Source organism: Nicotiana tomentosiformis, chromosome 8, assembly GCF_000390325.3.
Source record: "Nicotiana tomentosiformis chromosome 8, ASM39032v3, whole genome shotgun sequence".
Classification (NCBI taxonomy): Eukaryota; Viridiplantae; Streptophyta; class Magnoliopsida; order Solanales; family Solanaceae; genus Nicotiana; species Nicotiana tomentosiformis.
In genome coordinates, this window is record NC_090819.1 from 128,748,834 (window position 1) to 128,893,012 (window position 144,179).

The 144,179-nt window shown below is 38.5% G+C and overlaps 1 protein-coding gene and 2 long non-coding RNA genes across 4 annotated transcripts; 1 reads left to right on the top strand and 2 right to left on the bottom strand.

Annotated features, from left to right (window-relative positions):
- Positions 1-31,888: 31,888 nt before the first annotated feature.
- On the bottom strand, positions 31,889-90,419 carry LOC138896967 (uncharacterized). Of its 2 annotated transcripts, none has more exons than XR_011410628.1 (3): positions 90,195-90,419; positions 56,660-56,824; positions 31,889-31,902 (listed from the first exon to the last, which is right to left on the bottom strand). It is a non-coding gene; the product is annotated as an uncharacterized lncRNA (long non-coding RNA). The 2 variants fall into 2 exon arrangements; XR_011410627.1 differs by lacking the exon at positions 31,889-31,902 and adding an exon at positions 32,292-32,534.
- Positions 88,176-88,814, top strand: LOC108943654 (uncharacterized). The gene is made up of 3 exons (XR_011410626.1): positions 88,176-88,290; positions 88,378-88,581; positions 88,779-88,814. It is a non-coding gene; the product is annotated as an uncharacterized lncRNA (long non-coding RNA).
- Positions 90,420-113,350: 22,931 nt separating the features above from the next.
- LOC104087842 (protein neprosin-like) lies at positions 113,351-114,555 on the bottom strand. Its single transcript, XM_018767973.3, has 4 exons — positions 114,431-114,555; positions 114,186-114,239; positions 113,925-114,065; positions 113,351-113,809 (listed from the first exon to the last, which is right to left on the bottom strand). The coding sequence occupies exons 1-4, from the start codon at positions 114,530-114,532 to the stop codon at positions 113,414-113,416; spliced, it is 693 nt and encodes a 230-aa protein (XP_018623489.3). The 5' UTR covers positions 114,533-114,555; the 3' UTR covers positions 113,351-113,413.
- Between the last annotated feature and the right edge of the window lie 29,624 nt (positions 114,556-144,179).

The following is a 144,179-nucleotide window of genomic DNA, read 5'->3' on the forward strand; positions in this document are numbered from 1 at the left end:
AAGCAGGCTTTGTGAAAGAAGGAAATATTATTGAAAATATGTTGATAACACAGGAAATGATCACTGATATGAGATTGAGAATTAAGGCAGGACCTAATGTTGTGATCAAGCTAGACATGATGAAGTCATATGATAGACTATATTGGTGGTTCTTGAACAAGGTGTTAAGGAAGATGGGATTTGATGAAAGATTTATTGGTTTGGTGTTTGGGATCATTTCCAACAATTGGTATTCAGTTCTTAAATATGGGTAGCCTCATGGATTCCTCAAATCTACGAGGGGAGTGAAGTAAGGTGATCCATTATCACCTACTTTATTCATATTAGCAGCTGAAGCACTTTCAAGAGGTTTGAATGCACTTCATTTGAATTTATACTTTTGTGGCTTTGGATTACCTAAGTGGAGAACCAAGATAAATCACTTAGCCTATGCAGATGATACGATTATATTGTCATCCTCATATGCTACTTCATTACATTTGATCATGGAGGTTTTGTATGCATATGAAATAGACTCTAGATAGAAGATTAACAAGGGTAAATCTGTAGTTTATTTGCATCACTCTACTAATGAGGAGGTGGTCAGGAAAGTGGAAAGGATCACAGGGATTGGAAGGCAAGATTTTCCTTTCATATATCTTGGATGCCCTATATTCTACACTAGAAGGAGGATGGATTATTACCAAGGTCTGATCACTAAAGTTCTGGATAGATTAGAGTCTTGGAAGGGGAAATTACTGTCCATTGGGGAAAGGTAGTGTTGATCTCTCATGTATTGTAAAGCATGCCCATACACTTGTTATCAGTAGTGAATCCACCTGCATTTGTCATTAACAAGCTTCACAAATTATGTGCAAGATTTGTTTGGAGCAATTCAGTGGATGGGAGAGCTAGACATTGGGCTTCTTGGGATACCCTATGCTTGCCTTGTGAAGAAGGAGGAGTAAGGTTTAGATCCTTGCATGATGTGTCTAAAGCCTTATTTTGTAAGCTATGGTGGAATTTTAGAACTAAGCCATCATTATGGAGTTCATTCATGAGCCAGAAATACTGCAAGAAAATAAATGCATTGGTAGTTCCTTAGAGATATGGATCACATGTATGGAGAAAAATGCTAGAGTGTAGGGATATTGTGGAGCATGAGATTGTATGGAATTCAAAAATGGGACCATCTCTCTTTTGGTTTGATAATTGGAATGGCTTGGGATACCTATACTTTATTACACCACCCGACTTCTTTTGTGATGAAACAATTCACAATGTCTATGATGTTGTGAATGAAGGATCTTGGGATGTGGAGAAGCTATATGACATACTGCCTGAAGAGTTAGCCACACACATTTTGGAGAATGTTGCTCCTCCAGTGGAAGATAATGTGCTGGATAAGCCTATTTGGAATTTTGAAACTAAGGGGAACTTTTCAGTCAAAACAGCTTGGGATTATCATAGAAGAAGGAAAGATATTGCCATAACCTATAAGAATATTTAGGTGAAAGGATTGCCTTTCAAAATTTCTGTCTTTATGTGGAAGTTGTGGAAAGGAAGGCTATATTTAGATGATGCAATACAGAGGATGGGGTGTTTTATGCCTTCAAGATGTTGATGTTGTGTGAATCCGGACGAAGAATCAGTAGCTCATATATTTTTCAAATAATATGCAGCCAAAAGGTGTGGGGTTATTTCCTTTCTCATGCAAGTTTATCTTTGGAGGGATTAAGCTTGCATCAAGCGATTGTAAAATGTTGGACAGTGGAGGTCATTCCAAGGCTCAAACCTATTTTTCTAGCACTGCCTTGCATTATTATTTGGGAATTGTGGAAAAAGAGAAATAGCAACAAGCATGGTGATGTTGTGTCGATTAATAGAGTGGTGTATCAAATTAATACTACAATTCAGTCGCTAATCAAGGTAAGGAAATCGGGTTTGATCAATGTTCCACATAGGTAGCCAGATATACTTCATATGACGGAGAGGTACATGCCTAAGTTGAAGATTAGTAAGGTGACCTAGGAGCTCCCTATGGATGGATGGACTAAGATCAATATGGATGGGGCTTCAAGGGGTAATCCTGGCAGGAGTTCAATTGGTTTTTGTTTGAGGAATGAACTTGGTGATATTATATATGCGGTGGGGAAAGATATAGATGAGACTATAAATACTAAGGTCGAAGCAATTGCAATACAGGAAGCATTGAGATATTGTTTGCAACATGATATGGCTCAAGTCTGGGTAGAACTAGATTCGATGCTGTTCAAAAATGCTATCCAAGAAATCTGGAAGCCACCTTGGATAATTGAGGATGAGGTTGAGGAAATTAGGAGTATGATAGGGTTGTGTAATGGAAGGATCACTCATATTTATAAGGAAGGAAACAAGATTGCTGACCATTTGGCAAATTATACACTGGATTTTGGAAATATTGAATGCCATAGTTTTCATCATTTGGATACACAAGGGAGGAGGCTGGTGAATATAGATAAACTACTAAGTCCAAACTTGAGAATCAAGGTAGAAAGAAATTAGAAAAGGAGGAGGAAAGAATTACAAAGGAAAGGGAGAAGAAACTGGGCAACATCATGGATCATCAACCTCAAATCCTTATGTATGAGAGGTTGGTGATTGGATATTTTACTAACGCTGGGTTCTTTTTTGCAGGGAATGTTATTGTATCCATGCCTCATCATGTGTTGGAACTTCCATGGGTGGTATTAGCACTATGTTCTCATTCCCAAGAAGGAATAACACTGGTGAGCACAAGCATGGAACTAAGGAGGCATTTGAACATTCAGAGCATGCAATAAGCATGGCAACGTGATTACAGTCCCAGACGTTGGGCTTGGTAGCACCACAACAAATGCGAGTTACTTACCAGCTCGCTTTAGACCATGCCCAGCGGAACCAGAAGCGAGATCACTCTTCAGGCGACGCGAGGGATTACGCCAGCTCCTTTTCGCTAGGGACCTGGCGACGCACAGTCTGTGGAATGCTTCCTTCGCCATAGACCTCGCCCAGCTGGACCAGGAGCGAGATCAATTCTCAGGAGAGGTAAGGTGATCCTTCTCGCTAAGGACCTGGCAACGCACAGGCTGTGGCATGCTTTGCCTCTCTTTAGGTGTGCATGGAGGAGTTGTTGGGTTATAACGACCTTATGGGGGATCTTTGGCATGAATCTTCATGCTCAAGGTATAATTATAGTAAGGAACGTAATCGACCTAGCAATCATCTGTAAGATACAAGTTTCAAAGGATGGCCACAACCTCAGGGTGCAAAAGCTGCCAGTTGGACGTGGCAGTGGTTTTCAAATGGCTCTATGGAAGAAACATATTGTACCAAATGGAGCAGCTCAGCATGTTCTCCAAGTATTCTATACAGGGAAGACAACCTGGGAGGAATTTCATACTTTCATGCAAGGATTATGTCAGAATTATGGACGCCAAAATGGACCTTCATCATGAACAATGAGTTCTGTGCAGTGTTGGATACAGGAAATAGCCACATTTGGACACTTTTGGCAACTCCAAAGGAGTGCAGCTGCTACATTCACACGAGGCATTCACATGCAATGGATTTGAAACATGCAAAGGATGAGAATTACATCTTGATGTGCCACTATGACAAACGAATGTGCGCAAATGCAGAAAATGGCTACGCATGTAATAGGCTAGTTTTTATACATGTTTTAGACTTTGGTTTTCATATTCATATTAGATCCCAGTGTACTATCAGTTTTGGACCTCACAAGCCCAAAATTGATAATAGGATTTATGTACTAGACATATCTTATTGTCTTACTCTCCGTAAGACAACATGCTACTTTATTTTCTTGATTTATTATATATATAAAAACTAACCTTAGGCACCTCGCCTAGTGGATTTGCTAAAAAAATAAGTGTCATATACTATAGGTGAAACTCCACGATATAAGTTAAAATTTCATGATAGTGCCTATTTGTCAACTACAGGGGCTAAAAGGTGATTATTTGTGAATTTTATCCAATTTAAACAATGGCCTATTATGCAAATGCTCTGTTTATAGAGCTCGAGATTTCACAAGGTCAAGGCTTATTTCACTTGAATCTATCATTTGAAGTCGCATATACCATCTTCCTCCTCACCATTGGCGAATCTGGCGACCTATATTTTGCACTTTGCTTGTTCGAAAATGGAAAGGTATTCACATTGGCGGTTTTTATCTGTGAAGGGACTGTAAGCACCTAATTGTTTATCATAATCAGATTTTCACCACGTTTTAGTATGTAAATATTTTTTGAGTTTAATCTACATATTTTAGCTATTTGTTTTACCTTTTATAGATTTTTCTTAGGAAATTAAAACTCACAAAAGATTCACATTTTTGAAGTACAAGCTTTGTTTTAATTTGCAAAAGAAAAAAAATTCACAAAAATATATTTTTCTTCTAATTTTGGTAAGACTAGCAATTTTATAACTTTTTTCTTAATAGTTTCTTATATTTTTCTAGCTTTTAGTTTTAGTGTAGTGTCTTTAATTTTGATTATCTTTAATAAATATGAAAAAAAAAAAGAAAAAAAAAGAACCAAGGCAAGATTTTTCCATATCTTTTGTAATAAACTCACATGCTGTTACTCAAAGATTCACATGCACATACACACTCTTATTTTCTTGGCCACCAATTCTACACGTATATATCTTCTACTCACTTACACAATTAAAAACACACACACACAAAAAAAAAGGAGTGACGATAGAGGGAAGCAGCATCTGAAGAACTAAAAAAACACGAAAGAAGTGGAGGGGAAACGAGAGAAAAACAGAGAACGGCAAAAGAAAAAAGAAACTCTAGAGAAAGGAGAGAAGCACAACTTTGGGTTTGGGGGTTTTCTTCTTTCATTTTTATTGTTATTGTTCTTCTTCGTCATTCTTCTACACAACCATGAACATCACTTAAGATCCAGCTATATAAATCCACTTGAAAACTCCATTAAAATACCTCACAAGCTCCAAAAATTAGTTGTTATTTCCTCCATAATTTTAGCCAAAATGCAACAGCAAAAACGCCCTAAAACAGTCGTGAATCCCAGCTAAAAACCATCCAAAAATGCCTGAAAATACATCAAAAACCAGCAGTATAGTCCAGCCATGAATCACCCTTAAACAGCCCCGAAACAATCCAAAATCTTAGCCCAAAAGATACGGCCAAAGTCAGCTTCAAACTAATCCAAAAATCTGCCGCGAAACACCATGAAAATCCTTCAAAAACGACTATTAGTAAAAAAAAAAACGGGGGTCTAAGGTTTCCTGTCGAAGTTCCGGTCGAAGGTGCGTAGTCAATTTGGTTTGAGTTGCTGTCCACTTTTGCTCTTCGGTGTTGTATTCAAAGGCTTTTCCCTTTTAATAACAGTTCTGAAGAAAAATTCTTACTTAAAGGTCCATTACTCATCCTCCATTTGCCATTATTTCGTCGTTTGAGTGATGTGCTTATGCGAATTCATATGATGATTTTTCTGCCGTTCGTTTTCTTTTACATGTCTTTAGCTATTTAGTGCTTAGATTATGTTGATATATGAATATTTTTAAGACCAGTTATTTGCTTCGTTGATTTGGTACTTTGAGGCATGGATTGAATTAATAACATGAATTTTAGCAATTGGTTGTGGGTTGAAGTTAACTCATTAAATTGTTAGGCCATGTGGTTTTAAATGTCACACAAACAAGGTTGGGCCGTAGGGTGTTGAATTGCTTTGATTTTGTTTGTTGGGCTGTGGCGTAATCCTGAAGTGGAGATGAGATTTTGGCCCAATGATATTAGTTTGCCGGCCCAATAATTCTACTATTTCCATAAAAGCTGGCCTATTTTTTCATAATAGATAAATGCCTCGTAACTTTAAAACCATAAATACTTTAGTAATTCATCTCGATAATAATTTATAGTGATCAATTAGTATACTTCATCCACAAAGTGATTTCCATAACCTTTGGCCTCACAATAATCTCAAATTACTTTAGGAAAATAATTCAAATGCGCTAATTATTTTAGGCACGATTAATAAATAAATTATCGTGATTATTGGTACGGTTCTCGTGGCATGGTCACGATACGTGAATCCCAACTTAAGTGTAAATTTCACGCGACTTGATCACAACTTCAAATAATAATAAAAATAAACATGTTGTAAATCGCGGGGGCATTTCACGTGGCGCGATTCGCAATATGTACAAAAATAACGAGTGCGCGACATCGCGACTTATTCAAATAATTCCATAAATATTTAAAGCGGTATAGAAGCTTTACACATAAAAAAAAGGTTTTAAACATGTAATAATTTAGATAACTAAGCCAAATATTAACTGTTAAGCGACCGTGTTAAAACCACGAAATCCGAGAGTGCCTCACACCTTCTCCCGGGTTAACAGAATTCTTTACCCGGTCTTCTGTGTTCGCAAACCATAAATAGTGTCAATTTCCTCGATTTGGGATTTAAAAATAAACCGGTGACTTGTGACACCATAATACATATTCCAAGTGGCGACTCTAATTAAATAAATAATCCTATTTCGAGCAATATCACTTTAATTGAAAAACTCTCTATCCCTCGAAAAACGGAGGTGTGACAGCAACTAGTGATGAGCAAATTAAATAAATAATATCACTTTAAATAAATAATTCTATTTCGAACAACTAGTTAATGGTGGACTGCCTTATACCTTATATGGAGAAAACCTTCATTTTTGGTTTCTCAAAGAGCAAATTTTGAGCTCAGCCTCGATTAGGAGTGGCAAACTGGCGGGTCGGGTCAGATATGGTTCGGATCGAAAATAGGTAATGAAAAAACGGATAATTTATCCGACCCGACCCATATTTAATACGGATAAAAAAGGGTTAACCGGCGGATAATATGGGTAACCATTTTATCCATGACTTCTTGAATATGATCATTTTGAGGAGAATTCCTAGTCTCCCAAAGTTGTGGAACCCCAAATTTGAAGCTTTACAAATGTAAAAGTTAAACTCATTGGTTATCTATTTTCTAAATGGATAATATGGTTCTTATCCATATTTGACCCGTCTTTAAAAGGTTCATTATCCAACCCAATTTTTAGTGGATAATATGAGTGATTAACTGTTTTCTTTTAACCATTTTGTCACCACTAGCCTGATCTTTCATTATTTGATCAAAAGAAGTTAAAATTATACTGGATAGCAAGAACATTATACATGCTTACCATGTGTTTGAGGAACGTTCATTGTGAAAATCCAAAAGCTACGCATAAACTGGATAGCCACAGACTTTAGTTATGATGCTTGCCAAGAAACATAGGTTAGTACTCCTGGGACCATTTTGTCATTTGTTTGTCAATTTCTTCTTTTTATACCCCATTACTTTGTGTTGCATTCCAAAGACTTGATTAGTTTAATCATCTGGTCAAGTGGATTAAGTCTTAAGAAATAGATATATACAAACTTCCATATTTGCAAAGGAAAGAGAATAGCTGATAGAATCATTTTCACAAAGATTGACCCCTAATCATTTGCAAAGGAAAGAGAAAATAATTGAACATGATAAAAAGAACTTTGCAAAGATATATCTTAATTACTACATAATACTATGTATATCCAGTCAAATCTCTTTATAACAGTATCGTTTGTTCTGATACTTTTTGACTGCTATAGTGAAGTGTTGTTATAGAAGACATATATTATAACATAACATAAAAATCGATTCCGAGAAAAAACTTGACTTTTATAGTGAATGGTTATTATATAGGAATATTGTTATAAAGAAGTCTGACTGTATACCACCAACTCCCCCGTAAAAAATATAATGCGGGAACCTTTGGATCATCGACAAATACAGGTGTTTTCTCTGCATAATTGTCTCCCGTTTATCATTTAAAGTTAGAAGTCCCCTACAATAAGCATCATAGGTAGAGTGTATACAAGGAAAATCTAGGGAGCCCATTGAAAGTTCAGGTACACCTCGAGGACTGCATGTCACTACTCCCCCACTCAACATTATTAGCAAAGTTTCCCAATGTGGAGAAAACCTGAGGCCAAAAACTGACTTGTGACGACCCGGCCGGTCGTCTTGAGAGTTATAACCCCGATCCCCTATTAACTGCTTTTTCTATATCTATTTCTGCTATTGTGACTTACCGGGAAGTTTCGTTTTGGTTTTTGGAGTGTTTTGGAACACTTAGTCCCTAAATAGAGGTTTAAGCCTTAGGATTGGTACCATAGTCGGAACTGTGTGAAGATGACTTCAGAATGGAATTTCGTCAATTCCGTTAGCTTCGTTGTGTGATTTTGGGCTTAGGGGCGTATCCGAATTGTGTTTTGGAGGTCCGTAGCTCATTTAAGCTTGAAATAGTGAAAGTCAAATTTTTGGAGTTTGGGCCGATAGTGAAATTTTTTATATCGGGGTCGGATTCCGATTCCGTAAGTTGGAGTAGGTCCGTAGTGTTGAATATGACTTGTGTGAAAAATTTGAGGTCAATCGGACGTGACTTAGTTGGTTTCGGCATCGGTTGTCGAATTTGGAAGTTTCAAGTTTCTTTAAGTTTGAATTGGAGGGTGATTCATGATTTTAGTATTGTTTGATGTGACTTGAGGGCTCGACTAAGTTCGTATGGTATTTTAGGATTGGTTTGTATATTTGGTTGAGGTTCCGGGTGCCTCTGGTGTGTTTCAGATGCTTAACGGATGAATTTTGGAGTTAGGAAGTTCCTGAGTTTTTGCTGGTTCTGGTGTTCCATACCTGCGGAGGGGAGACCGCAGGTGTGGGCTCGCACGTGCGGAGGAACAGGCGCAAATGCGGAATTTGGAGGCTTGACCAGGGGTAGCAGGTGCGAGAAATTTCTGCATCTGCGATGCTCGCAAGGATTTACAGGCGCGGAGGAAGACCGCAGAAGCGGACATTGTTTCGCAGGCGCGCACGCGCAGGTGCGGCCTCTACTGCCGCAGATGCGGACGCATCCCTCTTAAGTGATTTCTGCACATGCGAGGGATTTTCCGCAGATACGGCATCGCAGGTGCGACCCATGGCCCGCAGGTGCGAAGATCACTTGGGACTACGAGACGGTATCTCGGGAGATCCCTTGTAGTTATCACTGTGTTCTAAGCTGTTGTCTTTCATTGATTCTATTCCTGTTAGATTTCCGTATTTATTTTACTGCAATATTTCATTCTGTCTTATTTTATTATATTTATACCAGTAGGGCCCTGACATGATCTCGTCACTACTCGACTGAAGTTAGGCTTGGCACTTACTGGGTACCATTGTGGTGTACTCACGCACTTTCCTGCACATGTTATTTTCGTGCGCCGATTCAGGTTCATCTTACTAGCCTCATCACTAGTTGCAGTCATTGCTGCTTATTGCAGACTTCAAGGTATATCTGCTCGCGCCCGCAGATCCTCGGAGTCCCCCTCTATGCCCCTATGTTCATTTTTTTTCCTCTTTCTGTAGAAATGATGTATAGAACAGTTAAGACTACTTAGTAGCTTGTGACTTGCGGGTTTCTGGGTTTTGGGAAAAATGATTTTTTTGTACTTTTGAGAGTTGATAATTATATATGTAGAGTGGTATTCAATTGCTTATTAGATATTGTTACTAATAGTATTTAATGTTCGTGTTTTTGTTTCATTTCCGCAAAGTGTTAGGCTTACCTAGTCGTAAAGACTAGGTGTCGTCACGACGGTTCAGGGAGGGATAAATTGGGTCGTGACAAGTTGGTATCAGAGCTCTAGGTTCATAGGAGTTGTGAGTCACAAGCCGGTTTATTAGAGTTTCGCAGATCGGTACGGAGACGTCTGTATTTATCTTCGGGAGGCTATGGAACTGTTAGGAACAAACATACTTCTTTGATTTCCTTGTCTTGCGAGTTATTGGCATCAAATTCTAAAAATTCTCTATTCTATTCTTTCTCACAGATGGTAAGGACCCGTATCGGAGGATCTGACAACCAATCACCCGCCCACTGCTAGAGCCGCCAGAGGCCGGAGCCGGTGTAGAGTACGACTTCGCGGTGCAGCCAGAGCACCCGCGCGAGCTGCGATAGAGGAGCCCCCAGCAGTTCCAGCTGGAGGGCAGGCACCAGAGGTTTATATTGCTGCACCAGCCCTCCAGGAGACTCTAGCCCAGTTCATGAGCATGTTCAGCACCTTAGCTCAGGCTGGATTGATTCCGTTAGCTCCCGCCACATCTCAGGCCGGGGGAGGGGCACATACTCACGTAGCCCACACTTCTGAGCAGAGGGTCCAGGTTGATCAGGCCCTATAGTTCATTCATATGCCACCGGTAGCCCCGGTTCAGCATGAGACTAGGATAGCCGCTTCTAAGGCGGAGCAGCTCAGACTTGAAAGGTACCAGAAGTACCACCCACCTACCTTCAGCGGATTGGCTACAGATGAGGCTCAGGGTTTTCTGGAGGAGTGTCATCGTATTCTCCGTACCATGGGTATAACCGAGATGAGTGGGGTTTCTTTTACCATTTTCTAGCTTAGAGGAGCAGCCTATCAGTGGTGGCGTGCTTATGAGTTGAGTAGTCTAGATGAGGCAGCTTCACTTACATGGACTCAGTTCTCGGACATGTTTTTGAGAGAGTATGTCCCTCAAAGCCTCAGGGACTCATGGCGCGCGGAGTTTGAGCAGCTGCACCAGGGTGCTATGGCTATGTCAGAGTATGCAGTTTGTTTTAGTTATTTGGCCCGACATGCACCGGTCTTGGTTGCCACAGTTCGAGAGAGGGTTCGACGATTTATTGAGGGACTCCACCCCAGTATCAGGATTAGTAAGGTCAGGGAGCTGGAGATGGATACTCCTTACCAGCAGGTTGTGAGTATTGCTAGGAGATTGGAGGGTATGCTTGCTCGGGACCGAGAGGAGAGAGAGGCCATGAGGTATCGAGAGACTAGTTCTTATTCTGGAGCTCGTGCCCCAGCAGCCCGCCATGGTAGGGGTTATGTGGGTCGCCCCGTTCATTCAGCTCTTCCAGCTGCAAGTGGTGTTCCAACCCCTTCTAGGCCCCATGAGCCTCATTATGCACTGCGAGTATCTAGTGTGCCTCCTGCTAGGTGTACTTTTAACGACCAGTCTAACAGACCTGGACCGATTCAGTCACAGCAGCCACGCCCTCCGAGAGGTTGTTTTGAGTGTGGCGACACCCACCATATGGTGAGGGATTGCCCCAGACTTAGGAGGGTTGCACCTCCACACACTTCTCAGCCACCACGTGCTCCACCGGGTCCTCAGGCTATGATTCCAACACCAGCTACCGCCCCACCTACTCAGCTAGCTCGAGGTGGAGGTCGGGGAGGTCGAGGGCGCCCTAGAAGGGGAGGCCAGGCCAGTTATTATGCTCTTCCGGCTCGTACAGAGGCAGTTGCTTCAGACTCTGTCGTTATAGGTATTGTTCTAATCTGTCATACAGATGCATCGGAATTATTTGACTCAGGCTCTACGTATTCATATGTGTCCTCTTATTTTGTCCTGCATTTGGGCGTATCTCGAGATTCTTTGAGTTTCCCTGTTTATGTGTCTACTCATATGGGAGATTCTCTTGTTGTGGCCCGCGTGTATCGGGTGTGTTTGATTGTTCTTAGTGGTTTTGAGACCAGAGCCAACTTATTATTACTCACCATGGTAGATTTTGATGTTATCTTGGGCATGGACTGGTTGTCTCCCCATTATGCTATTCTTGATTGTCACGCTAAGACCGTGACGCTGGCTATGCCAGGCTTACCACGATTAGAGTGAAGATGTACCTTAGAGTATACTCCCCGCATAGTTATTTCATTTCTTAAGGCTCAACGAATGGTTGAGAAGGGGTGCGATGCGTATTTAGCTTATGTGAGAGATATCAGTATTAATACCCCTACAGTTGAGTGAGTTCCAGTAGTGAGGGATTTCCCACATGTGTTTCCAACTGATCTTTCGGGCATGCTGCCCGATAGAGATATTGATTTCGGCATTGATTTGTTGCCGGGCACTCAGCCCATCTCTACTCCTCCATACCGTATGGCTCCTCCTGAGTTGAAGGAGTAGTTGCAGGAGTTTCTTGATAATGGCTTCATTCAGCCCAGTATGTCACCTTGGGGTGCTCCTGTCTTATTTGTGAAGAAAAAAGATGGTTCTATGTGTATGTGTATTGATTATCACCAGTTGAACAAAGTCACAGTGAAGAACAGGTATGCCTTGCCTCGTATTGATGACCTATTTGATCAGCTACAGGGTGCCAGAGTAATTTCCAAGATTGACTTGCGTTCAGGTTATCATCAGTTGAAGATTCGGGAGCCAGATATCCCGAAGACTGTTTTCAGGACTCGGTATGGCCATTACGAGCTCCTTGTGATGTCATTTGGGCTTACCAATGCCCCAGCAACCTTTATGCACTTCATGCACAGTGTGTTCCGGCCCTATATTGATTCTTTCGTCATCGTATTCATTGATGACATTCTAGTGTATTCCCGGACTCGGGAGGATCATGAGCAGCATCTGAGGACGGTGCTTCAAACTTTGAGAGAAAAGTAGTTGTATGCAAAGTTCTCAAAATGTGAGTTCTGTTTAGATTCTGTGGCATTTTTGGGTCATATTTTGTCGAGTGAGGGGATCAAGGTGGATCCGAAGGTGGAAGCAGTGTAGAGTTGGCCTAGACCGTCCTCAGCTACATAGATCCAGAGTTTCCTTGGTTTGGCGGGGTATTACCGTCGGTTTGTTGAGGGATTTTCTTCTATTGCAGCACCTATGACCAGGCTGACCCAGAAGGGTGCTCCGTTCTGATGGACATAGGAGTGTGAGGAGAGCTTTCAGAAGCTCAAGAAAACTTTGACTACAACCCCAGTATTGGTATTGCCTTCAGGTTCGAGGTCTTATATAGTTTATTGCGATGCGTCGCGTATTGGCCTCGGCGCGGTGTTGATGCAGGACTGTAGGGTGATTGCCTACGCATCCAGACAGCTAAAGGTGCATGAAAAGAACGATCATGTCCACGACCTTGAGGTAGCAGCTATTGTTCATGCCTTGAAAATTTGGAGGCATTATTTGTACGGTGTTCCTTGTGAGATCTACACCAATCACCGGAGTTTGCAGCATCTGTTCAAGAAGAAGGATCTTAATTTTCCTCAGAGAAGGTGGTTAGAGCTTCTTAAGGATTATGACATTAACATTTTGTACCATCTCGGGAAGGCCAATGTGGTGGTCGATGCTTTGAATCGTCGGGCTGAGAGTTTGGGGAGTTTAGCATATCTACCAGTAGCAGAGAGGCCTATGGCATTGGATGTTTAGGTCTTAGCCAGCCAGTTTGTGAGTTGGATATTTTTGAGCCAAGTCGAGTATTGGCTTGTGTGGTCTCTCGGTCTTATCTTTATGATCATATCAGGGAGCGTCAGTATGATGACCCCCATCTACTTGTCCTTAAGGACACAGTCCAGCACGGTGATGCTAAGGAGGTCATTATTGGGGAGGATGGTGCATTGAGGATGCAGAGCAGGTTATGTGTGCTCAATGTGGACGGTTTGTGTGAGTTGATTCTCTAGGAGGCTCACATTATTGGGTGCCGCGAAGATATATCAGGACCTGAGGTAGCATTATTGGTGGAGGAGGATGAAAGACATACTAGAGTATGTGTCTAGATGTCTAAATTTCCAGCATGTGAAGTATGAGCATCAGCGACCGTGTGGGTTGTTTCAGAAGATAGAGATTATGGAGTGGAAATAGGAGCGGATCACTATGGACGTCGTTATTGGACTCCCACGGACTCAGCAGAAGTTTTATGCAGTTTGTGTGATTGTGGACAGGCTGACCAAGTCAGCTCATTTCATTCCTGTGATGACTACCTATTCTTCCGAGTAGCTGGCTCAAATTTACATTCGTGAGATTGTTAGACTTCATGGCTTATCGGTATCTATCATCTCTGACCGGGGCACGCAGTTTACGTCGCTATTCTGGAGAGCCGTACAGTAGGAGTTGGGTACTCGGGTGGAGTTGAGCACAACTTTTCACCCTCAGACGGACGGGCGGTCCGAGCGCACTATTCAGATTCTTGAGGATATGCTCTGTGCGTGTGTGATGGAGTTTGGAGGTTCTTGGGATCAGTTCTTTCCACTTGCGGAGTTTACCTACAACAACAATTATCAGTCCATCATTCAAATGGCACCGTATGAGGCTCTGTATGGTAGGTAGTGACGGTCTCCAGTAGGTTGATTCAAGTTGGGCGAGGCCAGATTATTGGGTACGGACATGGTTCAGGGTGCCTTGGAGAAGGTGAAGGTGATTCAGGACAGACTTCACACAGCCCAGTCCAGACAGAAGAGCTATACGGACCGGAAGGTTCGCAATGTTGTATTCATGGTTGGAGAGCGGGTCCTGCTTCGGGTTTCTCCTATGAAGGGCGTTATGAGGTTCGGAAAGAGGGGCAAACTGAGCCCAAGGTTTATTGGCCCCTTTGAGGTGTTGCGGCGAGTTGGGGAGGTTGCTTATGTGCTTGCCTTACCTCCCAGCCTAGCAGGAGTTCATCCGGTATTTCATGTTTCGATGCTCCGTAGGTATCATGGTGATCTGTTTCATGTGTTTGATTTCAGCTCAATCCAGTTGGACAAGGATCTATCCTACGTTGATGAGCAAGTGGCTATTTTGGACAGGCAGGTTCGGAAGCTGAGGTCAAAGAACATTGCATCAGTAAAGGTTCAGTGGCGGGGCCGGCTGGTCGAGGAGGCGACTTGGGAGACCGAGCAGGATATGCGCAACCATTATCCTCATCTTTTCACCGCTTCAGGTATGTCTCTATACCCGTTCGAGGACGAACTATTATTTTAAGAGGGGGAGGATATGACGACCCGGCCGGTCATCTTGAGATTTATAGCCGTAATCCCCTATTAACTGCTTCTCCCATATCTATTTCTATTATTGTGACTTGTCGGAAGGTTTCGTTTTGGTGTTTTGAGTGTTTTGGGACACTTAGTCCCTAAATAGTTGTTTAAGCCTTAGGATTGGCATCATAGTCGGAACTATATGAAGATGACCTCGGAATGGAATTCTGTCGATTCCTTTAGCTTCGTTGTGTGATTTTGGGCATAGGGGAGTGTTCAGATTGTGTTTTGGAAGTCTGTAGCTCATTTAGGCTTGAAATGGCGAAAGTCAAATTTTTGGAGTTTTGGGATGGTAGTGGAATTTTTTATATCGGGGTCGGATTCCGATTCCGGAAGTTGGAGTAGGTCCGTAGTGTTGAATATGACTTGTGTGCAAAATTTGAGGTCAATCGGACGTGGTTTGGTTGATTTCGGCATCGGTTGTCAAATTTGGAAGTTTCAAGTTTCTTTAAGTTTCAATTGGAGGGTGATTCGTGATTTTAGCGTTGTTTGATGTGATTTGAGGGCTCGACTAAGTTCGTATGGTATTTTAGTATTGGTTGATATGTTTTGTTGAGGTCCCGGGGGGCCTTGGGTGTGTTTCGAATGCTTAACGGATGAATTTTGGACTAAGGCAAGTTGCTGAGTTTTTGTCGGTTCTGGTGTTCCACACTTGCGGAGGGGAGACCGCAGGTGCGGGCTCACACGTGCGGAGGAACAGGCACAGATTCACAATTTGGAGTCTTGACCAGGGGTCGCAGGTACGAGGTATTTCCACATCTGCGATGCCCGCAGATGAGCGCAAGGATTCGCAGGCGCGGAGGAAGACCGCAGAAGCGGACATTTTTCGCAGGCGCGCACGCACAGGTGCGGCCCCATTTCCGCAGAAGCTGACCCAGCCCTCTTAGGTGATTTCCGCACTACGAGAGATTTTTCGCAGATACGGCTTCGCAGGTGCGACCCATGGACCGCAGGTGCGAAGATCGTTGGGCAGAAAAGAGGCAGAATTGAGGGCTGAGGTTCCTATTCACAAATTTGATTTTTGAGCTCGGGAGAAGGTGATTTCTTGAGGGATTTTCAGAGAAAGATTTGGGGTAACGATTCCTAACTTGATTTTGATCATATTTCATTAATCTATTTTTTTTCTTCATTTAATTAAGGAATTTGAGTGAGAAAGTTGGGAGAATGGGGGAAAGGTTCCCCAACCAAATTTCTGAGTTTTGAGTGGGATTTAGACATCGGATTTGGATTATTTTGGTACGAGATATCTTGTAAGTGAATGAGTGTTCATATTTAGTAACTTTTACCTGATTCCGAGACGTGGGCCCCGGAAGACGTTTTTGGGCATATTTCTAATTTCTTGCCATAGCTTTGATTTCGTTAGCTAGACTAGTTTCTTGTAGCTATATGTTATGTAATTGGTTTTGTCTAGATTTGACCCCATTCAGAGTCATATATTCGTGGAAAGAGCATTGTGACAGATTGATTTGAGCATAGTTCGAGGTAAGTGACTTTCCTAACCTTGTGTGGGGGAACTCCCCTTAGGATTTGGTATTGTTTAATATGTGAGCGTCGTGTACATGAGGTGACGAGTACGTACACGGGCTATTTGTTGTAAAACTCTATTTTTTTCACTAAGTCATAACTTGTTTTCTCTTTATTTGAAACACACAATCATATGTAACTATCTTGTTTAGACTAGAATAACACGCCTACTTGTTTAACTTCCTATTTGAACTCTGTGCAGCATGTTTAGTGAAATTTCTTGCTTTCCTTGACTTGAACTTAGTCTAAACTGTCGGATTTCTTGCTGTAATTGTTATTTCGATTGGTTGCACTTCATATTTACTTTGGGACTAGAGAACGGTATTCTGAGATATCCCTCTGTACTGCATATTTACTTTGGGACTATGGAACGGTATTCCGAAAGATCCCCTCGGTGAGAAATATGTTGGAATTCAGAATCAAGATGTATGTCACCTCCAGAAGAAATAATTAGGTATGTCACCAAGGCAGATTAGGCATAAAAAGGGGAAGGACAAATGGTTAGGAAGCATTGTTTTGATGAATGATTACCCTGCAATATTTCAGATAGCCAGAGATCCAGATTCAATAATCTTGCAGTGTAGGGAGGGCGACACCTTGAACATACTATGCAGAAAGAACTTGCAAGATTGGGAATTTGAAGAGCTAGTCAGACTACTAGCCACACTGAATGGCTACTCCAGTAAAAACCTAGTACCAGACCAGTTCAGATGGGGGAATGCACATGCAGGAAGGTACTCCGTGAAAGCAGCCTACAAGTTATTAGAAGCTCAAAATGCAATCACCGACCACTGGCCTTGGAAGCTAATATGGGAAGTTAAACTGCCACCTAAAGTAGCGTGTTTCAACTGGACTGCTCTCCATGGATCATGTCTAACACCGGACAACTTAGTCAGAAGAAATTTTCAGATTGTCAATAGATGTTACATATGCCAGAGGGAGGAAGAATCACACAACCATCTATTCCTACACTGTCCAGTTGCAGCAGATCTCTGGAATATGTTTATTTCTATTTTTGGACTCAGATGGGTCATGCCATATAACATCAGGGAGGCTTTTGAGAGTTGGAGCTTTTGGAAAGTTGACAGCACCATCAAGAAAGTCTGGAAGATGGTTCCTGCTGCTATCTTTTGGAGTATCTAGAAGGAAAGGAATAACAGATGTTTTGACGGAGTATCAACTACTTTACAATCTCTCAAAGCTAATTGTATTATATTTTTATTCACTTGGGTTTATTTATCCCCCATAGATTCCTCTGATAGTTATTTGAATTTTGTTAGCTCCTTAATATTAGTCTGAACATCTGTATTGGAGCTGGTATTTTTTCTTTTTGCTATAACTTTTTTGTAACTATAATGCATCTTCTTGATGCCAGCAATGAAATTAATTACTTTATAAAAAAAAATTATCCTTGAAGATATATCAATAGTTGAGGTACCTGGAATTTGCTTTATCGTCGATAAAGTTGGTTTCATCTGTCAATTCAAAACTGTTTTAAATTATTTATTGTCAATACTACATCCATATAAAGTTGAATACACAAAAAGAAAGTGTATATACATGCCTCGGGATGAAAATTATGATTCTTCAGTGATGGATGATCAAATGCAAGTTGTTTGTAAAAAATCACACAATCGTATGTATCCCCCATTTACAGGGGCGAAGGTACATAACCCTAAGGTGGTCAACTGACCACCCTTGCTCGAAATATTACACTGTATATATAGGTAAAATATTAGATTTTAATGGTATATAGCGTATATTGAACACACTTTATCGGAGATTGTTTTTACTTATTTCAAGTTTGAATACCCTAAATGAAATTCCTGGCTATGTCACTGCCTATTCAGTCTGTGAGCAAAATATTCACAAGCTTTAATCTCGGTTACACTATTCAACATCATGCTATCGAAATGTAAATTGAGTACACATAAAAATGTTGTAGAATAAAATGGTTGGTAAATAATAAACAATGTTTCATCTGTCTAGTTGAAGTATATTGGGTGTGTTGTTGTTGTTGCTGCTTTCATCTGTGTAGTACTTTATCATAAAGGGGTTATTGTACCTTAATTTTTCTAGATAAAATGTAAAGACAAATTAGTGAACATGTCAAAAATTATAATTTAGAAATTTTACGATTTTCAACTACATCATGAAATACGAAAAAAAATATGGTAAATTCAGTTTACAAAATTTAACTTTATTGTTTAATATCATCAATATGAGATGGAAGGGTATTGTCTTTTTTTAAATCACAAAAGTGCTATTAGCATAAAACAACAATCAGGAAAAAACTTATTAATAAGAATATCCCAAAAACACATACCTTAATTGTTCTGACTGCTGGTTTATTTAAAAGTTTAAGTTGCTTCTCCAATGCTAGTTTCTCTAGTTTGGACAGCCTCATTTCTCCTTGAACTCCATCATAACTCAGAAAAAAATATATTAGCAGCAAATTTTGTAGAATATTTCTTTGATGAATCAACATACTCTGAATTCATTTAAATTAATTTTTATCAGCGACTGCTGAATACATGTATTTATGACAAGCTAATATTAAGGAACCAAAACTAAAACAATGATATAATCAAGTTCCATTGCATGCTTGCATTTTAGTAAGTGAGGATAATATACTATCACTACACTGTAAATAAATGAACTCTACTAAAACTCTAAATTTAGAAGAAAATATCCAGAAAAATGGTTATTTATAAAGAACAAAAATTAAAAGTGTCAAATAGTCACCTTCAAGTCTTGCATGAAGCTATGAGTTTGTGTCTTAGTGATGAACTCAAGTTTGGACCATAAAAAGAAAGAAGCTTGTTTTTGTGGAATCTGTTTGCATTAACATTTAATAATTGGATTTTGGTCAAATTAAAATTAAGTAACGGATATGACAGGAGAGAAGAATGAAAGAAGGAGGAATTTTTGTTTACGCGTTATTTTCTTACTTAGACTATATATATTCAGATCTTCCTCTTAATGTACATACTAGTATTTCCTAATTTGTTTTCTTTGTTGATTCTTTATTTCCTTTTGTATACGGTCAAAATCGAGTTTGCCCTTCGAGTAATTAGTCGAGATTGGAACATGATGAACCGAGGGTCGTCATCATAATATTGAGATGAGATCTGAAGCCAGGATATTGAACTCAAAACCGATCAATACCGAGCTCGAAGTCAATATCGAGCTCGAGTCCAAATCGAACTGTGATGCGAAGTGGTGTAATCAAACTCGAGATCCAGATCAGTCGATGTCGAGCTCAACATAGTATCGAGCTCGAGTCAATATCGAGTTCAAGATCTAGAGATCGACCAAGTTCTAAGATAGACCAAGATCGAGCTAAGAAACAAAGAGCCGTTGTAGCTGCACCAAGGGAGAGAATCTCGGCGTGAATTAAGGAAAAACTAATTGACTAATCTACCATGGGATCCCCACTATGTATTTTTAATTATATTCAAAGTAGGATCCCTCCACTATATAAAGAGTGTAAGGGGGACATTCAACATCGAGACATCAATACAACTCTCATATTCAGAAATTATTGAGATTTACACATATAGTAAAGATTATCCTTTTTTGAGCTTTATACATTGATTCATCTTGTTCATAGGTCATTCGTTGTTGGGCTTTAGACATTGATTTATCTTGCTCATTTATAAATTATTCTCCACTCGATTTGGTTTGTATTTCATTCTTTTTTACAGCCAATATTTGATATTTCTCTACTTACTTTTTCGATTCGTACCAAGCTATTCCACGTATCCTTAAAACTACGTATAAATTCAACTCTATCTGTTTTTCGGCTAAATAGTTTGGCACCCACCGTGGGGCTAAGGATAATAGTGGTCATTTGATACGAATCTCTGTAAAACACACTATTTTACGCTTGCCCTTGGAAGTATTTCTGATTCTGGCTAAAACCAACGAATTCTCAATTAATGGCCCTACTTATCGACAACGAAGCTGGCCTTCAAGATGGGAACAACAACTTGACGCCCGGGGATGAAAGGCCATTTGTCGATGTCGTTGGAGCTAGGGTCGAAGTGTCAATAGATGTAAATTCACATGTGGACATCGAGGCAAACCAACATTCCGACCCTGAAAATAGCATTCATGATGGAACTCGGTCTGCAGCTTAAAATACCCAAAACGTTGAGGAAAACAGAATCAGCTTGCGTATGATTTTTGAAATGTTGCAAGCTCAACAGGTAGTGATAGCTCAGTTGCAGATCCAAACTCAGGCACCGAGCAGGCCGGAGCCCAGTCCATCCCGAGAAGTCACCCACAGAACGGGGCCAACTATAGTAAGGTCAAATGAGCAGGAATCGGGGACTAATCCTGAAATTGTTAAGATACTCTAGGAGCTGACGAAGGGAATAGAGTCGAGAGAAAGGAGGATTGAAGCAAACGACAAAAAAGTGAAAACGTATAACTCTAGGGTTGATCAGATCCCGGGGAAACCACCAGTATTGAAGGGCATGAATTCCAAAAAATTCGTACAAAAGCCCTCCCCCCGAGCGCGGCTCCGAAACCAATCCCCAAGAAGTTCCGCATGCCCTAAATTCCTAAATATAATGGAACGACCGACCCCAACGAACGCATCACCTCTTACACATGTGACATTAAAGGGAATGATCTAGAAGATGACGAGATCGAATCTGCATTATTGAAAAAATTCGGTGAAACCCTTTCAAAGGGAGAAATGATATGGTATCATAATTTACCATCTAAATCTATCGATTCTTGTGCTATGCTTACAGATTCTTTCGTAAAATCACATGTCAGAGACATAAAGGTCGAGACCAGGAAGTCGGACATTTTCAAGGTAAGACAAAAAGATAACGAGATGCTAAGATAATTCATATCTCGTTTCCAAATGGAACGGATGGATCTACCACCAGTCACAGACGATTGGGTTGTTCAAGCTTTCACTCAAGGTCTAAATGAACGAAGCTCGATGGCTTCACGATGGTTGAAGCATAGCCTGATCGAGTACCCAGTTGTTACCTGGGCCGATGTACACAATCGGTGTCAATCAAAAATTAGAGTTGAAGACCACAAATTGGGTTCTGGGTTCGTTATTAAAAGGGACATCAACCGAGAACCAAGGCCGATCAAGGACCGATACCAGCCGTATAGTGGAGATCATAGGGGTAACGAGCCAAGAGGTAACCCCGCACAAGGTAATAAAAGAAGTGATCGAGGCCAAGGGTCTCGGGGGATGATGAACAAGAACGGGTTCGACAGGCATACCGGACCTAAGGAAGCACCACGATTATTAAAATATAACTTCAACATCGATGCATTCGCCGTCATGTCGGCTATCGGGCGCATCAAAAATACTAAATGGCCTCGACCTCTGCAGATCGACCCAGCCTAGAGGAATCCCAATCCAATGTGTAAATATCATAGCACTCATGGCAACAGAATAGAAGATTGCAGGCAACTAAGAGAGGGGGTAGCCCGGTTATTCAATTAAGGGCACCTTAGAGAGTTCTTAAGTGACCGAGCCAAAAACCATTTCAAAAATAGAGAATTAACTAGACAAAACAAACAAGAAAAGCCATAACACATTATCCACATGATCATCGGAGGGATCGATACGCCCTAGGGGTCGGTGCTTAAGCGCACTAAGATGTCGATTGTAAGAGAGAAACGATCCCAGACTCAGGATTACGCACCCATAGGCACCTTATCCTTTAATGATAAAGACGCAGAAGGAGTCATACAACCCTACAACGATGCAGTGGTAATATATGTACTTATGAATAAAACTCAAGTTAAGCGTGTGTTAATTGATCCAGGTAGTTCGGCCAATATTATTAGATCGAAGGTCGTAGAGCAGCTCGGTCTACAGGACCAGGTCGTGCCCACAACCCTGGTTCTAAACGGATTCAATATGGCATGTGAAACCACTAAGGGCGAGATAATTCTGCCAATAAACGTGTCCAGAACCATCCAAGAAACAAAGTTTCACGTAATCAAAGGTGACATAAGGTATTACACCCTTTTTGGAAGATCGTGGATCCACAATATGAGAGTTGTACCCTCGACCCTCCACCAGGTCCTGAAATGCCCAACATCGGAGGGAGTCAAAACGGTCTACGTAGAGCAACCGGCCGCAAAAGAAATGTTTGTCGTTGATGAAGTAATTTCGATGTCTTCACTATCGCCGACAAAAGGATCGGATTCGAAGGGGGAACGAGAAACCAAATAGCAATCACAAACGTCAGTCTCGACCCAGCTAGAGAATCAGAAGACTGACGAAGAAGATAAACATGGGGTCCCTCGATCCTTCGTAGTCCCCGATGATTCCGACGCTACCCAATCAACGGTCGAAGAACTGAAGAAAATCATGCTAATCAAACATCTGCCCGAACGAAAGATATACCTGGGTACGGGGTTAGACCCCGAGCTCAGGAAAAAGCTCATTCAATTTCTTATAGCTAACATGAATTATTTCGCTTGGTCCCATCTTGACATGACAGGGATCTCATCGGGAATCACCACTCACAAACTAAGCTTGGACCCAAAATTCCATCCGGTAAAACAAAAAAGAAGGCCCCAGTAGGTCAAACATGCCTTCATCAAAGTTACAAACTTCTTAAAATAGGGTCCATTCGGGAAGTAAAATACCCCGAATGGTTAGCAAATGTGGTGGTAATCCCAAAAAAGGGGAACAAACTTAAGATGTGTATAAAGCATTCCCTAAGGATTCTTTTCCTTTGCCTAATATCGATCGTATGATCGATGCCACGGCTGGCCATGAGACTCTCGGTTTTATCGATGCCTATTCCGGGTACAACCAAATACAGATGAACCCGGAGGATCAGGAAAAGATATCGTTTATCACTAAGTACGGTACCTACTGTAATAATGTGATGCCATTCGGTCTAAAAAATGCTGGTGCAACTTATCAACGCCTAGTAAAGCGAATGTTCGAAAGGAAAATAGGAAAATCAATGGAAATTTATATTGATGACATGTTAGTTAAATCCCTGCGAGCAGAGGACCATTTAAAGCATTTGCAGGAAACTTTTGACATACTGAGGGAGTACAATATGAAACTCAACCCCAAAAAATATGCATTCAGGGTTGGCTCGGGCAAGTTTCTTGGTTTCATGGTGTCCAATCGAGGAATCGAGATTAACCCCGATAAAATCAAAGTTATCGAGGACATCACAGTGGTTGATAATGTAAAGGTCGTACAGAGGCTAACGGGACGGATAGTCGCCCTGGGACGATTTATTTCGAGATCCTCAGATAGGAGCCACCGATCTTTCTCTCTGCTTAAGAAAAAAAAGCAATTTTGCATGGACTCGAGAATGTTAACAGGCTTTGGAAGAACTAAAAGGGTATTTATCGAGCCCGCTGTTACTTCATACCCCGAAGGTAGACGAATAACTTTATCTGTATTTAGATGTCTCGGAGATAGCGGTAAGTGGAGTCCTGATTAGAGAAGAACGAGGTACGCAATTCCCTATTTATTATGTCAGTCGAACTTTAGGCGAGACCGAAACTAGATATCCACACTTAAAATAATTAGTGCTTGCTTTAATAAGCGCCTCTAGGATACTTAAACCATATTTCCAGTGCCATATGATACATGTTGTAACAACTTATCCTCTTTGAAATATTTTGCACAAACCCAAGCTTTCAGGTCGATTGGCCAAATGGGCCATAGAAATCGACGGGTACGACATCGAGCATCGACCCCGAATCGCTATCAAATCCCAAATCTTAGCGGACTTCGTGACTGACTTTACACTGGCCTTCGTACCCGAGATTGAAAAGGAATTATTGATAAAATTGGGTACCTCTTCGGGAGTCTGGACCCTCTTTACGGACGACGCCTCGAACGCAAAGGGGTCCGGACTGGGCATCGTTCTAAAATCACCCACAAGTAATATAGTTAGACAATCTATTAGAACTATAAAATTGACTAACAATGAGGCCGAGTATGAGGCCGTGATTGCAGGTTTCGAGCTAGCTAGAAGCTTAGGAGCCGAGGTTGTGGAAGCTAAATGTGATTCCCTCCTCGTGGTAAATCAAGTTAACGGGACTTATGAAGTCAGAGAAGATTGAATGCAGAGGTACTTGGACAAATGACAGGTGAATCTACATCGATTTAAGGAATGAATTTTGAAACATGTACCTCGAGAGCAAAACAACGAGGCTGATGCTCTTGCAAGCTTAGGTTCATCAGTCGAAGATGACAAACTCAATTCGGGGACTGTCGTACAACTCATAAGATCGGTGATCGAAGAAGGACACGCCGAGATAAACTCCACAAGTCTAACCTGGGATTGGAGAAACAAATATATAGAGTACTACAAGAATGAGAAGATTCCATCAGATCCAAAGGAATAGAGGGCTCTGCGCACAAAAGCAGCATGATTCGCCCTGTCGAAAGACGGAACGTTATTTAGGAGGACGTTCGATGGACCATTGGCAATATGTTTGGGATCGGGAGATACTTATTACATCCTGCGTGAGATGCATGAGAGCACATGTGGAAATCATTTCGGTGCTGATTCATTGGTCCACAAAGTAATCAGAGCAGGTTATTATTGGATCGATATGGACAAGGATGCTAGGGAGTTTGTTCGAAAATGTGATAAGTGCCAAAGGCATGCGCCCATGATTCATCAATCCGGGGAACTTCTTCACTCGGTCCTATCTCCATGGCCTTTCATGAAATGGGGTATGGACATCGTTGGCCCTCTCCCATCGGCCCCAGGTAAGGCTCAATTTATTTTGTTTATGACTGATTATTTCTCTAAATGGGTTGAAGCACAGGCTTTCGAGAATGTCAGAGAAAATGAAGTGATAGACTTCGTTTGGGACCACATCATATGTCGATTCGGAATGCCATCCGAGATTGTATGTGGTAATGGAAAGTAATTCATTGGCAGCAAAGTAACAAAATTTCTCGAGGATCACAAAGTCAAAAGGATCCTATCAATACCTTATCATCCCAGTGGGAACGGACAAGCCGAATCGACCAAAAAAACCATCATCCAAAATCTTAAGAAAATATTAACCGACGCTAAAGGAAAATGGAGAGAAATACTACCCGAAGTCCTGTGGGCATACCGCACAACATCGAAATCCAGTACCGGAGCAACACCATTCTCATTGGTTTATGGCACCAAAGCTCCCATCCCGGTTGAGGTCGGAGAACCGAGCATCAGGTTTCGATATGCGAAAAATGAGTCAAATAACGAGACCATGAATACGAGCCTTGAATTATTGAATGAAAAATGAGAAGCCGCTCTCATCCGATTGGCCGCCCAAAAACACCGGATGGAAAGGTACTATAATCGAAGAACCAATCTTCGACATTTTAAAATCGGAGACTTGGTGCTAAGGAAAGTCACCCTCAACACCCAAAATCCGAATAAAGGTAAACTGGGTACGAACTGGGAAGGATCATATCAAGTTCTCGAAATCGCCGAAAAAGGATCCTACAAGCTTAGTGTGATAAATGGCAAACAACAACCAATTGAACGTGGCGCACCTAAAACGATACTAATGTTGAGGTACGACCCTCCCATGATCATTTATATTTTGAAACTAATCCTTGCAGGTGTTCGACCAGAAACAAGGACAGATTATTCAACTCGAAGCCTTTAGGCTCGAAAGCATGCGTTGCACTCTTTTTCCCTTAGACCGGTTTTGTCCCAAATGGGTTTTTCAGCAAGGGTTTAAATGAGTCAACCATTGATCGTGCTAACTTTGAACAATTCAACAGTATTTGAGGCCTCTTTACAATCAACCTCAAAAATGAGGGGTATTGCCCTCGAATAAATCAAATTCGATGCAAGAAAGTCATCTCATGTCAAACAGGGTCTCGATAGGAAAAAGTGTAAGGGCCAAATGGTCAAAAGAACCATGCCCGCGTAGTTTGCTCAAGCCCTGACACAAAATATGAACACATGTATAATGACTTATAAAGAGAAATTTCTTCTTTACCGATATCTCATATCTCAGAAAGATCTTTTGACTTCATGTTCAAACAGGCTTAAAGGCCGACCATGACCGGAGTTTGAAATATTACCCCATAAATCGGGGACTGCCAACTGAAAAATCAATGAGGTCAAGGCACAATACTTCGAGTTCGAGCAAATGCTCACTCGACTAACGAGCGTAAGGGCTACTCTTAATACGAGTTCGAGCAAACACTCACTCGACCATAAAGCCTAAGGGCTACATTAATTCGAGCTCGAGCAAGCGCTCACTCGATCATAAAGCGTAGGGGCTACCTTAGTTCGACTTCAAAATCACTCTCACTCGACCATTAATCCTAAGGGCTACATTACTTTGAGTTCGAGCAAATGCTCACTTGACTATTGAGCCTAAGGGATACTCTTAACGCAAGTTCGAGCAAACACTCACTCGATAACAAAGCCTAAGGGCTACATTACTTCATGTTCGAGCAAACGCTCACTCAACTATCGAGCCTAAGGGCTACTCTTAATGCGAGTTTGAGAAAACACTCACTCGACCATAAAGCCTAAGGGCTACATTAATTTGAGCTCGATCAAACGCTCACTCGATCAGAAAGCCTAGGGGCTACCTTAGTTCGAGTTCGAAATCATACTCACTCGACAATTAAGCCTAATGGCTACATTACTTCGAGTTCGAGCAAACACTCACTAGACTATCGAGCCTAAGGGCTACTCTTAATGCAAGTTCGAGCAAACACTCACTCGATAACAAAGCCTAAAGGCTATATTACTTTGAGTTCGAGCAAACGCTCACTCGACTATCGAGCCTAAGGGCTACTCTTAATGCGAGTTCGAGCAAACACTAACTCGACCATAAAGCCTAAGGGCTACATTAATTCGAGCTCGAGCAAACGCTCACTCGATCATAAAGCCTAGGGGCTACCTTAGTTCGAGTTTGAAATCACACTCACTCGATCATTAAGCCTAAGGGCTACTCTTAGTTCGAGCAAACGCTCATTCGACTATTAAGCGTAAGGGCTAATTTTAATTCTAGTTTGAGAAATTACCCTCACTCGACCATAAAGCCTAAAGGCTACATTAATTCAAGTTCGAGCAAACGCTCACTCGATCAAAAAGCTTAAGGGCTACCTTAGTTCGAATTCGAGCAAATCATTTCACTTGAACTACACTCGTCAAGTCTAAAAGTTATCCCAGTTCGAACATTCACTCGGGGACTACCTATAAGAGAAGGTTGAGTTCGAACATTCACTCAGACCTTCAAGCAATTATCCCGTGCTAATGCCCTTTTTGGCCTTTGTATAAATCAACAAGAAAGGAAAAAGAATCAGAAGACGTAAAAGAAAGAAAATCTTATATATATCAATTACAAGGCCATCATGGCCCGATCAAGTATTTCTATAAAAGGACCAAAACTGTCTTAAAAGGAAGAAAAAAAGTACTAAAAGGACTTAGACCTCTCCAGGAGCAGTATCTTCACCCTCGAAGCCTCCTCCGCTCTTAGAACCGCTCATACTCCCGGTATCATCATCATCGAGAAAGGCTAACACTCTGGCTTCGGCTTCGGGCTCTTTTGCATTCTCAATCTCGGCTGTGAGATCAAAGCCACACGCGTCGATCTCCTCTAGAGTCTCCCTTCGAGATTGGCATTTTGCATCCTCGGCAACCCAATTTGCTCGAACTTGAGCAACCTCGACAACCTCTTTTGCGCGAACCTGAGCGGCTTCAGCATCAGACCGGTAAATAGCCACCATGGCATCAGCATTAGCCATGGCTATTTCGGCCTCCGATTTGGCCATTGCCAGTTCCAAGGCCAGTCTTTCTCGATCAGAGGTCACTAAGCTCAACCGATACTGGAACTCCTCGATATTCTTGGCTTGCACAAAGGCTCTCTCTTTCGAGCTCCGGAGTTTGGCCTTGACCGAGGGCAGTTGAGCCCGGGTAGTCTCCCTTTCAGCAGTAAGGCGGTCCATGTTCTTTCCACTTCTCGTCACCCGCTTTTACTGCGTCCACTTCGGCACGAAGCTGCCCTAACATATCAATCTTTTGATGAACCTGCGGGACCAAACTATTAGCCATCATGCCCAAATCAGTGCCATTAACTTTAAAGATTCTCTTTACCTGCTCGGACAAGTCGGTTTATTCTTTCCGAGCTGCTTCTAGCTCGGTCCGAAGTCCTTTTGCTTCTCCTTCCATCTGCTCACTGAGAAGCTTGAAGGTATCTCTCTCCTCAGTAAGCTTTTGAATTTAGGCTTTGAACCGACTTAGATCCCCCCAAGATCAGAAAAATGCCTCGTGATAGAGTGCAGAAGCCTACAAAAAATAAAAAAAGAGTTATACAAAACGAAGAAAAATACAAGTATGAAAGTTGACAAAGAGAAAATGGACTTACCCGATTCAGGGCTTGCTTAGCTTCGTTGAATATACAAGGAATTCCCGCCTTGTCCAAGCTCTTCTTCAAAGCCTCCAAATCGCTCGGACATGTAGCATCTTCTACTCCAACAAAATAACCATGGAAAGGATCCTCCTCTCCATGGGCTCCCTCCCCATGATAAACCTCCACGACTTGGGCATCATGTATCATATATTGGGAAAAGAAGGGGAATCGCCAATCTCTATTGCCCCGATTATGTCTTTCGCGGTGCTGCCTCCATCTTGGGGAACCTCAAACTCGGTCACTGCATCGTCGTCAATCGCCTCTTTGGCAGATTCTTTGCCCCGAGGTAAAATATCCTCGGTCCCCCTTTGCTCAAGAGCTTGGCTTTATGTCTTCTCCTCGACCGGTCCCTAAGATTTATAAATATCGGTGACAGTCCGTGCACGGGCCACCAGCCCAGAGTTACCTTCTTGTTCTTCTTCTTTGTCCCTTAGATGCAGGACCGAATCCATAGTCAGTGGGATTATGGTTCCCTTGGGCTTACGGACTGCCCTCTTCTTTGGTTTTTGACCCTCGGGGTCCGAGGTCCTTTTTCTCTTGTTTTCCTTCAACGACTTCGAGGCAGGAGGTAAAACTTCTTCATCACCAGAAGGGGGCCTCATGACCGCATCTTTTCCAAGACCTGCGAAGGAAGAAGATAAATAAGCTCATGCTTCGAATGAACGTGTCACCTTGAACAAAAAATGAATCGATAGACCAAGATGAAAGCTTACCATGAGTACGAGCTTCCCATCGACCCTTCAAAAAATCACGCCATGAGCGCTCGGCAAATGTTGACGTCGAGACCAGGTTTTTAACCAAGTTGTCGAGGTGGGGAATCACACCCGGCATCCAAGCGACGACTGTATCGAGAAAGACACTGATAAGAAAGGATGAAGAAGTAAGACAAACAGAATTTTAAAACAAGATCGTACTTATGTTTCATATTCCATTTCTCAGAAAATGGCATGCTCTCAACCGGGATCAGGTCCGAGGTCTTCACTCGAACAAACCAACCCATCCAGCCCTGATCCCTATCTTCATCTATACTATATGTGAACATTTTAGTGGAATGACGTTGAAGCTTTATCAGCCCACCTCGATAAAGTCGAGGGCTGTATAATCTGATGAGGTGGTCGAGGGTAAAGGGGAGCCCATTGATTTTACTCACAAAAAAGCGGATTAAGATCATGATCCTCAAGAAAGAAGGATGAATTTGGCCGAGGGTCACCTGATAATTCTTGAAATAATCGATGATGACTGGATCGAGGGGACCCAGTGTGAAAGGATAAGTGTAAACACTCAGCTACCCTTCCATCGGTATCACGACCTCTTTGTTTACCCAATTATAATAGTTTTTCACCATATCAAGGAAACTTGCTGGTATCAAGCATATATATCTCGATATCGGCTCGCATCGACCGACAAACGAAGAGGGTTTATCAACTTTAAAATCAGAATCAATAACATATCCCCTGGAAACGAGTTCTTCAAGGCGCGACTCCACCACCGGTTTCTCACCGACCGGCCGAGATGAGGAAGCAACCACTTTTTGGGGAACATATTTAGATATCTTAGCCATCTGAATTTTCAAAGAACAAAGAAAATGGAAAATCAAAATATTTTGGTGTTTGGTGAAGAACAAACTATAAAATTTTCAGAACCTGGAAATAGATAATTTTGGAGAAGGCGAAGAACTACGAAGATTAGAATGAAAAAAGTTGGAAGTAAAAGTTTAAAATGGTGAAGGAAGGGGGCTATTTATAGGCTACACAATGGCGGTTCAATATCAGCAGTGGTCGACCATCGTCCGACGCACATTTAATACCTTGATAACTGAACCGATGGGATATTTATCATATACGTCATGGTCGGGCTCGATACAGACGTCAGTGTAAATCTAGTCATATCGTTGGAAAATCATATCGTTTCTCGCCACATTATTTCCGAGTAATGAGGGGACTATCTGTATACGGTCAAAACCAAGTTTGCCCTTCGAGTAATTAGTCGAGATTGAAAAATGATGAACCGAGGGTCGTCATCATAATATTAAGATGAGATCTGAAACCAGGATATCGAGCTCAAAGTCGATCAATACCGAGCTCGAAGTCAATACCGAGCTCGAGTTCAAATCGAACTGTGATGCGAAGTAGTATTATCAAACTCGAGATCCAGATCAGTCGATGTCGAGCTTAACATAGTATCGATCTCGAGTCAATATCGAGTTCGAGATCCAGAGATCGACCAAGTTCCAAGACAGACCAAGATCGAGTTAAGAAATAAAGAGTTGTTGTAGCGGCACCAAGGGAGAGAATCTCCGCGGGAATTAAGGAAAAACTAATTGACTAATCTACCATGAGATTTCCACTATGTATTTTTAATTATATCCAAAGTAGAATCCCTCCACTATATAAAGAGTGGCTACCATTTCTGTAAGGGGGCGTTCAACATTGAGACATCAATACAACTCTCATATTTAGAAATTATTGAGATTTACACATATAGTAAAGATTATCCTTTTTTGAGCTTTGTACATTGGTTCATCTTGTTTATAGGTCATTCGTTGTTGGGCTTCAGAAATTGATTTATTTTGCTCGTTTATAAATTATTCTCCACTCGATTTGGTTTGTATTTCATTCTTTTTTACAGCTAATATTCGATATTTCTCTACTTACTTTTTCGATTTGTACCAAGCTATTCCACGTATCCTTAAAACTACGTATAAATTCAACTCTATCTATTTTTCGGATAAATAGTTTGGCGCCCACCGTGGGGCTAAGGATAATAGTGGTCATTTAGTACGAATCTCTGTAAAATATACTATTTTACGCTTGCCCTTGGAAGTATTTTAGATTCAGGCTGAAAACAACGAATTCTCAATTAATGGCACTACTTATCGACAACGAAGCTGGCCTTCAATATGGGAACAACAACTTGACGCCCTAGGATGAAAGGCTACTCGTCGATGTCGTTGGAGCTCGGGTCAAAATGCCAATAGACGTAAATTAACATGTGGCCATCGAGGCAAACCAACGTTCCGGACTTGAAAATAGCATTCATGGTGGAACTCGATCTGCAGCTCGAAATACCCAAAAACGTTGAGGAAAACGAAATCAGCTTGAGTATGATTTTCGAAATATTGCAAGCTCAACAGGTAGCGATAGCTCAATTGCATATTCAAACCCAGGCACCGAGCAGGCCGGAGCCCAGTCCATCCCGAGAAGTCACCCACAGAACGGGGCCAGCTGTAGTAAGATCAAATGAGCAGGAATCAAGAACTAATCCCGAAAGTATTAAGATACTCGAGGAGCTGACGAAGCGAATAGAGTCAGGAGAAAGGAGGATTGAAGCAAACGACAAAATTGTTTGTCAATTTCTTCTTTTTATATTCCATTACTTTGTGTTGCATTCCATAGACTTGATTAAGAGGTCAGAAGACTGGGATTTTATCATTTGCAATATAATTGAACATGATAAAAAGAACTAGGCAAAGATATGTCTTAATTACCTACTACTAGTAATTATTTCATCCCCTCTCTGTATTTCTCCTCTTAAGAAGTTTGGAGCTATTGCAAGTAAAAAAAACTAGTAAAGTTATAAATGAACGAGTCGCTAAACTTATACTCTGACCAATTTGTGTAACATCTGGCCCTTTTTGAATTTTCATTCGACATGCATTATATTTATGACTTTCAACACGAGAATTCCATAGACTAGCTGACATTCCAGCTCCCACATACTTGCTATTTCGATCATTTGGAGTCAGAAATATTGCAAGCTGAATATAAAAGATGAAATCATTACAGAGATTATCCAAAGTAGAGAGAGCTCAGTGCACCGCCCCACCATCGCACCTATTAATTTTCAGCAAAACCAGCGATAGCGAGCCTTGTCCGAGCTCAACTCTCGGACTGCCATCAGTAGGTCATGGCTGACATCATATCCCACAAAGTCTGCCTTTCCAGGTTTTCATGCAGGAATCCAGGCAACTTCCCATTCAGGAATCCAGGCAGGAATCCAGGCAGCTTTCCAGGCTGGAGTGCACCAGGCTGTTTTAGACAGCCAACCAACCCTTTGTATAGCCATTTTAGTTCTATAAATAGGCTTTGTTTTCATTCTTTGTAAAGCATCAGATATTGAATAAACACAACAAAATATTGGCACTTGCCTCCCAAATTCGAGTCTCTTTATTTCAAAGCTTTCTTGCTTGTTTCGTGTGATTGCCATTGCTTTAGCACGATTGTGCTAATTATTGTCTAAGGGCTGAAGCTAAGTAGCAGTCAGGCTTACTTTGCTGCCCTCGCCGAACCTTCAGAAAACGGTTCCGCGACAATTGGTACCAGAGCCTAGGTTCTTGCATGGCTAAGAACTCACACCGTAACGTTGAAGAAACCCACATTGAAGAGAACCCAGAACCACAAAGAGGCATGGGTCGAAAGCGCGACAAAAGTAGGGCCAGGGACGCATCTCCACCTGAAAGTGAGTTGCTGCCCTATGCTGCACCCGAAGCTTCTCAAGCTATATCTCTAGATGAGAGAGTTTGTATGGTAGAAAGGGGTCTAGAGGTCGCACATCGTCGTATTTCCGCTGTAGAAATCAATATTTGTTCACTTGAGTCAGTTGCCCTTGATGGACTTCAAGAAGTCAAAGGGAACGTTCAGGAGCAAGATGACGGGCTAAACAACCTTGAACTCAAGCTCACTGAGGCTTTGTCTTCCTTACAGGCAGAAGTTGAAGCTTTAAGACAACGCCTAGAGGAGACAGCAGGAACCACTGGGCGAGGTCCCATCACTGTCCGAGAAACACGTATTGAGGCTCCCAAACCCAAAGAATTTCGAGGTGAAAGAAGCGCTCAAGACGTGGAGAACTTCTTGTGGTAGCTGGATGCTTATTTCGAACATGTAAGCATTGCCAGCGATGCTGCCAAAATCCGAACGGCAGCCATGTATTTATCAGAAACCGCCATACTTTGGTGGCGCAGAAAGAAGGAAGATATGGAGAAAGGTACGTGCTTCATCGATACTTGGAAGCAGTTCAAAGAGGAGCTAAAACGGCAGTTTTATCCTCAAAATGTTGTGCACGAAGCTCGCCGACAGTTGAGGGAGCTTAGGCAAACATCCTCCATCCGTGAGTACGTAAAGGATTTTACAAAGCTCACCCTTCAGATCCCCAACTTAACAAGTGAGGATCTATTGTTCCATTTCTTGGATGGCTTGCAGTATTGGGCCAAACAAGAATTGCAAAGGCGTCAGATCGACGACGTCGATGAGGCTATTGTAGTAGCCGAGTCATTAGCAGATTTCCAGACCGGAGCGTCTAAAGGAAACAACAATCGGAGCCAAGCTGCTGCTCCAAAGGCGGACACCAACCGAGGCAAAGGCAGATTCGTTCCCAATCGGAACAATGATAATCGAGGTAACCGCAATCACTCTTCTAATTATCGTAGGGATTATGATGATAAGAGGAAAGGAGCACCAAAGGCTGCTCAGCGAGATGTTTGCTACCTTTGCGGTAACCATTCTCATTCTGCTCGAGATTGTCCTACTCTGAACAAATTAGGAGCAATCGTCGCAGCACACCAGCAGCAAGGACAAACTGCTGCGCCTACTGTTAGGCAACCCGAGGAACGAAGAGCACCAGCTGATGGTGCAGGAAAAGGGAAGAACAAGGCCGTAGGCTTGTTCAATCATATGGCCTTGATAAACCATATGACCACTGCCGCTATTGCTGCCCAACCGCCTCAAGTGAGGCCACGTGAATCTTTGTTCGTCGATGCCAAGTTAAATGGCAAAAAGGTACGCATCATGGTAGATACAGGTGCAACTCATAATTTTGTGACTGAGGAACGAGCTAGGGAGCTTGGACTTGCCTTTGTATCCAGCGACACAATTATGAAGACTGTCAATGCCCTTCCCACTACCATTCATGGCTTTGCTCCTGACGTACAGATTGCTTTAGGAGACTGGCAGGGATTGACAGACTTCACTGTTGCCCCCATGGATGTCTTTGACATCATTCTAGGATTGGACTTCTGGTACGAGGTCAATGCACTTATTGCACCACGTATCAACCAGCTTCATATAAGCGATCCTGGAGGTTCATGTATTGTGCCCCTTGTTCGGGTACCACAAACTGGAGTGCATTTGTCAGTGATGCAACCCGTGAAAGGCTTCAAGAAAGGAGAACCAACATTTCTTGCAACCTTGACGGGAATCGTTGAGCATTCCCTTGAGGCAGTAGCATTGCCTCCCTGCATTGAGCAAGTCCTTGATGATAACAGGGACGTGATGCCGGAAGAACTTCCCAAACATTTGCCACCATGAAGGGAAGTTGATCACCAGATCGAGCTAGTTCCAGGGGCAAAGCCACCAGCCATGTCGCCTTATCGCATGGCACCCCCAGAATTGGAGGAATTGAGGAAGCAACTCAAGGAGTTGCTAGAGGCTGGCCACATACGACCATCCAAGGCACCTTACGGAGCTCCTGTCTTATTTCAGAAGAAGAAGGAGGGTACCATGCGGTTATGTATTGATTACAGGGCCCTTAACAAGGTCACGGTAAAGAATAAGTACCCTATCCCTCTTATTGCTGATTTATTTGATCATTTGGGGCAGGCAAAGGTGTTCACCAAGATGGATCTGAGGAAAGGTTATTACCAAGTGCGGATTGCTGATGGAGACGAGCCCAAGACAACCTGTGTTACACGATATGGGGCTTTCGAATGGTTGGTAATGCCATTCGGTTTAACAAACGCTCCAGCAACATTCTGCACTTTGATGAACAAACTATTCCATCTCTTCTTGGATCAGTTCGTTGTCATCTATCTAGATGATATCGTGGTTTACAGCAACGATATGGAGGACCATGCAGAACATCTTCGCAAGGTATTCCAGGTACTAAGGGAAAATGATATGTGCGTCAAGCAGGAGAAATGCAGCTTTGCACAGCCCATAGTACAATTCCTCGGGCATACAATCAGCCATGGGGAAATTCGGATGGATAGGGACAAGGTAGAAGCTATCCACGACTGGGAAGCTCCAACAAAGGTACCGGAACTTCGGTCCTTTCTCGGCTTAGCCAACTATTATCGGAGATTCATCTTCGGTTACTTGGCTATTGCATCTCCCCTCACTGACTTGCTAAAGAAGGACAGAGAGTGGAAATGGAGCGACATATGCCAGAAGGCATTCGAGGAACTTAAGGCAGCAATCACCAAGGAACCCGTATTGGCCCTGCCTGATTTCTCTAAGGTATTTGAAGTCCAGACTGATGCGTCTGACTTTGCTACAGGAGGCATGCTGATGCAAGATGGCCATCCTATAGCCTTTGAGAGTCGAAAGCTGAATGACGCTGAAAGGCGTTACACTGTCCAGGAGAAAGAAATGACTGCTGTAGTCCACTGCTTAAAGACATGGCATCATTACTTGTTGGGAGCACACTTTGTTGTCAAGACTGACAACGTTGCAACAAGCTACTTCCAAACGCAGAAGAAGCTATCTGCCAAGCAAGCTCGTTGGCAAGATTTCTTGGCAGAATTCGACTACACCCTGGAATACAAACCAGGAAAAGCTAACGTAGTAGCCGATGCTTTGAGTCGCAAGACAATATTGGCAAACATGGTTAGCTCAGCAAGCAGTGGCATCATCCAGACCATCAAAGAAGGTATGAAACTTGATCCCGTAGCTAAACAACTTATTTCTTTGGCCAGTCAGGGAAAAACGCAGCGCTTTTGGGAGGAAGATGGTCTCTTGTACACCACTGGCAAGAGGGTTTATGTGCCCAAATGGGCAAATCTCCGGCGTACACTTCTGAAGGAAGGCCATGACTCTGCCTGGGCAGGTCATCCAGGGCAAAAACGCACAATGGCCCTGATCGAGTCTTCTTATTATTGGCCTCGGATGCGGGACGACATCGAGGTATATGTACGCACTTGTCTAGTTTGTCAACAGGACAAGGTGGAATCCAAGCTTCCAGGGGGATTACTTGAGCCGCTGCCAGTTGCGGCAAAGCCATGGGATAGCATAACCATGGACTTTATCACGTGTTTGCCAAATTCGGAGGGATTCGGCACCATCATGGTGGTTGTCGATAGATTCACCAAGTATGCAACATTTTCGGCCACCACTGCCGGTTGCAAAGCTAAGGAGGCAGCACGGGTATTCTTGAGGGACATCGTGAAATATTGGGGCGTGCCTAAGCACATTGTAAGCGATCGTGACCCTCGTTTCACAGGCGCATTCTGGAGAGAATTGTTCAGCTTGTTGGGAACTCAACTACACTTCTCAACAAGTTTCCATCCACAGACAGATGGGCAAACGGAAAGGATTAATGCCTTACTTGAATTCTATCTGAGGCATTATGTCAGCGCCAATCAGAGAGACTGGGCTAAGCTACTGGACATAGCTCAATTCTCTTACAATTTGCAACGCAGCGAGGCGACTGGGAAGATTCCCTTCGAGCTTGCAACTGGGCAACAACCCAACACTCCTCAGTCATTGCTCGCCAACGTTGGATTGAAGAATCCAGGGGCTTTTCACATGGCCAAGTTTTGGGAGGAACAAGCCGATCTAGCCAGGTCATATCTTAACAAGGATGCCCGTAAGATGAAGAAATTTGCAGATCGGAAACGTCGTCCAGTCAATTACCGGATTGGAGACAGGGTCATGGTGAAACTAAATCCACGGCAGTTCAAATCACTGCGAGGCGTACATCATAGTTTGATTCGCCGATATGAGGGTCCGTTCGAGATTGTTGCCAAAGTGGGGATAATATCATATCGACTGGACATGCCGCGTCATCTGAAAATCTATCCAGTCTTCCATGCTAGCCAGCTTAAACCATATTTCGAAGACATGGAAGACAAGGACTGGGCGCAGACCAGTCGAAGCCAGATCTTTGCTACTCCGCCAGCAACAGACAAGCAGATGGAGGCCATCATAGACCATCAGTTGGTCCGTGGAAAATGATGGGGCAATTCAAGCGCACAGTTCCTTGTTCATTGGAAAGGGACTTCGCTAGAGGAGGCATCATGGGAGAAGTTTGAAGATTTGTGGCAGTTCAAGGAACAAGTCCACGATTATCTTCAGTTGTGTGGCGCCGGGGTCGTCGCCATTTCAGGTGGGGGAGCGTGCACAGCCCCGCCATCGCACCTATTAATTTTCAGCAAAACCAGCGATAGCGAGCCTTGTCCGAGCTCAACTCTCGGACTGCCATCAGTAGGTCATGGCTGACATCATATCCCACAAAGTCTGCCTTTCCAGGTTTTCATGCAGGAATCCAGGCAACTTCCCATTCAGGAATCCAGGCAGCTTTTCATCCAGGAATCCAGGCAGCTTTCCAGGCTGGAGTGCACCAGGCTGTTTTAGACAGCCAACCAACCCTTTGTATAGCCATTTTAGTTCTATAAATAGTCTTTGTTTTCATTCTTTGTAAAGCATAAGATATTGAATAAACACAACAGAAAATTGGCACTTGCCTCCCAATTTCGAGTCTCTTTATTTCAAAGCTTTCTTGCTTGTTTCGTGTGATTGCCATTGCTTTAGCACGATTGTGCTAATTATTGTCTAAGGGCTGAAGCTAAGTAGCAGTCAGGCTTACTTTGCTGCCCTCGCCGAACCTTCAGAAAACGGTTCCGCGACATCAGTCTGTTATTCAGCAACTAAAAAGTCCTTTATACTATTAGACTATAGGAATAGGTAGCTTGCCGTTTTTGTGAATTCAATCCAATAGAAGAGAAGACAACCTTAATTTGGAGCACTGGTACTTCACATGTTATTACTTCAAATTCAACAAATAGAAGACAACCTTAATTAGGAGCACCGGTACTTCACATGTTATTACTACAAATTCAACCCCAAAAGCCAAACGTGAGTAAAAATTGTGGGTGGGGATTCATACATACAAGAAAAATGGAAAAAATAAAAATAAAAATTTCATACTCATATACCTCGTATCCTTGCGAAGATTTGTATACTTTGGCTCAGTATTGTTGTCAGTCTGCGCAACAGTAATAAAATACATTAAATTTGTTGCATAATGGAGAATTAAAAATATTAACTTTTATACATGAACCCTTTTCTCTTCTTTATAATTTTATGAAGCCTAACGTTTTATATTGTGTAAAATGAAATACACTGGTGCAACATTATCTTACATCATCCTTCTGAGAAAGCACGAGAGAAAATATGTTATTGATATTGGATGATGAATACAATACAAAATGTTCTTATTTATAGCTATACACTACAAGGACATATTACTCTTATTCCAATGTGGGACAAGACTATATTATGTACATAGCTCTAAACTAATGCTCTCCCTCAAGCCGGTGCATACAAATCATATGTACCGAGCTTGTTACATATATAACCAATACGAGGACCTGTGAGGGACTTAGTGAAAATATCTGCAAGTTGATCATTCGACCTCACAAACTTTGTAGCAATCTCTCCTGAAAGTATCTTTTCTCTGACGAAGTGACAATCAATCTCAATGTGTTTAGTTCTCTCATGGAGCATCGGATTTGATGCAATATGAAGGGCAGCTTGATTATCGCACACAAGTTCCATCCGACTAATTTTACCAAATTGCAACTCCTTGAGCAATTGTTTGGTCTAGACTAGCTCACATGTTGCCATAGCCATTGTTCGATATTCTGCTTCTGCACTAGAAACTACATTCTGTTTCTTGCTCTTCCAAGATACCAAATTGCCTCCTACTAAAACACAATATCCAGACGTAGAACGTCTATCAGAAGGTGATCCTTCCAGATCAGCATCTGAGTATCCAACGATCTGCTCATGACCTCGATCCTCAAACAGTAACCCTTTGCCTGGAGCCAATTTTATATACCGAATAATGCGGACAACTGCATCCCATTGACTATCAAATGGAGAATTCATAAACTGACTTACATAGCTCACAGGATAAGAAATGTCGGGTCTAGTCATTGTGAGATAATTTAATTTACCAACCAGCTGCCTATAGCTTGCAGGATCGCTAAGCGGCTCCCCCTGTCCTAGCGGAAGATTAGAATTCGGATCCATCGGAGTGTCAACAGGTCTGCAACCTATCATCCCTGTCTCCTTAAGAATGTCTAAAGCATATTTTCTTTAAGAAATAATAATACCTGAGCTAGACTAAGCAACCTCAATACCTAGAAAGTACTTCAATCTGCCTAGATTCTTAGTTTGAAAGTGCTGGAAGAGATGCTACTTCAGATTGGTAATATCATCCTGATCATTGTCAGTAATAAAAATATCATCAACATAGACTACCAAAAAATACAAAGACTTGAAGCAGAGCGCCGATAAAACATAGAGTGGTCAGCTTCACTACGAGTCATGCCAAACTCCCGGATAACCGTGCTGAACTTACCAAACCAGGCTCGAGGAGACTGCTTTTAACCATAAAGTGACCTACGCAAGCGACATACAAAGCCATGAGACTCCCCTGAGCAACAAAACCAGGTCGTTGCTCCATATAAACCTCATCCTCAAGATCACCGTGAAGAAAGACATTCTTAATGTCCAGCTGATAGATAGGCCAATGACGAATCGCAGCCACGGATAGAAAAAGGCGGACTGATGCCACTTTAGCCACGGGAGAGAAGGTATCACTGTAATCGAGCCCAAATATCTGAGTATATCCTTTGGAAACAAGACGGGCCTTAAGTCGATCAATCTGGCCATCGGGACCAACTTTGACTGCATAAACCCAACGACAACCAATAGTAGATTTACCTGAAGGAAGAGAAACAAGCTCCCAAGTACCACTTGTATGTAAAGCAGACATCTCGTCACTCATAGCCTATCGCCATCCTAGATCAGACAACGCTTTACCTGTAGACTTAGGGATGGAAACCGAGGACAAAGAAGATATAAAACTATAATGGGGAGATGACAGGCGATGATAACTCAAGCCGACATAATGAAGATTAGGGTTAAGTGTGGTCCGTATACCTTTCCGAAGTGCAATCGGTGTACTAGGAGCAGTGTCCGCAGTAGGAGCAGGGTCAGGTACAGGACGAGAACCAGTTGGGCCTGATGTAGGGTGCAAACGACGATGATAAATCAAGAGCGGTGTTCCTGTGGCTAGGGAACCAGGAGGAACAACACTAGACTCCTTAACGGTTGGTATGGGTGAAACCTATGTGGTCGAAGGTGGAGGAGGAGCTATAGTAAACTCCTCAAAGGTCGGTATAAGTAAGACCTCAGATATATCATAGTGGTCACCAGAAGTAAAGAAAGGTTTAGACTCAAAAAATGTGGCATCGGCTGACATAAGGTACCTACGAAGATCATGTGAATAACAACGATATCCCTTCTGAACATGAGAATAACCAAGGAAGACACACTTGAGAGAACGAGTAGCTAACTTATCTTTCTCCGAGGCTAAGTTATGAACAAAACACGTGCTCCCAAAAACACGAGGTGGAAGAGAGTAAAAGGCTGACTGGGAAAACAATACTGAATGCAGAATCTGATCCTTAATGGGAGACTAAGGCATCCGATTAATCAAATAACAAGTTGTGAGAACTGTATCGCCCCAAAAACACAACGGAACACGAGATTCAATTATAAGTGTTCGAGCAGTCTCAATAAGGTGCCTATTCTTTTTCTCTGCAACCCCATTTTGCTCAGGGGTATAAGGACAAGATGTTTGATGAATAATTCCTTGAGAAGTCATAAACTGCTGAAACTGAGAAGATAAATATTCTAAGGCATTATCACTACAAAAAATGCGAATAGAAACATCAAATTGGTTTTTGATTTCATCACAAAAACTCTGGAATATAGAGAATAACTCAGAACGATATTTCATTAAGAAAAGCCAAGTGCATCTTGAGTAATCATCAACAAAACTAACAAAATAACGAAATCCCAAGGTTGAAATGACTCTACTAGGACCCCATATATCAGAATGAACTAATGAGAAAACAGACTCTGCATGACTCTCAACACTACGTGGAAAGGAGGCTCGGGTATGTTTCCCAAGCTGACACGACTCACAATCTAATATAGACAAACTAGATAAACTAAGCACCATCTTCTAAAGTTTGGATAAACCCGGATGCCCTAAATGTCTATGGATTAGGTCTGGAGAATCTGTAACTAGACATGTTGTGGAAGGACTGAGTGAGTTAAGTTAGTAAAGGCCTTCTGATTCACGTCTTGTACCAATTGTCCATCTCGTACTGCGGTCCTGCATAATAAAGGAATCATCAGTAAAATATATACCACAATGGAGGGCACGAGTCAAACGACTAACAGATGCAAGACTAAAAGGATAGCCAGGGATATAAATAGCGGAATCTAGGGTGAAAGAAGATAAGGGGTTAGCTTGTCTAACTCCTTTTGACTTAGTTTGACATCCATTGGCTAAAGTAATAGTAGGAAGAGACTGTGAATATACAATATTCGAAAAAAGTGATTTATTACCAGAGATGTGATAAGAATCGCCTGAGTTCATGACCCATGGTCCAAGAGTACTAGACTGGGAAACACAAGCAAAAGAATTACCAGCAACAGAAGCATCAATCTGGGCAACGGAGGCTACTTGTGGAGACGTCAGCTTACTTGCTCGATACTGAAGGAGCTCATTATATTCTTCTTTAGAGAAAGAAAATCCATGGTTACCTGTAGTCTCGGTCTGAGCAATGTAAGCATTTTTGGGTGGACGACCGTGTAAGGAATAGCACATTTCACGAGTGTGTCCAAGTTTGTGACAATAAGAACACTTGGGTCTAGATCCTCCAAAACGACCTCCTCCTCGTCTATTCTCCATAGTTTGAGACGTCCGAACATCCACTGTCTGGGATACGAGAACAAAGGAATCAAGTATTTGTGATGAGATCATTGGGTGACTTGGTGCTGCAGCAAGGCGGAGTAATCGAGAGAATAATTCATTAACTATGGGGACAGTCGTACAAGCCAAAATCTAGTCGCATACTGAATCAAAATCATTAGAAAGTCCAGCGAGTGTAAGAACTAGAAACATCTTCTGTTGCTGCTCTTATTGTTTTTCCACACTAGTAGAAACTGGCATCAACTTCTCAAATTCCTCCATGACTGCCTGTGCTTGACCCAAGTAAGTAGACATATCTAGTTCCTGCTTCTTTAAGTTTATCATCCGCGATATTACTTCATAGAAGCGAGATATGTCATTAGTGTATAAGGTACGAGCCTTTGCCCTAACCAAATAACATGTTTGGAATTGACGAAACAAGGGCGTCAACTTGGAATCAATAGATCGCCACAAGATGCTACATAACTAAGCATCGATCTTTGCCCAAAGTATTATCGCCTTTTCATCTCCTTCGCTAGACTGTTTGATTAGATGATCTTGAACACCTTGACCTTTACACCACAACTCGACAGATGAAGCCCAAGCTAATTTAAACTTCCCATTAAAGGTTCCGAGGTAATCATAACACTAGAGCTTCCAGAATTCATGTTTTTAGACAAAAAAATATCAAATCCCAAAGACATCGTTGCAAATTATTACCAAATAAGAGAAAGAATCAACGGTAATCCACTGAAACAGAGTAAGGAAACACTGAAATAGAATAATGAATTACTGTAGATGTCAGAATCTTACTGTAGCTACCGAAAAAATTCAAACTGGTCGGAATGAAACAAAAACAGTAGGGGTAGGATCGGAATTACCATACGACCCAACTTTTCTGAAGGGACTTTTTCAAAAAATGGCCGGAAGTGGGCGTACGCGCCGGCGCATGAGCTTCTGGTGGCGCGTGGGGGCACGTGAGGAGGCTTCTACTGGAGATTTTTACTGGGATTTGGTCGCCGGACAATAACTACTCTTGTGGTAGTATTGGATTTTGCACAACACTGACGGAGATAAAGCAGACGCAAATAACCTTGAAAAAGTAGCCGGAAAAAGACTTTTGGTGACTGATTTCTCTTCCCGGGGTCGCTGGAATTTATGCATAGCGATACCATGTGAGAAAGCACGAGAGAAAATATGTTATTGATATTGGATGATGAATACAATACATGAGATCATTATTTATAGCTATACACTACAAAGACATATTACTCTTATTGCAATGTAGGACAAGACTATATTATGTACATAGCTCTAAACTAACAATCCTATTAGGCTTTACTTTTACACATTATCTATTCTTTTGTTCAGCAATGAAGAATTCAAGAAAGATGTAAGTTGGGGTAACATTATCTTACATCAACCAGTTGAGCTTCAAATGTGATATCTTCTGTTGGTGGCATACGTCTTTGTCAGAAAAGATCATCTTTGGTAACTCTTCTAATAGGAATAGGTTTCAGAAGGACAACCTTCATCGTTTAATCATATTCTCCATATATCAACTGTTGAGATACTTGAATTTTTCTTTGTAGTTGATAAAATGTATTTCATCCATCATCAATTCAGTATTTTAGATAGTGTGCGACGGCAAATAGCGACGAGGGCCTGCTTCATTGAGGCGAGAGGCGCGCAGCGAAGAGCTCGCCTTTTTTATGTGAAGCGATAATTTAAATAAAAACATAAAATATTATATACATATAACTAAAAACTCAATAAAAATAATATATTAATAAATATATCAATTCAAAAATTAAAGACTCAATAGATAGTCATAGTAGATTCACAAACTAAAGTCTAATAGTCTAAAACAAGCAACATCTATTCTTCTTCAAGAATTTCAATTTTTCTACAACTTCATGAATGTTAGCATTATATTACTATCGGATGATGTCATTTCAATGCTGTTTTATAGAAAAAAAAAATTATCAAGTCAATATGCAATTAATTCTACTCTATAAGACTATAAGTCTATAATTGAAAAAACAGAGCAAAAAAAATTGTAATGACCCAACCGGTCATTTTAATTTTTAGAACCCCGTTCCCTAAAATAAAAATTCCTATAGGTGCTGGTAATGATTTATGACTTGCGGAGATGGTTGGTTCGGGATTTGGAAGTGTTTGGAGTGTAATCGGAACATTTGGTTCCTTAAGTTGGCCTTAATGTATTAAGTTTGACTTCGGTCAACATTTTTGAGAAAACGACCCCGGAATAGAATTTTGATAATTTCAACAGCTCCGTATGGTGATTTTGGACTTAGGAGCGTGATCGGAATTTTCTTTGGAAGTCCGTGGTGAAATTAGGCTTGAAATGGCTAAAATTGGAATTTAAAGTTTGAAAGTTTGACCGGGGAGTTGACTTTTTGATACCGGAGTCAGAATTCAGTTCCAAAAATTTTCATAGCTCCGTTATGTAATTTATGACTTGTGTGTAAAATTTGAGGTCAATCGGAGTTGATTTGATAGGTTCCTACATTGAATGTAGAAGTTAAAAACTCTTAGTTTCATTAAGCTTGAATTGGGGTATGATTCATGATTTTAGCATTGTTTGATGTGATTTAGAGGTTTGACTAAGTTCGTATGATGTTTTAGGACTTGTTGGTATATTTGATTGAGGTCCCGAGGGTCTAGGGTGAGTTTCGGATGGTTAACGGATCAAAAGTTGGACTTAAAAAGCTGCTGCAATTTTCTCTTCTGCTGCATTTTCTAGGATGTAACCGAGCCTCAGATTGAGCCCCAGATATCGAGCCTCAGATTGAGCCCCAGATATCGAGCCCCAGATCGAGCCCCAGATATCGAGCCCCAGATATAGAGCCCCAGATACCGAGACTCAGATCGAGGCCTGAGTCGAAGTCAGGGACGAGGCTCAGTATCGAAGCCTCGATCGAAGGCAAGGCTCGAGGGCATAATCGAGGGTAAGGCTCGAAGGCTCAAGCTCGATGCAATGATTGAGGCTATGATCGAAGGCCCAACCTCGATACCCTGATCGAGGCCATGACCGAGGTCCAGACTCGAGCATGTGATCAAAGTCGCGATCGAAGGTAAGGCTCGATGGCATGATCGAAGGTATGGCTCGAGGGCTCGGATCAAGGACCAACCCTCGATGCACTGATTGAAGGCACATGTTCGATGCAGCGATTGAGGCCCTGTTCGAGGCCCAGTTCCGAAGTGCTGGGCAGTGTTATAAAAAGAGGGCATTCGTCCCATTTTGCCATTTTTTACGAACTTGAGCTTGAGCAGAGACGACTTTTGGCAGATTTTCAAGGGAAAAATATTGGGGTAAGTGATTCTAACTCGGATTTGATCAATAGACAAGAATATATCATTGTTTTCATAATTTAATTAGTGTTTTGATATTGAAATTTAGAAAAGTTTAGAAATCTCATAGAAATGAAATTTCGAGATTTCGGTATCGATTCGGAGTCGGATTTGAGTGAAACTGGTATGGTTGGACTCGTAATTGAATGGGTTATCAGATTTCGTAACTTTCACCAGATTTCGAGATGTGGGCCCCGCGGGCGAATTTTTAATTAATTTCGGGATTTTTATTTAAAATGTAGTATTTCCTTATAGAAGTTGATTCCTATAATATTTAGTGATTGTATCGAATTATTTTGGCTAGATTCGAGCCAGGCGGAGTTGGATAATCGTGGAAAAGGCAAAATTGTGGATTAAATTGGAGCAAGACGAGGTAAGTCTCTTGTCTAATCTTGTGAGGCAAAAATTACCTCATAGGTGATTAAGATTAAATAATTGTTGCTAATTGTGGGGGGTACGTACGCACGAGGTGATGGGAGTCCGTGCATAGCTACTATTAATGCTAAAGTCCGGGTAGTTTAGGACTCAAAGCATATATTACTTGTGTAAATTGTATTCTTTGATTAATTAATATTAATTGATATATATATATATATGAATATATTGTGAATTGTTTGATAAAGATATTAAATATATATATATATATATATGAATATATTGCGAATTGTTTGATAAAGATATTAAAGGATGAAAATCTCATAGGCTTGATTTCTTTTTAAATCAATTAATTGTCAAAAGAAATTGTTCTCCTCCCAAATTTATCATATAATAAACATATTGTCCTTCCAGAGGCACATAAGAAAATGTCCTCCTTTCTTGTGGAGCGGGCCGAACGCCTCGGCAGGATAGATGCATCTATGGAGCGCGTCTCACGTCCCTCGGCAGTGTACACGACACTCTGGATCGGGCCGTACGTCTTCGACAGAAATCATGCTTAATAATAATAATAATTACACGATGCTTTAATAATTTATTTCAGCTTGTAAAACTAATTAGTAAATTGAAAATCTTTGGAATTTAATGAATTATTATTCTTAATTGTTAAGGAATTAATTGTTACTCCTTTAAATGAGATTTAATTGATAAATTGGAATTTATTTGAATTAAAGGAATTTAATTAATATATTGAAAATTTATACATTTGAAGGAATTTGATTATTTCCGCTGATTAAATAAATTTTGTAAATCACATTGATTTAAATATCCTAGTTTTATTTCAATTGTTATTGATCTATAGTGAGTGTCAAAGTCGGCCATCTCGTCTCTACCACTTTGTGATTAGGCTTGATACTTACTGGGTACACGTTGTTTACGTACTCATACTACACTTGCTGCACTTTTTGTGCAGGATCTGAGACAGGTACTAGTGGAGGACCTATCATCACATACCCACGTCATCCAGAGACATAGTGGTGAGCTGCCTTTTTGAGCCGTTCTGCAGCTACCAGTGTCTCTACTTCTGATATTTATATTCTATCTATTTTATTCAGACAGTATTTGGAGTTTTTGTATAATCTACTAGATGCTCATTCACTTGTGACACCAGGTCTTGGCACACACATTGGTAGAGTTTGGGTTTATATTTTCTTGGTTTTAAATTTTATCAATGTATGCTTAATTAATTAGTTGGCTTGCCTAGCCGTAGTGTTGGACGCCATCACGACCTACATGTGAAATTGGGTCATGACAACATGGTATCAGAGCACTAGGTTCACGTAGCTTTCACAAGTTATGAGCAGACCTAATAGAGTCTTGCGGATCGGTACGGAGATGTTTGTACTTATCTTCGAGAGGCTATATGGTGTTAGGAAGCTACCTTTCTTCATATTCTATCGTGCAATTTATGTAGTACTAAATATCCTTCCCTTATTCTCTCACAGATGGTGAGAACACACTCTAATGATATTCCAGACCAGGGAAGAGCTACTCCCCTAGTTGCTAGAGGCCGAGGCAGAGGCCGAGGGAGGGCTCCATCCGGTGGTACAGGGCGAGGACGTCCCAGGACTATTCCGGTTATGCCGCTAGTGGATCCAGTAGAGAATACCATTATTGAGGAGCAGGGTGAGGTGCCTGTGGCAGAGCCAGCTCCGATGGACTTCACATTTGCACCGGGATTTCAGGATGTTATGGGTCGTATACTGCGATTCATGGATAATATGACTCAGGCCGGTTTATTTCCGGCAGACCCAACAACATCTCAGGCGGGCGGGGGAGCAAAGACCCCTACTGCGCAGGCTCATGGACAAGCAATTGCTATATATCAGACCCAGGGTGCATTACCCGTAGGTGGAGTCCAGCCAGTGGCAGCAGCTACACATGAGCCCAGGCCGGCTGTAGCCGCCGATCCTCAGAAACTATTGGACAGAAGGACTAGACTACATCCTCCTGTCTTCAGGGGTGAGCGACATGAGGATCCACAGGATTTCATTGATTGTTGCAAGGATAGACTGTACAACATGAGGATATTGGAATCCCATGGGGTTGATTTCGCTACTTTTCAGCTAGAGGGTAGAGCCCGTAGATGGTGAAAGTCGTATGCTCTTGGCAGACCAGCAAATTCTCCTCCCATGACTTGGGACAGGTTCACCCGCATTTTCTTGGACAGGTATATTCCACCCTCCCAGAGGGAAGAGTTGCGGTTTCAGTTTGAGCAGCTCCAGCAGGGTCAGATGTCAGTGACCGATTATGAGGCGAGGTTTTCTAAATTATCTCGCCATGCACTAATGATACTCCCTACTGAGGCGGAGAGGTGCGAAGGTTTGTAGTCGGTTTACATAGTGGTATTCAGGCTACTATGGCTCAAGAGGTTGAGATGGGTACTTCTTATGAGCGAGTTGTGGAGATAGCCCGGAGGATTGAGGGTGTACGTCAGCGGCGCCGAGAGCATATTATGAGAGATAATCTGTTCAGGTACTCTGGAGAGTTTAGAGGTGCTCCGTCCGGGGGCAGAGGTCAGTTCGTGAGGGACAGTCCAGCAGACCCCCATATCCAGCACCACCACCTCCTCGAGGTGCTCCAGTGCGACCTTATCTCAGTGCTATCCCAGAGAGTTCATACCGCCCACCAGCTATTCAGGGTCCTCCCAGTGGGTATTCAGGTCCCCAGGACCAGACACTTAGTCAGCAGCCCATCGCACCGAAGAGTTGTTACGAGTGCGGGGATCCCAGTCACATACAGAGGTTTTGCCCCAGGCTTCGGGGTAGATTAGTACAGCACGGTCAGCAGCCTATGCTTGCCAGACCAGTTGCTCCACCAGTAGTCCGACCACCCAGAGGTGGTGGACAGGTGGGTAGGGGTCGTCCTAGAGGTGGAGGTCAGCTAAGCGGAGGCCAGCCAGTTGGCGCTCCAGCTCAATTTTATGCTTTTCCGGCTAGACCAGATGCGTAGGCCTCATATGCCGTGATTACAGGTATTATTTCTGTTTGTGGAAAAGGTGCCTCAGTATTATTTGATCCGGGATCTACGTATTCATATGTGTCATCTCTATTTGCTCCATTCTTGGGCATTTCTCGTGAGTCCTTGAGTACTCCTGTTTATGTGTCCACTCCTGTGGGCGATTCTGTTGTTGTAGACCGGATCTACCGGTCCTGTATTATTACATTCTGTGGTTATGAAACTAGAGCAAATCTCATATTGCTTGAGATGATAGATTTTGAAATTATTCTGGGTATGGACTGGTTGTCTCCATATCACGCTATTCTAGACTGTCATGCCAAGACTGTTACCTTGGCTATTCCAGCATTGCCTAAGCTGGAGTGGAAGGGTTCGCCTGTTAGTTCATTTAATCGAGTTATTTCTTTTATAAAGGCTCAACACATGGTTGAGAAGGGTTGTTTGGCTTATCTAGCCTATGTTCGGGATATTACTGTAGAGACTCCTACTATTGATTCAGTGCATGTAGTTCGGGAGTTCCCCGATGTATTTCCGTCAAATCTTCCAGGTATGCCACCTGATCGTGATATTGATTTCTGTATTAACTTGGCTTCAGATACCCAGCCTATATCTATCCCACCGTATCGTATGGCTCCGAAAGAATTGAAAGAACAGCTTGAAGAGTTACTATCCAAAGGGTTCGTCAGACCGAGTGTATCGCCTTGGGGTGCACCAGTATTGTTTGTGAAAAAGAAGGATGGAACAATGCGGATGTGTATTGATTATTGCCAATTGAACAAAGTTACTATTAAGAACAAGTACCCGTTGCCGCGTATTAATGATCTATTTGACCAGTTGCAGGGTGCTAGGGTATTCTCTAAGATCGACTTGAGGTCGGGGTACCATCAGTTGAAGATTCGGGATTCGGATGTTCCAAAGACTGCTTTCCTTACTAGATATGGTCATTATGAGTTTCTGGTAATGTCTTTTGGTTTAACTAATGCACCGGCAGCATTTATGGATCGGATGAACAAGGTATTCAGGCCATATATTGACTCATTTGTCATTGTCTTCATTGATTACATTTTGATCTTCTCTCGTAGTAAGGAGGAGCATGAGCAGCATATGAGAGTGGCGCTTCAGACATTACGGGAACAAAAGCTATATGCTAAGTTCTCTAAATGTGAGTTTTGGCTAGAGTATGTAGCATTTTTGGGACATATCGTATCAGGCGAAGGTATTAAAGTTGATCCCAAAAAGATTGAGGCAGTTCAGAATTGGCATCGTCCCACTTCGGCGACGGAGATCAGGAGTTTTCTGGGTTTGGCAGGTTATTATCGTCGGTTCGTGGAAGGTTTTTCATCTATTGCAGCACCTTTGACCAAATTAACCCAGAAGGGTGCTCCATTCCGATGGTCCGATGATTGTGAGGTGAGCTTTCAGAAGCTCAAGTCATCATTGACTACAACACCAGTGTTAGTGTTGCCTTCTGGTTCGGGGATGTATACAGTGTATTGCGACACTTCGCGCGTTGGCTTGGGTTGTGTATTGATGCAGGAAGGGCAAGTTATTGCATATGCTTCACGTCAGCTGAAGCCCCATGAAAAGAATTATCTGGTACATGATTTGGAGTTAGCTGCGATTGTTCACGCTCTTAAGATTTGGAGGCATTATCTTTATGGGGTGTCTTGCGAAGTTTACACTGATCATCGCAGTTTGCAGCATTTGTTCAAGCAGAGAGATCTAAATTTGAGGCAGCGCAGATGGCTGGAGTTACTAAAAGATTATGATATTACTATCTTGTATCATCCGGGCAAAGAAAATGTGGTTGCAAATGCCTTAAGTAGAAAGGCGGAGAGTATGGGTAGTTTGGCTTTCATTTCAGCAGAGGAAAGACCATTAGCCTCAGATATTCAGTCTTTGGCTAACAGACTTGTGAGGCTGGATATTTCAGAGCCCAGCCGAGTTCTTGCATGTGTTGTGGCCCGGTCTTCACTATTTGAACAGATCAAGGCTCGCCAGTATGATACCAAGGAAGTTACTATTAGAGCGGATGGTGTTTTGCGACTCCAGGATCGTCTGTGTGTTCCTAATGTGGATGAACTAAGGAAAAAGATCCTAGAAGAGGCACACAGTTCTCGATATTCTATTCATCCAGGTGCTACTAAGATGTATCATGACTTGAGGCAACATTATTGGTGACGACGAATGAAAAAGGACATAGTTGAGTATGTAGCTCGGTGTCTAAATTGCCAGCATGTTAAATATGAGCACCAGAGGCCAGGTGGCCTACTCCAACAGATGACCATACCAGAGTGGAAATGGGAACGAATTACTATGGATTTTGTAGTTGGGTTGCCGCGGACCTTGAGGAAGTTTGATGCAGTTTGGGTGATTGTTGACAGGTTGACCAAGTCGGCACATTTTATTCCTGTTGTGACTACATATACTTCAGAGAGGTTGGCCCAGATTTATATTCAGGAGATAGTTCGGTTGCACGGTGTGCCAATTTCCATCATATCAGATAGAGGCCCTCAGTTTACTTCACATTTCTGGAGAGTAGTACAGAGTGAGTTAGGGACCCATGTAGAGCTCAGCACAGCTTTTCATCCGCAGACCGATGGACAGTCAGAGAGGACAATTCAAATTTTGGAGGATATGCTCAGAGCATGTGTGATTGGCTTTGGAGGTCAGTGTGATCGTTTCCTGGCTTTGGCCGAGTTTGCTTATAATAACATTTACCAATCCAGCATCGAGATGGCTCCGTTTGAGGCTTTATATGGTCGGCGATGTCGTTCACCTATCGGATGATTTGAGCCAGGTGAGGCTAAGTTATATGGTACTGATTTGGTAAGGGATGCCTTGGAAAAGGTAAAGTTGATTCAGGAGCGACTTTGTACAGCACAGTCCAGACAAAAGAGTTACGCGGATCAGAAAGCGCGTGATATATCATTATGGTAGGTGAAAAAGTTCTCTTGAAGGTTTCGCCGATGAAGGGAATTATGAGATTCGGGAAGATAGGCAAGTTGAGCCCAAGGTTTAAAGGCCCATTTGAAGTGTTGAAATGAGTTGGGGAGGTTGCTTATGAGCTTGCCTTGCCTACCAGCCTATCGGGAGTTCATCCGGTTTTTCACGTATCTATGCTACGGAAGTATCATGCCGACCTATCACATGTGTTAGACTTCAGCACAGTTCAGCTAGATAATAGCTTGGGTTATGAAGAGGAGCCAATTGCCATTGTTGATAAACATGTTCGCTAGTTGAGATCCAAGAGGATTTCTGCAGTAAAAGTCCAGTGGAGGGCCAACCAGTCGAAGAAGCGACTTGGGAGACCGAGGAAGACATGCGGAGCAGATATCCACACTTATTCAGCACTCCAGGTACAATTCTAAACCCGTTCGAGGACGAACGTTTGTTTAAAAGGTGGAGAATGTAATGACCCAACCGGTCATTTTAACTTTTAGAACCCCGTTCCCCAAAATAAAACTTCCTGTAGGTGCTGGTAATGATTTATGACTTGCGGGGATGATTGGTTCGGGATTTGAAAGTGTTTGGGGTGTAATCGGAACATTTGGTTCCTTAAGTTGGCCTTAATGTATTAAGTTTGACTTCGGTCAACATTTTTGAGAAAACAACCCCGGAATAGAATTTTGATGATTTCAACAGCTCCGTATGGTGATTTTGGACTTAGGAGCGTGATCGAATTTTTATTTGGAAGTCCGTGGTGAAATTAGGCTTGAAATGGCTAAAATAGGAATTTAAAGTTTGAAAGTTTGACCGGGGAGTTGACTTTTTGATACCGGAGTCGGAATTCAGTTCTGAAAATTTTCATAGCTTCGTTATGTAATTTATGACTTGTGCGTAAAATTGGAGGTCAATCGGAGTTGATTTGATAGGTTCCGACATTGAATGTAGAAGTTGAAAACTCTTAGTTTCATTAAGTTTGAATTGGGGTATGATTCATGGTTTTAGCGTTGTTTGATGTGATTTAGAGGTTTGACTAAGTTCGTATGATGTTTTAGAACTTTTTGATATATTTGGTTGAGGTCCCGAGGGTCTCGGGTGAGTTTTGGATGGTTAACGGATCAAAAATTGGACTTAAAAAGCTGCTGTAATTTTCTCTTCTACTGCATTATCTGGGATGTGACCGAGCCTTAGATCGAGCCCCAGATACCGAGCCTCAGATTGAGGCCTGAGTCGAAGTCAGGGACGAGGCTCAGTATCGAAGCCTCGATCGAAGGCAAGGCTCGAGGGCATGATCGAGGGTAAGGCTCGAAGGCTCAAGCTCGATGCAATGATTGAGGCTATGATCGAAGGCCCAACCTTGATACCCTGATCGAGGCCATGACCGAGGTCCAGACTCGAGCATGTGATCGAAGTCACGATCGAAGGTAAGGCTCGATGGCATGATCGAAGGTATGACTCGAGGGCTAGGATCAAGGCCCAACCCTCGATGCACTGATTGAAGGCACATGTTCGATGCCGCGATCGAGGCCCTGTTCGAGGCCCAGTTCCGAAGTGCTGGGCAGTGTTATAAAAAGAGGGCATTCGTCCCATTTTACCATTTTTGACGAACTTGAGCTTGAGCAGAGACGACTTTTGATAGATTTTCAAGGGAAAATATTGGGGTAAGTGATTCTAACTCGGATTTGATTAATATACAAGAATATATCATTGTTTTCACAATTTAATTAGTGTTTTGATATTGAAATTTAGAAAAGTTTAGAAATCTCATAGAAACGAAATTTCGAGATTTCGGTATCGATTCGGAGTCGGATTTGAGTGAAACTGGTATGATTGGACTCGTAATTGAATGGGTTATCAGATTTCGTAACTTTCGCCAGATTCCGAGATGTGGGCCCCGCAGGCGAATTTTTAATTAATTTCGGGATTTTTATTAAAAATGTAGTATTTCCTTATAGAAGTTGATTCCTATAATATTTAGTGATTGTATCGAATTATTTTGGCTAGATTCAAACTAGACGGAGTTGGATAATCGTGAAAAAGGCAAAATTGTGGATTAAATTGGAGCAAGACGAGGTAAGTCTCTTGTCTAATCTTGTGAGGGGGAAATTACCTCATAGGTGATTAAGATTAAATAATTGTTGCTAATTGTGGGGGGCTACGTACGCACGAGGTGACGAGAGTCCGTGCGTAGCTACTATTAATGCTAAAGTCCGTGTAGTTTAGGACTCAAAGCATGTATTACTTGTGTAAATTGTATTCTTTGATTAATTAATATTAATTGATATATATATATATATGAATATATTGTGAATTATTTGATAAAGATATTAAAGGATGAAAATCTCATAGGCTTGATTTCTTTTTTAAATCAATTAATTATCAAAAGAAATTGTTCTCCTCCCAAATTTATCATAGAATAAACATACTGTCCTTCCGGAGGCACATAAGAAAATGTCCTCCTTTCTTGTGGAGCGGGCCGAACGCCTCGGCAGGATAGATGCATCTATGGAGCGCGCTGCACGTCCCTCGACAGTGTACACGACACTCTGGATCGGGCTGTACATCCTCGGCAGAAATCGTGCTTAATAATAATAATAATAATTACACGATGCTTTAATAATTTATTTCAGCTTGTAAAGCTAATTAGTAAATTGAAAAATCTTTAAAATTTAATGAATTATTATTCTTAATTGTTAAGGAATTAACTGTTACTCCTTTAAATGAGATTTAATTGATAAATTAGAATTTATTTGAATTAAAGGAATTTAATTAATATATTAAAAATTGATATATTTGAAAGAATTTGATTATTTCCGCTGATTAAATAAATTCTGTAAATCACATTGATTTAAATATCCTAGTTTTATTTCAATTGTTATTGACCTATAATGAGTGTCAAAGTCGGCCATCTCGTCTCTACCACTTTGAGATTAGGCTTGATACTTACTGGGTACACGTTGTTTACGTACTCATACTACACTTGCTGCACTTTTTGTGACGGATCTGAGACAGGTACTAGTGGAGGATCTATCATCATATACCCACATCATCCAGAGGCATAGTGGTGAGCTGCCTTTCTGAGCCGTTCTGCAGCTACCAGTGTCTCTTCTTCTGATATTTAGATTCTATCTATTTTATTTCAGACAGTATTTAGAGTTTTTGTATAATCTACTAGATGCTCATTCACTTGTGACACGAGGTCTTGGCACACACATTGGTAGAGTTTGGGTTTATATTTTTTTGGTTTTAAATTTTATCAATGTATGCTTAATTTATTAGTTGGCTTGCCTAGCCGTAGTGTTGGGTGTCATCACGACCTACAGGTAAAATTGGGTCGTGACAATAATAGAGCAAACAAAAAAAAGGGCTATTGCCTCTACTCTGCCTCTGGTCGAAAAACAGAACCCAAAAATTAAAATAGAGCTCTGATAAAAAAACAGAGCAAATAAAGAAGAAATAGCTGATCAATAAAGAAAGAAGAAAGAAGAAGAAAAAGAAAAAAAGAAGAAGACAGCAATGGTGAAGTTGACCGGAGCGAAGAAAAAAAGAAAAAGATAGTTGAAGTAGAAGAAGAAGAAAGAAGAAGAAGAAGAAGAGAAAAGAAAGTAGCATACCTAAGTTAGTGTGTTGATGGCTGATGATGGAAGAAGAAGAAGAAGATGATGAAGTCCTAATTTTTCTGTTGAGAAATGGTCGTCGCTCGTCGCTGAAGGAGAAGAAGTGAAACCCAAGCCCTAATTTTGTGTTTTAATCTAAATCACTGCCTTTTCTTCCATTTTTTTCAAATAGCGTCGCCTCGCAGCGCCTCTCGCTACACAAGCAAAGGCCCTCGCCTTTTTATTCGCAACGCAACAGACCAAAAAAACGTAGCTGCCTCGCCTCACCTCGCCACACGCAATTAGCGATGTAGCGCTCACTATTTACAACACTGCATCAATTCAAAACTCATTTTGTTTGTTAACTATACGACATCCTTATAAAGTTGAATGGACAAAAAGAAAGAAGGCAAAGACATGGAAAAGTAACTTTTGAAAACATAAAAAGGTTATGGAAAAAATGGGTGTTGGTAAATGATAAACACTGCTTTTTCTGTCTCATAATTTACCATATCTGACTTTCAAGTTTCAAAATCATTATAGGCTTTTGTCGAAGGCATTATTATGCCATAGTTTTGCTCGATAAAATGAAACAAAAAATTAAAGAATATGTAAAAAGTACTATAATGCAGAAATTTCATAGTATTCAACTAAAACATTAAAAACGAACAAAATATGGTAAATTCAGTTTACCAAATTTTAACGTGATTGTTAATTTTATATATATATGGATATATTATGGCACAGAACAGTATGAAACGATAATCAATCGTGAACTTAATTAATTCAAATAAACCAAAATACATACCTTAATTGTTTTTACAGTTGGCTTGTTCAAAAGATTAAGTTGCTTCTCCAATACAAGTTCCTCTAGTTTGGACAACTTTATTTCTCCTTGAAATCCGTGATAACTCAGAAAAAAATATACCACCAGCAATATTTGTCGAACAATTCTTTGATGAATCAACATACTCTGAATTCATTAGTATAACCTTTATAGGTGCGACTACTGAATATATATGTATATAATCACTTTGTCATTGTATGCTTGCAGTATGCACAATGCAAACCTCATTAAAGTCACCAAGTTATGTAAATAAAATAGACCAAAATCTAAAGTTATAAGAAAGTACCCAACAACAACAACCCAGTATAATTCTACTAATGGGGTCTGGGGAGGGTAGTTTGTACGCAGACCTTACCCCTACCCTGGGATAGAGAGGTTGTTTTCGATAGACTCTCGGCTCCCTCCTCCAAGAACTCCCCACCTTGCTCTTGGGGTGACTCAAACTCACAACTTCTTGGTTGAAAGTGAGGGGTGCTCACCACTAGAGCAACCCACTCTTGTCAAAAAAAAAACACAAATAACCAAAAAATGATTATTTAGAAAGAATAAGGAAGTGTTAAATCGGCAACCTTGGAATCTTGTATGAAAGTTAATCTATATATAATAAAAGGAGAGGCAAAAGCACAATATTAAGACAAGTGAAAAAATCACAAAAAGCCAAGTGGCATTAGGACAAAACAAACTACCTTTCTAACTAAAAAACCTTTTGAATTTTAAATTTTGAATTAATTGGTTGGTTACTCTATTTGAATTAATAAATAGATATATTATAATTAGCTATAATAAATATCTTATAATTAGCTATAATAAAAAAAAATGAAAATATATATATTAAAAAAATTCTCATTCAAATTGGGGAGTAGTTTCAAGTTGAAGTTTTAAAATTATTTTAAATTAAAAAAACAAAAATAAGAAAAAATAAATTAGCTATAATAAAAAACGAAAATATATAATATATATATATATATATATATAATAAAAGGAGAGGCAAAAGCACAATATTAAGACAAGTGGCAAAATCACAAAAAGCCAAGTGGCATTAGGACAAAACAAACTACCTTTATAACTAAAAAACCTTTCGAATTTTAAATTTTGAATTAGTTGGTTGGTTACTCTATTTGAATTAATAAATATGCATATCTTATAATTAGCTATAATAATAACAAATGAATATATATATATATATATATATATATATATATATATATATATAAATTTCCATTCAAATTGGGGAGTAGTTTCAAGTTGAAGTTTTAAAATTATATTAAAATTAAAAAAAAATAAGAAAAAATAAAATTAGCTATAATAAAAAAACAAAAATATATAATAAACAAACCTACCCATTCACATTGGAGAGCAGTTTCAAGTTGAAGTTTTAAAAATATATTAAAATAAAAAATAAAAAAACTTTCAATTCAAATTGGGGAGTAGTTTCAAGTTGGAGTTTTAAAATTATTTTAAAATAAAAAAATAAAAATAAAGAAATAAAAACTTTCAATTCAATTTGAGGAGTAGTTTCTTCCTAATATAGTAGTCTATATAAATGACTATTTTATTTTATATATATATATAAAAAAAAGTAAATAATTAAATGATGCCAAGTGGTATAACCATAAGACGACAAGTGTAGATCTTTAGGACAAAGCTCTAGCAAAGTTGGAGTTTTAAAATTATTTTTAGATAATAAATGAAATTAAAAAAATAAAAATTGCCAATTCAAATTGGGAATTAGTTTCAAGTTGGAGTTTTAAGACAAAATTGGTTGGTTACTCTATTTGAATTAATAAATATAGATATATTATAATTAGATATAATAAAAAAAATGAAAAAGTATATATATAAAAAAAATTCCCATTCAAATTGGGGAGTAGTTTCCACTAAAGTTTTAAAATTATTTTAAAATAAAAAAAAATCTATCTATATCTATATATCTATATACCTATTGTGATCACCCAAAATATCATCTTTAAATTTAATAATTAATTATATATTCTAAGACCTCGAAAAATACTATTTATCATTCCTAGACTTGCGTGCGCAATCCGTAAAAATATTTGTAGAAAGTTTTTATGTGAAAAATAGATTAAAATGTGAATTAGAGCTTTAAAACTCAATTGATTGACTTTGGTCAACATTTTGAGAAAACGGACTCGGATCAGTATTTTGACAGTTCTGGTAGGTCCGTATAGTGATTTGGGACTCGGGTGTATGCCCGAAATCAAATTTCGAGGTCCCTAGCCCGAGATATGGAATTTTGATAAAAAATTAAAAGTTTAAGTTCAAATAGTGACCGGATGGAGAATTATGTACAAATGACCTCGGAATAGAATTTTGATGATTCCAACAGCTCCGTATGTTGATTTTGAACTTAGGAGCGTGATCGAAATTTTATTTGAAAGTTCGTAGTGAAATTAGCCTTGAAATGGCTAAAATAGAAATTTAAAGTTTGGAAGTTTGACCAGGGAGTTGACTTTTTGATATCGGGTCGGAATCTAGTTCTAAAACTTTTCACAGCTCCGTTATGTCATTTATGACTTGTGTGCAAAATTTGAGGTCAATCAGACTTAATTAGATAGGTTCCGACATCGAATGTAGAAGTTGAAAATCCTTAGATTCATTAAGCTTGAATTGGGGTACGATTCGTGGTTTTAGCGTTGTTTGATGGGATTTATAGGTTCGACTAAGTTCGTATGATATTTTAGGAATTATTGGTATATTTGGTTGAGGTCCCGAGGTCCTCGGGTGAGTTTCAGATGGTTAACGGATCAAAAATTGGAATAAAACAGCTGGTGCAATTTTTCTCTTATGCTGGAAATTCTGGGCTGTGATCGAGCCCAAGATCGAGCCCAAAATCGAGGCCCAAAATCAAGCTCCCAAAAATCGAGCTCACAAGATCGAGCTCCCGAGATCGATCTCCCAAAAAAACAGAGGCATTCGACCCATTTGCCATTTTTGACAAATTTGAGCTTGAACAAAGACGAATTTTGACAGATTTTCAAGGAAAGACATTTGGGGTAAGTGATTCCAACTCGGATTTGGTCTATATACACAAATATATCATTGTTTTCACCATTTAATTAGTGTTTTGAGATTGAAATTTGACAATTTTTAGAAATCTCATAGAAATGAATTTTTGAGATTTCAGTAGTTTCAAGTTGAAGTTTTAAAATTATATTAAAATTAAAAAAAAATAAGAAAAAATAAAATTAGCTATAATTAAAAAACAAAAATATATAATAAACAAACCTACCCATTCACATTGGAGAGCAGTTTCAAGTTGAAGTTTTAAAAATATATTAAAATGAAAAATAAAAAAACTTTCAATTCAAATTGGGGAGTAGTTTCAAGTTGGAGTTTTAAAATTATTTTAAAATAAAAAAACAAAAATAAAGAAATAAAAACTTTCAATTCAATTTGAGGAGTAGTTTCTTCCTAATATAGTAGTCTATATAAATGACTATTTTATTTTATATATATATATAAAAAAAAAGTAAATAATTAAATGATGCCAAGTGGTATAACCATAAGACGACAAGTGTAGATCTTTAGGACAAAGCTCCAGCAAAGTTGGAGTTTTAAAATTATTTTTAAATAATAAATGAAATTAAAAAAATAAAAATTGCCAATTCAAATTGGGAATTAGTTTCAAGTTGGAGTTTTAAGACAAAATTGGTTGGTTACTCTATTTGAATTAATAAATATAGATATATTATAATTAGATATAATAAAAAAAATGAAAAAGTATATATATAAAAAAAATTCCCATTCAAATTGGGGAGTAGTTTCCACTAAAGTTTTAAAATTATTTTAAAATAAAAAAAAATCTATCTATATCTATATATCTATATACCTATTGTGATCACCCAAAATATCATCTTTAAATTTAATAATTAATTATGTATTCTAAGACCTCGAAAAATACTATTTATCATTCCTAGACTTGCGTGCGCAATCCGTAAAAATATTTGTAGAAAGTTTTTATGTGAAAAATGGATTAAAATGTGAATTAGAGCTTTAAAACTCAATTGATTGACTTTGGTCAACATTTTGAGAAAACGGACTCGGATCAGTATTTTGACAGTTCTGGTAGGTCCGTATAGTGATTTGGGACTCGGGTGTATGCCCGGAATCAAATTTCGAGGTCCCTAGCCCGAGATATGGAATTTTGATAAAAAATTAAAAGTTTAAGTTCAAATAGTGACCGGATGGAGAATTATGTACAAATGACCTCGGAATAGAATTTTGATGATTCCAACAGCTCCGTATGTTGATTTTGAACTTAGGAGCGTGATCGAAATTTTATTTGAAAGTTCGTAGTGAAATTAGCCTTGAAATGGCTAAAATAGAAATTTAAAGTTTGGAAGTTTGACCAGGGAGTTGACTTTTTGATATCGGGTCGGAATCTAGTTCTAAAACTTTTCACAGCTCCGTTATGTCATTTATGACTTGTGTGCAAAATTTGAGGTCAATCAGACTTAATTAGATAGGTTCCGACATCGAATGTAGAAGTTGAAAATCCTTAGATTCATTAAGCTTGAATTGGGGTACGATTCGTGGTTTTAGCGTTGTTTGATGGGATTTGTAGGTTCGACTAAGTTCGTATGATATTTTAGGAATTATTGGTATATTTGGTTGAGGTCCCGAGGTCCTCGGGTGAGTTTCAGATGGTTAACGGATCAAAAATTGGAATTAAACAGCTGGTGCAATTTTTCTCTTCTGCTGGAAATTCTGGGTTGTGATCGAGCCCAAGATCGAGCCCAAAATCGAGGCCCAAAATCAAGCTCCCAAAAATCGAGCTCACAAGATCGAGCGTCCAAGATCGAGCTCCCGAGATCGATCTCCCAAAAAAACAGAGGCATTCGACCCATTTGCCATTTTTGACAAACTTGAGCTTGAACAAAGACGAATTTTGACAGATTTTCAAGGAAAGACATTTGGGGTAAGTGATTCCAACTCGGATTTGGTCTATATACACAAATATATCATTGTTTTCACCATTTAATTAGTGTTTTGAGATTGAAATTTGAAAATTTTTAGAAATCTCATAGAAATGAATTTTTGAGATTTCAGTAGTTTCAAGTTGAAGTTTTAAAATTATATTAAAATTAAAAAAAAATAAGAAAAAATAAAATTAGCTATAATTAAAAAACAAAAATATATAATAAACAAACCTACCCATTCACATTGGAGAGCAGTTTCAAGTTGAAGTTTTAAAAATATATTAAAATAAAAAATAAAAAAACTTTCAATTCAAATTGGGGAGTAGTTTCAAGTTGGAGTTTTAAAATTATTTTAAAATAAAAAAACAAAAATAAAGAAATAAAAACTTTCAATTCAATTTGAGGAGTAGTTTCTTCCTAATATAGTAGTCTATATAAATGACTATTTTATTTTATATATATATATAAAAAAAAAGTAAATAATTAAATGATGCTAAGTGGTATAACCATAAGATGACAAGTGTAGATCTTTAGGACAAAGCTCCAGCAAAGTTGGAGTTTTAAAATTATTTTTAAATAATAAATGAAATTAAAAAAATAAAAATTGCCAATTCAAATTGGGAATTAGTTTCAAGTTGGAGTTTTAAGACAAAATTGGTTGGTTACTCTATTTGAATTAATAAATATAGATATATTATAATTAGATATAATAAAAAAAATGAAAAAGTATATATATAAAAAAAATTCCCATTCAAATTGGGGAGTAGTTTCCACTAAAGTTTTAAAATTATTTTAAAATAAAAAAAAATCTATCTATATCTATATATCTATATACCTATTGTGATCACCCAAAATATCATCTTTAAATTTAATAATTAATTATGTATTCTAAGACCTCGAAAAATACTATTTATCATTCCTAGACTTGCGTGCGCAATCCGTAAAAATATTTGTAGAAAGTTTTTATGTGAAAAATGGATTAAAATGTGAATTAGAGCTTTAAAACTCAATTGATTGACTTTGGTCAACATTTTGAGAAAACGGACTCGGATCAGTATTTTGACAGTTCTGGTAGGTCCGTATAGTGATTTGGGACTCGGGTGTATGCCCGGAATCAAATTTCGAGGTCCCTAGCCCGAGATATGGAATTTTGATAAAAAATTAAAAGTTTAAGTTCAAATAGTGACCGGATGGAGAATTATGTACAAATGACCTCGGAATAGAATTTTGATGATTCCAACAGCTCCGTATGTTGATTTTGAACTTAGGAGCGTGATCGAAATTTTATTTGAAAGTTCGTAGTGAAATTAGCCTTGAAATGGCTAAAATAGAAATTTAAAGTTTGGAAGTTTGACCAGGGAGTTGACTTTTTGATATCGGGTCGGAATCTAGTTCTAAAACTTTTCACAGCTCCGTTATGTCATTTATGACTTGTGTGCAAAATTTGAGGTCAATCAGACTTAATTAGATAGGTTCCGACATCGAATGTAGAAGTTGAAAATCCTTAGATTCATTAAGCTTGAATTGGGGTACGATTCGTGGTTTTAGCGTTGTTTGATGGGATTTGTAGGTTCGACTAAGTTCGTATGATATTTTAGGAATTATTGGTATATTTGGTTGAGGTCCCGAGGTCCTCGGGTGAGTTTCAGATGGTTAACGGATCAAAAATTGGAATTAAACAGCTGGTGCAATTTTTCTCTTCTGCTGGAAATTCTGGGTTGTGATCGAGCCCAAGATCGAGCCCAAAATCGAGGCCCAAAATCAAGCTCCCAAAAATCGAGCTCACAAGATCGAGCGTCCAAGATCGAGCTCCCGAGATCGATCTCCCAAAAAAACAGAGGCATTCGACCCATTTGCCATTTTTGACAAACTTGAGCTTGAACAAAGACGAATTTTGACAGATTTTCAAGGAAAGACATTTGGGGTAAGTGATTCCAACTCGGATTTGGTCTATATACACAAATATATCATTGTTTTCACCATTTAATTAGTGTTTTGAGATTGAAATTTGAAAATTTTTAGAAATCTCATAGAAATGAATTTTTGAGATTTCAGTATCAATTCGGAGTCGGATTTGAGTGAAACTGATATGGTTGGACTCGTAATTGAATGGGTTGTTGGATTTCATAACTTTCGCCGGATTTCGAGATGTGAGCCCCTCGGGCGAAGTATTAATTAATTTCGGGATTGTTTCTTAAAAATGTAGTATTTTCTTATAGAATTGATTCCTATAATATTTAGTGATTGTGTCGAATTATTCTGGCTAGATTCGAGCCAGTCGGAGTTGGTTAATCGTGGAAAAGGCCTTATAGTAGATTAAATTAGAGCAAGACGAGGTAAGTCTCTTGTCTAATGATGTGAGGGGGAAATTACCTCATAGGTAATTAAAATTAAATAATTATTGCTAATTGTGGGGACTACGTACGCACGAGGTGACGAGAGTCCGTGCGTAGTTACTATTAATGCTAAAGTCCGGGTAGTTTAGGACTCAAAGCATGAATAAATTGTGTAAATTTTATTCTTTGTTTAATTAATATTATTTGATATATATATAAAAACATATTGTGGATTGTTAGATAAAAATATTAAAGGATGGAAATATCATATACTTGATTTTCTGTTTAAATTAATTCATTGTTAAAAGAAACTGTTCATTCTCCCGAATTTATATTATAATAAATATACTCTTCTTCCGGAGGTACATAAGAAATGTCCTCCTTTCTTGTGGAGCGGGCCGAATGCCTCGGCACGATAGATCCATCTATGGATCGTGCCGCACGTCCCTCGGTAGTGTACACAATATTCTGGATCGGGCCGAATGACCTCGGCAGAAATCGTGCATAATAATAATAATAATAATTACACGATACTTTGACGGTTTATTACAGCTTGTAAAGATATTTAATAAATTGGAAATTCATTGAAATTGAATTGCAGCTTGTAAAGCTATTTGATATATTGAAATTTTATTGAAATTTAAGGATATATATATATATATATATATATATATATATATATATATATATATATATATATATACGGAGAATTGTTGTATTTTGAGGGAATTTCATTATTTCTGCTAGTTAAATAAATTATTATTAAATTCTGGGAATCATGTTGATTTAAATATTCTAATCTTATTTCAATTATTATTATTGACCCATAGTGAGTGTCAAAGTTGGCCATCTCATCTCTACCACTTCGAGATTAGGCTTGATACCTATTGGGTACACGTTGTTTGCGTACTCATACTACACTTGCTGCACTTTTTATGCAGGATCTGAGATATGTACTAGTGGAGGACCTATCATCACATATCCACGTCATCCCGAGTCATAGTGGTGAGCAGCCTTTTCGAGCCGTTCTGCAGCTACCAGTATCTATTTTTATATTTATATTCTGTCTATTTCATTTCAGACAGTATTTAGAGTTTTGTATAATCTATTAGATGCTCATGCACTTGTGACACCGGGTCTTGGCACACACATTGGTAGAAGTTGGTATTTTATTATTTTCTTGGAATAAAAGTTTAACAAATGTACGTTTGATTTATTAGTTGGCTTGCCTAGCTGTAGCGTTGGGCGCCATCACGACCTATAGGTAAATTTGTGTCGTGACAACATGGTATCAGAGCACTTGGTTCACGTAGGTCTCACAAGTTATGAGCAGACCTAATAGAGTCTTGCGGATCGGTACGGAGACGTCTGTACTTATCTTCAAGAGGCTATATGGTGTTAGGAAACTACCTTTCTTCATATTCCATCGTGCAATTGATGTAGTACTAAATATCCTTCTCTTATTCTCTCACAGATGGTGAGAACACGCTCTAATGAGATTCCAGAACATGGAAGAGCTACTCCCCCAGTTGCTAGAGGCCGAGGCAGAGCCCGAGGAAGGGCTCCAGGCAGTGGTAGAGGGCGAGGATGACCCAGGACTGTTCCAGTTATGCCGCCAGTGGGTCCAGTAGAGAATCCCATTATTGAGGAGCAGGGTGAGGTGCCTGTGGCAGAGCCAGCTTCGATGGATTTCACATCTGCACCAGGATTTCAGGACGTCATGGGTCGTATGCTGCGGTTCATGGACAATATGACTCATGCCGGTGTATTTCCGGCAGACCCAGCCACATCTAAGGCGGGCGGGGGAGCACAGACCCCAACCGCACAGGCTCATGGATAGGCAGCTACTGTATATCAGACCCAGGGTGCACTACCCGTGGGTAGAGCCCAGCCAGTGGCAGCAGCTACACCTGAGCCCAGGCCAACTGTAGCCTTCGATCCTCAGAAATTATTGGATCGATGGACTAGACTACATCCTCCTGTCTTTGGGGGTGAGCGACATGAGGATCCACAGGACTTCATTGATCATTGCAGGGAAAAACTGCATAACATGAGGATATTGGAGTCTCATGGGGTAGACTTTTCTACTTTTCAGCTAGAGGGCAGAGCCCGTAGATGGTGGCAGTCTTATGTTCTTGGTAGACCAGCAGATTCTCCTCCCATAACTTGGGACAGGTTCACTCGTATCTTCCTGGACAGGTATATTCCACCCTCCTAGAGGGAAGAGTTGTGGTTTTAGTTTGAGCAGCTCCAGTAGGGTCAGATGTCAGTGACCGATTATGAGGCAAGGTTTTCTGAGTTATCTAGCCATACACTTATGATACTCCCTACTGAAGCGGAGAGAGTGCGGAGGTTTTTTGTGGGTTTACACACTGGCATTCAGGCCACTATGGATCGAGAGGTTGAGATGGGTACTTCTTATGAGCTAGTCGTGGAGATAGCTCGGAGGATTGAGGGTGTACGTCAGCGTAGCCGAGAGCAGGTTACTAGAGATAAGCGGTTTAGGTATTCTGGATAGTTCAGAGGTGCTCCGTCTGAGGGCAGAGGCTAGTTCGTGAAAGGGCAGTCCAACAGGCCCCCATATCCAGCACCCCCGCCTCCTCGGGTGCTCCAGTACGACTTTATTTCAGTGCTATACCAGAGAGTTCTTATTGCCCACTAGCTATTCAGGGTTCTTTCCGTGGGTATTCAGGTCCCCAGGGCCAGACACTTAGTCAGCAGCCCATCGCACCGACGAGTTGTTACAAGTGCGGGGATCCCAGTCAAATACGGAGGTTTTGCCCCAGGCTTCGAGGTAGACCAGTACAACAGGGTCAGCAGCCTATGCTTAGCGGACCAGTTGCTCCACCAGTAGTCCGACCACCGAGAGGCGGAGGACAGGTGGGTAGGGGCCATCCTAGAGGTGGAGGTCAGCCAGGCGGAGGCCAGCCAGTTGGTGCTCCAGCTCGGTTCTATGCTTTTCCGGCTAGACCAGATGTAGAGGCCTCAAATGCCGTGATTACATGTATTATTTCTATTTGTGGCAAAGATGCCTCTGTATTATTTGATCCAGGATCTACATATTCATATGTGTCATCTCTATTTGCTCCATTCCTGGGTGTTTCTTGCGAGTCCTTGAGTACTCATGTTTATGTGTCCCCTCCTGTGGGCGATTCTGTTATTGTGAACCGGATCTACCGGTCCTGTATTATTACATTTTGTGGTTATGAAACTAGAGCAGATCTCTTATTGCTCGAGATGACCGATTTTGAAATTATTCTAGGCATGGACTAGTTATCTCCATATCATGTTATTCTAGATTGTCATGCCAAGACTGTTACCTTGGCTATTCCAGCATTGCCTAAGTTGGAGTGGAAGGGTTTGCCTGTTAGTTCATTTAATCGAGTTATTTCTTTTATAAAGGCTTAACACATGGTTGAGAAGGGTTGTTTGGCTTCTCTAGCCTATGTTCGGGATACTACTGCAGAGACTCCGGCTATTGATTCAGTGCTTGTAGTTCGGGAGTTCTCCGATGTATTTCCGTCAGATCTTCCAGGTATGCCACCTGATCGTGATATTGATTTCTGTATCGACTTGGCTTCAGATATCCAGCCTATATCTATCCCACCGTATCGCATGGCTCCGAAAGAATTGAAAGAACAGCTTGAAGAGTTACTAGCCAAAGGGTTCGTCAGACCGAGTGTATCGCCTTGGGGTGCACCAGTATTATTTGTGAAAAGGAAGGATGGAACAATGCGGATGTGTATTGATTATCGCCAATTGAACAAAGTCACTATTAAGAACAAGTACATGTTGCCGCGTATTGATGATCTATTTGATCAGTTGGAGGGTGCTAGGGTATTCTCTATGATCAACTTGAGGTCGGGGTACCATCAGTTGAAGATTCGGGATTCGGATGTTCCGAAGACTGCTTTTCGGACTAGATATGGTCATTATGAGTTTCTGGTGATGTCCTTCGGTTTAACTAATGCCCCGGCAGCGTTTATAGATCTGATGAACATGGTATTCATGCCATATATTGATTAGTTTGTCATTGTCTTCATTGATGACATATTAATCTATTAGCGCAGTAAGGAGGAACATGAGCAGCATATGAGAGTAGTTCTTCAGACATTGCGGGAATAAAAGCTATATGCTAAGGTCTCTAAATGTGCGTTTTGGCTAGAGTCTGTAGCATTTTTGGGACATATTGTATCGGGCGAAGGTATTAAAGTTGATCACAAAATATTGAGGCAGTTCAAAATTGGCATCGTCTTACTTCGGCGACTGAGATCAGGAGTTTTCTTTGTTTAGCAGGTTATTATCGTCGATTCGTGGAAGGTTTTTCATCTATTGCAGCACCTTTGGCCCGATTAACTCAGAAGGGTGTTCAGTTCCGATGGTCCGATGATTGTGAGTCAAGTTTTCATAAGCTCAAGACAGCACTGACTACAACACCCGTGTTAGTGTTACCAACTGGTTCGAGAATATATACCGTGTATTGCGATGCGTCACGCGTTGGCTTGGGTTGTGTATTGATGCAGGAAAGGCGAGTTATTGCATATGATTCACGTCAGCTGAAGCCCCACGACGAGCCCACGATCGAGGCCTGAGTCAAAGCCAGTGACGAGGCTCAGTATCGAAGCCACGATCGAAGGTCCAGCTCGAGGGCCATGATCGAAGGCAAGGCTCGAGGGCCATGATCGAAGGCAAGGCTCGAGGGCCATGATCGAAGGAAAGGCTCGAGGGCCTGGATCAAGACCCAAGATCGAGCTCCCATGATCGAGCTCCCCAAATCGAGCTCCCAAGATCGAGCTCCCTAAGATCGGGCTCCCGAGATCGAGCTCCCCTAAACAAGCTCCTTGGTCGAACTGGACAGAGCTGTAAGTTATAAAAAACAAAGGACATTCGTCCCATTTGCCATTTTTGACGAACTTGAGCTTGAGCAGAGGCGACTTTTGACAGATTTTCAAGGGAAAAACATTGGGGTAAGTGATTCTAACTCAGATTTGGCCTATATATACAAGTATATCATTCTTTTCACCATAAATTAGTGTTTTGAGATTTAAATTTGGGAAAGTTTTAGAAATCTCATAGAAACGAATTTTTGAGATTTCGGTATTGATTCGGAGTCGGATTTGAGTGAAACTGGTATGGTTGGACTCGTAATTGAATGGGTTGTCGGATTTCGTAATTTTTTTCAGATTCCGGGATGTGGGCCCCACGGACGAATTTTTAATTAATTTCGAGATTTTTATTAAAAATGTAGTATTTTCTTATAGAATTGATTCCTATACTTTTTAGTGATTGTATCAAATTATTTTGGCTAGATTCGAGCCAGACAGAATTGGATAATCGTGGAAAAGGCCTTATAGTGGATTAAATTGGAGCAGGACGAGGTAAGTCTCTTGTCTAATCTTGTGAGGGCGAAATTACCCCATAGGGATTAAATTGAATAATTGTTGCTAATTGCGGGGGATACGTACGCACGAGGTGACGAGAGTCCGTGCGTAGCAACTATTAATGCTAAAGTCCGGGTAGTTTAAGATTCAAAACATGAATTACTTATGTGAATTGTATTCTTTATTAATTAAAATAATTGATGTATATATTGTGAATTGTTATGAAAAGTAGAAAAATATGAAATTTTCACATGCTTAATTTTTGTTTAAATCAATTAATTGTTAAACGAAATTATTGTCCTCTCGAATTTACCTTATAATAAATATACTCTCCTTCCGGAGGCACAAAAGAAAATGTCCTCCTTTCTTGTGGAGCGGGCCGAACGCCTCGGCAGGATAGATGCATCTATGGATCGTGCCGCACGTCCTTCGGCAGTGTTCACAATATCCTGGATCGGGCCGAAAGACCTCGGCAGAAATCGTGCTTAATAATAATAATAATTACACGATACTTTAACGGTTTATTGCAGCCTGTAAAGCTATTTATTAAATTGGAAATTCATTGAAATTGAATTACAGCTTGTAAAGCTACTTGATATATTGGAATTTTATTGAAATTTAAGGATTTATATATATATATATATATATATATATATATATATATATATATATATGGAGAATTATTGCATTTTGAAGGAATTTAATTATTTCTGCTAGTTAAATAAATTATTGTTATATTATGGGGATCATGCTGATTTAAATATTCTAGTCTTATTTCAATTATTATTATTAACCCATAGTGAGTGTCAAAGTTGGTCATATCATCTCTACCACTTCAAGATTAGGCTTGATACTTACTAGGTACACGTTGTTTGCGTACTCATACTACACTTGCTGCACTTTTTGTGCAGGATCTGAGACAGGTACTAGTGGAGGACCTATCATCACATATCCACGTCATCCCGAGGCATAGTGGTGAGCTGCCATTCTGCAGCTACCAGTATCTATTCTTATATTTACATTCTGTCTATTTCATTTTAGACAGTATTCAGAGTTTTGTATAATCTATTAGATGCTCATACACTTGTGATACCGGGTCTTGGCACACACATTGGTAGAAGTTGGTATTTTATTATTTTCTTGGAATAAACGTTTAATCAATGTACGTTTGATTTATTAGTTTGCTTGCCTAGCTGTAGTGTTGGGCGCCATCACGACCTATAGTTGAAATTGGATCGTGACAGATTCCAACTCGGATTTGGTATATATACAGAAATATATCAATTTTTTCACCATTTAATTTGTGTTTTGAGATTGAAATTTGGAAAATTTTAGAAATCTCATAGAAATGAATTTTTGAGATTTCGGTATCGATTCGGAGTCGGATTTGAGTAAAACTGGTATGGTTAGACTCGTAATTGAATGGGTTGTCGGATTTCGTAATTTTTTCCAGATTCCGAGATGTGGGCCCCACGGACGAATTTTTAATTAATTTTGGAATTTTTATTAAAAATGTAGTATTTTCTTATAGAATTGATTCCTATACTTTTTAGTGATTGTATCGAATTATTTTGGCTAGATTCGAGCCAGACAGAATTGGATAATTGTGGAAAAGGCCTTCTAGTGGATTAAATTGGAGCAAGACGAGGTAAGTCTCTTGTCTAATCTTGTGAGGGGGAAATTACCCCATAGGGATTAAATTGAATAATTGTTGCTAATTGCGGGGGCTACGTACGCACGAGGTGACGAGAGTCCGTGCGTAGCTACTATTAGTGCTAAAGTCCGAATAGTTTAAGATTCAAAGCATGAATTACTTGTGTGAATTGTATTCTTTATTAATTAAAATAATTGATGTATATATTGTGAATTGTTATGAAAAGTAGAAAAATATGAAATTTTCATATGCTTAATTTTTGTTTAAATCAATTAATTGTTAAACGAAATTATTGTCCTCTCGAATTTACCTTATAATAAATATACTCTCCTTCCAGAGGCACAAAAGAAAATGTCCTCCTTTCTTGTGGAGCGGGCCGAACGCCTCGGCAGGATAGATGCATCTATGGATTGTGTCGCACGTCCTTCGGCAGTGTTCACAATATCTTGGATTGGACCGAACGACCTCGGCAGAAATCGTGCTTAATAATAATAATAATAATTACACGATACTTTGACGGTTTATTGCAGCCTGTAAAGCTATTTAGTAAATTGAAAATTCATTGAAATTGAATTACAGCTTGTAAAGCTACTTGATATATTGGAATTTTATTATATATATATATATATGTTGCATTTTGAAGGAATTTAATTAATTCTGCTAGTTAAATAAATTATTGTTATATTATGGGGATCATGCTGATTTAAATATTCTAGTCTTATTTCAATTATTATTATTAACCCATAGTGAGTGTCAAAGTTGGTCATCTCGTCTCTACCACTTCGAGATTAGGCTTGATACTTACTAGGTACACGTTGTTTGTGTACTCATACTACACTTGCTGCTCTTTTTGTGCAGGATCTGAGACAGGTACAAGTAGAGGACCTATCATCACATATCCACGTCATCCCGAGGCATAGTGGTGAGCTGCCGTTCTGCAGCTACCAGTATCTATTCTTATATTTACATTCTGTCTATTTCATTTCAGACAGTATTCAGAGTTTTGTATAATTTATTAGATGCTCATGCACTTGTGACACCGGGTCTTGGCACACACATTGGTAGAAGTTGGTATTTTAGTATTTTCTTGGAATAAACGTTTAATCAATGTACGTTTGATTTATTAGTTGGCTTGCCTAGCTGTAGTGTTGGGCGCCATCACGACTTATAGTTGAAATTGGGTCGTGACAGATTCCAACTCGGATTTGGTCTATATACACAAATATATCAATTTTTTCACCATTTAATTTGTGTTTTGAGATTGAAATTTGGAAAATTTTAGAAATCTCATAGAAATGAATTTTTGAGATTTCGGTATCGATTCGGAGTCGGATTTGAGTGAAACTGGTATGGTTAGACTCGTAATTGAATGGGTTGTCGGATTTCATAACTTTCGCCGGATTCCGAGATGTGGGTCCTGCGGGCGAATTTTTAATTAATTTCTGGATCTTTTCTTAAAAATATAGTATTTTCTTATAGAATTGATTCCTATAATATTTAGTGATTGTATCGAATTATTTTGGCTTGATTCGAGCCAGCCGGAGTTGGTTAATCGTGGAAAAGGCCTTATAGTGGATTAAATTGGAGCAAGATGAGGTAAGTCTCTTGTCTAATCTTGTGAGGGGGAAATTACCTCATAGGTGATTAAAATTAAATAATTGTTGCTAATTGTGGGGACTACGTACGCACGAGGTGACGAGAGTCCATGCGTAGTTACTATTAATGCTAAAGTCCGGGTAGTTTAGGACTTAAAGCATGAATAAATTATGTAAATTGTATTCTTTTGTTTAATTAATATTATTTGATATATATATATATATATATATATATTGTGAATTATTAGATAAAAATATTAAAGGATGGAAAACTCATATACTTGATTTTCTTTATAAATTAATTCACTGTTAAAAGAAACTGTTCATTCTCCCGAATTTATATTATAATAAATATTCTCTTCTTCCGGAGGTACATAAAAAAATGTCCTCCTCTCTTGTGGAGCGGGCCGAACACCTTGGCAGGATAGATGCATCTATGGATCGTGTCGCACGTCCCTCGGCAATGTACACAATATTCTGGATCGGGCCGAACGACCTCGGCAGAAATCGTGCTTAATAATAATAATAATTACACGATACTTTTACGGTTTATTGCAGCTTGTAAAGCTATTTAATAAATTGAAAATTCATTGAAATTGAATTGCAGCTTGTAAAGCTATTTGATATATTGGAATTTTATTGAATTTTATTTGATATAATTGAATTATATATATATATATATATATACGGAGAATTGTTGCATTGTGAAGGAATTTAATTATTTCTGCTAGTTAAATAAATTATTGTTATATTCTGGGAATCATGCTGATTTAAATATTCTAGTCTTATTTCAATTATTATTATTGACCCATAGTGAGTGTCAAAGTTGGCCATCTCGTCTCTACCACTTTGAGATTAGGCTTGATACTTACTGGGTACACGTTGTTTGCGTACTCATACTACACTTGCAGTACTTTTTGTGCAGGATCTGAGATAGGTACTAGTGGAGGACCTATCATCACATATCCACGTCATCCCGAGGCATAGTGGTGAGCTGCCTTTCTGAGCCGTTCTGCAGCTACCGGTATCTCTTCTTATATTTACATTCTGTCTATTTCATTCCAGACAGTATTCAGAGTTTTGTATAATCTATTAGATGCTTATACACTTGTGACACCGGGTCTTGGCGCACACATTGGTAGAAGTTGGTATTTTATTATTTTCTTGGAATAAAAGTTTAACCAATGTACGTTTGATTTATTAGTTGGCTTGCCTAGCTGTAGTGTTGGACGCCATCACGACCTATAGGTGAAATTGGGTCGTGACACCTATATATATATATATATATATATACATAATAAAAGGAAAGGTAAAAGCACAATATTAAGACAAGTGGCATAATCACAAAAAGGCAAGTTGCATTAGGACAAAACAAACTACCTTTCTAACTAAAAACCTTTTGAATTTTAAATTTTGAATTAGTTGGTTGGTTACTCTATTTGAATTAATAAATATGCATATCTTATAATTAGCTATAATAATAAAAAATGAATATATATATATATATTCCCATTCAAATTGGGGAGTAGTTTCAAGTTGAAGTTTTAAAATTATTTTAAAATAAAAAAATAAAATTAGCTATAATAAAAAAAATGAAAATATATAATAAATAAACCTTCCCATTCACATTGGGGAGAAGTTTCAAGTTGGAGTCTTAAAAATATTTTAAAATAAAAAAACAAAAATAAAGAAATAAAAACTTTCAATTCAATTTGTGGAGTAGTTTCTTCCTCATATAGTAGTCTATATAAATGACTATTTTATTTTATATATATAAAAAAGAAGTAAATAATTAAATGATGCCAAGTGGTATAACCATAAGACGGCAAATTGGGAATTAGTTTCAAATTAGAGTTTTAAGACAAAATAAACTTCTTTTTGACTAAAATAACCTTTTGAATTTTACATTTTGAATTAATTGGTTATTCTATTTGAATGATATAAATATAGATATCTTATAATGAGCTATAATAAAAAAAATAAAAAAATAAAAATCAAATACCCATTCAAATTGGGGAGTAGTTTCAAGTTGGAGTTTTAAAATTATTTATAAAAAGAAAATTAGATGTAAAAACAAGAGGAAAAGATATATATTAAAAAAGCTACCCTTTCAAATTATGGAGTAGTTTCAACTTGGGATTTCAAAATTATTTTACAATAAAAAGCGAAATTAAAAATAAAATAAAATTGCCAATTCAAATTGGGGAGTAGATTCAAGTTGGAGTTTTAAGACAAAATAAATTACATTTCTAACTAAAAAATCTTTTGAATTTTTAAATTTTAAATTAATTGGTTACTCTATTTGAATTAAAAAATATAGATATCTTATAATTAGATACTGTGATAAACCAAAATATCATCTTTAAATTTAATAATTAATTATGTGTTCTAAGACCTCGAAAAGTACTATTTATCATTCCTCGACTTGCGTGCGCAATCCGTAAAATTTTATGGAAAGTTGTTTTTATGTGAAAAATGGATTTAAAATATGGATTAGAGCTTTAAAAACTTAATTGAGTTGACTTTGGTTAATATTTTGAGAAAACGGACTCGGATTAGTGTTTTGACAGTTCCGGTAGGTCCGTATCGTGATTTGGGACTGGGGCGTGTGCCCAGAATCAAATTCCGAGGTCCCTAGCCCGAGATATGGAATTTTGAAGAAATATTAAAATGTTTAAGTTTGAATAGTGACCGGATGTCTAATTATCTGAAAACGACCCAGGAATAGAATTTTGATGATTCCAACAGCTCTGTATGGTGATTTTGGACTTAGAGCGAGTTCGGAATTTTATTTGGAAGTCCGTAGTTAAATTAGGCTTGACATGGCTAAAAACAAGAATTTAAGTTTGGAAGTTTAAGCGAGGAGTTGACTTTTTGATACCGGAGTCGGAATCCAGTTCTGATAATTTTCATAGCTCCGTTATGTCATTTATGACTTGTGTGTATAATCTGAGGTCAATCGGAGTTGATTTGGTAGGTTTCGACATCAAGTGTAGAAGTTAGAAATTTTAAGTTTCATGAAGCTTGAATGGAAGCATAATTCGTGGTTTTAGCGTCGTTTTATGTGATTTGAGGTTTCAAATAAGTTTGTATGATATTTTAGGACTTTTTGCTATATTTGGTTGAGGTCCCGAGGGTTTCGGGTGAGTTTCGGATGGTTAACGGATCAAAAGTTGGACTTAAAAAGCTGCTGCAATTTTTCCTCTTCTGTTGGACATTCAAGGTTGTGATCGAGCCCAAATATCGAGCCCAGGTATCGAGCCCAGGTTTGACGAGGCACAGGCTTGAGCTTGTGTATCGAAGCCATGATCGAAGGTCCAGCTCGAGGGCCATGATCGAAGGTCCAGCTCGAGGGCCATAATCGAAGGCAAGGCTCGAGGTCCAGGATCGAGACCCAAGATCGAGGGTCACAATCGAAGGCTCAAGCTCGATGCCATGATTGAGGCTATGATCGGAGGACCAGACTCGATGCCATAATCGAGGCCATGACCGAGGTCCAGGCTCGAGCCTGTGATCGAAGTCACGATCAAGGCCTAGGCTCGAGGACCATGATCGAAGCCACGATCGAGGCCCTGTTCGAGGCCTAGTTCTGAAGGCTGTCTGTGCAGTTTTATAAAAAGAGGGCATTCGTCCCATTCGCCATTTTTAACAAATTGGAGCTGAAGCAGAGGCGATTTTGACAGATTTTCAAGGAAAGACAATTGGGGTAAGTGATTCCAACTCGGATTTGGTCTATATACACTAATATATCATTGTTTTCACCATTTAATTAGTGTTTCGAGATTGAAATTTGGAAAATTTTAGAAATCTCATATAAACGAATTTTGACATTTCGGTATCGATTCAGAGTCGGATTTGAGTGAAACTGGTATAGTTGGAGTCGTAATTGAATGGGTTGTCGGATTTCATAACTTTCACCGGATTCTGAGATGTGGGCCCTGCGGGCGAATTTTTAATTAATTTCAGGATCTTTTCTTAAAAATGTAGTATTTTCTTATAGAATTGATTTCTATAATATTTAGTGATTGTATCGAATTATTTTGGCTAGATTCGAGCCAGACAGAGTTGGATAATCGTGGAAAAGGCCTTATAGTGGATTAAATTGGAGCAAGACGAGGTAAGTCTCTTGTCTAATTTTGTGAGGAGGAAATTACTTCATAGGTGATTAAAAATTAAATAATTGTTGCTAATTGTGGGGGCTATGTACGCACGAGGTGACGAGAGTCTGTGCATAGTTACTATTAATGCTAAAGTCCGGTTAGTTTAGGACTCAAAGCATGCATTACTTGTGTAAATTGTATTCTTTATATAATTGAATTATTTGATGAATTGTTTGGAAATATAATAAAGATGAAAATCTCATATGCTTAATTTTCTGTTTAAATTAATTAACTGATTAAAGAAATTGTTCTCCTCCCGAATTTATCTTATAATAAATATACTCTCCTTCCGGAGGCACATAAGAAAATGTCTTCATTTCTTGTGGAGGGGGCGAACGCCTCGGCAGGATAGATGCATCTATGGATCGTACCGCACGTCCCTCGGCAGTATACACAATATTTTGGATCGAGCCGAACAACCTCGGCAGAAATCGTGCTTAATAATAATAATAATTACACAATACTTTGACGGTTTATTGCAGCTTGTAAAGCTATTTGATAAATTAGAAATTCATTGAAATTGAATTGCAGCTTGTAAAGCTATTTGATATATTGGAATTTTATTGAAATTGAAGGATATATATATATATATATATACGGAGAATTATATATATATATATACGAAAAAACTGTTGCATTTTGAAGGAATTTAATTATTTCTACTGGTTAAATAAATTATTGTTATATTCTGGGAATCATGCTGATTTAAATATTCTAGTCTTATTTCAATTATTATTATTGACCCATAGTGAGTGTCAAAGTTGGCCATCTCGTCTCTACCACTTTGAGATTAGGCTTGATTCTTACTGGGTACACGTTGTTTGCGTACTCATACTACACTTTTTGTGCAGGATCTGAGACAGGTACTAGTGGAGGACCTATCATCACATATCCATGTCATACCGAGGCATAGTGGTGAGCTGCCTTTCCGAGCCATTCTGCAGCTACCAGTATCTCTTCTTGTATTTACATTCTGTCTATTTCACTTCAGACAGTATTCAGATTTTTGTATAATCTATTAGATGCTCATTCACTTGTGACACCAGGTCTTGGCACACACATTGGTAGAGTTTGTGTTTATATTTTCTTGGTTTTAAATTTTATCAATGTATGCTTAATTTATTAGTTGGCTTGCCTAGCTGTAGTGTTGGGCGCCATCACGAACTACAGGTGAAATTGGGTTGTGACAACATGGTATCAGAGCACTAGGTTCACGTAGGTCTCACAAGTTATGAGCAGACCTAATAGAGTCTTACTGATCGGTACAGAGACATTTGTACTTATCTTCGAGAGGCTATAGGGTGTTGGGAAATTACCTTTCTTCACATTCCATCGTGCAATTAATGTAGCACTAAAAATCCTTCTCTTATTCTCTCACAGATGGTGAGAACACGCTCTAATGAGATTCCAGACCACGGAAGAGCTACTCCCCCTGTCGCTAGAGGCCGAGGGAGGGCTCCAAGCCGTGGTAGAGGGCGAGGACATCCCAGGACTGTTCCAGTTATGCCGCCAGTGGATCCAGTAGAGAATCCCATTATTGAAGAGCAAGGTGAGGTGCTTGTGGCAGAGCCAGCTCCGGTGGACTTCACATCTGCACTGATATTTCAGGATGTCATGGGTCGTATGCTGCGATTCATGGACAATATGATTCAGGCCGGTTTATTTTCGGTAGACCCAGCCACATCTCAGGTGGGCGGGGGAGCACAGACCCCTACCGCGCAGGCTAATGGATAGCCAACTGCTGTATATCAGACCCAGGGTGCACTACCCATAGGTGGGGCCCAGCCAGTGGTAGCAGCTACACCTGAGCCCAGGCCAGCTGTAGCCGCCGATCCTCAGAAACTATTGGACAGATGGACTTGACTACATCCTCCTCTCTTCGGGGGTGAGTGACATGAGGATCCACAGGATTTCATTGATCGTTACAAGGATAGACTGTACAACATGATGATATTGGAATCCCATGGGGTTGATTTCGCTACTTTTCAGCTAATGGGTAGAGCCCGTAGATGGTGGCAGTTTTATGCTCTTGGCAGACCAACAGATTCTCCTCCCATGACTTGGGATAGGTTCACCCGTATCTTCTTGGACAGGTATATTCCACCCTCCTAGAGGGAAGAGTTGCGGTTTCAGTTTGAGCAGCTCTAGCAGGGTCAGATGTCAGTGACTGATTATGAGGCGAGGTTTTCCGAATTATCTCGCCATGCATTAATGATACTCCCTACTGAGGCGGAGAGAGTGCGAAGGTTTGTAGCCGGTTTACATACTGGTATTCAGGCCACTATGGCTCGAGAGGTTGAGATGGGTACTTCTTATGAGCGAGTTGTGGAGATAGACCGGAGGATTGAGGGTGTACGTCAGCGGAGCCGAGAGCAGATTATGAGAGATAAGCGGTTCAAGTAGTCTGGAGAGTTCAGAGGTGCTCCGTCCGGGGTCAGAGGTAAGTTCGTGAGGGGACAGTCCAGCAGACCCCCATATCCAGCACCACCACCTCCTCGAGGTGCTCCAGTGCGACCTTATCTCAGTGCTATCCCAGAGAGTTCTTACCGCCCACCATCTATTCAGGGTCCTCCCAATAGGTATTCACGACCCCAGGGCCAGACACTTAGTCAGCAACCCATCGCACCAAAGAGTTGTTACGAGTGCAGGGATCCCAGTCACATGCGGAGGTTTTGCCCCAGGCTTCGGGGTAGACCAGTACAGCAGGGTCAGCAGCCTATGCTTACCGGACCAGTTGCTCCACCAGTAGTCTGACCACCCAGAGGTGGAGGACAGGTGGGTAGGGGTCATCCTAGAGGTTGAGGTCAGCTAGGCAGAGGCCAGACAGTTGGTGCTCCAGCTCGGTTCTATGCTTTTCCAGCTAGACCAGATGCAGAGGCCTCAGATGCCGTGATTACAGGTATTATTACTGTTTGTGGCAAATATGCCTCAGTATTATTTGATCCAGGATCTACGTATTCACATGTGTCATCTCTATTTGCTCCATTCCTGGGTGTTTCTCGTGAGTCCTTGGGTACTCCTGTTTATGTGTCCACTCTTGTGGGTGATTCTGTTATTGTGAACCAGATCTACCGGTCCTGTATTATTACATTCTGTGGTTATGAAACTAGAGCCGATCTCCTATTGCTTGAGATGACCGATTTTAAAATTATTCTGGGTATGGACTGGTTATCTCCATATCATGCTATTCTAGATTGTCATGCCAAGACTGTTATCTTGGCTATTCCAGCATTTCCTAAGCTGGAGTGGAAGGGTTCACCTGTTAGTTCATTTAATCGAGTTATTTCCTTTATAAAGGCTCAACACATGGTTGAGAAGGGTTGTTTGGCTTATCTAGCCTATGTTTGGGATACTACTGCAGAGACTCCGGCTATTGATTCAGTGCCTGTAGTTCGAGAGTTCCCCGATGTATTTCCGTCATATCATCCAGGTATGCCACCTGATCGTGATGTTGATTTCTATATTGACTTGGCTTCAGATACCCAGCCTATATCTATCCCATTGTATCGCATGGCTCTGAAAGAATTGAAAGAATTGAAAGAACAGCTTGAAGAGTTACTAGCCAAAGGGTTCGTCAGACCGAGTGTATCGCCTTGGGTGCACCAGTATTATTTGTGAAAAAGAACGATGGAACAATGCAGATGTGTATTGATTATCGTCAATTGAACAAAGTCATTATTAAGAACAAGTACCCGTTGCTGCGTATTGATGATCTATTTGATCAGTTGCAGGGTGCTAGGGTATTCTCTAAGATCGACTTGAGGTTGAGGTACCATCAATTGAAGATTCGGGATTCGGATGTTTCGAAGACTGCTTTTCGGACTAGATATGGTCATTATGAGTTTCTGGTGATGTCCTTCGGTTTAACTAATGCCCCGGCTGCATTTATGGATCTGATGAACAGGGTATTCATGCCATATATTTATTCGTTTGTCATTGTCTTCATTGATGACATATTAATCTATTCGCACAGTAAGGAGGAACATGAGCAGTATATGAGAGTAGTGCTTCAGACATTGCGGGAACAAAAGCTATATGCTAAGTTCTCTAAATGTGAGTTTTGGCTAGAGTCTGTAGCATTTTTGGGACATATTGTATCGGGCGAAGGTATTAAAGTTGATCCCAAAAAGATTGAGGCAGTTCAGAATTGGCATCCTCCCACTTCGGCGACTGAGATCAGGAGTTTTCTAGGTTTAGCAGGTTATTATCGTCGGTTCGTCGAAGGTTTTTCATCTATTGCAGCACCTTTGACCAAATTAACACAGAAGGGTGTTCAGTTCCGATGGTCCGGTGATTGTGAGTCAAGCTTTCAGAAGCTCAAGACAGCACTGACTACAACACCCGTGTGAGTGTTACCATCTGGTTCGGGAATATATACAGTGTATTGCGACGCGTCACGCGTTAGCTTGGGTTGTGTATTGATGCAGGAAAGGCGAGTTATTGCATATGCTTCACGTTAGCTGAAGCCCCATGAGAAGAATTATCCAGTACATGATTTGTAGTTAGCTGCGATTGTTCACGCTCTAAAGATTTTGAGGCATTATCTTTATGGGTGTCTTGTGAAGTTTACACTGATCATCGCAGTTTGCAGCATTTGTTCAAGCAGAGGGATCTAAATTTGAGGCAACGCAGATGGCTGGAGTTACTAAAAGATTATGATATTACTATCTTGTATCATCCGGGCAAAGCAAATGTGGTTGCAGATGCCTTGAGCAGGAAGGCGGAGAGTATGGGTAGTTTGGCTTTCATTTCAGCAGAGGAAAGGCCATTAGCCTCAGATATTAAGTCCTTGGCTAACAAACTTGTGAGGTTGGATATTTCAGAGCCCAGCCGAGTTCTTGCATGTGTGGTGGCCCAATCTTCACTATTTGAATAGATCAAGACTCGCCAATATGATGACCCATACTTGATGGCTCTTCGTGAAACGGTACTACGAGGTGGTGCCAAGGAAGTTACTATTAGAGCGGATGGTGTTCTGCGACTCCAGGATCGTCTATGTGTTCCTAATGTGGATGGACCGAGGAAAAAGATCCTGGAAGAGGCACATAGTTCTCGGTATTCTATTCATCCAGGTGCTACTAAGATGTATCGTGACTTGAGGCAGCATTATTGGTGGAGACAAATGAAAAAGGACATAGTTGAGTATGTATCTAAGTGTCTAAATTGCCAGCAAGTGAAATATGAGCACCAGAGGCCAGGTGGCCTACTTCAGCAGATGACTATACCAGCGTGGAAATGGGAACGAATTACTATGGACTTTGTAGTTGGGTTGCCGCGGACCTTGAGGAAGTTTGATGCAGTTTGGGTGATTGTTGACAGGTTGACCAAGTCAGCACATTTTATTCCTGTTGTGACTACGTATACTTCAGAGAGGTTGGCCCAGATTTATATTCAAGAGATAGTTCGGTTGCACGGTGTGCCAATATCCATCATATCAGATAGAGGCCCTCAGTTTACTTCACATTTCTGGAGAGCAGTACAGAGTGAGTTGGGGACCCGTGTAGAGCTCAGCACATCCTTTCATCCGCAGACCGACGGGCAGTCAGAGCAGACAATTCAGATTTTGGAGGATATGCTCAGGGCATGTGTGATCGACTTTGGAGGTCAGTGGGATCGTTTTCTGCCTTTGGCCGAGTTTGCTTATAATAACAGTTACCAATCAAGCATCGAGATGGCTCCATTTGAGGCTTTATATGGTCGGCAATGTCGTTCACCTATCGGATGGTTTGAGCCAGGTGAGGCTAAGTTATATAGTACTGATTTGGTAAGGGATGCCTTGGAAAAGGTAAAGTTGATTCAGGAATGACTTCGTACAGCACAGTCCAGGTAGAAAAGTTACGCGGATCAGAAAGCACGTGATATATCATTTATTGTAGGTGAAAAAGTTCTCTTGAAGGTTTCGCCGATGAAGGGAATTATGAGATTCTGGAAGAAGGGCAAGTTGAGCCCAAGGTTTATAGGCCCATTTAAGGTGTTGAAACGAGTTGGGGAGGTTGCTTTTGAGCTTGCATTACCTCCCAGCCTATCGGGAGTTCATCCGGTTTTCCACGTATCTATGCTCCGGAAGTATCATGCCGACCTATCACATGTGTTAGACTTCAGCACATTTCAGCTAGATAATAGCTTGGGTTATGAAGAGGAGCCAATTTCCATTGTTGATAAACAGGTTCGCCAGTTGAGGTCCAAGAGGGTTTCTGCAGTAAAAGTCCAGTGGAGGGGCCAACCAGTCGAGGAAGCGACTTAGGAGGCCGAGGAAAATATGCAAAGCAGATATCCAGACTTATTCAGCACTTCAGGTATAATTCTAAACTCGTTCGAGGACGAACGTTTGTTTAAGAGGTGGAGAATGTGATGAACCAAAATGTCATCTTTAAATTTAATAATTAATTATGTGTTCTACGACCTCGAAAAGTACTATTTATCATTCATTGACTTGTGTGCGCAATCTGTAAAATTTTATGGAAAGTTTTTTTTATGTGGAAAATGGATTTAAAATGTGGATTGGAGCTTTAAAAACTCAATTGAGACAACATTTTGAGAAAACGGACTCAGATCAGTGTTTTGACAGTTCCAGTAGGTCCGTATCGTGATTTGGGACTTGGGCATATGCCCGGAATCAAATTCCGAGATCCCTAGCCCGAGATATGGAATTTTGAAGAAATATTAAAATGTTTAAGTTTGAATAGTGACCAAATGTCTAATTATCTGAAAACGACCCCAGAATAGAATTTTGATGATTTTAACAGCTCCGTATGGTGATTTTGGACTTACGAGCGTGTTCGGAATTTTATTTGGAAGTCCGTAGTTAAATTAGGCTTGAAATAGCTAAAAATAAGAATTTAAGTTTGGAAGTTTGACCGAGGAGTTGACTTTTTGATACCGTAGCCGGAATCCAGTTCAGATACTTTTCATAGCTCCGTTATGTCATTTATGACTTGTGCGTAAAATTTGAGGTCAATCGGAGTTGATTTGGTAGGTTTCGACATCAAGTGTAGAAGTTAGAAATTTTAAGTTTCATGAAGCTTGAATGGAAGCATAATTCGTGGTTTTAGCATCGTTTTATGTGATTTGAGGTTTCAAATAAGTTCGTATGATGTTTTAGGACTTGTTGGTATATTTGGTTGAGGTCCCGAGGGTCTTGGGTAAGTTTCGGATGGTTAACGGATCAAAAGTTGGACTTAAAAAGGTGCTGCAGTTTTACCTCTTCTGTTGGACATTCTGGGTTGTGATCGAGCCCAGATATCGAGCCACATATCGAGCCCAGGTATCGAGCCCAGGGTTGATGAGGCACAGGCTCGAGCTTGTGTATCGAAGCCATGATCAAAGGTCCAGCTCGAGGGCCATGATCGAAGGCAAGGCTCGAGGGCCAGGATCGAGACCCAAGATCGAGGGTCACAATCGAAGGCTCAAGCTCGATGCCATAATTGAGGCTATGATCGAAGGACTAGACTCGATGCCATAATGGAGGCCATGACCGAGGTCCAGGCTTGAGCCTGTGATCGAAGTCAAGATCGAGGCCTAGGCTCAAGGGCGATGATCGAAGCCACGATCGAGGCCCAGTTCCGAAGGTTATCTGGGCAGTTTTATAAAAAGAGGGCATTCATCCCATTCGCCATTTTAAATAAATTGGAGCTGGAGCAAAGGCGATTTTGACAAATTTTCAAGGAAAGACAATTGGGGTAAGTAATTCCAACTCGGATTTGGTCTATATACACAAATATATCATTGTTTTCACCATTTAATTAGTGTTTCGAGATTGAAATTTGAAATTTTTTAGAAATCTCATAGAAACGAATTTTGAGATTTCGGTATCGATTCAAAGTCGAATTTGAGTGAAACAGGTGTGGTTGGACTCGTAATTGAATGGGTTGTCAGATTTCATAACTTTCACCGGATTCTGAGATGTGGGCCCCGCGGGCGAATTTTTAATTAATTTCGGGATCTTTTCTTTAAAATGTAGTATTTTCTTATAGAATTGATTTATATAATATTTAGTGACTGTATCGAATTATTTTGGCTAAGTTCGAGCCAGACGGAGTTGGATAATCATGGAAAAAGCCTTATAGTGGATTAAATTAGAGCAAGACGAGGTAAGTCTCTTGTCTAATTTTGTGAGGGGAAAATTACCTCATAGGTGATTAAAAATTAAATAATTATTGCTAATTGTGGGGGATACGTACGCACGAGGTGACGAGAGTCCGTGCGTAGCTACTATTAATGCTAAAGTCCGGGTAGTTTAGGACTCAAAGCATGCATTACTTGTGTAAATTATATTCTTTATTTAATTGAATTATTTTATGAATTGTTAGGAAATATAATAAAGATGAAAATCTCATATGCTTAATTTTCTGTTTAAATTAATTAACTGTTTAAAGAAATTGTTCTCCTCTCGAATTTATCTTATAATAAATATACTTTCCTTCCGGAGGCACATAAGAAAATATCCTCCTTTCTTGTAGAGCGGGCCGAACGCCTCGGCACGATAGATGCATCTATGGATCGTGCCACACGTCCCTTGGTAGAAATCGTGCTTAATAATAATAATAATTACACGATACTTTGACGGTTTATTGCAGCTTGTAAAGCTATTTGATAAATTAAAAATTCATTGAAATTGAATTGCAGCTTGTAAAGCTATTTGATATATTGGAATTTTATTGAAATTGAAGGATTTATATATATATATATATATATACGGAAATATTGTTGCATTTTGAAGGAATTTAATTATTTCTGCTAGTTAAATAAATTATTGTTATATTCTGGGAATCATGCTGATTTAAATATTCTAGTCTTATTTCAATTATTATTATTGACCCATAGTGAGTGTCAAAGTTGGTCATCTCGTCTCTACCACTTTGAGATTAGGCTTGATTCTTACTGGGTACACGTTTTTTGCGTACTCATACTACACTTGCTGTACTTTTTGTGCAGGATCTGATACAGGTACTAGTGGAGGACCTATCATCACATATCCATGTCATCCCGAGGCATAGTAGTGAGCTGCCTTTCCGAGCCGTTCTGCAGCTACCAGTATCTCTTCTTGTATTTACATTCTGTCTATTTCATTTCAGACAGTATTCAGAGTTTTGTATAATCTATTAGATGCTCATTCACTTGTGACATCAGGTCTTGGCACACACATTAGTAGAGTTTGTGTTTATATTTTCTTGGTTTTAAATTTTATCAATGTATGCTTAATTTATTAGTTGGCTTGCCTAGCTGTAGTGTTGGGCGCCATCACGACCTACAAGTGAAATTGGGTCGTGACAACTACAATAAGAAAAATAAAATAACAAACTACCCATTCAAATTGGGGAGTAGTTTTAAGTTGGAGTTATAGAAATGTTTTAAAAAAAAATGCCAATTCAAATTAGGGAATAGTTTTAACTAGGAGTTTTAAAATTATTTTAAAATAATTAAAACGAAAATAAAGAAATAAAAAAAAACTTTCAATTCAAATTGGGGAGTAGTGTTTTCCTAATATAATAGTCTCTCTCTCTCTCTCTCTCTCTCTATATATATATATATATATATATATATATATATATATATATATATATATATATATATAATTAGTTAATAATTTAAATTAAATTAAAAATAATTATACATATTGGTAGTTTTTATAAAATAATAAAAAGGCTTATATCTTTATACTTTTGATGAATTTAAAATTATAATTTAGTAAAAATATTACATTATTTAAATTTTCAGTAAATTTCAAAATATGAAAACTAATCAAATATTACACTAGAAAAGAATGTATGAAAAGATGGGGCTGAATACAATTTTATGATATATATATAGACTTAATTAATAAATAATAAATAATAAATAAATAACACTCAATAAAATTATTGATAAATATAGAAAATTTAAGAATTTTGAACAATATAACATAAGTTTTAAAAAGAGATATTTTCAGAGTAATAAATATATATATCTATATTATAATAAAAGAGAATTAATTTGAAAATATAAAAATAATTGACAAGTTACTAAAAAGTCATATTAGTAAATATATAGTACTAAGTACTTGCTAATTTAATAATAATAAAGAATAATAAGGAACAAATAATTTATTCGATTACTATTTAATGTGTATTCATTTGTTTTGTATAAATTTTAATAATTTTGTACACTACATGAAATAATAAAATAATAACTAATATTTATTAAAATAATTTAATATATTAGATCATAACTTTATAAGATTAATATTCTGTTAAATTATTCGCGCATCGCGCGGGTTCTAACACTAGTATAAATTAATTAACGAAGCAAGAAAATAGTATTTAACAGAGCACCTACTTTATTTGCTAGGCCTTTGAGTGAGTAAATTTGTCGGAAACTATCACTTTTTCTTTCAGAAAGATCTTATATACAGGTCAAGATAAAGGAGCTGTGAATGGCTATTATACAAGATATTAGAGTTAATGTAATTATTAGAGGAGGATCACCAAAATCTACAAAGATTTATGTCAATAAAATTTATAGCTTGCCTCTAAGAAAAAACCCAAAAAGACAGTTTGACTATATTACTAGTAAGATTAACATAATCTAAGTTCTTTGAAAAAACAAAGCTCGAGGGATGATTGATGAAAAAAATAGTTTAGGAGGGAAATGAGGTTCACTAATCACTAGGCAAAGTTAAAGGGGCAAGTGAATTTATCCAAATTTTTATAATCTATGGTCAGAGTGTCTTTTTGAATATCACTTAGAAGTGAACAGAGCTTAATTAACAGAAATCGTCTGTAGATTCAATTAAATTTACTGGTAATCTATGGCCAGATTATCTTTGGATTATATATTAAGAAGAGAACATTCATCATTCATTGACTGGAAATCTTCCCTGGATTTGGTTAATTCTGCTTTAATAATTTTGTGATTTAATATCACATATAATACCCATTTTAAAACTCGTCTACTCCTCTATATAACATTTTCCTCTTAATGATAGATGCTCAAACACTTCAAATCTCGTACATCTAGTAAATCAAGTAAGTTCAATTAATTAATTTTGTTTATTAAATATTACTAGTTTTTTGTATCTATAAATATTAAGCATTCATGCCCATAGAGATAATTTTAAGGGACTCAGGCTATGTTGATTCGTCAAAGAATTGTTCAAGTTCAACAAACTCTGCTAGTGTTATATTTTCTTTTGAGTTATAGCGGAGTTCAAGGAGAAAAAAAGCTATCCAAACTAGAGGATTCAGAGTTGGAGAAGCAACTTAAACTTTTGAACAAGCCAGCAGTCAAAACAATTAAGGTATGTATGTTGGCTGAAAGTCAATGTATTCTCAAGTGTTTTGAGTGATTATTTTCTTAGTGTGCCAACATTACTTTTGTAGAAAAAAATATACATATTCCTCAATTCCATATTTTTATATCTGAAGATTACTTATTTTACGATGTTTTGGGTCAAATAAAAAATATGGGGATACACATGATTGCATGAATTTCTATAAACAACCTGCATTTGATCATCCGTTGTTAAAGAATCACGATATTCATCCTAAGGTATGTTTACTCTTTTCATTTTACTTTCAACTATTTAATAATAATTTAGAATTGTTGATAACACATATTTAAGTTTTTGATTGACAGATAAAACCTACTTTAGCTAGCACACTACAAAATTCAGATATGTCAGCAGTTCATGAAGCTAATGAGTCATCAGGGATATGGTTAAAGGAAAGATGTTGTCCTTTCGAAACTGTTCCTATTAAAAGAATTACCAAAGATGGTCTTATTAGACAAAGACATATTCCGCCACCAGAAGCTATCGCATATGAAGCTCCATTGAGTAATGTAAGATAATGTGACCCAAATCATTGCCTATCTTGATAATTCATTTCCAGAAAAAAAGAATCACTGATTTCATTTGTTAGAATCTAATAGTTTAAGCATCAATATAATTGTAACAAGAAAAAGGGGTTCATGTAAAAAAAAATGTTAAGTCTTCCATCATCGTAGCATATCATATATATTCTGTTGGTTTAATGCAGAGTAACAACAATAGTGAGCCAAAGAGAAGTTCCATCATTTGTGATAGCTTGTTTTCTTTTTATTTTCTAGGAGATGAGATTAACTATTGACCTTTAGGATGTAAGTTAGAACCTATAACATGAGCTGCCATTCAACCATGATAAATCTATTTTATGTTTCAGGTGGATCCAACACTATACGGGGACAATAAGACTAGATTTTTTGTACATTTTCAGGTAATTTGTGTTCTTTAATGATTTTTGTTTTGTGATCATGAAAGTAGTACATATTTCTAGCTAAATAATACCTCGATTGAGAAGCGTTAATGCCTATTTTACATTTACTAGGATGGTAATACACATTGCTTCAACACGCTATGCCCTGGATTTGCCATTGTAAGTAGTAAGTACCCTATTGATGCGGTCTTTGATCCAGTTACACAACGTGGAGATAAAAGAGTATTGGAGATCGCAATGTTCATCGAACGAGTTTGGTGAAAGCAACGAACAAGTTGGTTTTTGGCCTCAAAGGCTTTTCAGCAACTTGGCAAGCTTTGCTACTAGTGTTGAGTGGGGAGGAGTAGCATACAGTCCGCCAAGCGTGTCTGAACCTCCAATGAGCTCCAGCTGTTTTCCTATTGGAGATCCAAATTACGATGCTTATTGTAGGAGACTTAATGTTTTAAATGGTAAAAGTGAGACCGTACATATAGACAAAACGATTGTACGTGTTGATGATTCTGATCGGTATGGTGTTATGGATGTATCACATTGGAGAGGTGGAAAGTATCAGCATATGGCATTTTATGGAGGACCTGGTGGGTTCGAGACATTATGTTAATTACTACTATGATGATATTAGTTACTTTCCATGTCCAAGGAAATATGAAATATTTGTTTGTCATAAATTTTGCACGTCGCGTGCTCTGACTTCTCCTTTTAATCTTTTTGTTTGTTTTTGTTTAGTGTTAGCAAACAATCATGAAAAAGAACTTTTGTTCGCCAAGGAGCTTTTATTTAAATCAGGATTTTTATGCTATTAGAAATAGGGTGAAAAATGTTTCCCCCCTCTAATTTCACCTAAAAATAAAATTCACCTACCAACTTGAAGGAGCATAATTGCCTGTGCATTTCTAGCCTTTTCTTTATAAACAAGACTTTGTTTTCACTACTGAAGGACACAAATAAGCAGAAAGGAGTTTGACAGGATGTAATAAGTATATACTTGGAAACCATCAGCGAACAGAAAGAGAACATCTTCAACACTCCGCAAAGGCATCTGCTGTTATTCAGAATGCCATTGCAGAGTGTTGAAGATGTCCTATTTCTGTTTGGTGATGGCTTTCTTGGATTAAATTATTTCCAAATAAAAAAATATCTAAACATGAAATGAAACAGAAGATACAGATCCCTACAGCTAAAGGCAGAGTTTAGTACCTACTATGCGGTTGTCATTACTTCATGCTGGGGGTTGGATGCAACTATGTTGTACCGGGTTAATCTTAGCCCATAACTTTAAACATATTATGTGTTCAATACTCTAAGAACCACAAATGTTGAACTCATAGAGCTTAAATCATAAATCCGCGTATGTTCGTGTCTTCTGCTCCTTCTTGTTCTAACTCCATAACTGCTCTTAAAAGACCATTTATGATTGCATTTAGATGCTGTTATTCCCCGTCAATATTGCTGTATTTGTAAATAATAATTCTAATTCTGCAAAAATATAAATTAACGTAATGAAACAGTTATAAATTCGAGCTCACTGAATTCACAGTGTTTCCTTAAGGAATTTAATCCCCTCCTAGTACCCAAGGTAATGGATTATTTCCTCCCAGGATAGAACGAATAACACACTGGTGTAGCGGTACTTCAAACCCCAGTGTTTCAGCGAACACAAAGTTCGGTAGCAAATCACACTTACAGTTGCTTTGTTTGAAGTTAAAAACAATGCAGAACGAAGGAGTATATACTCAGAAAAACGTATGGAAGTTCTGAGAGGAAGGAGTGCAAAGTATAGCCAATTTGTTGAGCGAATTGTATGTTGAGTTTTTAGTGTCTTTCTTCACCATTTGCTGCTCATATATATAGCAGCCAAGAAGGAGTGCAAGACCAAACGTCCACCCTTCATGGTGGAGCAAGCATTACATATTTGTGGAGCAAGCACTTCATATTTGTGGAGCAAGCACTTCATGGTGGGAAGACCATTATCCGGCTACCAAATTATCAATACACGGATTGAAAAATATCCGTTACAAATACGGATAATCTTACGTTAATATTTACTATTAACAAATAAATTTGGTCCAAAAAATTAATCAATCAATCGATCATTTGACCAAATCCAAATCCAAATCCCAATCCCAATCCCAATCCGAAGCCGAAGCCATAGCCGTAGACGAAGCCGAGCCGAGCGAGCGACGACGACGACGGCGCGAGACTTGCTTTCTTCTTAACTCTTTAAGAGCTACAAGAAGAGCAATTATATATATACCCACCAAAAATGTCTTCCACTTCCAATATGGGACAATGTCTCATTGTTAAGAGGGGAAACTTAAAATTTTACTCAAAATTTTATTTTCCCTCCATTTCCCATTCACCCTCATTTTAAGAATATTCATCTTAAAATAAAAAACCTCAACAATCCCCCACATGAATGGGGAATGGCTATATCACGGAAGTATGCATGAAAAAACTGTGTGATTTACAAGCAAGGATTAATTGCATCTCGATAAGTAGGTTTCCCTTTGAACTTTCCGTAGTAAACTTATGTCAGATATACTCGGTCAATCGGTAGATTTGATATCTTTGAACCGTCGATCTTTGGTGTATACTTAGACAACCATAAGTCACACAATCAACCCTTAACCGTCTTTGGTTCTCATTGTTGTGTTCGTTTCAGCCATGAACACCTCCTGGTTTCATAAATGCGTAGAGAACTGGCCTTACAAAGTTCTCCTTGAAGCGGCTCACACTTTACACTTAAATAGGTAATTCCTAAACGTGTCATCCTGTAGATACACTATTTGATATACCCCGTATCAAATTTAGAAATCATTAAAAAGCCTTAATGCTTTATCCTTGGTACTGAACATTGTCTCATCACGAGAATGGACTAAAATTTTATTTGACAATGTTGAACCGTCATTAATGACTTTGTTTGATCTCCTTGAACCTAGATCTTGGGATCTCCAGTCTTCTAGGTAGAGTTACCGCCACAATGACTTGTTCTCGGCCATAGCCCCATTCCCCTTGATGATTTCTCAACTACCTCTCTAGTTAGGCCTTTTGTAAGTGGATCCGACACATTATCACTTGACTTTACATAGTCAATCGTGATAATTCCTCTAGAGAGTAATTGCCTAACGGTTTTATGTCTTCGTCGTATATGACGAGATTTACCGTTATACATGACGTTCCCAGCCCTTCCAATTGCCGCTTGACTATCACAATGTATGCATATTGGTGCCAATGGTTTGGGCCAAAATGGAATGTCTTCCAAGAAATTCCGGAGCCATTCAGCTTCTTCACCGGCTTTATCTAAGGCTATGAATTCAGCCTCCATTGTAGAGCGGGCAATACATGTTTGTTTGGACGACTTCCAAGATACCGCTCCTCCACCAATAGTGAATACATATCCACTCATGGACTTAGAATCAGTTGAACCGGTGATCCAATTTGCATCACAGTATCCCTCAATCACCGTAGGGAAATTACTGTAGTGCAATTCAAAGTTCTGGGTATGTTCTAAATATCCCAAAACTCGTTTCATTGCCATCCAATGAGATTGGCCTGGATTGCTCGTATATTGACTCAGTTTACTTATAGCACAAGCTATATCTGGTCGTGTACAATTCATGATATACATTAAGCATCCCAACACACGAGCATAATCCAATTGTGATATGCTTTGGCCTTTGTTCTTTGCTAATGCAAGATTCACGTCAATTGGAGTCTTTGCAACTTTAAAGCCCAAGTGCTTGAATTTTTCAAGTACTGTCTTAATATAATGAGATTGTGACAATGCCAGACCTTGAGGAGTCTTATGGATCTTAATTCCCAGAATTAAATCAGCAACTCCCAAGTCTTTCATATCAAACTTGCTATTGAGCATACGCTTAGTAGCATTTATGTTGGCAATGTCATTACTCATTATCAGCATATCGTCCACATATAGGCAAACAATGACTATGTGATTTGGAACATTTTTAATGTACACACATTTATCACATTCATTTATCTTAAAATCATTTGACAACATTGTTTGGTCAAATTTCGCATGCCATTGTTTGGGTGCTTGTTTTAGTCCGTAAAGAGACTTAACAAGTCTACATACCTTCTTTTCTTTACCTGGAACCACAAACCCTTCAGGTTGTTCCATGTAAATTTCTTCCTCCAACTCTCCATTTAAGAAGGCTGTCTTAACATCCATTTGATGAATTTCAAGACCATACACTGCAGCTAATGCTACTAACATCCGTATGGACGTAATTCTTGTAACTGGAGAGTACGTATCAAAGTAGTCTAGACCTTCTCGTTGTCTATACCCTTTGACTACGAGCCTTGCCTTGAATTTATCAATAGTTCCATCATCTTTGATTTTTCTCTTAAAAATCCATTTAGAACCCAAAGGTTTATTTCCAGGAGGAAGATCAACCAATTCCCATGTATGGTTATTCAATATGGATTCTATTTCACTATTGACTGCCTCTTTCCAAAACAATGATTCCGAAGAAGTCATAGCTTCTTTAAATGTTTGAGGCTCATTCTCCAATAAGAAAGTCACAAAATCTGGTCCAAATGAAGTAGACGTCCTTTGACGTTTACTACGTCTTGGATCCTCCTGATTATATGTACTTTCTTTTGTTTCTTCCCGAGATCGTTTAGATCCTTCACCAACCGACTCACATTCCTTTTTATATGAATATATATTTTCAAAGAACTCAGCATTATCTGATTCTATAACCGTATTATTATGAATGTCGGGATTTTCTGATTTATGAACCAGAAATCGATATGCTTTACTATTTGTCGCATATCCTATGAAAACACAATCAACGGTTTTCGGTCCTATCTTTACCCTTTTGGGTTTAGGAACTTGCACTTTTGCCAAACACCCCCACACTTTAAAATAATTCAAGTTGGGCTTCCTTCCTTTCCATTGTTCATATGGAATGGATTGTGTTTTGCTATGGGGCACTCGATTTAATATTCGATTAGCCGTAAGAATGGCTTCCCCCCACAAGTTCTGTGGCAAACCAGAACTTATCAACAACGCATTCATCATCTCCTTTAATGTGCGATTCTTTCTTTCCGCAATCCCATTAGATTGGGGCGTGTAAGGGGCTGTTGTTTGATGAATAATTCCATATTCTAAACATATTTCTTCAAAAGGAGATTCATATTCACCACCCCTATCACTTCTTATCATTTTTACTTTCTTGTTAAGTTGCGTTTCAACTTCATTTTTGTATTGCCTGAATGCGTCTATTGCTTCATCTTTACTATTCAGTAAGTAAACATAGCAATATCGAGTACCATCGTCAATAAAAGTTATGAAATACTTCTTTCCACCGCGAGATGGTATTGACTTCATGTCACAAATATCTGTGTGAATTAAGTCTAAAGGATTTGAATTCCTTTCAACTGACTTATAAGGATGTTTAACATACTTAGATTCCACACATATTTGACATCTTAATTTTTCGCATTCAAACTTGGGCAGTACTTCCAAGTTAATCATTTTCCGCAAGGTTTTATAATTGACATGACCCAAACGTACATGCCATAAATCATTTGACTCAAGTAAGTAAGAAGAAGCTGAAATATTATTATTATTTTCAACAACCATTACATTTAGGTTGAAAAGGCCCTCGGTGAGGTAACCTTTTCCCACAAATATTCCATTCTTACTAATTACAACCTTGTTGGATACAAAAACGCACTTAAAACCGTGCGTAACAAGAAGTCCAGTAGAGACTAAATTCTTTCTCATTTCGGGAACATGAAGGACATTGTTCAAAGTCATGACCTTGCCAGAAGTCATTTTTAGAAATACCTTCCCATATCCTTCAACTTTTGTTGTTGAAGCATTTCCCATATAAACTGTCTCTCCGGGTTCAGCAAGAGCATAGGTAGCAAAAGCCTCTCTAACTGCACAAACATGGCGAGTGGCTCCTGAATCAAACCACCACAGTTTAGGATTTCCCACCAAGTTACATTCAGAGAGCATGGCACACAAGTTATCAACATCATCATGGTTTACTACCATGTTTGCTTGACCCCTTTTCTTGTCTTTCTTCGGAGCACGACACTCCGTAGATTTGTGTCCGGTTTTCCCACAGTTGTAGCAGTTTCCACTGAACCGCTTCTTACTTGGGTTGTATTTCGGACCAGAAGCCTTCTTCCTCTTCTTGTTAGCTTCAACAATATTTGCTCCCATTATTGTTGAATTTCCACGGCCTCTCCTTTCAGCAGCTTTATTGTCCTCTTCGATTCTCAACCGAACAATGAGATCTTCAAGGGACATTTCCTTTCGTTTGTGTTTCAAATAATTTTTGAAGTCCTTCCACAATGGAGGCAACTTCTCAATCATTGCTGCTACTTGGAATGCTTCGTTGATTACAAGACCTTCAGCAAGTAGATCATGAATAATCACTTGCAATTCCTGGACTTGAGTAATAACAGACTTGCTATCTATCATTTTGTAGTCCAGAAATTTTGCGGCAACGAATTTCTTCATCCCGGCATCTTCAGTCTTATATTTCTTTTCAAGCGCATTCCACAATTCTTTGGATGTCTCCATGCTACTGTATACATTATACAGATTATCATCCAGTCCGCTAAGAATATAATTCTTACATAAAAAATCAGAATGCTTCCACGCTTCAATCACGAGAAAGCGTTCATTATCTGGAGTTTTATCCGGCAGATCAGGAACATCTTCCTTGATGAACTTCTGTAGACATAACGTAGTCAAGTAGAAGAACATCTTCTGCTGCCAGCGCTTGAAATCAATCCCGGAAAATTTTCCGGGTTTTTCTGCTGGTGCCAACGCCGGTGTTCGGCTTGTCGTTGCGTTGGCAGTCGCCATCGGAACAGCTTGGTTTTCGTTTTCAGTCATCATCTTTTCTGTAAAAGAATGACACAAACAAACGTTTAATATACGTTTTCAAACTGGAGTAAAAATCACGTAGATTTTAATATCCAACAAAACGCCACGAAGGCTTAACTCTCCAAAAGGGGAGTACACAAACCACAAAGGTTTTAGTTTGCAGAATAATTAGAATAACACAAATACAGAAATAAATATTAAATTCCTTAAGATTGTTATTCCCCGTCAATATTGCTGTATTTGTAAATAATAATTCTAATTCTGCAAAAATATAAATTAACGTAATGAAACAGTTATAAATTCGAGCCCACTGAATTCACAGTGTTTCCTTAAGGAATTTAATCCCCTCCTAGTACCCAAGGTAATGGATTATTTCCTCCCAGGATAGAACGAATAACACACTGGTGTAGCGGTACTTCAAACCCCAGTGTTTCAGCGAACACAAAGTTCGGTAGAAAATCACACTTACAGTTGCTTTGTTTGAAGTTAAAAACAATGCAGAACGAAGGAGTATATACTTAGAAAAACGTATGGAAGTTTTGAGAGGAAGGAGTGCAAAGTATAGCCAATTTGTTGAGCGAATTGTATGTTGAGTTTTTGGTGTCTTTCTTCACCATTTGCTGCTCATATATATAGCAGCCAAGAAGGAGTGCAAGACCAAACGTCCACCCTTCATGGTGGAGCAAGCATTATATATTTGTGGAGCAAGCACTTCATGGTGGAAAGACCATTATCCGGCTGCCAAATTATCAATACACGGATTGGAAAATATCCGTTACAAATTATCAATACACGGATTGGAAAATATCCGTTACAAATACGGATAATCTTACGTTAATATTTACTATTAACAAATAAATTTGGTCCAAGAATCCGAAGCCGTAGCCGTAGCCGTAGCCGTAGCCGTAGCCGAAGCCGAGCGAGCGACAACGACGACGGCACGAGACTTGATTTCTTCTTAACTCTTTAAGAGCTACAAGAAGAGCAATTATATATATACCCACCAAAAATGTCTTCCACTTCCAATATGGGACAATGTCTCATTGTTAAGTGGGGAAACTTAAAATTTTACTCAAAATTTCATTTTTCCTCCATTTCCCATTCACCCTCATTTTAAGAATATTCATCTTAAAATAAAAAACCTCAACAGATGCAACCCATTCTCCTTCGCTTCCTCTAGCAGTTTCTCTGTTGTCCAATTGAAAACCTTCACGCATAGAGATTGAATAAGTTTATTATATTCATCAGCATTAGGCTCCATCTCTCTTAATAGTTTCAGAGTCTTATCAATCTGTTCGAGCTTGCAATAACCCCAATTAATTGTGTGATAAGTGACAGGACTTAGCTTCTTTTTGGCTTCATCAAAAATCATACAAGCCTCTTCCATCTGATACCACTTCACGTAACCACTCATAATTGCACTGTAAGTGTATACATTAGGTTTCAAACCTTTACCCTCCATTACCTTCAATATTTTACTCGTTTATCCTAATTCTCCATTGTTAGAGAGTGTACTGATAATTGTATTGAAGACTGCATTGCCAGGTGGTGGTCCTGCGTCTATCATATTTTAGAGCAAGTTTTTGGCATCTTTGATTTCTTCGCTGCAACAGGAGCAATATGGGCCACTGCAAGAGGAGTGCAACTGTTTTTCCCTTGTTGCATATTTTGCCCACCACAACGCAACAAAGACCCAATTGCTACTCACTAGAGAAGGTAAGAATGCTGGAGTCACAATTGAATGACGTCTTCTTGTGAAATTCCTAGCAATGCTTAGCCTAATATTGGGAAAATCACATTGCTATTACTCAAACAAGCAAGTAACATATAGCAACACAAAAACTAAAGAGGGAAAATAGAGAGCAGAGGTGCTTCAGCAAATGGACGACCACCGTCGATTTGTGTCGACAACAGTAGAGACCCAGAGCTTCATACAAATATATTGCTTTTAGCCTCCATTCTTGTTTGAAAAAGAGTGTTTGAAGGCGAGACATGAAAGAAGCTTTTTCAAAGGCATGGACATGAAGAAAGAACATATGTGGAAAAGAAAATAAGAAAAATAAATATTGCCTTAGTTGTTTTAGGCATTTCGTCAAACACATTGACTACATCAGTGTGCTACATCCATGAACGCGACAACCATGAAACATGAATGCAAAAAGATTAAATTAAAGTATGCTTAAAGAATCTAAAATCATACGTTGAACTGAAGAAGCCAAAAGAAACAAGTGTCAAATACAGAGAACATCAAGTAGACTGAAATTCTTCTAATTCATGGTAGTTTTTTTAATCCCTGCTTAGGTGAGATAACTAATCTGGGATAATTAAGAGCCCGTTTGGACATAAGAAAAATTTACTTTTTTTTTGGAATTTTTTTTATTTTTTTTCCGAAATCAGTGTTTTTCAAAATTTTCACTCATATCACTCACAAAACTTTAAAAACAACCCAAAATTATATTCATGTCCAACACAACTCTAGTTTTCAAATACTATTTTCACTTTAAAAATATTTCACTTTTTCCCAGAATTTTACAATTCTTATGTCCAAACGCCTACTAAACATGGATAATTTATTTCTCAATTAAATTACAGGTACAAACCAGTCAAATGACAAGTGAATTAGTGGGTCCGGTAACAAATTCAAATACTTGTATGAGATCCTCTAAAAATGTGACAACTGGAATGGTGGGTCCCACTTAAATTAGCTCTCTCAAACATGACGTAGAAACGTGGCTTTATATCGGAAAACTGAGTAAGAGCCTGTTTGGATTAGCTGATGTTAAATAGCTGATAAGTTTGAAGTGCTGAAAAGCATTTTTAAGTGCTGAAACTAATTTTTAAAATAAGCATTTACGTGTTTGGATAGACATGCTGAAAATGATAATAAGCAGTTGATGTGTTTGGTAGAAAAGTGCTGATAAGTTGTTCTATTGTTAAAATGACTAAACTATCCTTTAAAACATTAGAAAAGATTATAAATTAAAAAGTTTCTTTATAAAGAAAATGATAACCAATGAATATGGAATGAAAAGAAAGTTAGAAAATTTATTTTGGGAAAAATATTTTGTGAATTAAAAACTATTATTAAGCATAAACTAGTAAAAACCTTGGTCAAATTAAAAGTGCTTATAAGATGAAAAGCAATAAGTTGAGGGTGACCAATTTATGACTTATGGCTAATTTTAGCTTATAAGCACTTGACTTATAAGCACTTTGGGTATTTACCAAATGCGTAGATAAGCCAAAAGGTACTTATAAGGCAGTTTGACCGTCTTATAAGCTTAGTCAAACACCCTCTAACTATTCCACTTGTCAGTTGTCACATTGGTACACCAAAATCTGAGTTTGGTTGTATGTGTTTGATATAACTAAATTGATACACTAACTACGAACGGTAATTAGGCAAACTATAATTATGTATGGTAATTAGGCTCTAAACTATAGTACTTCATGAAAATTTCTCTTTAATATTTTAGGAATCTTTGTATAGTTAATCGGCCCAAATCGTTGTTATCACGATTATACAATTATACGTGATATATATATATATATATATATATATATATATATATAGAGAGAGAGAGAGAGAGAGAGAGAATTAAATATTTAAGTTAATTCTTCAATATTTTTGTTCATAAAATGGTACAGTTGAATTTATACATGGTTTATAGACAAGTGGATTAATTTGATCTTAAAATAATAGATGAATTAGACGAAGATGTAAGACTTAGCCTTGAAATTGAAATGAAACGGCAGATATCTTAATCCTGGGCGCAGAGCTACCAGAGATGCTTTGAACATTGTAAATAAGCATAAGAGTAAAATGTTATTGTGCTTTGATAGATTATATTGTATGCTTGTTGCAGAATTCCTCCCCTTACAATGACAGTGGAGCTCACTTTTTATAGCTACCTCTAAGGAACAAGATCCTAGGATCATGCCCCTCTAAAATGATAATTATGATGGCCATTGAAGAATTTGTAACAGTGAGCAGTGAATGCCATATTCTCTGTAATGGATCATGCACTTAGTGCTGTAGAATATTCTTCATTGAATTCTACCGGATGGCAAGCATTTATTTCGCCTTTATGAATACCATTCTTTCGGATGATAAGTGACGTCATTGCCTTCAGGTTCCACTACCTTCTGTCTATGACTCCAAGTGTCGCTTTCTCATACGATCATTAAATATAAATATATTTTACCACATACAGATAGTCCCGTGCTTTCCGGTGACATAACTTTTTGTCATCGGGAAGTTGGTAGAGATACCTTTCTTGGCGGGAAATTCTCTAATACCCTATGAAAAGTTTCGGACGGTTGATTAGGCGCACATCTCTCTTCATTTAATGCCCCAAACACGCGTCATCCCACGATTCAGCATTACTTTTGCCGGTTATCGAGGTAATTACGACCACGATTTTAGCCGGCTATTCCTTTACTTATACACATCAAACTTCTTCATTTACACTTCTTAATTTATCAAACTTTCTCAAACCTTCTTTACTCAACTTCGTACTTTTTCTTCACCTTTCTTTGATTTTCTTCTTGAGAGAAAACTTTCATCCCTTTCTGATAAAAAATGGCTTCTTCTTCCAAAAACCCTAGTTCTTCAAAAAAAAATAAAGGTAAAGCCGATGAGGCCACTCCTCCTATGGTGAGAACCATTTTCAATGACTTCGAAGAGAAGCTCCCTACTTCCAACCCTCGTACTTGGGCCGTTGGCAGATACCCCTTTTTAATTCGTCCTTCCAACTTCCTGATGTGAAGGAAGATTGTCATTGCCAAGATCTAGACATTATCGCTCTTGATCTGGCAGAGTGGGTAACCTTACCCAAGAATGGTTTTACGTATTTTTATACATATTCCTTCACTTTGGGACCGTTCTCTTTGAGTGGAGAGCTCGACTCCGTCATCGTAGAGTTCTGCATCTGCTACCAGGTATGCCTGGCACAAGTAAGTCCTTCTGTGTGGAGGGTGATCTCTTGTCTTCGATGCATGTGCTAGTAGACGGGAGGGGAGCTAACCCTAGCTTGGTTGATCAACCTCTATTCCCCCAAGATCTTCTGCGGGGGAATGGTAAATATTAGCAAGCGTGGCCATCATGCTCTTCTATCTAGCATGGATGATGACAACAACCGTGGGTGGATGGAACGATTTTTTGCATTTGCCACTAGTGACATCATTCCGGCAACGACTTCATCCTTTCCGGAATCATGAAACCGCACTCGTAAGTTTATCATTTCTCTTACTTCCATTAAAGATCGTCCCATATCGTTATTGGCACTTCTTCTTCCACTTATTTCAGTGACTCAGTGGGTTCTGCCGCGGGTTGAAGGCTTGGACCAGTGGGTCCAAATGATTTTGGACGTTACTGTGTCTGAGACCTGCATGTGGAAAGAACTGGCCCCTTAAATATGGATGGAAGGCTAAAAACATGATAAGTTAAACTCAACTTGGTGTTTTTTCTCATATAAGGAAGCCGATTAACCCCCTTTTCCTTTGTTGAATTCAGGTCTACCCCAGGGCTCAGTTGTCGTCCCCGAGGAGGATGTTTTGGCTAATCATGCTGATGCTGCGAGGTTGCTTCAGGAGGCGTTTACTCAAATAGGCATCTCCGGTCCTGTTTCTGGTGAAAGTGCTTCTTTTCGGAGTCCCCGACAGGAGAATAAGCAACCAAAAAAGAGATGTTCCTCCACGCCCGGCGGAAAAAATAAAAGGGAAATGAGTGTCGTGCCCAAGTCATCTTCAGATGCTATGGTGTTTAGCGACGTACCTGAGCCGACCATAGACATCGTGGTTATTGATGATGATGGAGAAGCTAGTGATGATGAAGCTTATCTACTTAGAAGACGACGACCTTTATCGACTCAACAGAATGCTCAATTTGTTGAGTTAGTTACACCAACTGAGGACGATGCCTTGGCCCTCTGGGGGAGTATGATATGGTGGAAAATTCCAACTCCCATTTTCGATTCCCAGTCACCGTACTCGGTACCGTGAGGCTGAGTACCAGGTCTCTGCCATCTTCGGTTGATGAGAAACCAACAACCAGAATCGCGCTCGTTGCAGCCACTTCTCATCCTTCAACGCCATAAACTTCATCTCCTTCTTTACCATTTTCGTTTCTGCCACCAGCAATTGCTACATCATCTCCACCGGCCGCAGTTGCCTGAGATGATGACGTTCCTCTTCCCCAGTCCCCAGTTCATGGGAACTTGGGGCAAAATTATGCTGCCCCTTCAGAAGATCCTCAAAGGAGGAGAAGCGTTGCTCTTTTAGTTTCCTCAAGAGGTTTGAATGCACTTCATTTGAATTTAGACTTATGTGGCTTTGGATTACCTAAGTGGAGTCCCAAGATAAATCACTTAGCCTATGCAGATGATACGATTATATTCTCATCCTCCGATGCTACTTCATTACATTTGATCATGGAGGTTTTGTATTCATATGAAGTAGCCTCTGGACAGAAGATTAACAAGGCTAAATTTGTAGTTTATTTGCATCACTCTACTAATGAGGAGGTGGTCAGAAAAGTGGAAAGGATCGCAGGGATTGGAAGGTAATATTTTCCTTTCATATATTCTACACTAGAAGGAGGATGGATTATTACCAAGGTCTGATCACTAAAGTTCTGTATAAATTACAGTCTTAGAAGGGGAAATTACTGTCCATTGGGGGAAGGGCAGTGTTGATCTCTCATGTATTTCAAAGCATGCCCATACACTTGTTATCAACAGTGAATCCACATGCATTTATCATTAACAAGCTTCACAAATTATTTGCAAGGTTGTTCTGGAGCAATTCAGTAGATAGGAGAGCTAGACATTGGGATTCTTGGGATACCCCATGCTTGCCTTGTGAAGAAGGAGGAGTAAGGTTTAGATCCTTGCATGATATGTCTAAAGCCTTGTTTTGTAAGCTATGATGGAATTTCAGAACTAAGCCATCATTATGGAGTTCATTCATGAGCCAGAAATACTACAAGAAATTAAATGCATTGGTGGTTCCTTGGAGAGATGGATCACATGTGTGGAGAAAAATGCTAGAGTGTAGGGATCTTGTGGAGCATGAGATTGTATGGAAACCAAAAATGGGACCATCTCTATTTTGGTTTGATAATTGGACTGGCTTGGGATCCCTATACTTTATTACACCACCTGACTTCTTTTGTGATGAAATAATTCACAATGTCTATGATGTTGTGAATGAAGGATCTTGGGATGTGGATAAGCTATATGACATACTGCCTGAAGAGTTAGCGACATACATTTTGGAGAATGTTGCTCCTCTAGTGGAAGATAATGTGTTGGATAAGCCTATTTGGAATTTAGAAACTAAGGGGAACTTCTTAGTCAAAACAGCTTGGGATTATCTTAGAAGAAGGAAAGATGTTTCCATAACCTATAAGAATATGCGGGTGAAGGGATTGCCTTTCAGAATTTCCTTCTTTATATGGAAGCTGTGGAAAGGAAGGCTACCTTTAGATGATGCAATACGGCGGATGGGGTATTTTATGCCTTCAAGGTGTTGGTGTTGTGTGAATCCGGATGAAGAATCAGTAGCTCATGTATTTTTCATATCATATGCAGCCAAAAAGGTGTGGGGTTACTGTAATGACCCAACCGGCCATTTTAACTTTTAGAACCTCGTTCCCTAAAATAAAACTTCTCGTAGGTGCTTGTAATGATTTATGACTTGCGGGGATGGTTGGTTCGGGATTTGGAAGTGTTTGGGGTGAAACCGGAACACTTGGTTCCTTAAGTTCGCCTTAAAGTGCTAAACTTAACTTCGGTCAACATTTTGAGAAAGCGATCCCGTAATACAATTTTGATGATTCCAACAGCTCCGTATGGTGATTTTGGACTTAGGAGCGTGTTCGAAATTTTATTTGGAAGTCCATAGTTAAATTATGCTTGAAATGGCTAAAAACAAGAATTTAAGTTTGGAAGTTTAGCCGATGAGTTGACTTTTTGATACCGGAGTCGGAATCCAGTTCCGAAAATTTTCATAGCTCCGTTATGTAATTTATGACGTGTGTGTAAAATTTGAGGTCAATAAGAATTGATTTGATAGGTTCCGACATTGAATGTAGAAGTTGAAACCTCTTAGTTTCATTAAGCTTGAATTGTGGTATGATTCGTGGTTTTAGCGTTGTTTGATGTAATTTAGAGGTTCGACTAAGTTCATATGATGTTTTAGGACTTGTTGGTATATTTTGTTGAGGTCCCGAGGGCCTCGGGTGAATTTCGGATGGTTAACGGATAAAGAATTTGAGTTAAAAAGCTGCTACAATTTTTCCTCTTCTGTTGGACATTCTGGATTGTGATCGAGCCCAGATATCGAGACAGATATCGAGCCCAAATATCGAGCCAGATATCGAGCCCAGGTATCGAGCCCAGGGCTGACAAGGCACATGCTCGAGCTTGTGTATCGAAGCCATGATCGAAGGTCCAGCTTGAGGGCCATGATCGAAGGTCCAGCTCGAGGGCCATGATCGAAGGCAAGGCTCGAGGGCTAGGATCGAGACCCAAGATCGAGGGTCACAATCGAAGGCTCAAGCTCGATGCCATGATTGAGGCTATGATCGAAGGCCCAATCTTGATGCCCTGATCGAGGCCATGACCGAGGTCCAGGCTCGAGCTTATGATCGAAGCCGCGATCGAGGTCCAGTTCGAGAACCAGTTCCGAAGGCTGCTGGGCAGTTTTATAAACAAAGGACATTCGTCCCATTTACCATTTTTGACGAACTTGAGCTTGAGCAGAGGCGACTTTTGACAGATTTTCAAGGGAAAAATATTGGGGTAAGTGATTCTTACTCGGATTTGGTCTACATATACAAGTATATCATTGTTTTCACCATAAATTAGTGTTTTAAGATTTAAATTTGGGAAATTTTTAGAAATCTCATAGAAATGAATTTTTGAGATTTCGGTATCGATTCAGAGTCGGATTTGAGTGAAACTGGTATGGTTGGACTGTTATTGAATGGGTTGTCGTATTTCGTAACTTTTTCCGGATTTCGAGACGTGGGCCCCACAGACGAATTTTTAATTAATTTCGGGATTGTTATTAAAAATGTAGTATTTTCTTATAGAATTGATTCCTATAATTTTTAGTGATTGTATCGAATTTAGTTTGGCTAGATTCGAGCCAGACAGAGTTGGATAATCGTGAAAAAGGCCTTATAGTGGATTAAATTGGAGCAAGACGAGGTAAGTCTCTTGTCTAATCTTGTGAGGGAGAAATTACCCCATAGGGATTAAATTGAATAATTATTGCTAATTGCGGGGGCTACGTACGCACGAGGTGACGAGAGTCCGTGCGTAGCTTTTATTAATACTAAAGTCCGGGTAGTTTAAGACTCAAAGCATGAATTACTTGTGTGAATTGTATTCTTTATTAATTAAAATAATTGATATATATATATATATATATATATATATATATTTATTTATATTGTGAATTGTTATGAAAAGTAGAAAAATATAAAATTTTCATATGCTTAATTTTTGTTTAAATCAATTAATTATTAAAAGAAATTGTTCTCCTCCCAAATTTATCTTATAATAAATATACTCTCCTTCCGGAGGCACATAAGAAAATGTCCTCCTTTCTTGTGGAGCGGGTCGAACGCCTCGGCAGGATAGATGCATCTATGGATCGCGATGCACGTCCCTCGGCAGTGTACACGACACTCTGGATCGGGCCGTACGTCCTCGGCAGAAATCGTGCTTAATAATAATAATTACACGATACTTTAATAATTTATTTCAGCTTGTGAAGTTAATTAATAAATTGAAAAATCCTTGGATTTTAATGAATTATTATTCTTGCTTGTTAAGGAATTAATTGTTACTCCTTTAAATGAGATTTAATTGATAAATTGGAAATTATTTGAGTTGAAGGAATTTAATTTATATATTTAGGATTGTTATATTTGAAGGAATTTGATTATTTTCGCTAATTAAATAAATTATTGTAAATTCTGCAAATCATGCTGATTTAAAAGTCCTAGTTTTATTTCAATTATTATTATTGACCCATAGTGAGTATCAAAGTCGGTCATCTCGTCTCTACCACTTCGAGATTAGGCTTGATACTTACTGGGTACTCGTTATTTACGTATTCATACTACACTTGCTGCACTTTTTGTGCAGGATCTGAGACAGGTACTAGTGGAGGACCTATCATCACATACCCACGTCATCCCGAGGCATAGTGGTGAGCTACCTTTCTCAGCCGTTCTGCAGCTATTAGTGTCTCTTCTTATACTTACATTCTGTCTATTTCATTTCAGACAGTATTTGGAGTTTTGTATAATCTATTATATGCTCATTCACTTGTGACACCAGGTCTTGGCACACACATTGGTAGAGTTTGGGTTTATATTTTCTTGATTTTAAATTTTATCAATGTATGCTTAATTTATTAGTTGGCTTGCCTAGCTGTAATGTTGGACGCCATCACGACCTACAAGTGAAATTGGGTCGTGACAGTTACTTCCTTTCTCATGCAGGTTTATCTTTGGAAGGATTAAGCTTGCATCAAGCGATTGTAAAATGTTGGACAGTGGAGGTCATTCCAAGGCTCAAACCTATTTTCCTAGCACTACCTTGCATTATTGTTTGGGAATTGTCGAAAAGGAGAAATAGCAACAAGCATGGTGATGTTGTGTCGATTAATAGAGTGGTGTATCAAACTAACACTACAATTCAGTCCCTAATCAAGGTAAGGAAACCGGGTTTGATCAATGTTCCACATAGGAGGCCAGATATACTTCATATGATGGAGAGGTACATGCCTAAGTTGAAGATTAGTAAGGTGACCTGGGAGCTCCCTATGGATGGATGGACTAAGATCAATATGGATGGGGCTTCAAGGGGTAATCCTGGCAGGAGTTTAATTGGTTTTTGTTTGAGGAATGAACTTGGTGAAATTATATATGCGGTGGGGGAAAGAGATAGATGAGACTACAAATACTAAGGCAGAAGCAATTGCAATACAGGAAGCATTGAGATATTGTTTGCAACATGATATGGCTCAAGTCTAGGTAGAAACAGATTCGATGCTGCTCAAAAATGCTATCCAAGAAATCTGGAAGCCACGTTGCATCATTGGGGATGAGGTTGAGGAAATTATGAGGATGAGAGGGCTGTGTAATGGAAGGATCACTCATATTTATAGGGAAGGAAACAAGATCGTTGACCAATTGGCACATTATGCACTGGATTTTGGAAATATTAAATGTCATAGTTTTCATCATTTGGATACATAAGGGAGGAGGCTGGTGAATGTAGATAAACTACTATGTCCAAACTTGAGAATCAAGGTAGCAAGAAATTATAAAATGAGGAGGAAAGAATTACAAGGGAGAGGGAGAAGAAACTAGGCAACATCATGGATCATCAACCTCAAATCCTTATGGAGGAGAGGCTGGTGATTGGATTTTTTTACTAACGTTAGGTTTTTTTTGCAGGGAATGTTATTGTATCCATGCCTCATCATGTATTGGAACTTTCATGGGTGGTATTAGGACTATGTGCTCATTCCCAAGAAAGAAATAACACTGGTGAGCACAAGCGTGGAACTAAGGAGGCATTTGAACATTCAGAGCATGCAACAAGCATGGCTACGTGAATTACAGTTTCAGGCGTTGGGCTTGGTAGCACCACAATAAATGCGAGCTACTTACCAGCTCGCTTTAGACCACGCTCAGCGGAACCAGAACGAGATCACTCTTCAGGCGATGCGAGGGATTACGCCAGCTCCTTCTCGCTAGGGACCTGGCGACGCACAGTTTGTGGAATGTTTTCCTTCGCCATAGACCTCGCCCAGTTGGACCAGAAGTGAGATCAATTCCCAAGCGAGGCGAGGTGCTCCTTCTCACTAAGGACCTAGCGACGCATAGGTCGTGGCATGCTTTGCCTCGCTTTAGAGTGTGCATGGTGTAGTTGCTGGCTTATTACGACATTTTGGGGGATCTTTGGAATGGCTCTTCATGCTCAAGGTACCATTATAGTAAGGAACGTAATCAATAGGGCTGCTCATTTGGATCGGATATCCGAAATCCGAACTGATACGCTCAATTTTGGACTACGAATTTCGGATATTTGGATCGGATTTCGGATTGTGTTTATTAAAATTTCGGATATTCAGATTGGTATAATTGTAATCCGATCCGATCCGAAATCCGAAATTATTTGGACATTTATAAATATTAAACTTTAATTTCTGATAGTCATTACTTCCTTTACATCTTTTTCCAAGTTATTACCTTTACAATTGCTGGATTTAGCTATATTGGCACCATAGTACTCTCATAATTGCAGAAACATAAATTTTTCTTACTATATTGCCTCTTTTACAAAGAAAATATACATATGAGTTTGCAACTTTGAGGCATAATAATCCGATCTGAAATCTGAAAATCTGATCTGATCCAAACTTTAAAATCCGATCTGATATTAATTCAGATCTGATTCGGATTGCATTTCGTAGAATCCGAAATCCAAAATCCAAAATCCAAATTCGAAATTTGATAAATCTGATCCGATACGATCCATGCACAACCCTAGTAATCGACCTAGCAATCATCCGTAAGATACAAGTTTCAAAGGATGGCCACAACCTCAGGATGCAAAAGCTGCCAGTTGGACGTGGCAGTGGTTTTCAAACGGCTCTATGGAAGAAATACATTGTACCAAATGGAGCAGCTCAGCATGTTCTCCAAGTATGCTATACAAGGAAGACAACCTGGGAGGAATTTCATACTTTAATGCAAGGATTATGTCAAAATTATGGACGCCAAAATGGACCTTCATCATGAACAATGAGTTTTGTGCAGTGTTGGACACAGGAAATAGCCACATTTGGACACTTTTGGCAACTCCAAAGGAGAGCATCTACTACATTCACATGAGGCATTCACAAGCAATGGATTTGAAACATGCAAAGGATGAGAATTACATCTTGATGTGCCACTATGACAAACGAATGTGCGCAAATGCATAAAATGGCTACGCATGTAATAGGCTAGTTTTTATACATGTTTTAGACTTTGGTTTTCATATTCATATTAGATCACAGTGTACTATCAGTTTTGGGCCTCACAAGCCCAAAATTGATAATAGGATTTATGTACTAGACATATCTTATTGTCTTACTCTCTGTAAGACAACATGTTACTTTGTTTTCTTGATTTATTATATATATAAAAAAAAACTAGACCTAGTCACCTTGCCTAGTGAATTTGCTAAAAAAAGTGTCATATACTATATGTGAAACTCCAACGATATAATTTAAAATTTCATGATAGTGCCTATTTGTCAACTACAGGGGCTAAAAAGTAATTATTTGTGAATTTTATCCAATTTAAATAATGGCCTATTATGCAAATGCTATGTTTATAGAGCTCGAGATTTCACAAGGTCAAGGCTTATTTCACTTGAATCTATCATTTGAAGTCGCATATACCATCTTCCTCCTCACCATTGACGAATCTGGCGACCTATATTTTGCACTTTGCTTGTTCGAAAATGGAAAGGTATTCACATTGGTGGTTTTTATATGTGAAGGGACTGTAAGCACCTAATTTTTTTTTATCATAATTGAATTTTCACCACGTTTTAGTATGTAAATATTTTTTGAGTTTAATCTACATATTTTAGCTATTTGTTTTACCTTTTATAGATTTTTCTTAGGAAACTAAAACTCACAAAAGATTCACATTTTTGAATTACTAGCTTTGTTATAATTTGCAAAAGAAAAGAAATTCACAAAAATATGTTTTTCTTCTAATTTTGGTAAGACTAGCAATTTTATAACTTTTTTCTTAATAGTTTCTTATATTTTTCTAGTTTTTAGTTTTAGTGTAGTATCATTAATTTTGATTATCTTTAATAAATATAAAATAAAAAAAGAGGAAAAAAAAAGAATCAATACAAAAATGCGACCTAACAAGATTCTTCCATATTTTTTTTGTAACAAACTCACGTGATCACTCAAAAACTTGCATGCATATACATATTCTTATTTTCTTGGCTACCAATTAATCCTATATATTTTCCACTCACTCACACAATTAAACACACACACACACACAAAGGAGTGACGAGAGAGGGAAGGAGCATCTGAAGAGAAAAAGAAACACGAAAGAAGGGGAGGGCAAATGAGAGAAAAACAGAGAACGGCAAAAGAAAAAAAAACTCTAGAGAAAGGAGAGAAGCACAGCTTTGGGTTTGGGGTTTTCTTCTTTCATTTTTATTGTTATTGTTCTTCTTCGTCATTCTTCTACACATACCATGAGCATCACTTAAGATCCAGCTATATAAATCCACTTGAAAACTCCATTAAAATACCTCACAAGCTCCAAAAATCAGCTATTATTTCCTCCATAATTTTAGCCAAAACGCAGCAGCAAAAATACCCCAAAACAGCCGTGAATCCCAGCTCAAAACCATAAATAGTCCAGCTATGAATCACCCTTAAACAGCCCCGAAACAATCCAAAATCTCAGCCCAAAAGATACGGCCAAAGTCAGCTTCAAACTAATCCAAAAATTTGTCGCGAAACACCATGAAAATCCTTCCAAAACGGCTATTAGTAACAACACGGGGGGTCTAAGGTTTCCTGTCGAAGTTCCGGTTGAAGGTGCGTAGTCAATTTGGTTCGAGTTGCTGTCCACTTTTGCTCTTTGGTGTTGTATTCAAAGGCTTTTCCCTTTTAATAAGAGTTATGAAGAAAAATTTCTACTTAAAGGTCCATTACTCATCCTCTCTTTGCCATTATTTCGTCGTTTGAGTGATGTGCTTATGCGAATTCATGTGATGATTTTTCCCGTTCGTTTTCTTTTACATATGTTTTAGCTATTTAGTGCTTAGATTATGTTGATTTATGAATATTTTGAAGACCCAGTTATTTGCTTCATGTTTGTTGATTTGGTATTTTGAGGCATGGATTGAATTAATTACATGAATTTTAGAATCATGTTTCAGTTTGATTAAGTACTCTGGAGTTATAATCATAATCTGTCATAGCTTGGTTTTCTAGCAATTGGTTGTAGGTTAAAGTTAACTCATTAAATTGTTGGGCCATGTGGTTTTAAATGTCACACAAACAAGGTTGGGCCGTACGGTGTTGAATTGCTTTGATTTTGTTTGTTGGGATGTGGCGTAATCCTGAAGTGGAGATGAGATTTTGGCCCAATGAGTTTAGTTTGTCGGCCCAATAATTCTACTATTTCCATAAAAGCTAGCCCATTTTTTCATAATAGATAAATGCCTCATAACTTCTAAGCCACAAATACTTTAGTAGTTCATCTCGATAATAATTTATAGTGATCAATTAGTACTTCATCCACAAAGTAATTTCCATAACTTTTGGCCTCACAATAATCTCAAATTACATTAGGAAAATAATTCAAATGCGCTAGTTGCTTTAGGCACGATTTATAAATAAATTATCGTGACTATGGGTATGGTTCCCGTGGCATGGTCACGATACGTAAATCCCAACTCAAGTGCAAGTTTCACGCGACTTGATCACAACTTCAAATAGTAATAAAAATAAACATGTTGTAAATCGCGGGTGCGTTTCACGTGGCGCGATTCGCAATATGTACAAAAACAACGAGTGCGCGACAACGCGACTTGTTCAAATAATTCCATAAATATTAAAAGCGGTAATACATAAAAAGGTTTTTAAACATATAATAATTCAGATAATTAAGCCAAGTATTAATTGTTAAGCGGCCGTGTTAAAATCACGGAATCCGAGAGTGCCTCACACCTTCTCCCGGGTTAACAAAATTTCTTACCCGGTCTTCTGTGTTCGCAAACCATAAATAGAGTCAATTTCCTCGATTTGGGATTTTAAAATAAACCGGTGACTTGGGACACCATAATAAATATTCCAAGTGGCGACTCTAATTAAATAAATAATCTTATTTCGAACAATGTCACTTTAATTGAAAAAATTCTCTATCCCTCGAAAAAAGGAAGTGTGACAGGAACTGAAACTGCTTTTACATGGTGGTTAATGGTGGACTGCCTTATACCTTACATGGAGACAACCTTCATTTTGGTTTCTCAAAATGCAAATTTTGAGTTCAACAACCTCGATTAGGAGTGTCAAACTGGCGAGTCGGGTCGGGTCGGATATGGTTCGTGTCGAAAACGGGTAATGAAAAAACGGATATTTTATCCGACCCAACCCATATTTAATACGAATAAAAAAGGATTAACCGGTGGATAATTCGGGTAACCATTTTATCCATGACTTCTTGAATATGATCACTTTGGGGAGAATTCCTAGTCTCCCAAAGTTGAGGAACCCCAAATTTGAGGTTTTACAAATGTAAAAGTTAAACTCATTGGTTATCCATTTTCTAAATGGATAATATGGTTCTTATCCATATTTGACCCGTTTTTAAAAAGTTCATTATCCAACCCATTTTTTAGTGGATAATATAGATAATTAACTATTTTCTTTTAACCATTTTGTCACCACTAGCCTGATCTTTCATTATTTGATCAAAAGAAGTTAAAATTATACTGGATAGCAAGAACATTATACATGCTTACCATGTGTTTGAGGAACGTTCACTGTGAAAATCCAAAAGCTTATAAACTGGATAGCCACAGACTCTAGTTATGATGCTTGCCAAGAAACATAGGTTAGTACTCCTGGGACCATTTTGTCATTTGTTTGTCAATTTCTTCTTTTTATACTCCATTACTTTGTGTTGCATTCCTAAGACTTGATTAGTTTAATCATCTGGTCAAGTGGATTAAGGCTTAAGAAATAGATATATACAAACTTCCATATTTGCAAAGGAAAGAGAATAGCTGATAGAATCATTTTCACAAAGATTGACCCCTAATCTTATCAAGATAAATCACCTTTGCTCCAGCTAAGTCCAAGTTGAGAATTTATATAGCAAAATAATTGAACATGATAAAAAGAACTTTGCAAAGATATATCTTAATTACTACATAATACCATGTATATTCGGTCAAACCTCTTTATAACAGTCTCGTTTGTTCCGATACTTTTTGACTGCTATAGTGAAGTGTTGTTATTGAAAACATATATTATAACATAACATAAAAATCGGTTCCGAGAAAAAAATTGGCTTTTATATTGAATGGTTATTATATAAGAATACTGTTATATAGAGGTCTGACTATATACCACCAGCTCCCTCGTAAAAAACATAATGCGGGAACCTTTGGATCATCGACAAATACAGGTGTTCTCTCTGCATAATTGTCTCCCGTTTATCATTTAAAGTTAGAAGTCCCCTACAATAAGCATCATAGGTAGAGTGTATACAAGGAAAATCTAGGGAGCCCATTGGAGGTTCAGGTACACCTCGAGGACTGTATGCCACTACTCCCCCACTCAACATTATTAGCAAAGTTTCCCAATGTGGTGAAAACCTGAGGCCAAAAACTGACTTGTGTATAATTTTCTCCAGAGTAGTAAATTACTAGATATCTAATTATTACATTCAGCCCAAAGCTTACACTACATAACAACTCTACAAAGGGGGCACATACTTTGTTTCAGGTCCACCGTAAAACATATAATGCGGAAACTGTCCAGGTCCCCAATTTGGTTCATCAATAACCCGGTACAAATAGTGACTATCAATAAATATGGGTGTGTTATTTGCATTTATCGTCACGCCTTTATCATCTAAAACTATAAGTCCCCTACAATAAGCATCAAGAGAAGGATCTGGATTATATTGATCAGGAAAAAAGCTAGAGCCCATTGCAGGATAAGGTGCACCTGGTGGAGTATATGTCACTCCTCCCCACTCAATATTCGTAGCAAAGTCGTTTGCTAATGCAGTGAAAATTCCTGGAGGCCAAAACCCAACTGCTGTCTGATTAGCTCCAATCAAAAGCCACCAATTTCCATTTGCTAGATCCTTTAGTTTTCAGAAGGAGATGTATGTTAGCATTTTTAAAACACTTCAAAAATCTAATCTAAAAAATTACTGAAAAAAACTTAATAAAGTAGACAAAAAGATACATAAATCTTACACGATCAATGTACATAACAAACTCCCACTGTTGCTCGTCCCCTCGGTGAGTAATATGTTCGAATTCAGAATCAAGATATATGTCACTGTTTACTATTACAAAACCAGGACATAGTGTGTTGAAGCAATGCACATTTCCAGCCTAGAAAACATTTAAAAATTCATGAACCATTATCTATTGAAGTAAACAGCTAAATTGAAAATACTATTTTCATGAACACAAAGATAGAAATCATTTAATAAAGTACCCAAGAAAACTTACTTGGAAATGTATAAAAAACATAGTATGATTATTCCCATATAATGCTGGATCCACCTAAAACAAGAAATAGAGCTGTTATAACTATTGAGTGAAAGTTCAATGACGGAAATCCCAGAGGCATAAAATTCAATCCCCATCCCATCCTCCCGTTCCATTTCCGTTTTCTGTATCTGTCCTCTAAAATTTTTAAATTATTGCAAGTAAGAAAATAGTTAAATTATTAATAAATAAGGGGTTAAACGTACTCTCCAACCAACTTGCATACTATCTGGTCCTTTTTGAATCTTCAATCGGCACGCACTATTTTGTTGACCTTCAACATAAGGATTCCATATACTAGCTACCATTCCAGCTCCCGCAAATTTGTTGTTTGGATCCTTTGGAGTATGAACTATTGCACGCTGAATGTAAAAGATAAAACTTTTCCTTCACTTATTACATTGATTATCAAAGTTAACTTTATGTTTATTCACTTGAAATCTTAAGTGGAGCTGATAGGAAGTGGTCAAATGATAAATCCATAACACAAAAAATGAAAAAAAAAAAAAGACATCCAATTCAATTTTATATTCATGTACCCTGTATCCTCCAGTTGTCTCAAGAATGTTGTTAGTCTGCACAAAACATTAAAAAAAATATGTCAGATTTATACATGAAATATTTTCTTCTCCTTATAGTTTTAGGAAGTCTTAACCTATTATATTGTGTATAAATTGAGTGTAATATTATCTTACATCAACCTAATTGGGCTTCGCTTTTGTACATTATCTATTCTGTTGTCCATAAATGAAGTAATCAAGAAAGTTTTAAATTGGTGTAATATATTATCTTACATTTTCCGGGGGTGGCATACGTCTTTGTCTAATAAGATCATCTCTGGTAACCCTTTTGATGGGAACGGTTCCGGATGGACAACCTCTATTCTCTAACACTTTCCTTGAAGATATATCAATAGTTGAGGTACTTGATATTTGCTTTATCGTGGATAAAGTGGGTTTCATCTGTCAATTCAAAACTTGTTTAAATTATCTATTAACTTTAATACTTCATCCGTATAAAGTTGAATACACAAAAAGAAAGTATAATTACATACCTCGGGATGAAAATTGTGATTCTTCAATACTCGATGATCAAATGCAAGTTGTTTATAGAAATCCACACAATCGTATATAATCCCCCATCCCGTCTGTGAGCAAAAATTCCGTACACTTTAATATTGGTTGTACTATTCAACATCATGCTATCGAAATTAAATAACTTATGAATACATAAAAAATTTGTAGAATAAAATGGTTGCTAAATAATAAACAATGTTTCATCTGTCTAGTACTTTACCATACCTGACTTTCAAAATGAATATATATAGGCTTTTGTCAATGGAGTTATTGTGCCTTACTTTTCTAAAAACAAATTTGTGAACAAGTCAAAAATTGTAATTTAGAAATTTCACGATTTTCAACTACAACGTAAAATACGAAAAAAGTATGGTAAATATTAAGTTGTAAATATTCAGTTTACCAACATTTAACTTGAATGTTAAAATTCATCATGGATATTATGAGATAGAAGGGTATTGTATTTTTTATACAAAGTGGTATTAGCATAAAATGAGAATCATTAAAGAACTTATTAAAGAAATATCCCAAAAATGCATACCTTAATTGTTTTGACTGATGGTTTGTTCAAAAGTTTAAGTTGCTTCTCTAACGCTAGTTCCTCTAGTTTGGACATTTCTCCTTGAACTCCGTCAAAACTCAGAAGAAAATAGAGTACCAACGAAGTTTGTAGAACATTTCTTTGATGAATCAACATATTCTAAAAAAAAGAATTATTGGCAACTGCTGAATACATGTATATATGACAAACTAATATTAAGGAACCAAAATTAAAACAAAGATATAATCATGTTTCACTGCATGCTTGCAAATATTATCATTTTTAGTAAATGAGGATAATATACTATCACTACACTGTAAGTAAATGGACTCTACTGATATTATAAAGTTAGAAGAAAATACCCAGAAAAATGGTTATTTATAAAGAACAAAAAAAAGAAGCGTCAAATAGTCACCTTCAAATCTTGCATGAAGCTATGAATTTATATATGTGTTTTTGTGTATTGGCGATGAACTCTTCTATGAATTTATAGAGAAATAATGAGATTTCCAAATGGTAAGTGTGAATCCTAAAAAGGAAAGGAGCTTATTTTGTGGAATCTGTTTACATTAACATTTCTTAATTGGATTTTGATCAAATTAAAATTAAGTAACGGATATGAAGGGAGAGGAGAAGGAAAGAAGGGAGACTTCTTCTTTTAATGCGCTATTTTCTTACTTAGTTTAAATATATTCATATCTTCCTCTTAATGACATACTAGTATTTCCTTATTAGTTTTCTATTCTTTATTTCCTTTTATCTTAATGTCCTCATTTATGTATTTGACTACAATTAGATCACAACTTTAGTTTTAAACTGTTGATATATAGTGAGTAGAATAAATTTAAGGGAGAAACTGGTAAGGAAGAAATTATGCAAGACAATTCATTGCCAAGAATCCTTAAAAGTACGTTTCTGAATTTCAAGCTAAAAGAATCGACTTGATTCCACAATAATCAAACTAAAAAGAAAAGAGAAAACTCCAAATGGAAAATCACTTGTAGCTAGCTTAAGATTTGAGATGAACGTTATGAGTAACAGCAAAGCAAAGATCGATACACATATAATTAAGAAAATTAAAGATTTATTTCTTTTGTTACTTTTCAAATCTTTTTTGAGTTGTTGAGGTTTTATTTTTTTAAGATGAAATAATCTTAAAATAAGGGTGAATGTGAAATGGAGGGAAAATAAAATTTTTGAGTAAAATTTTAAGTTTTCCCCTCTTGACAATGAGACATTGTCCCATATTGGAAGAGGAATACATTTTTGGTGGGTATATATATATATAATTGCTCTTCTTGTAGCTCTTAAAGAGTTAAGAAGAAAGCAAGCCTCGCGCCGTCGTCATCGTCGCTCGCTCGGCTTCGGCTTCGGCTACGGCTACGGCATTATCCGCATTTGTAACGGATATTTTCTAATCCGTGTATTGACCATTTGGCAGCCGCCTAATGCTCTTCCCACCATGAAGTGCTTGCTCCACAAACAAGCTAATGCTTGCTCCACCATGGAGGGTGGACGTTTGGTCTTCTTCAACATTGGCTGCTATATATATGTGCAGCAGATGTTGAAGAAAGATACTCAACACACAACACACAATTCGCTCAACAAATTGGCTATACATTGCACTCCTTCCTCTCAGCATTTCCATACGATTTTCTGAGTTTATACTCCTTCGTTCTGCATTGTTTTTAACTTCAAACAAAGCAACTGTAAGTGTGATTTTCAACCGAACTTTGTGTTCGCTGAAACACTAGGGTTTGAATTACCGCTACGCCAGTGTGTTATTCGTTCTATCCTGGGAGGAAATAATCCATTACCTTGGGTACTAGGAGGGGATTAAATTCCTTAAGGAAACACTATGAATTCAGTGGGCTCGAATTTATTATTGTTTCATTACGTTAACTTATATTTTGCAAAATTATTATTTACAAATACAGCAATATTGGCGGGAATAACAATCTTAAGGAATTAAATATTTATTTCTGTATTTGTGTTATTCTTATTATTCTGCAAACTAAAACCTTTGTGGTTTGTGTACTCCCATTTTGGAAAATTAAGCCTTCGTGGCGTTTTGTTGGATATTAAAATCTACGTGATTTTTTACTCCAGTTTGAAAACGTGTATTAAACATTTGTTTGTGTCATTCTTTTACAGAAAAAATGATGACTGAAAGCGAAAACCAAGTTGTTCCGATGGTGACTGCCAACGCATCGACAAGCCGAACACCGGCATTGGTACCGGCAGAAAAACTCGGAAAATTTTTCGGGATTGATTTCAAGCGCTGGCAGCAGAAGATGTTTTTCTATCTAACTACGTTATGTCTACAGAAGTTCATCAAGGAAGATGTTCCTGATCTGCTGGATAAAACTCCAGAGAATGAACGCTTTCTCGTGATTGAAGCATGGAAGCATTCTGATTCATAATAATACAGTTATAGAATCAGATAATGCTGAGTTTTTTGAAAATATATATCCGTATAAAAAGGAATGTGAGTCGTTTGGTGAAGGATCTAAACGACCTCGGGAAGAAACAAAAGAAAGTACATGTAATCAGGAGAATCCAAGACGTAGTAAACGTCAAAGAACGTCTACTTCATTTGGACCAGATTTTGTGACTTTCTTATTGGAGAATGAGCCTCAAACATTTAAAGAAGCTATGACTTCTTCGGAATCATTGTTTTGGAAAGAGGCAGTCAATAGTGAAATAGAATCCATATTGAACAACCATACATGGGAATTGGTTGATCTTCCTCCTGGAAATAAACCTTTGGGTTCTAAATGGATTTTTAAGAGAAAAATCAAAGATGATGGCACTATTGATAAATTCAAGGCAAGGCTCGTAGTCAAAGGGTATAGACAACGAGAAGGTCTAGACTACTTTGATACATACTCTCCAGTTACAAGAATTACGTCCATACGGATGTTAGTAGCATTAGCTGCAGTGTATGGTCTTAAAATTCATCAAATGGATGTTAAGACGGCCTTCTTAAATGGAGAGTTGGAGGAAGAAATTTACATGGAACAACCTGAAGGGTTTGTGGTTCCAGGTAAAGAAAAGAAGGTATGTAGACTTGCTAAGTGTCTTTACGGACTAAAACAAGCACCCAAACAATGGCATGCGAAATTTGACCAAAAAATGTTGTCAAATAGTTTTAAGATAAATGAATGTGATAAATGTGTGTACATTAAAAATGTTCCAAATCACATAGTCATTGTTTGCCTATATGTGGATGATATGCTGATAATGAGTAATGACATTGCCAACATAAATGCTACTAAGCGTATGCTCAATAGCAAGTTTGATATGAAAGACTTGGGAGTTGCTGATTTAATTCTGGGAATTAAGATCCATAAGACTCCTCAAGGTCTGGCATTGTCACAATCTCATTATATTAAGACAATACTTGAAAAATTCAAGCACTTGGGCTTTAAAGTTGCAAAGACTCCAATTGACGTGAATCTTGCATTAGCAAAGAACAAAGGCCAAAGCATATCACAATTGGATTATGCTCGTGTGTTGGGATGCTTAATGTATATCATGAATTGTACACGACCAGATATAGCTTGTGCTATAAGTAAACTGAGTCGATATACGAGCAATCCAGGCCAATCTCATTGGATGGCAATGAAACGAGTTTTGGGATATTTAGAACATACCCAGAACTTTGAATTGCACTACAGTAATTTCCCTGCGGTGATTGAGGGATACTGTGATGCAAATTGGATCACCGGTTCAACTGATTCTAAGTCCACGAGTGGATATGTATTCACTATTGGTGGAGGAGCGGTATCTTGGAAGTCGTCCAAACAAACATGTATTGCCCGCTCTACAATGGAGGCTGAATTCATAGCCTTAGATAAAGCCGGTGAAGAAGCTGAATGGCTCCGGAATTTCTTGGAAGACATTCCATTTTGGCCCAAACCGTTGGCACCAATATGCATACATTGTGATAGTCAAGCGGCAATTGGAAGGGCTGGGAGCGTTATGTATAACGGTAAATCTCGTCATATACGACGAAGACATAAAACCGTTAGGCAATTACTCTCTAGAGGAATTATCACGATTGACTATGTAAAGTCAAGTGATAATGTGTCGGATCCACTTACAAAAGGCCTAACTAGAGAGGTAGTTGAGAAATCATCAAGGGGAATGGGGCTATGGCCGAGAACAAGTCATTGTGGCGGTAACTCTACCTAGAAGACTGGAGATCCCAAGATCTAGGTTCAAGGAGATCAAACAAAGTCATTAATGACGGTTCAACATTGTCAAATAAAATTTTAGTCCGTTCTCGTGATGAGACAATGTTCAGTACCAAGGATAAAGCATTAAGGCTTTTTAATGATTTCTAAATTTGATACGGGGTATATCAAATAGTGTATCTACAGGATGACACGTTTAGGAATCACCTATGTAAGTGTGAAGTGTTAGCCGCTTCAAGGAGAACTTTGTAAGGCCAGTTCTCTACGCACTTATGAAACCAGGCGGTGTTCATGGCTGAAACGAACACAACAATGAGAACCAAAGACGGTTAAGGGTTGATTGTGTGACTTATGGTTGTCTAGGTATACACCAAAGATCGACGGTTCAAAGATATCAAATCTACCGATTGACCGAGTATATCCGACATAAGTTTACTACGGAAAGTTCAAAGGGAAACCTACTTATCCAGATGCAATTAATCCTTGCTTGTAAATCACACAGTTTTTCATGCATACTTCCGTGATATAGCCATTCCCCATTCATGTGGGGGATTGTTGAGTTTAGAAGAAAGCAAGCCTCGCGCCGTCGTCGTCGTCGCTTGCTCGGCTCGGCTTCGGCTACGGCTACGGCTTCGGCTTTGGATTTGGATTTGGTCAAATGATCGATTGATTGATTAATTTTTTGGACCAAATTTATTTGTTAATAGTAAATATTAACGTAATATTATCCGCATTTGTAACGGATATTTTCTAATCCGTGTATTGACCATTTGGCAGCCGCCTAATGCTCTTCCCACCATGAATGTGCTTGCTCCACAAACATGAAGTGCTTGCTCCACAAACAAGCTAATGCTTGCTCCACCATGGAGGGTGGACATTTGGTCTTCTTCAACATTGGCTGCTATATATATGTGCAGCATATGTTGAAGAAAGATACTCAACACACAACACACAATTCGCTCAACAAATTGGCTATACATTGCACTCCTTCCTCTCAGCATTTCCATATGATTTTCTGAGTTTATACTCCTTCGTTCTGCATTGTTTTTAACTTCAAACAAAGCAACTGTAAGTGTGATTTGCTACCGAACTTTGTGTTCGCTGAAACACTGGGGTTTGAAGTGCCGCTACACCAGTGTGTTATTCGTTCTATCCTGGGAGGAAATAATCCATTACCTTGGGTACTAGGAGGGGATTAAATTCCTTAAGGAAACACTGTGAATTCAGTGGGCTCAAATTTATTATTGTTTCATTACGTTAACTTATATTTTGCAGAATTATTATTTACAAATACAGCAATATTGGCGGGAATAACAATCTTAAGGAATTTAATATTTATTTCTGTATTTGTGTTATTCTTATTATTCTGCAAACTAAAACCTTTGTGATTTGTGTACTCCCGTTTTGGAGAGTTAAGCCTTCGTGGCATTTTGTTGGATATTAAAACCTACGTGATTTTTTACTCCAGTTTGAAAATGTGTATTAAACGTTTGTTTGTGTCATTCTTTTACAGAAAAAATGATGACTGAAAGCGAAAACCAAGCTGTTCTGATGGTGACTGCCAACGCATCGACAAGCCGAACAACGGCATTGGCACCGGCAAAAAAACCCAAAAAATTTTCTGGGATTGATTTCAAGCGCTGGAAGCAGAAGATGTTCTTCTATCTAACTACGTTATGTCGACAGAAGTTCATCAAGGAATATGTTCCTGATCTGCCGGATAAAACTCCAGAGAATGAACGTTTTCTCGTATTGAAGCGTGGAAGCATTCTGATTTTTTATGCAAGAATTATATTCTTAGCGGACTAGATGATAATTTGTATAATGTATACAGTAGCATGGAGACCTCAAAAGAATTGTGGAATGCGCTTGAAAAGAAATATAAAACTGAAGATGCCGGGATGAAGAAATTCGTTGCCGCAAAATTTTTGGACTACAAAATGGTAGGTAGCAAATCTGTTATTACCCAAGTCCAGGAATTGCAAGTGATTATTCATGATCTACTTGCTGAAGGTCTTGTCATCAACGAAGCATTCCAAGTAGCAGCAATGATTGAGAAGTTGCCTCCGTTGTGGAAGGACTTCAAAAATTATTTGAAACACAAACGAAAGGAAATGTCCCTTGAAGATCTCATTGTTCGGTTGAGAATCGAAGAGGACAATAAAGCTGCTGAAAGGAGAGGCCGTGGAAATTCAACAATAATGGGAGCAAATATTGTTGAAGCTAACAAAAAAAGGAAGAAGGCTTCTGGTCCGAAATACAACCCAAGCTAGAAGCGGTTCAGTGGAAACTGCTACAACTGTGGGAAAACAGGACACAAATCTACGGAGTGTCGTGCTCCGAAGAAAGACAAGAAAAGAGGTCAAACAAACATGGTAGTAAACCATGATGATGTTGATAACTTGTGTGCCATGCTTTCTGAATGTAACTTGGTGGGAAATCCTAAACTGTGGTGGTTTGATTCAGGAGCCACTCGCCATGTTTGTGCAGTTAGAGAGGCTTTTGCTACTTATGCTCTTGCTGAACCCGGAGAGACAGTTTATATGGGAAATGCTTCAACAGCAAAAGTTGAAGGATATGGGAAGATATTTCTGAAAATGACTTCTGGCAAGGTCATGACTTTGAACAATGTCCTTCATGTTCCCGAAATGAGAAAAAATTTAGTCTCTACTGGACTTCTTGTTAAGCACGGTTTTAAGTGCGTTTTTGTGTCCAGCAAGGTTGTAATTTGTAAGAATAAAATATTTGTAGGAAAAGGTTACCTCACCGAGGGCCTTTTCAATCTAAATGTAATGGTTGTGGCAAATAATAATAATATTCCAGCTTCTTCTTACTTACTTGAGTCAAATGATTTATGGCATGTACGTTTGGGTCATGTCAATTATAAAACCTTGCGGAAAATGATTAACTTGGAAGTACTGCCCAAGTTTGAATGCGAAAAATTAAAATGTCAAACATGTGTGGAATCTAAGTATGTTAAACATCCTTATAAGTTAGTTGAAAGGAATTCAAATCCTTTAGACTTAATTCGCACAGATATTTGTGACATGAAGTCAATACCATCTCACGGTGGAAAGAAGTATTTCATAACTTTTATTGACGATGGTACTCAATATTGCTATGTTTACTTACTAAATAGTAAAGATGAAGTAATAGACGCATTCAGGCAATACAAAAATGAAGTTGAAACGCAACTTAACAAGAAAGTAAAAATGATAAGAAGTGATTAGGGGTGGTGAATATGAATCTCCTTTTGAAGAAATATGTTTAGAATATGGAATTATTCATCAAACAACAGCCCCTTACACGCCCCAATGTAATGGGATTGCGGAAAGAAAGAATCGCACATTAAAGGAGATGATGAATGCGTTGTTGATAAGCTCTGGTTTGCCACAGAACTTGTGGGGGGAAGCCATTCTTACGGCTAATCGAATATTAAATCGAGTGGCCCATAGCAAAACACAATCCATTCCATATGAAAAATGGAAAGGAAGGAAGCCCAACTTGAATTATTTTAAAGTGTGGGGGTGTTTGGCAAAAGTTCAAGTTCCTAAACCCAAAAGGGTAACGATAGGACCGAAAACCGTTGATTGTGTTTTCATAGGATATGCGACAAATAGTAAAGCTTATCGATTTCTGGTTCATAAATCAGAAAATCCCGACATTCATAATAATACGGTTATAGAATCAGATAATGCTGAGTTCTTTGAAAATATATATTCATATAAAAAGGAATGTGAGTCGGTTGGTGAAGGATCTAAACGATCTCGGGAAGAAACAAAAGAAAGTACATATAATCAGGAGGATCCAAGACGTAGTAAACGTCAAAGGACGTCTACTTCATTTGGACCAGATTTTGTGACTTTCTTATTGGAGGATGAGCCTCAAACATTTAAAGAAGCTATGACTTCTTCGGAATCACTGTTTTTGAAAGAGGCAGTCAATAGTGAAATAGAATCCATATTGAATAACCATACATGGGAATTGGTTGATCTTCCTCCTGGAAATAAACCTTTGGGTTCTAAATGGATTTTTAAGAGAAAAATCAAAGATGATGGCACTATTGATAAATTCAAGGCAAGGCTCGTAGTCAAAGGGTATAGACAACGAGAAGGTCTAGACTACTTTGATACATACTCTCCAGTTACAAGAATTACGTCCATACGGATGTTAGTAGCATTAGCTGCAGTGTATGGTCTTAAAATTCATCAAATGGATGTTAAGACGGCCTTCTTAAATGGAGAGTTGGAGGAAGAAATTTACATGGAACAACCTGAAGGGTTTGTGGTTCCAAGTAAAGAAAAGAAGGTATGTAGACAGACTTGTTAAGTCTCTTTACGGACTAAAACAAGCACCCAAACAATGGCATGCGAAATTTGACAAAACAATGTTGTCAAATGGTTTTAAGATAAATGAATGTGATAAATGTGTGTACATTAAAAATGTTCCAAATCACATAGTCATTGTTTGCCTATATGTGGATGATATGCTGATAATGAGTAATGACATTGCCAACATAAATGCTACTAAGCGTATGCTCAATAGCAAGTTTGATATGAAAGACTTGGGAGTTGCTGATTTAATTCTGGGAATTAAGATCCATAAGACTCCTCAAGGTCTGACATTGTCACAATCTCATTATATTAAGACAGTACTTGAAAAATTCAAGCACTTGGGCTTTAAAGTTGCAAAGACTCCAATTGACGTGAATCTTGCATTAGCAAAGAACAAAGGCCAAAGCATATCACAATTGGATTATGCTCGTGTGTTGGGATGCTTAATGTATATCATGAATTGTACACGACCAGATATAGCTTGTGCTATAAGTAAACTGAGTCGATATACGAGCAATCCAGGCCAATCTCATTGGATGGCAATGAAACGAGTTTTGGGATATTTAGAACATACCCAGAACTTTGAATTGCACTACAGTAATTTCCCTGCGGTGATTGAGGGATACTGTGATGCAAATTGGATCACCGGTTCAACTGATTCTAAGTCCACGAGTGGATATGTATTCACTATTGGTGGAGGAGCGGTATCTTGGAAGTCGTCCAAACAAACATGTATTGCCCGCTCTACAATGGAGGCTGAATTCATAGCCTTAGATAAAGCCGGTGAAGAAGCTGAATGGCTCCGGAATTTCTTGGAAGACATTCCATTTTGGCCCAAACCGTTGGCACCAATATGCATACATTGTGATAGTCAAGCGGCAATTGGAAGGGCTGGGAGCGTTATGTATAACGGTAAATCTCGTCATATACGACGAAGACATAAAACCGTTAGGCAATTACTCTCTAGAGGAATTATCACGATTGACTATGTAAAGTCAAGTGATAATGTGTCGGATCCACTTACAAAAGGCCTAACTAGAGAGGTAGTTGAGAAATCATCAAGGGGAATGGGGCTATGGCCGAGAACAAGTCATTGTGGCGGTAACTCTACCTAGAAGACTGGAGATCCCAAGATCTAGGTTCAAGGAGATCAAACAAAGTCATTAATGACGGTTCAACATTGTCAAATAAAATTTTAGTCCGTTCTCGTGATGAGACAATGTTCAGTACCAAGGATAAAGCATTAAGGCTTTTTAATGATTTCTAAATTTGATACGGGGTATATCAAATAGTGTATCTACAGGATGACACGTTTAGGAATCACCTATGTAAGTGTGAAGTGTTAGCCGCTTCAAGGAGAACTTTGTAAGGCCAGTTCTCTACGCACTTATGAAACCAGGCGGTGTTCATGGCTGAAACGAACACAACAATGAGAACCAAAGACGGTTAAGGGTTGATTGTGTGACTTATGGTTGTCTAGGTATACACCAAAGATCGACGGTTCAAAGATATCAAATCTACCGATTGACCGAGTATATCCGACATAAGTTTACTACGGAAAGTTCAAAGGGAAACCTACTTATCCAGATGCGATTAATCCTTGCTTGTAAATCACACAGTTTTTTCATGCATACTTCCGTGATATAGCCATTCCCCATTCATGTGGGGGGATTGTTGAGGTTTTATTTTTCTAAGATGAAATAGTCTTAAAATAAGGGTGAATGGGAAATGGAGGAAAAATGAAATTTTTGAGTAAAATTTTAAGTTTCCCCCTCTTGACAATGAGACATTGTCCCATATTGGAAGTGGAAGACATTTTTGGTGGGTATATATATAATTTCTCTTCTTGTAGCTCTTAAAGAGTTAAGAAGAAAGCAAGCCTCGCACCGTCGTCGTCGTCGCTCGCTCGGCTCGACTTCAGCTTTGGATTTGGATTTGGATTTGGTCAAATGATCGATCGATTGATTAATTTTTTGGACCAAATTTATTTGTTAATAGTAAATATTAACGTAAGATTATCCGCATTTGTAACGGATATTTTCTAATCCGTGTATTGACCATTTGGCAGCCGCCTAATGCTCTTCCCACCATGAATGTGCTTGCTCCACAAACATGAAGTGCTTGCTCCACAAACAAGCTAATGCTTGCTCCACCATGGAGGGTGGATGTTTGGTCTTCTTCAACATTGGCTGCTATATATATGTGCAGCAGATGTTGAAAAAAGATACTCAACACACAACACACAATTCGCTCAACAAATTGGCTATACATTGCACTCCTTCCTCTCAGCATTTCCATACGATTTTCTGAGTTTATACTCCTTCGTTCTGCATTGTTTTTAACTTCAAACAAAGCAACTGTAAGTGTGATTTTCAACCGAACTTTGTGTTTGCTGAAACACTGGGGTTTGAATTACCGCTACACCAGTGTGTTATTCGTTCTATCCTGGGAGGAAATAATCCATTACCTTGGGTACTAGGAGGGGATTAAATTCCTTAAGGAAACACTGTGAATTCAGTGGGATCGAATTTATTATGGTTTCATTATGTTAATTTATATTTTGCAGAATTATTATTTAAAAATACAGCAATATTGGCAGGAATAACAATCTTAAGGAATTTAATATTTATTTCTGTATTTGTGTTATTCTTATTATTCTGCAAACTAAAACCTTTGTTGTTTGTGTACTCCCGTTTTGGAGAGTTAAGCCTTCATGACGTTTTGTTGGATATTAAAATATACGTGATTTTTTACTCCAGTTTGAAAACGTGTATTAAACGTTTGTTTGTGTCATTCTTTTACAGAAAAAATGATGACTGAAAGCGAAAACCAAGCTGTTCCGATGGTGACTGCCAACGCATCGACAAGCCGAACACCGGCATTGGCACAGGCAGAAAAACCCAGAAAATTTTCCGGGATTGATTTCAAGCGCTGGCAGCAGAAGATGTTCTTCTAACTAACTACGTTATGTCTACAGAAGTTCATCAAGGAAGATGTTCCTGATCTGCCGGATAAAACTCCAGAGAATGAACACTTTCTCGTGATTGAAGCGTGGAAGCATTCTGATTTTTTATGAGAGAATTATATTCTTAGCGGACTGGGTGATAATCTGTATAATGTATACAGTAGCATGGAGACCTCAAAAGAATTGTGGAATGCGCTTGAAAAGAAATATAAAACTGAAGATGCCGAGATGAAGAAATTCGTTGCCGAAAATTTTTTTTGACTACAAAATGGTAGATAGCAAATCTGTTATTACCCAAGTCCAGGAATTGCAAGTGATTATTCATGATCTACTTGCTGAAGGTCTTGTCATCAACGAAGCATTCCATGTAGCAGCAATGATTGAGAAGTTGCCTCCGTTGTGGAAGAACTTCAAAAATTATTTGAAACACAAATGAAAGGAAATGTCCCTTGAAGATCTCACTGTTCGGTTGAGAATCGAAGAGGACAATAAAGCTGTTGAAAGGAGAGGTCGTGGAAATATAACAATAATGGGAGCAAATATTGTTGAAGCTAACAAAAAGAAGAAAAAGGCTTCTTGTCCGAAATACAACCCAAGCAAGAAGCGGTTCAGTGGAAACTGCAACAACTGTGGGAAAAAAGGACACAAATCTACGGAGTGTCGTGCTCCGAAGAAAGACAAGAAAAGAGGTCAAGCAAACATGGTAGTAAACCATGATGATGTTGATAACTTGTGTGCCATGCTTTCTGAATGTAACTTGGTGGGAAATCCTAAACTGTTGTGGTTTGATTCAGGAGCCACTCGCCATGTTTGTGCAGTTAGAGAGGCTTTTGCTACTTATGCTCTTGCTGAACCCGGAGAGACAGTTTATATGGGAAATGCTTCAACAGCAAAAGTTGAAGGATATGGGAAGATATTTCTGAAAATGACTTCTGGCAAGGTCATGACTTTGAACAATGTCCTTCATGTTCCCGAAATGAGAAAGAATTTAGTCTCTACTGGACTTCTTGTTAAGCACGGTTTTAAGTGCATTTTTGTGTCCAACAAGGTTGTAATTAGTAAGAATAAAATATTTGTAGGAAAAGGTTACCTCACCGAGGGCCTTTTCAATCTAAATGTAATGGTTGTGGAAAATAATAATAATATTCCAGCTTCTTCTTACTTACTTGAGTCAAATGATTTATGGCATGTACGTTTGGGTTATGTCAATTATAAAACCTTACGGAAAATGATTAACTTGGAAGTACTACCCAAGTTTGAATGTGAAAAATCAAAATGTCAAACATGTGTGGAATCTAAGTATGTTAAACATCCTTATAAGTCAGTTGAAAGGAATTCAAGTCCTTTAGACTTAATTCACACAGATATTTGTGACATGAAGTCAATACCATCTCACGGTGGAAAGAAGTATTTCATAACTTTTATTGACGATGGTACTCGATATTGCTATGTTTACTTACTGAATAGTAAAGATGAAGCAATAGACGCATTCAGGCAATACAAAAATGAAGTTGAAACGCAACTTAACAAGAAAGTAAAAATGATAAGAAGTGATAGGGGTGGTGAATATGAATCTCCTTTTGAAGAAATATGTTTAGAATATGGAATTATTCATCAAACAACAGCCCCTTACACGCCCCAATCTAATGGGATTGCGGAAAGAAAGAATCGCACATTAAAGGAGATGATGAATGCGTTGTTGATAAGTTCTGGTTTGCCACAGAACTTGTGGGGGGAAGCCATTCTTACGGCTAATCGAATATTAAATCGAGTGCCCCATAGCAAAACACAATCCATTCCATATGAAAAATGGAAAGGAAGGAAGCCCAACTTGAATTATTTTAAAGTGTGGGGGTGTTTGGCAAAAGTGCAAGTTCCTAAACCCAAAAGGGTAAAGATAGGACCGAAAACCGTTGATTGTGTTTTCATAGGATATGCGACAAATAGTAAAGCATATCGATTTCTGGTTCATAAATCAGAAAATCCCGACATTCATAATAATACGGTTATAGAATCAGATAATGCTGAGTTCTTTGAAAATATATATCCGTATAAAAAGGAATGTGAGTCGTTTAGTGAAGGATCTAAACGACCTCGGGAAGAAACAAAATAAAGTACATGTAATCAGGAGACTCCAAGACGTAGTAAACGTCAAAGAACGTCTACTTCATTCGGACCAGATTTTGTGACTTTCTTATTAGAGAATGAGCCTCAAACATTTAAAGAAGCTATGAATTCTTCGGAATTATTGTTTTGGAAAGAGACAGTCAATAGTGAAATAGAATCCATATTGAATAACCATACATGGGAATTGGTTGATCTTCCTCCTGGAAATAAACCTTTGGGTTCTAAACGGATTTTTAAGAGAAAAATCAAAGATGATGGCACTATTGATAAATTCAAGGCAAGGCTCGTAGTCATAGGGTATAGACAACGAGAAGGTCTAGACTACTTTGATACATACTCTCCAGTTACAAGAATTACGTCCATACGGATGTTAGTAGCATTAGCTGCAGTGTATGGTCTTAAAATTCATCAAATGGATATTAAGACGGCCTTCTTAAATGGAGAGTTGGAGGAAGAAATTTACATGGAACAACCTGAAGGGTTTGTGGTTCCAGGTAAAGAAAAAAAGGTATGTAGACTTGTTAAGTCTCTTTACGGACTAAAACAAGCACCCAAACAATGGCATGCGAAATTTGACAAAACAATGTTGTCAAATGGTTTTAAGATAAATGAATGTGATAAATGTGTGTACATTAAAAATGTTCCAAATCACATTGTCATTGTTTGCCTATATGTGGATGATATGCTGATAATGAGTAATGACATTGCCAACATAAATGCTACTAAGCGTATGCTCAATATCAAGTTTGATATGAACGACTTGGGAGTTGCTGATTTAATTCTGGGAATTAAGATCCATAAGACACCTCAAGGTCTGACATTGTCACAATCTCATTATATTAAGACAGTACTTGAAAAATTCAAGCACTTGGGCTTTAAAGTTGCAAAGACTCCAATTGACGTGAATCTTGCATTAGCAAAGAACAAAGGCCAAAGCATATCACAATTGGATTATGCTCGTGTGTTGGGATGCTTAATGTATATCATGAATTGTACACGACCAGATATAGCTTGTGTTATAAGTAAACTGAGTCGATATACGAGCAATCCAGGCCAATCTCATTGGATGGCAATGAAACGAGTTTTGGGATATTTAGAACATATCCAGAACTTTGAATTGCACTACAGTAATTTCCCTACGGTGATTGAGGGATACTGTGATGCAAATTGGATCACCGGTTCAACTGATTCTAAGTCCACGAATGGTGGAGGAGCGGTATCTTGGAAGTCGTCCAAACAAACATGTATTGCCCGCTCTACAATGGAGGCTGAATTCATAGCCTTAGATAAAGCCGGTGAAGAAGTTGAATGGCTCCGGAATTTCTTGGAAGACATTCCATTTTGGCCCAAACCGTTGGCACCAATATGCATACATTGTGATAGTCAAGCGGCAATTGGAAGGGATGGGAGCGTTATTTATAACGGTAAATCTCGTCATATACGACGAAGACATAAAACCGTTAGGCAATTACTCTCTAGAGGAATTATCATGATTGACTATGTAAAGTCAAGTGATAATGTGTCGGATCCACTTACAAAAGGCCTAACTAGAGAGGTAGTTGAGAAATCATCAAGGGGAATGGGACTATGGCCGAGAACAAGTCATTATGGCAGTAACTCTACCTAGAAGACTGGAGATCCCAAGATCTAGGTTCTAGGAGATCAAACAAAGTCATTAATGACGGGTCAACATTGTCAAATAAAATTTTAGTCCGTTCTCGTGATGAAACAATGTTCAGTACCAAGGATAAATCATTAAGGTTTTTTAATGATTTCTAAATTTGATACGGGGTATATCAAATAGTGTATCTATAGGGTGACACATTTAGGAATCACCTATGTAAGTGTAAAGTGTTAGCCGCTTCAAGGAGAACTTTGTAAGGCCAGTTCTCTATGCACTTATGAAACCAGGCGGTGTTCATGGCTGAAACGAACACAACAATGAGAACCAAAGACGGTTAAAGGTTGATTGTGTGACTTATGGTTGTCTAGGTATACACCAAAGATCGACGGTTCAAAGATATCAAATCTACCGATTGACCGTGTATATCCGACATAAGTTTACTACGAAAAGTTCAAAGGGAAACCTACTTATCCAGATGCGATTAATCCTTGCTTGTAAATCACACAGTTTTTTCATGCATACTTCCGTGATATAGCCATTCCCCATTCATGTGGGGGATTGTTGAGGTTTTATTTTTTTAAGATGAAATAGTCTTAAAATAAGGGTGAATGGGAAATGGAGGGAAAATGAAATTTTTGAGAAAAACTTTTAAGTTTTCCCCACTTGACAATGACACATTGTCCCATATTGGAAGAGGAAGACATTTTTGGTGGGTATATATATAATTGCTCTTCTTGTAGCTCTTAAAGAGTTAAGAAGAAAGCAAGCCTCGCGCCGTCGTCGTCGCTCGCTCGCTCGGCTCGGCTTCGGCTACGGCTACGGCTTCGGCTTTGGATTTGGATTTGGTCAAATAGTCGATTGATTGATTAATTTTTTGGACCAAATTTATTTGTTGATAGTAAATATTAATGTAAGATTATCCGCATTTGTAACGGATATTTTCTAATCCGTGTATTAACCATTTGGCAGCCGCCTAATGCTCTTCCCACCATGAATGTGCTTGCTCCACAAACAAGCTAATGCTTGCTCCACCATGGAGGGTGGACGTTTGGTCTTCTTCAACATTGGCTCCTGTATATATGTGCAGCAGATGTTGAAGAAAGATACTCAACACACAACACACAATTCGCTCAACAAATTGGCTATACATTGCACTCCTTCCTCTCAGCATTTCCATACGATTTTCTGAGTTTATACTCCTTCGTTCTGCATTGTTTTTAACTTCAAACAAAGCAACTATAAGTGTGATTTGCTACCGAACTTTGTGTTTGCAGAAACACTGGGGTTTGAAGTACCGCTACACCAGTGTGTTATTCGTTCTATCCTGGAAGAAAATAATCCATTACCTTGGGTACTAGGAGGGGATTAAATTCCTTAAGGAAACACTGTGAGTTCAGTGGGCTCGAATTTATTATTGTTTCATTACGTTAACTTATATTTTGCAGAATTATTATTTACAAATACAGCAATATTGGCGGGAATAACAATCTTAAGGAATTTAATATTTATTTCTGCATTTGTGTTATTCTTATTATTCTGCAAACTAAAACCTTTGTGGTTTGTGTACTCCCGTTTTGGAGAGTTAAGCCTTCGTGGCGTTTTGTTGGATATTAAAATCTACGTGATTTTTTACTCCAGTTTGAAAATGTGTATTAAATGTTTGTTTGTATCATTCTTTTACAGAAAAAATGATGACTGAAAGCGAAAACCAAGCTGTTCCGATGGTGACTGCCAACGCATCGACAAGCCGAACACCGGCATTGGCACCGGCAGAAAAACCAAGAAAATTTTCCGGGATTGATTTCAAGCGTTGGCAGCAGAAGATGTTCTTCTATCTAACTACGTTATGTCTACAGAAGTTCATCAAGGAATATGTTCCTGATCTGCCGGATAAAACTCCAGAGAATGAACGCTTTCTCGTGATTGAAGCGTGGAAGCATTCTGATTTTTTATACAAGAATTATATTCTTAGCGGACTGGATGATAATCTGTATAATGTATACAGTAGCATGGAGACCTCGAAAGAATTGTGGAATGCGCTAGAAAAGAAATATAAAACTGAAGATGTCGGGATGAAGAAATTCGTTGCCGCAAAATTTTTGGACTGCAAAATGGTAGATAGCAAATCTGTTATTACCCAAGTCCAGGAATTGCAAGTGATTATTCATGATCTATTTGCTGAAGGTCTTGTCATCAACGAAGCATTCCAAATACCAGCAATGATTGAGAATTTGCCTCCGTTGTGGAAGGACTTCAAAAATTATTTGAAACACATATGAAAGGAAATGTCCCTTGAAGATCTCATTGTTCAGTTGAGAATCGAAGAGGACAATAAAGCTGCTGAAAAGAGAGGCCATGGAAATTCAACAATAATGGTCCGAAATACAACCCCAAGCAAGAAGCGGTTCAGTGGAAACTGCTACAACTGTGGGAAAACAGGACACAAATCTACGGAGCGTCGTGCTCCAAAGAAAGACAAGAAAAGAGGTCAAGCAAACATGGTAGTGAACCATGATGATGTTGATAACTTGTGTGCCATGCTTTCTGAATGTAACTTGGTGGGAAATCCCAAACTGTGGTGGTTTGATTCAGGAGCCACTCGCCATGTTTGTGCAGTTAGAGAGGCTTTTGCTACTTATGCTCTTGCTGAACCCGGAGAGACAGTTTATATGGGAAATGCTTCAACAGCAAAAGTTGAAGGATATGGGAAGATATTTCTGAAAATGACTTCTGGAAAGGTCATGACTTTGAACAATGTCCTTCATGTTCCCGAAATGAGAAAGAATTTAGTCTCTACTGGACTTCTTGTTAAGCACGGTTTTAAGTGCGTTTTTGTGTCCAGTAAGGTTGTAATTAGTAAGAATGAAATATTTATAGGAAAAGGTTACCTCACCGAGGGCCTTTTCAATCTAAATGTAATGGTTGTGGAAAATAATAATAATAATATTTCAGCTTCTTCTTACTTACTTGAGTCAAATGATTTATGGCATGTACGTTTGGGTCATGTCAATTATAAAACCTTGCGGAAAATGATTAACTTGGAAGTACTGCCCAAGTTTGAATGCGAAAAATCAAAATGTCAAACATGTGTGGAATCTAAGTATGTTAAACATCCTTATAAGTCAGTTGAAAGGAATTCAAATCCTTTAGACTTAATTCACACAGATATTTGTGACATGAAGTCAATACCATCTCGCGGTGGAAAGAAGTATTTCATAACTTTTATTGACGATGGTACTCGATATTGCTATGTTTACTTACTGAATAGTAAAGATGAAGCAATAGACGCATTCAGGCAATACAAAAATGAAGTTGAAACGCAACTTAACAAGAAAGTAAAAATGATAAGAAGTGATAGGGGTGGTGAATATGAATCTCCTTTTGAAGAAATATGTTTAGAATATGGAATTATTCATCAAACAACAGCCCTTACACGCCCCAATCTAATGGGATTGCGGAAAGAAAGAATCGCACATTAAAGGAGATGATGAATGCGTTGTTGATAAGCTCTGGTTTGCCACAGAACTTGTGGGGGGAAGCCATTCTTACGGCTAATCGAATATTAAATCGAGTGCCCCATAGCAAAACACAATCCATTCCATATGAAAAATGGAAAGGAAGGAAGCCCAACTTGAATTATTTTAAAGTGTGGGGGTGTTTGGCAAAAGTGCAAGTTCCTAAACCCAAAAGGGTAAAGATAGGACCGAAAACCGTTGATTGTGTTTTCATAGGATATGCGACAAATAGTAAAGCATATCGATTTCTGGTTCATAAATCAGAAAATCCTGACATTCATAATAATACGGCTATAGAATCAGATAATGTTGAGTTCTTTGAAAATATATATCCGTAAAAAAAGGAATGTGAGTCGTTTGGTGAAGGATCTAAATGACCTCGGGAGGAAACAAAAGAAAGTACATGTAATCAGGAGACTCCAAGACGTAGTAAACGTCAAAAAATGTCTACTTCATTCGGACCAAATTTTGTGACTTTCTTATTGGAAAATGAGCCTCAAACATTTAAAGAAGCTATGAATTCTTCGGAATCATTGTTTTGGAAAGAGACAGTCAATAGTGAAATAGAATCCATATTGAATAACCATACATGGGAATTGGTTGATCTTCCTCCTGGAAATAAACCTTTGGGTTCTAAATGGATTTTTAATAGAAAAATCAAAGATGATGGCACTATTGATAAATTCAAGGCAAGGATCGTAGTCAAAGGGTATAGACAACGAGAAGGTCTAGACTACTTTGAAACATACTCTCCAGTTACAAGAATTACGTCCATACGGATGTTAGTAGCATTAGCTGCAGTGTATGGTCTTAAAATTCATCAAATGGATGTTAAGACGGCCTTCTTAAATGGAGAGTTGGAGGAAGAAATTTACATGGAACAACCTGAAGGGTTTGTGGTTCCAGGTAAAGAAAAGAAGGTATGTAGACTTGTTAAGTCTCTTTACGGACTAAAACAAGCACCCAAACAATGGCATGCGAAATTTGACAAAACAATGTTGTCAAATGGTTTTAAGATAAATGAATGTGATAAATGTGTGTACATTAAAAATGTTCCAAATCACATTGTCATTGTTTGCCTATATGTGGATGATATGCTGATAATGAGTAATGACATTGCCAACATAAATGCTACTAAGCGTATGCTCAATAGCAAGTTTGATATGAAAGACTTGGGAGTTGCTGATTTAATTCTGGGAATTAAGATCCATAAGACTCCTCAAGGTCTGGCATTGTCACAATCTCATTATATTAAGACAGTACTTGAAAAATTCAAGCACTTGGGCTTTAAAGTTGCAAAGACTCCAATTGACGTGAATCTTGCATTAGCAAAGAACAAAGGCCAAAGCATATCACAATTGGATTATGCTCGTGTGTTGGGATGCTTAATGTATATCATGAATTGTACACGACCAGATATAGCTTGTGCTATAAGTAAACTGAGTCGATATACGAGCAATCCAGGCCAATCTCATTGGATGGCAATGAAACGAGTTTTGGGATATTTAGAACATACCCAGAACTTTGAATTGCACTACAGTAATTTCCCTGCGGTGATTGAGGGATACTGTGATGCAAATTGGATCAGCGGTTCAACTGATTCTAAGTCCACAAGTGGATATGTATTCACTATTGGTGGAGGGGCAGTATCTTGGAAGTCGTCCAAACAAACATGTATTGCCCGCTCTACAATGGAGGCTGAATTCATAGCCTTAGAAAAAGCCAGTGAAGAAGCTGAATGGCTCCGGAATTTCTTGGAAGACATTCCATTTTGGCCCAAACCGTTGGCACCAATATGCATACATTGTGATAGTCAAGCGGCAATTGGAAAGGCTGGGAGCGTTATGTATAACGGTAAATCTCGTCATATACGACGAAGACATAAAACCGTTAGGCAATTACTCTCTAGAGAAATTATCACGATTGACTATGTAAAGTCAAGTGATAATGTGTCGGATCCACTTACAAAAGGCCTAACTAGAGAGGTAGTTGAGAAATCATCAAGGGAATGGGACTATGGCCGAGAACAAGTCATTGTGGAGGTAACTCTACCTAGAAGACTGGAGATCCCAAGATCTAGGTTCAAGGAGATCAAACAAAGTCATTAATGACTGGTCAACATTGTCAAATAAAATTTTAGTCCGTTCTCGTGATGAGACAATGTTCAGTACCAAGGATAAAGCATTAAGTATTTTTAATGATTTCTAAATTTGATACGGGGTATATCAAATAGTGTATCTAAAGGATGACACATTTAGAAATTACCTATGTAAGTGTAAGGTGTTAGCCGCTTCAAGGAGAACTTTGTAAGGCCAGTTCTCTACGCACTTATGAAACCAGGCGGTGTTCATGGCTGAAACGAACACAACAATGAGAACTAAAGACGGTTAATGGTTGGTTGTGTGACTTATGGTTGTCTAGGTATACACCAAAGATCGACGGTTCAAAGATATCAAATCTACCGATTGACCGAGTATATCCGACATAAGTTTACTACGAAAAGTTCAAAGGGAAACCTACTTATCCAGATGCGATTAATCCTTGCTTGTAAATCACACAGTTTTTTCATGCATACTTCCCTGATATAGCCATTCCCTATTCATGTGGGGGATTGTTGAGGTTTTATTTTTTTAAGATGAAATAGTCTTAAAATAAGGGTGAATGGGAAATGGAGGGAAAATGAAATTTTTGAGTAAAATTTTAAGTTTCCCCTCTTGACAATGAGACATTGTCCCATATTGGAAGAGGAAGACATTTTTGGTGGGTATATATATAATTGCTCTTCTTGTAGCTCTTAAAGAGTTAAGAAGAAAGCAAGCCTCGCGCCGTCGCCATCGTCGCTCGCTCGGCTCGGCTTCGGCTACGGCTTCGACTTTGGATTTGGATTTGGATTTGGTCAAATGATCGATTGATTAATTAATTTTTTGGACCAAATTTATTTGTTAATAGTAAATATTAACGTAAGATTATCCGCATTTGTAACGGATATTTTCTAATCCGTATATTGACCATTTGGCAGCCGCCTAATGCTCTTCCCACCATGAATGTGCTTGCTCCACAAACATGAAGTGCTTGCTCTACAAACAAGCTAATGCTTGCTCCGCCATGGAGGGTGGACGTTTGGTTTTCTTCAACATTGGCTGCTATATATATCTGCAGCAGATGTTGAAGAAAGATACTCAACACACAACACACAATTCGCTCAACAAATTGGCTATACATTGCACTCCTTCCTCTCAGCATTTCCATACGATTTTCTGAGTTTATACTCCTTCGTTCTGCATTGTTTTTAACTTCAAACAAAGCAACTGTAAGTGTGATTTGCTACCGAACTTTGTGTTCGCTGAAATACTGGGGTTTGAAGTACCGCTACACCAGTGTGTTATTCGTTCTATCCTAGGAGAAAACAATCCATTACCTTGGGTACTAGGAGGGGATTAAATTCCTTAAGGAAATACTGTGAATTCAGTGGGCTCGAATTTATTATTGTTTCATTACGTTAACTTATATTTTACAAAATTATTATTTACAAATACAGCAATATTGGCGGAAATAACAATCTTAAGGAATTTAATATTTATTTCTGTATTTGTGTTATTCTTATTATTCTGCAAACTAAAACCTTTGTGGTTTGTGTACTCCCGTTTTGGAGAGTTAAGCCTTCGTGGCGTTTTGTTGGATATTAAAATCTACGTGATTTTTTACTCCAGTTTGAAAATGTGTATTAAACGTTTGTTTGTGTCATTCTTTTACAGAAAAAATTATGACTGAAAGCGAAAACGAAGTTGTTCCGATGGTGACTGCCAACGCATCGACAAGCCGAACACCGGCAGAAAAACCTAGAAAATTTTTCGGGATTGATTTCAAGCGCTGGCAGCAGAAGATGTTCTTCTATCTAACTACGTTATGTCTACAGAAGTTCATCAAGGAAGATGTTCCTGATCTTCCGGATAAAACTCCAGAGAATGAACGCTTTCTCGTGATTGAAGCGTGGAAGCATTTTGATTTTTTATGCAAGAATTATATTCTTAGCGGACTAGATGATAATCTGTATAATGTATACAGTAGCATGGAGACCTCAAAAGAATTGGGGAATGCGCTTGAAAAGAAATATAAAACTGAAGATGCCGGGATGAAGAAATTCGTTGCCGCAAAATTTTTGGACTACAAAATGGTAGATAGCAAATCTGTTATTACCCAAGTCCAGTAATTGCAAGTGATTATTCATGATCTACTTCATTCGGATCAGATTTTGTGACTTTCTTATTGGAGAATGAGCCTCAAACATTTAAAGAAGCTATGACTTCTTCGGAATCATTGTTTTGGAAAGATGCAGTCAATAGTGAAATAGAATCCATATTGAATAACCATACATGAGAATTGGTTGATCTTCCTCCTGGAAATAAACCTTTGGGTTCTAAATGGATTTTTAAGAGAAAAATCAAAGATGATGGCACTATTGATAAATTCAAGGCAAAGCTCGTAGTCAAAGGGTATAGACAACGAGAAGGTCTAGACTACTTTGATACATACTCTCTAGTTACAAGAATTACGTCCATTACCTTGGGTAATAGGAGGGGATTAAATTCCTTTAGGAAACACTGTGAATTCAGTGGGCTCGAATTTATTATTGTTTCATTACGTTAACTTATATTTTGCAGAATTATTATTTACAAATACAGCAATATTGGCGGGAATAACAGAGACCCTAACAAGTAAGGCGTATATAGCATTAAGGTGGCGAGTTCAACTGAACTCATAACTTTTGATGCGGATCATAAAGTTATGTGTAAAAATTTACTATAGTTGCAATAAATAATATATGTAAACCCATAACTTTAAAAATATGATGAGTTTGATATTAGAAATCTTAAAGGTTGAACTGATAGAGTTTAAATCCTGGATTCGCCTGTGATAATAACAAGATTAAGGGGACTTGGCATATAGCGTCCATTTGTTTGTGAATCAAAATCAGAACAAATTGCAGATGAAGGGTTTAACAGGGCTCCCAATAGAGAATAATAATCTTGGAGATAGCATGTCCTTGTTTATATGAATTATTTGCTCGGTATGACAAGCCAAACTTTATTATTATTTTTTAATATCCGTTAGCCGAATAGGTTGAATTTTTCTTTTTAAAAGTAATTGGATGAGTCCTGTTTTTTTTTTGAGAAAAATTAGTACGGAGTAGTGTGGGACAGAATTTAAAACAATGGCCTAAAGAAGCCAGTCCTGTTTACATAGTTCAATAATTGAAAAATAGCCATTATGATGAAGTTTCAAATTCTATAGGTGAAGCTCCTCGACAATATCCTAGATTTAAAAAATGGCCTTTTATGCAAATGATGTGCTTATACAGCTTGAGATTTCACTAGGCCAAGGCTCATTTCACTTAGAATCAGTTGCTTGTAGTTCAATTTGAATTCCTTCAATTTCTCTCTTAAATCTATCATTTGAACTCGCATATACCATCTTCCTCCTCACCCTCCACGAATCTGGAGGCCTACTCCATAATTATATATGCTCTATTTTGCACATTTCTTGTTGGAAAATAGGAAAGTGGTCACAGACTCACAATAGTGGTTTTTTAATGTGAAGGGACTGAATCAGTGTTTACATGGAGACAACCTTCATTTTTAATAGTAATTTTCTTGAGCTCAATAGCCTCGATCTTTCAGTATTTGATCAAATAAAGTTACCAGCATAAACTGGATAGCAAGAACATTAAAGATGCTTACCATGTGTTTGAGGAATGTTCACTGTGAAAATCCAAAAGCTACAGATTAGAGGTTCTCCTGGGACCCTTTTGCTGTTTGTTTGTCTTTCTTCTTTGTATACTCCATTGCTTTGTGTTGCATTCCAAAGACTTGATTGAGAGGTTGGAAGAAGGTGATTTTATCAATTGCAATATAATTGAAAATGATAAAAAGAACTAGGAAAAGATATGTCTTAAGTACCTACTAGTACATACTACTATGTAAATATACCACCAACTCCCCCGTAAAAACATAATGCGGAAAACTTTTCAGGTCCCCAATATGGTTCATCAATTACCCGGTATAATTTTTGATCATCAACAAATATATGTGTTTTCTTTGCATATGTCGTCTCACCTTTATCATTTAAAACTATATGTCCCCTACAATAAGCATCATAAATAGAGTCTGTAATAGGAAAATGGTTGAATGCCAAATCAAGAGGTATCTCAGCGTTTACTTTACAGTATGTAGAACGCTGCATAACCTATTCCGCAGTCAACATTACAGCAGGTAAAGCTCAAATAGTGCCGTTCTTCTGCTTTAAAATTTCTGTAAATTTAGTTTACTTATCATTATGGGAAGTAACAAACTATTATGGTTCGTTTACTTCATTCTAAGGCCTACTAGAGTAAGATTGAACAACTTGATCCCTTTGTTATTGTGCGTCCATTTAGAACTTTTATATTTCTCTACACTCACTTAATGCATGCATTTTTTAAATACGCCAATAATATTACCGATCAGTTCTAAAGATTCTCTACACTCCTTTTTTTCTTAAAGAAATTAGTGTTGCCTCGATTCACTAGGTCTACCACCAAATTTGGTGAGTACAGTTGGTTGAATCCATGATAACTATAGCAAAAGTGAAATTATTGTATACTTTTTCTTGCAAGACGAGACAAAGGTACCAAGTATCCTCCTGTTGTCTCAAGAATGTTATTTGTCTGCACAAAACAGTAAAAAAACGTGTCAAATTTATACATGAAATATTTTCTATAATTTAGGAAGTGTTAACCTATTATATTGTGTATAAATTGGTGTAACATTATCTTATATCTACCTAATTGTTTCTTTTGTCCAGAAATGAGTAATCAAGAAAATTGTAAATTGGTGTAATATATTATCTCACATCTTATGGCTGTGGCATACGTCTTTGTCTAATAAGATCATCTTTGGTAACTCTTTTGATGGGAACGGTTCCAGAAGGACAGCCTCCATTCTCCAACAATATCCTTGAATATATATCAACAGTTGAGGTACTTGGAATTTGCTTTATCGTCGATAAAGTGGGTTTCATCTGTCAATTCAAAACTTGTTTTAAATTATCTGTTAGCAATACTACACCAATATTAAGTTGAATACATAAAAAGAAAGTGTATATACATGCCTCGGGATGAAAATTATGATTCTTCAAGGATGGATGATCAAATGCAAGTTGTTTGTAAAAATCCAAACAATCGTATGTATCCCCCCATGGAATTTGTGTCGTTTTAAAAGCTTTCATTAAGTGTAAAATGGGTAAAATGAAGAGTTTAAGGTTGAATTATTTCCAAAATTTAGAAATGTGTCATTTATTTTGGAACAGACTACAAAGGAAAGTACCTCATCTAATTTGAAACGAAGGGAGTAGTACTTATATGAGATCCTCTAAAACATGACAAGTAGAATGACGGGTCCCACTAAAATTAGCTCTCCCAAAATCTTAGATGCGAGGAAGAAACGTGGCTCTACTAAGTGGGACCACTATTCCATTTGTCACTTTTAGGTCTCACATAGATAGTGTTGGATGTATGACTTATAAAACCAAGATCTTTGGCTCCTAATAACAAGTTCCTAGGGCTCTTTATTACAATACACAAAATTCAAGTACATACTTGAATATTCAACTCCGTAATACTACAATAACAAGACTAAAATTAGCGACAAAAAAATTATTGAGCCACGATATGACGGTATCTTGAAAACAAGCCGGCTTGTGATCATCCCACAATTCATCTAAGCATAAATACAACTATGTTAAAACACGGGACTACACGGAATCATCCGCATATATTCCATTTGTTCAAAGTTAGATTGACAAATGGGACATTTACTATCACTTGAGGCCGGGTGTATGAGAAGAATTGAGGATTGGTTCAAGGCTGTCTGAGAAGAAGTGGAAGAGGAAAAATTTTCTAGAGCCATTGGAGAAGAATCATTTGTAGCTCTGATACCAAGATGTTAGGCAGGTAGTAAAGGGTTAATGTAAGTATTTCTCACTGTTGTAACTTTAACAATATAGTAAGTAAAAGCTTGGTAGTACTACGAAGGGTATTTTTGTAAATTAATGTTATGATATTTCTAGAACCTGGACTACTATAGTACCTAGACTATTGGAGAAGAATCATTTGTAGCTCTGATTCCAAGATGTTAGGCAGGTATTTAAGGGCTAATGTGAGTACTCCTCGTTGTTGTAATTTTAACAATATAGTAAGTAAAAACTTGGTAGTACTACGAAGGGTATTTTTGTAAATTAATGTAAGGATATTTCTAGAACCTGGACTACTTTAGTACCTGGACCATTAGAGAAGAATCATTTGTAGCTCTGATACCAAGATGCTAGGCAGATATTGAAGGGTTAATGTAAGTACTCCTCATTGTTGTAACTTTAACAATATAGTAAGTAAAAGCTTGAAAGTACTACGAAGGGTATTTTTGTAAATTAATGTAATGATATTTCTAGAATCTGGACTACTATAGTACCTGGATCATTGGAGAAGAATCATTTGTAGCTCTGATACTAAGATGTTAAGCAGGTATTGAGGAGTTAATGTGAGTACTCTTCATTGTTGTAACTTTAATTGAACTTGAAATTATGTGTGATTTATATACATACGCATATACTTTGATTAAATTTTAAAAAATGACTTTTGTTTGAAAGAAATAAGCACAATTTAGTAATTCTTTTAAGTTTCCTATAAACTCCATACCTTTAAATCGAGACCATGTTCTGGATCTCCATAAACTCCATGGAAAATAAAAGAAACCGTTTTATACCTTACTGAAGTAACTTTAACCGAACAATATTTGCCAATAGTTTTATCGGTTTTGGCATACTCAAAAAGTAACTCACAATTTACGTGCTCTGCATCCCACAGTAACACCAAGTTTTCATGGAATCGTTTGCTATGATTCCATGGAATATCTTTGTTACACTCCGAGAGTAGTGCTAGATGAGGCTTGTGCTGGTTTAGATACTGTGTTATACTCACCACTTTCGCGCCATTGCATCGGTTGACATTCCAAGAAAAATTCCTTAAATACTCATCATGTAGTACGTCGGGATTTCTTCCTAAAGAACTTGAACCGACATGTGGTATAACAGGAATATTTCTTGATGAAGATTTTGTACCGAGCCTATACATTTTGATCAAGTCTGATTTGTATTTGAAAAAAAATAGAGCGGAAAAACTCTAAGTTGGGTACTACTGTAGAAAGCAGAAAGTGGTTACAACTCTAGGTTAGTGCTAGTTGGAGAAACGATGAGGAGGAGGAACTCAATGTGTTGTAGTGGTATAACTTGAGAATCAGAGTGTATTTATAAACCAGAAAGCTGGTATTACGGAGAAAGCAAAAATCAGTATTTGTGGGAAATGTAATAATTAAAATTAGGTCACAGAAAAGAAATATCACATAACTCAAACGCAAATATCAAAGTTACAAGGAATGAAACAAATATTTTTACCTAATATTTATATAATATTTTTCCATGCAAGCGAAGTCGGTAGCATTATGTTCGTTTTATTGTCGTACTATTTCCTTCTCTTCAATGTGAA

Excerpts from the sequence above, each read along its gene's own strand:
- LOC104087842 (XM_018767973.3), bottom strand. The coding sequence starts at position 114,532 with ATGGTAGCTAGTATATGGAATCCTTATGTTGAAGGTCAACAAAATAGT. Across the intron at positions 114,066-114,185 it reads TGTTTTTTATACATTTCCAA|GCTGGAAATGTGCATTGCTT; the intron begins GTAAGTTTTCTT and ends AATGTTTTCTAG. Across the intron at positions 113,810-113,924 it reads TTGTTATGTACATTGATCGT|GATCTAGCAAATGGAAATTG; the intron begins GTAAGATTTATG and ends TGAAAACTAAAG.